This window comes from Chionomys nivalis, chromosome 10 (assembly GCF_950005125.1).
Source record: "Chionomys nivalis chromosome 10, mChiNiv1.1, whole genome shotgun sequence".
Taxonomy (NCBI): Eukaryota; Metazoa; Chordata; class Mammalia; order Rodentia; family Cricetidae; genus Chionomys; species Chionomys nivalis.
The window spans coordinates 30,775,503-30,919,681 of NC_080095.1; the positions used below are offsets into that span (position 1 = coordinate 30,775,503).

A 144,179-nucleotide genomic window follows, 5' to 3' on the forward strand; every position below is an offset into this window, starting at 1 on the left:
GAAAAAATAACAACATCTTTAATTTTGCAGGCAAATGAACGGAGCTAGAAAACATTATTTTGAGTAAAGTAACCCAGACACAAAAAGACAATTATCACATATACTCACTCATAGGAGGATTTTAAACATAAAGCAAAGAAAATCAGCCTACACACCACAACCCCAGAGAACTTAGACAACAATGAGGACACTAAGAGAGACATTTTATCTCTACATGAGATATAAAAAAAGACAAGATCTCCTGAGTAAGTTGGGAGCATGGGAACCTTGGGGGAGGCTTAAAGTGGGGAGGGGGGAGGCAGGGAGGGGAGCAGAGAAAAATGTAGAGCTTATTAAAAATTAAAAAAGATAAATAAAATATAAATTTTCACAGCTTGTCTTCTGATCCTTCAATATCTGTGTTTCCTTGAGGTTGTTACATATGTAAGTTTTCTTTGTTACTGGATATCATTTTCAGTGGGTTTTATCAAACATAAGTAAGTCATAGGTTAAATACGTTGTGGGTAGTAATATTAGAATAATTGCCACCTACATTATGAAGACATGCACAAGATGTGATACAAGCATTATGTATATTTAAATTGTTTCCACAGTCTAAGAACTGGCTCCAAAACTGTCTAGCCAGTAGAAAGGAAAGTCAAGATGCCCACACAGGCGACACAGCCATACTGAATAAAAACTTGCAGGGGAACTGCAGATTCCAGATACTTGTTTAAGCCAAGTAGAAAAAGGCATAAGTCGCATGGGCTAGCAGGTCTCTTTTAAAGGTGTGTTTGTCAGAATGTATAATTCTCTATGTTGTAGTCAAGAGGCTTAAATTCAGTTGTAGAAGCATATTTGTCTCACTCTGCCCACAAATACTGAGATTATAAGAGGTGTGTGTGTGTTTGTGTGTGTGTGCTCGCGCACGTGTGTGTTGGAGGTGGAGGAGACAAGTGTGAGTGGTTTGTTTCCCATTTTTCTTTCATAATTTCTGTGAATATAACTTACATCCTTGGATTTGCAAGCACTTTAGAGATGAAGCCACCCTCCAGGTGAACTATTTCTCCCTTTAAAATAGATGCTGTGTTTAATGGAGGCGAAAATGCGTATGCACAAAAGAAAACTCAGCAGCTGTCAACCATTTGCATTCCTGAAAAGTAAGCATCAGATGGTAGAAACAGAAGCACAGGATTCCTAGCAGGGCACCTTTTGTTGTCACTTGTTTTGCTTGCAAGAAAGAGAATACATTTGGACCTTAAATGTTTGATGGACTGTAATGTCCGTCTCATTTTTCTCATACAGATAAACCACTTTCAAGAAAAGCTGCTTATTTTAAAACCGTAAACCACTTCAGAAGGAGAATGCAATTCTCTTTTACTCCTGTCAAGGATCTGTCAGCTGAACATGAAGACCTGCTCATAAACAGCATGCCATCCGAGTAACTGAATTTGGAAGGAGTACTGCCACTAGAAGGAAAACAGGCCACTGTGAGTGGGAGTCTCTACCTTCTCAGCTTCCAGTCAGCAACTGAGACAATCCACACCATCCTGCAGGTATCATTAAAATAATTGCTCAAAAGTGGCTGCAGAGTACGGGCTGCTAGCTCCTAAGATCCCATTGAATTGAGTTGATGTTCTTTTATCTACCCACAACAGACACTTGCCCTACACACCAGTAGAGATAACGGCTACTTGCTTACAGATTTCATGTAAAGTGATAAACAATTTCTTTTTGCTTCATTCAAAGGAGTGAGTGTTAAGTAAATTTTGCTTGCTTTTGCTCACCTGTTTGTTTATAGCATTATGGGATTGCATTCTTGAAATTACAGTCATCAGAGAAAGGTGCAATACTCACCAACCAACACAGGTTTACTATATACAGCTTTGTTGCAAAATGTAGGCCTCTCATGCTATCATTCAGTTATCACAGTTATCATTGAAATTCGCAGAACAAGAACAACCAGGAGAGGTTATAAAATGAAGTGCAATTTTATTTCACTTTTTGCAATAAAGTAGGCAGTCCTTTGAATTCAGGCGTTCAACTTTATATAGCTGGCGGCTCTATCTCTGATTAGGTTAAGGACAGTTTTTGCAAAATCTTAATTGGCATGGCAGTTTGCACTGTCTGGGAAGCTGACTGAAGCAGAAATAAGCAGCCATGGTCATACTAGGCTGATCTTTTGAGACAGACACCAGTCAAAGGCATGGTAAAGAGACAGGACTGGTTGGAGGAAGAAGTAGTATCATGATGGCATTTAAATGGAAGTCTGAGATAAACCTGCCTCCCATCATGAAATACAGGGCACGTTGGAGTTATCCTATTTAGCGGAAAATACCCAGGTGCCCCTTCTCTACTTTCTTTCTGTAAGAGGATCTAACCTCTGTGAAATCTCTCTTCAGCTTGGAAGAGATCAATGGGAGCTGACAAAAGGAGGTTTTAAACCAATAACTCAGTAAAAAGTATAGGGAAACCATGCACACAGGCAAAGATAGCTTGCTTTCTTCGCTGCTCCTAAATTGAAGTCTTCCCTGGTGTCTGTCTATTCAAATGGGCTGTGTACAAATTTCTTCCATTTGCCTTCGTACATACAACCTTAGTTGTCTTTATCTCACCCGGTTTTAGTTAACTTTTGTTAAGTTTTTGTGGTTGGTGGTGTTTTTTAAATAGAATGATGAAGAACTTTTCTTCACAGGGACTTGTGAAGAATAGAAATTAATGGAAAAAGGATGGTCTCAGGTCAGCAGCAGGAAGCCAGGACAGACACACCGAAGGAATAGAGATGTAGGGCATGTGATCCTAGAGACTTATAATGCCGAGAAACAGTGAGGATCCTGGTTCATTGCTGGGGAGTGCCATTATCCTGGTTTTTCATCATTGAGGTAGCAGAGGATTCAGAAGTATTATAATTAAGAAATCTCCTGGCTCTGAAATTCTTCTTCTCATCCTTACAAATCATTGAGATTAGGGAACCTCATACTCCAGCCTTTCCCTACAGAATACCTGTGAATCGGGATCCCCAGCAAGTCCTTGGAAGTCACATTGAAGTCTGCTGTGCAGTAGCCAGGGCAACTTTGGCTCAAACTTAATGGAGGTCAGGAGTAGAACATGAACAACACTGGGAAGCAGGGTCACACGGCAGCATCTCAGATTGCAGTGAGAGGATGCACTCTTGGCGAGGGTCCCCAAATGGCTATTCAAAGTATGACAGCAACTGACCAGCAAGACTGTCAAGTGGGTGTTAGTGCAGAATGAAGTCATGAAGAATGAAGTTTGCTAGGGCCTGGATGTTTAGATGAGAGAAACGAGGTTCCATGACACATTAGAGTAGGCTAGAAAAGAAGTGAAAAGAGAAGACAGCATCAAGGGTACAACATCAGTCATTATTCAAAGACTCAAGCAATGCAACATTGGCTTATTTCTACCACCATCCCTTCCCCTTTCAAAGAGTTATTCATTGCCCCATTTGGCCACCCTTGTATATACATATGTTGGGAGGATTTGGCGGGTCTTCACAGGCAGAGAGCTTCTTCAGTCACCCAAAGTAAGCTAGAAAGACTTAGAGGTTGAGAAACAATCCTTCTGAAGAACTTGGTTCAATCCTTCTGAAGAACATTAAGCAACTAATCCACAGATGCATATGTGTGATCTTTTTTCCTACCAATGATGGTTACTTTGCAAGGATATCTGAATTCATAATTCTGAGAAATGTCTTCGAGTTCTGGATTCAGTTTCTTGATGTCTTCTCTGTAGTAGATTCTGGCCAGATGGTTCAAGATGACCAGTGCCTCAGTCGCCAAAATTGCCAAAGTATCCATACACCACACACATACACACACACATAAAAAAAAAAACCAAACACCTTTTTTTCTCCTCACAGAGGTTGTGCTATGACAATATAAAGCCAGATGGTGTTTCTCTGGGTCACCTTATGAAACTCATCAACTAAGAGGGAGGTTATGAAAGATCCAGACCTGATTTAGCTTCTCATCCAGTCACTGACTTCTGCCAGACTTCCTTCCATGACATATTCCTTCTCTTCATGTTCTGAGTCCATGTATTGCCTGAATAGGTAAGGAGTATGAGTTCCAGAAATGTCCCATGGCACAGGATTCCTGTGTCAGGGCATTTACCTGATGTCATAGATTTTGTCTCCTAGTCTCAGTGGTCCTGAGCAGTGAGTGCTGATTTTATCCTGGTGCCTTGTAAAATCTGGGTATGGATGGGCTGATGTGGCTCTCAAAATCTGTCCTTGCCCAAGACATTCTATTCATTCTCTGACATTTTCAAATCCAGAAACTAAATTACTAAATTAAGCTGGAAAAAAGACTAGACTATGTTTAAGTGTCTGACTGATGGTGATTGAACTCAACAGTGTAAAGATTATGACAGCTTGTTAAATCAAATGGAGGATTCCAGAGCAAAGAACAAGAATGGAAATTCAAGCTCTTTAACTGACATGATACAGGTATATATAATTAGATCTTCTGTGATTCCAGTATGAGATTAAAACGTGAAAAGTCTGGAGAAGCCTTTTTACAGGTGTACATATACATGTGCAAAAAGAATCAATCGTCATTTCAATATTATTTCAAGTCAAATGACAGGCCCATATTTAGGACTATAACACTGCTGCTCATATGGGAGGACAGGGGATGGTGGAATATCAATAATAGTAGTCAGTATTTAGTTTGGGAAGGTAAGTATTTATAAAAGCTTGTTGGTCTTTTTGGTAACTTCTTTGCCTAAATATAATTTTCCATTGTTTTTAATTAGACTGATTTATATGTATACCCAAATCACAAATGTTTTCTGGTTAATATGTGTTGATTCATCCTCAAGGTATATTGATTTTTTATTTATGTAGTGCCACAATTGACTTACCTGCATTCTTCTTTACTGCGTCTTATGAGAATGTGACCAATTTCATACAGCTACTTTATTTTTAAATAGACCGCTTCCTTATATTAATTTGATGTATAATTTTGGAGGAACACTGACATCTGGAAACAGTCTTTATAGTAATGAGTTCATTGATAACAATTATACTTAACAAAATAAATTGTTCCAAAAGTGCATTTCTTCAAAATGTGATTGTCTATCACTGTAAAAATATTAGGTGAGCTTAATAAGAATGTGGAATCTTTATACTCTTGTGATTTCACCTCTGATTTTCTGTTGTTAGGTAACAGTATTAATGTTTCTAAACTTCCAGGCAAAATTTTAGCCTTTATTAATACTTTTATTAAATCTCATTTATTAAATTCCTTTAAGAATATAATTTGATCCTACTTAAAGGAAGTATAATATTTAAGCACTTTGAAAAATGTTATTTTAATAATTTGGTTACTTTTATCAAATTTCCTTACAAAAGTAATGAAAGTTTTAAAATTTCATAACAAAGAGCTGGCTTATTAGAAAAATGAATAATAGCTTATAAAAGAATAGGTAATGATACTTAAAAATTTTTGTCATTAGACAATTATAAATTATTGGAAAGTCTACACACTAAATATCCTTATTAAAACAATGTTTAATTACTGCTCCAGGTGTGTGATGTGATCCAAAAATGTCTGTTTGTAGACAACTATTATAAAGTCTAAACTCTTTAAAATTAGCGTCTCATTGTTATGTGTTCAACAGTAGTTTTTATCAATATACTGAAGATGTTGGGAAAGAATTACCTAATTATTCTGAGAACTTGTTCTATGATTTTTATTAAAAAATGTATTGTTTCCAGATTTTGAGGATGGAGTGGGAGAATTGATGATAAAATCTGTTCTGTTTATTCTAAACTACATGCTTTTGATTGAATATTATCTTTTGTGTTAATCTCATAATTTTATGTCTCTAAATATGAAGCAATTTCAAGACTCAGACATCAAAGACTTTCAGAAATAGAAGACAAATTTGCCATTTCAAGGAACTCAAATGAGGTTTTTATTCAATGTACTTTATAAATAAGTCTCCTTAGTTATATAATTTTTAGTTGGAACTTCAAACAATGTTTTCGATTGCTTTTTCTCCCTATTGCAGCAGTTTTTTTGGCTACAATGCCTGGCATTGACCTTTCACATCACTGACTCTATTAAACTTTCTGAAGTATTAGTATCCTATCTCACATGTGTGGAAACCAAGTATTTAGGGTCCCGAAGAATCTCACATGGATTCAAAGTCACAGTTATTTGAGACTGTATCACTCCTATTGATTTAGAATGTGCATGTCACTCCACTAGTCTGCATATTTTAAAGTTAGCCTTTATTTTTATATACTTTTTATTTTATGTGTATGCACATTTACCGCTTGTGTGTGGGTGTCTATGGAGGCCGGAAGTGGGAAACCAATTCTCTGGGAAGCACAGTTCCAGATGGTTGTGAACCTCCTGATGTGCATACTGAGAAATGTATCTGGGTTCTCTTTAAGAGCAGTAAGTACTCAATTGCTTAGACACTGCTCTAGGATCACTGGCTAATGTGTAACATGTCAGACATTATAATAAAATCAATGGAACTGACTGCACGGATATTCTCTGTATATATCCTCTATGGAACGTTAGTGATTGCTGATGATCTTTACAATGAAAGGCATGAGCACAGGACTTCTGAGAGCACAACAAATTCTTCTGGTTTTTGAGAGCAGGCAGCGAACAAGACAAATAAGTGACCATACCCATGGTCCAGTAAATAGTTGGCTTATGTTGAATAAATTCTGAAAACCAATTCCACATATTTTATAGTGGCTGGCATGATTATGTATTTGGTATACTCAGTCATTGGGCTGTGTTGTTATTGTTGAGGAGGGCAATTTAATTCCCCAATCCAGTTGAGAAAAACAATGTATAAATGTACTCTTGATACACAGTACTACAAGTTGTGGCAGAGATCTGAATCTAGTTCTAGCGAGCCTTCACCCAGAAACTAAAGAGATCTGTCATGTTTGAATAGGTCAGCTTTCTGTGCAGTAGTCTGTGAGTCTTTAGATTGGTGCTTTCATTCTCATGGGAGTGAACTCCATCACAAAGCAATTCACTTCATCTTCTCCTTGCCTCAGAAAGACCAGGGAAATTGACATTCACCCTACTAGTGAGGGCCAGTAGGCAACAAAATACAAAGAACTGAGGGACAGCCGATCAACAGTTGTCCAAAGAGAGTAGAGATTGGTTCTATTGCATTATATAATGCTATTTCCCTGGACAGGTGGCAAATGATTTTATTGAATTAATTGTACAACAAAATTAAGGGTGGGAAGAAAAATACATATTCAGTGTAAGAATCAAATGTCTGGCTTTCTAAATTTCTTTTGAAGAAAGAAAGAGAAAATATTGGGGAATGGAGTGTTGCTGCAAACCGAATGTAAAATAAATTTACATTCATTGATATATATGTATATCAATATATATATGTATATCAATATATATGTTCATATATATGTATTTGCAAAAACAACATGACGAGGGATGTAGAAATGGCTCAGTGGTTATAAAGGATAAACATTAGATTCCTTTCCCCCACATGGCAGCTCACAACTGACCTACTATCTCAGGAAATCCAAGATTTCTGGTCAATGGGCACAAGGCATGTACATGGTGCACAGATATGCATCCAAGACAAAAGCAACATACAAATGAAAGTCTAAAATATTTTAAAAACTATATTAAAGCAGAAGGGATTGTATAACTGTAAATTTCTACCAGCATGGAAAACTGAGAATCTCAGTGATTGCAAAGAGTGACTGGCAAGTGGTAAAAATAGCACCTGCACAACCATAAAAATACTTTCTTTGGGTTGCTGCTTTGCTGGTCATTGCAATACAAGGGTAGATTTACATGTTATGGTGCCAGCGTGGTAGCATAAATTACCATCAGGTCAGAGTACAGCTTAATCGAAGGCCTTAGGTTTCATCCTAAGCATGGCAAATAAAAAAAAAAATAAAAACCCAACTTACAGATTTTAAGACATGCATTTTAAATCATGTCATATTTCTTATTTGTTTTTCTAGCACCTTCTGAGTGCCCCATTCAGGGATGCATGTCATCTACATATGCTGAACTGACTTTCCAAAATGACCACACTTATTCACATTCTGCATGATGGACGGAATGGGCTATATTTACAAAGCAGTGTGTTCTCACTGAACTCAACAGTTGTTCAGTGGTCCTCCTCACAAACAAAGAAAGAGCCTGCTATTTCTGTGTGCTGTTCCGAGTGCAGTCAGTTCTTTCAAAACAAGTGCAATAATAAAAGATAATAGAACAATGGAAAACTGTCTAGTTGTGATGCTGATAGTTGCACACAACTAAATTTTATTTGGAAAGCAGCTACTTTAAAGGAGATTAGATCTATGTAGAATTCTTTAAATTATTCTCACATTTATTTTTCAACATAGAAAAATGGCTATAGGTCATCTTGTATTGAAAAACAAATAAAAACCCCACAAAATATAGGGCTAAATGTCATTCATTTTGTGTTTCCTCAGAAGCAAATACTATGCCAGCTGCTTTGTATGTTGACACTTGTATGAAATATCATTATCGAAACCTAGTGCCATTGTCCTTGGCTTCTGGCTTTGTGGGAGCCTAGCCTGTTTGGATGCTCACCTTCCTGGACCTAGATAGAAGTGGGAGGACCTTGGTCTTCCTGCAGGGCAGGGAATTTGGACTGCTCTTCAGTATCGAGAGGGAGGGGGAATGGAGTGGGGGGAGGGGGAGAGGAGTGGGGATAGGGGGAGGGGAGTGGGGGCAATATGTGGGAGGAGGGGGAGAGAAATGCGAAACGGGGAGGAGGCGGAAATTTTAATTAAAAAAGAATAAAATAAAATAAAAAAAAACAAAAACAAAAACAAAAAAAAGAAATATCATTATCCACACTTACACAAATGGAAAGAAATAACTTCAAATGCAAGTTATTGGTTAGGTGAGTTGGCTAGCTAGTAGTATGGTCAACTTTCTCAAATTAATCAGACTGATTTCAAGTCTGACCTTTTAATTATCACTGACTGTATCTTTTCACAGGGAGAAATTACTTCTAGAAAGGATTATATATTCCCCATAGATGGAAATGAGACAATACAATGTAAATCTATTAGTGATATTTCTGTGTTTTTATCTGGGCTGTGACAATGAATAACAAACAATGGTCTGCTATGATTTTACTGTTAAAAATGAAAGTTCGAGGCCAGCCTGATCTACAAGAGCTAGTTCCAGGACAGGAACCAAAAGCTATGGAGAAACCCTGTCTGGAAAATCTAAAAAAAAAAAAAAAAAAAAATCTACCTACCTATGCTTTTCAAATGTGGAAAACTGATTTAAATACCCAAAACACAAAACATTCAGAATTAATGTGGACTGGTGCTTTGTGGACTTTTCATGTCTGTGTCATTGAATTGCAAGATAATTTTAAAAGTTATTTTTCATAGGCCTTTATTCCCCAAAACTACTTCAGAGTTTTAAATTTGCCTGTAACTTAAAAGGAAGTTCTTCAGTTTGTGTAACTTGTTCACTCAGATCACCCTTGGGGCATAACATGATTCTATAGAAAAATTTCAAATCAAATACATGGCCACAGTTTTTCCTATCAAATATGTATTATTGGGTAGTCAATTTCTTTTGAGGGAGGGTAGTCATTTTTCTTCTACATATAAAGCAAATTTTCAGCTATATGAGCAAGGCTACCCCGCATGTTTCAAGCCTCTATTTGTAGAAGGCATTACTGATTTAAGACTTCTGATACATATCAGGGATCTAGAATTTTACTCAGCAATGGACAGAATGAAGGCACTGATAGAACGTTTCCAGGAACATAAGAATGAAACAACTCTATGAAAATTTAAGGTGACTATAGCTAAACAGTTGACTCGGTGTGTAAAAGCATTTATAGCCATGCCTGGCAAACTGAGTTAGATCCCCAGGATCCAAATGTTGAAAAGAGAGATCGGATTTCAAGTAATTGTTTTCTAACCTCTACTTCACAAGTGATCTCAATAGATTTTCAAAGCAAGACCTTATCATATTCAGGCATTGTACACACAGTGTTTCTCTGCACTGAATAGGAAAGACTGAAGACAGCCAGAGGACAGAAAGGAGGAAAACAAATTTGAAGAGCTCCTGTAAATGCTGGAATAAGCAGCATCCATGAATGGTAAATTAAACATAAATGTGTGAATCCTTGAAGGATGTAGAAACATGAGGAATCTGGGCCATGTGTCAAGTACTTTCTTTCTGGGAGAGAGTCTGATGCATCATATAAATTCCCCTGGAATATTGTACTATTCAGCACCCAAACTTTCAGCAAATATTCAGTGGATGGTAATAAAAATGAAACAATAATGGCCGATAATGCCAATCCAAGGAGTTCAACAGAATCCAATGCTGTGTTATATATCATTAAGGAAACATTACCCCAATATAGAGAATTATAAATCACTGAAATAATAAGAACCATCTTTCCCTGGAAAATATCAGTATGCACATCTGTACACAGGAATTAGTATTGGTGTCCACTGAAAGTCAGCAATAACTCTGTCATCAAAACATTCTAAAGACTGAATAATATTTTATCCTGTACGTCAGCCTTCAGGCTAGTCAATTTACTGAAGAGTCTATGTAGTCCTGCGTGAAGATAAATTTTTCCTCCATCTACAACACTCGGGGTTATGGACCAAACACTGAGATTCTCTTGAAGTTCAGCTGTAAAATCTGAAAAGGTAGAGATGAAGGAAGGGAGGGTGAAGGGAGGGAGGGAGTTAAGGAAAAAGGGAAGGAGGGAGGGAGCAAGAGCACATTTATCTCCATGTGTTCTTTTCGCTTCTCAGGTACGTTTATTACATTTGGATGATTCATTTTCTGGTTCTTAATAGAACTTTCATAGGTTGCATATGTAATTTGCAAATACAACTTCAATTTCTTGCTGTGAATTTGAAACCCTAACTCCAACCAAGCCCCTACTTGTCAATATGCTATCACTTTGTGACAGTTTATGATACTTAATGAAAAAGGCATCATCTCACTTCCTCACTGGTAGATGTACCTATTTTATTACTGGGGGTATACTGTTACTATAGGGAAATGATGTAGAGTACATCAGAATGTCATTTAAAAAGTATTGGGAAGTGATCTTTGAGATTCTAAATAGCAAGTTCATTTTTGTCTGAAAGTAACAGAGGAGAATGTAGCATAGCCACATAAAAAGTAGATTAAGAGTAAATATTTGGGTACACAGATTTCCAGTAGACTAGAAAATATAGGTGATTTTTCTAAGATTTCATTGTCCTCCTCTAAAATCTCTGATGTCACTCTAGAGCCCAGACAGTGAAGATATTAATAAATTCTACTAAATGAATGGTTCTTGTTGGCTGAGAGCATGTTACAGTAACCTCTATAACTTGTGAAAAATAATCAAGTAACAATTAGTGTTGTATGTAAAGGCTTCTCAATGTGATATGAACTAACTCCAGCTTTCATAGTTCATTATCCAGTTGAAATCCTACAACTAGTAATGCTAGTTAACTGAAAAGTCATCACTTTCTTTCTGATTCATGAAGCCCATGCCAAATTCATCAGTGGTGAAATGGTCAAATGTTAGAGAAGGGGGTTGTGTAAAATCATTTGGGACTAATCTAGAATCAAATCTGAGCTATATGGGTAGATGCACTACTTGGAGTATCCATCAGAAAGTACAGATGAACAGTAAGTAATTCTTTAAAAAAAAGGGGGGGGGCAAGAATTCTCAAAGTTAACCATCAAAATCAATAGTGTATATTGTGAAAAAGAAAGACTTCTGTAATTGTGTACATATTATACGTATCTGTTTGTATCTCTCAAACAGAGAAGGCTGTGCTTTCTGCTGTGGTGTGTACATAGAACTATCTTCTGAAATTATTTCAGTGGGGAAAAAGGGAGGAACCACCACATTATCCTTTTACACAGAGAGATCACTGTCTTTAAAAATAGAGGTTGCTTTTACAGTAGCAGGGTATGACCACTTTACAGTCTGCTTCATTTCTGCCGTCTTTGTTGTCTATGAAGAATTCCTCATGTTTCTCATTTACATTACAGCAGAAGTACTGGTTACCTTCCGGTGAATTTACTCAGATAAACACAATGGGTTTTCTTTTAAAATAAGCCTTTACTGAATATATCAACAAGGTACTGTATAGTGTAGAGTGAAGTTGGTAGTTAACAAAGTGTGCAACATGGTAGGTCTCAGAGGATGCATGACACGGAATCTTCCAGCCCCTTGAAGTCCCTTGTCAGAGAAACACACTAAACACAAACCAGAATCAAATCAACATATGCTTCAAATAGTAACAGATCATCAAACTTAACATTCAGTAAATATTATCCTACGAGGGCATACAATGGTGATGCCTCATTTTGTTGGAGCTGGCTACAAATCTCACATCCCACAGACACCTTTACAAACAGCCCATGTATTATGTATGCATGGAATTTCATGTTTTATGTTAATTTTAAAATGCCTGTCACAATGGCCTTGGTTTGTGCTCTTCTGGTGGATGTGCAGCTATAAAATGAAATACTGTAACAAAACAACCTGGTTTGCTAAAACAGTATCATACTGTGTACAAAATGTATTCTCCACAATCAGTGAAAAGCATTGCAGTTGCCAACAATTGCTTCAATCCTGCTGAAGAAACTGGAGAAGGGTGTAGATACAGCTTCCTACCATTATTTATTTTAACTAAAAAAGAAGCTAAATTGACAAGATTAAGAATTGAGACTTGTTGTTTTTGTTTTTTTGTGTGTATTGTTTCCCTGTTGTTCACTCTTCCTTTTTGCTTTCCCATTTAGTTGGAGAAGCAAGTTTTGAGTTTATGTGTTATTCTCAAGTTCTAAAGCAACATCTAATATCCCCTTTTGATAGGTCAGAGATAAACCCTAGAAAAAGACATTGATGAAAATTAATCACCTCACTGTCAAAAGATGCAGGGATGCTGCAGCTGAAATTTGCTGATCCAGTGTAGCACCTGCCTCTGAAGAAAACAATGGTGCCTTGTATTTGAAATGGATGCTCTCCTCACACGAAGAGTTACGCTTTCTCCAGGGAAGAAGGAAGTTCTGGCTGTGTGGCATGACTAAGACCATTATGACCTCCACTATTTAAAAAACAGAGGTGTAATATCAGTTACACCGTTAATATACTTTTTTTCCAAAAAAGATCACATTATAGTTTTTTTTTTTTTCTATTTTACCTTTGAGAGAACATGTCTAATATTGTATCAGCAAACATCTGGGAAATTAGAAATTGCATTATTTCTCACAAGGGAGGATTATTCCTATTATAAATAGGTAACACCCTTCTCATGTCTGTCTGTGATTGTCACAAGTGCTGTACTGCCTAGCCAAGGAAGTGACTGTGTTTAAGTGAAACCCAGGGTCGCTCCAGGGTCATATGCATCTCTATAAGCAAGGAGGTACTGGTGATTACCTTCTGTTTAATCACTGATAACATCTGTGTGACCTTGATTTACTTTTTTCTTTTGCAATGTCCTCTAGTAGTTACAGTTATTGTACTGACAGGGGGTGAAACTATCTGAGATAACTCAACTTTGACTCTTAACTAATCACCTCAAAAAAAAAAAATAATAATGATGAGGCTAAGAGAGGACCAAACACAGAGGAGATATAACTGCAGGACGGTCTCCTGATTAAAGATGCCAGTCAAAATATCATCCAGTAAGGACTGGAGCTCATCTGCTTTTGTGAAAGTGTCATAAGCTAGTACAGATTACATGATGTGATTTTGATTCTGATGTAGGAGTCCCTAAAGCACACTACTACAGATGGTAGTCTGATTTTCATAGCAGATGTCTTTGCTATGCTACTCATAAGATCAAAATGAAGATTTTCTTTTTTTTTTTTTTTAAACACCTCTACCAGAGCAATTTTGCAAGCAACTTAACCATTGTACATGACTGGGTCTCTTCAGTACCACTTCAACTCTCTATAGTGTTGTGGATGCCATTCAACATTGTGGGAACCATGCCATCTTTCTCCTGGGACAAAGAAAAGACATTTCCATAGTCCTGAATCCCACTGGAAGTTAAACATACAGTACGAACCGACAATACTGATTATCTTGTTTATAACAAAATAAAAATCTTCAAAAATCAAAGTACCATTATATTTTTCAGCACAGTTTTACCTACAGTGAGATGCAAGAGGACAATGAAAGGAAAACACTCAGCTAATACACGGAGCCCCATATCACTGTCCTGATTTTAGATGATGTAACGCTCCACTGATCACCATTCCAGATGGTCTTATTCCTTCACTGTGCGAACCTACTTTTACAGGAACCAACAGCCCAAACCCTCTAGCTAATAGACGAAAGAGGAAACCCGAGTCACTTTAGAATTAATTAAATTAATTCATAACTATGTTCCGCTCTACTGACTGCACATTTTCAATGCTTGTGTCTATAACATTATCGCTGCAGTTATATTTTCTGCTTATTCTGAGGGATGAGGGAGATTAAAACATATAAGTCAGGGTATATTATTAAAGAAAATAAAGCTCTTGCTATAAAGAAAAGCTTGCATAGCATTTTATACCTAAAATTTTACAAGAAGACACATCACAGTTTTATTTTGCTTAGAGAGAAAGAGAAAGCAAGAAGAGGGTGACATTTACTTCATGAGTCCCTAAAGTGATGGATGGTTGTAAAGGAATACAGAATGAAATGCCTAAAGGTGGCTTTGAAAAGAATTCCCCAAGGGTAAATTTCTTTAAACAATGTATGTGGTCTATAGCCCTTCTACACCTAAGGGATGACAAGAATTAGGGTAAATTATTCATGTTTTCTGAAAATGGACTTGTTTCAAAAATATCTAGCATCAATAGTGGACATCCCTCACTTTTCTATACCCTCTGCCAGGATGAAAGAAATATTGCATTCTCTGACTTACTCGTTTTCACTGGTGGACTTTTAGCATAAAGTTAATTATCACCCTCAGATGAACAAATTAGAGGGACATCCACAACCGAAAAGGAACAAGTGGGAATTTTCAATGTGGAAAAGGATCAAAGCTAATTCCTAATGGAAACATAGTATTGCTTTTTAACAATACGCATTGTTTTGGCCAGTTTGGTGTCTCCACAGAATCATTGGCAATGGATATTAATATGGATTTTAATACATAGAAATACACAGGGATCATTTGTGCAACCAAGATTTGTGTCCACAATTTCTTTGAAATACTAAGCAGAGGTGGTGGAGGGGAAACGAAGGGGGAATATACAACTTAATTACAGAAAATATACGCAAGATGATTGGAAGACAAGAATTTGAGAGGGGATATAGGTATTAATTCAAGCTATTTCAACATGATACTAACAAAGTCAGCTGATACAGTGTAAGAGAATCACTGATATTTTTTCCTAAGTGGTATTAGTACTTTTAAAGTAAACACATTACTGTTAATATATTTCAAACACTGTTCTTTGTTGGTCTAAACACCATGTTGATATAGCCTCAGTGAATCTACCCAAATAATTTTCATTATCAAAAATAATTCCATTCAATATAATTCTTCCCATTATTTTTATTATCCTCTTCTAAAAAATTATTCTAGAATATAACTCTATTGGATATACTTCCACCTGACATCTTATTTGAATAGTGACAGTTTTGAGGGGAATTTTCTTGCTAGAACTGATCATATTGGTCCCTGAAGATGACTAGAATCAGACTCAGGTTTCCAACTCTGTTATCACATAAGGCCAGGGAAGCATGAAGAGTGATTTTGAAGTTCACAGTCAGAAAGCCAACCCTGGGGTTTTAAGGACATTTCAAACCTCTCAGTTTCTTTGATTTGGTCAAGTAGGCCTAACTTATCTTTTGGGAACTGGATTCCTCATGATGTTCTATTTCTTGTACTGGGTCAAATTGGAATAACTACCTCTATTATTATATTATGGATTTTTCAAACAGCGTTTCTTCCAGGCCAAGAGGTATAGAAAACAGAAATAACTAGGTCATTCTTTCTTTACTCAAACTATCCCTCTTACCCTGATGAGCCCATCTGAATCTATCCTTTCCTATGACTATCAGCTATAGAGAAGGAATTTATTCTGACAGCTTTAACAGCAAAGTGGTTAATATGTATCTTAAGTATGAATCACTCATTCTTCTGCCTTGGCATTGGGTCCTCATTGTACAACCCAGTACAGTACTTCAGCAACATTTTTTTTTAATTTTAAAAAGCAAAGAGTTACAAAACTGTTTGTAATTAACTTGAAATAGAAAAGATAGCACTTTTTTTAAATCCCATTATATAGTACACCGTATAAATTACAGAGTATTCAAATGCACAAACGCATCTGGGTAACATTTATCAAATGTAATCTGCGTGTCTTTATGTGCACACTCATGTGTGTTCTTGAGAGTTTGGTTGTCCACTTTTCTGACGTTGGACCTCTGGCTGTTATGTATGGCAATGCTCCAGATCCGGCACACTGCTGTTGCAGTATCGCATGTTGTTGGGGATGTGGCAGTCTGTGTAATTAATGCCCCCATTTGGGGTATAGATGGGCTGCAGTCTGAAATCTCCTTTAAGGAGCTGATCGTTATTTAAGGAGACAATCTGAAAACTGGTTTCTGTCATCTCCAGGATGGAGTTGTCCTTTTTGGTGCCTGCCTCACAATAGTCATCTTTCCGTCGGCCCCTGTTGTATTTCCACTTCTGGGAGGTGTAGCGTCCCTTTTTGTGCATGTGCCAGCAAAACACGCTGAGCAAAACCACGAGCACAAAAATCACTGCACCCCCGATTAAGCCCGCCAGCAGAAAAGGGGAGCCCATGCTGTGGGAAGTTGTCTGCTCGTGGCTAGAAGCAGTGTTACTGCCATTGTTCAAATACGAGGCATGGGTAGTGGCCTCGGAACAGATGGTATCCTCCACCGTGCGGTAGTTGAACGCATCCAATGGCACTAAACAAATCCGATAGGTGGATCTGGGCTCTAAGTTAACCAGATTCAGGTGTTGCTTCTCACCACTGACAATCCGTTCCTGAACAATTCCCCCTACAAGACTGTGGCCCATTTTCACCCATGTCAGTTTGTACGCCATCACAGTAAAGAGAGACAGCCAGCTGACTTGAATCGAAGTATCGTTAACAAAGTGGATGGAAAGCTGGATCCTTTCAGAAACAGGTGGGGTCACTCTTTCTCTACCATCCCAGTCAGGGATGGTGGGGAGTTTCGAGGGGGTAGGAGCTAGAGGCACAGAGCCTTTGCTGGGGCTTGGAACAGAGGGAGTAGGAGACTGAGTTGTGGGAGAGACTGTAGTTGGAGCTGGGGTGAAGACAGGCAGTCCAGGGGTAGTGGTGGGACAAGATAAAAGATTCATATTCAGCTCCCTGACAGCCATTCCCCGCACTTGCTCAGGACCTTGGCACATGAAACCACGCACGTTAAGAGAAGAAGGGATATATTTGAGCCATTCGGTGACCCATTTAATACTGCAGTCACAAAACCAAGGGTTATTCCGAGCAGTGAGTTGTTTCAGGTTGGAGAGATGATCGAAGACGCCTTGAGTTAACATTCGTAGCTGATTGTTGGATATATCTAGCCGTTCCAGCTTACGGAGGTTTGAGAAGGCTGACAATGGGATGTGGGTTATCTGGTTATCCTGCAGGTAGAGCCTGATCAGGTGCGTACCTGGGAGGTCAGGAGGTGGGTGAGAGAGCGAGTTACGGACTATGGAAAATTCCTTGAGCTTGGTGAGATGGCTGAAGGTGCCCTCAGCAATGCCCTTGTTGGTCAGGAGATTCCCATCCACAATCAGACGCTCCAAGCTTGTGAGGTTCTGAAAGGCCATGTCTGATATCACTGCGATTCGGTTTTCATCCACTCTCAGCTCTTGCAAGTCTACAGGAAGCCCAACAGGCACGCTGCTCAGGTGATTCTTCGATAAGAACAACAGTTTGAGGCTAATCGCCTCTCGGAAAGCTCCGTCCTCCACCCCCACTGTAGATATGGAGTTGTCATCTAGGTGTAGTTCTTCCAGCTTCAGGAGCTGAGCGAGCGCAGCACGCGAGATGGTCTGGATGTTGTTTTCCTGCAGGTGGAGGACTCTGACGTTCTTGGGAAGGTTCATGGGGAATTCATCCAGTTGGTTGCCATACAGGTAGACCGTGTGCACTGACTGCACATTGTGCAGCTCTGCAGGAAATCCAGCATTATTAATTTGGTTATTGTGGAGGTAGAGTACGGTTACGCCCTCCGGGATCCCAAGAGGCACTGAGGTCAAGCTTCGCTCATTACAGTAGACAAAGTTCCTGTCACAGCGGCATACACTAGGGCAGGCCAGGAGTTTTGACACTTGTGAGGAGAGCCCAAGGGAAATGATAAGCCAAAGTTTTAGAAAAAAAGCCCTATGGCTGGGCCACTTGGTAGTCTGCAGGCCCATTGCTGAAGAACAGAAATAAAATACAAATGGATGGAGGGGAAGAAACTAAAAACAAAGGCAACGGCAAATAATAGTAAAAAAAAAAAAATCAGGAAGCAAAATCAAAATGACTGAAGCAGATTCTGTCAGAGTCTAGAGCTTCTGTTCGAGGAAATGGCCTGAAGGCAGATGGTAAAACTATCCTCCTGATGTGTTTAGTCTCATCTGCCTATGTCGCCCTCCTGCGGCCGTCTTCCATGGGCAAAGCAACTCAACAGGAAGGATTTCCCACACAAGAGAAGAGTGATGCCAAGTGGTAAGCACTGTCAGCAGAAGTCCAGCCAGTCAGACAAATCTTGCTTCTTCTATAGGAAGTCAGGCCAGTGCAGAGCAGCCTAGGAATTTCTTGACTCAACAGAGTCTGCAACCTGTTGTAGAAAAGAAGACATGAGAGTCAGTTAAGTCTAACAGAGGAATAAGTAGTGCGACAACTCACTCCTGATACACAGTTCTGACCTGGGCTGTGTGCTGGGACTCAAGCTGATGTCATCTTAAATGATAATAGTTCAGTTCGAATGATGGTTAAATGAAATACATGACTGAAGTATGAAATCTTCAAAAGGAGATGGGACTTTTACAGTTTATTATTAAAAATCCTAGGTAAATATTATACCTCAACCAGTACCTTTTCTTAAACATCTGTTTGCATATCCTGATAGGCAAGTGCAGCTGAAACCCTGTTGGATTTCTGGTGTCTGTTAATGAAGATTAGTTGAAAGCTCTGTTATTTTAAGATGGAGATGGGGAAATGCTGAGATTTGACATGAAGTCCTATAGATCTATCAACTGTAAAAATGCAACATGGAAACTATGTCAATTGAAAAATGCATCCATCCTGCTTAAGAACTTCTCCCCAAATGTGCTGAACTTCTAAACATAGATGCCATGTAATATTTTCAATATAGTAAGAAAATTGCAAATCTCTAAGTTCCCATCACCTGCAAAATAAATTTTTAAATTCTAGTACAAAAATCTTGTTTATGCTTATGGGAGAACCCTAGAGAATGCACTATAAAGGGCAGGAGCAAAGGGTAATGCGAGAAGAAGGGAATCCTGAGACAAGTATTTACATACTGCCTCCTTTATGCTGTGAAAACACACACACACACACACACACACACCAAAAGTGGGATAATTATTTACCATTGTGCTAGTTAACAGTACATTATGATTAGAACCAGTATCATTAAAAATACCACACATATTTTTCCTCTGATACCATCATGCAACATAATTCAAGTATGAAGTCAAAGATTTCTCTTTTCCACCTCTCTCTCTCCTTTCCTTACTGTAGAATAGCTTAAACTCACTACCAAGGACATTGACCAAACAACAATGCATGGTTATTTACACTTAAGCCCTCCACTGAGGCCTCTTGGTATAACTGAAATAATCCGTTGTTATTGCCCTAAGTGTTGTCAACTTCAAATTGAGAATACATTTTGTTTCAACAGGATCCCCTTTCAGTGGGAGGGAACTTTCTTGCCTTTACAGGATGACTTTTAGCAAGGTTTGGAAAGACAGAAGCCACAATTAAAGGCAGTCAAGAAAATCCAAGGATAGCACTCATGCCGTCTTGCTCCGCAATGTGTTCCATCTGCTTTGAGACGGAGAGCGAAAGAAGTTAATTGAAAGGTGCCAGATTTGATTTCCTTACAAAATAAGCTAACATGACAGGACATGGCTGACTGCAAGCTCCTCAATTCTCACCAATAGGGAGACTGGAACAACTTGTACTCAAAGCAGATAGACTATGCTTGAAATTATTTCCTTAGCTATCTTTAGACTTACAGTTTGAAATTGAAAAAGGAGTACTGCAAATGTTATCTAAGTGTCAAACACAGTATACATTTATTCTGTAATTTGAAGGATAAAAAAGATCAATAAAGCTTTGAAATTATACATATATATATATATATATATATATATATATATATATATATCTTGGTGCCGTACTTAGCTTAACTTGCCAACGGTCCTAACGTTTTCTAATACCTTGCTACTCAAGTGTGGTGCATATCTCTGCAGCATGAGTCTGACGTAAGCTGTTGGTACAAACACGGTAACTCAGGATGCAGGGATGCAGATGGGCATGTGAGCAACAGCCGGAAGAAAAAAATGTAACAACCAGCCTTTCTTGTCTTGAATTCTTCATATAATAAGCTTTTAGAAACTAAGTTAATGCATAGCTTTTATCTGAAGTCATGTATTCCTCGATGTCCCTGCCCAGAAAAAAAATGCATATATATCATTTGCTAAAAGCAACAAATACAGAGGTTGAAAGCAATCTTCTAAAATGAATAACTGTCACAAATATTGAATATAACATTTATGGGTAATGGTTGATAAATAATGATATTTATAGTGCCGTTTGTTGTCTGGGTCACTTGAGATCAGTTGCATCTAGTGAGTCAATCTCTTATAAAAGTCCGTTAAAGGTATTTTGTAAAGTTTCCTATTCCTTCCACACACGATGCTTTCAATGATGTTCAATAAAGACAGAGCAAAGCCCTTTATTTGGAGCAGAGACACATAGCCACATAGTCAGGCAGCAGACAGACACAAAAGGACAGATAGATATAGATACAGGGACAGATTCACTAGACAGTTTTCAGGCATGCACAGATTTAGATTCATATAACAGATAGATAGATAGATAGATAGATAGATAGATAGATAGATAGATAGATAGACAGACAGACAAATAGATAGACAGACAGAGAGAGGACACAGACAAGGAGCACGAAGTAAAAAAAATTAAATCTGGTTAAATAACTCCAAAGGGAAGTACTTTCATTTCCTTCCTTAATGTAACACCTATGCATTATTAGCAACTCCAAGTTAGTAACTAATGTCCCTAATTCACACAGAAGAGACCATGTGATTTCTGGCCTAGAGGGGCTTAGAAGTTTAGTGAGGGGAAAGAATATGTAAGCAGGGAATTAGCAAACTATTTCAAGAGCTCTCAGAGTATAACACCCAGAGATCTGGCACTATGTAATGGTCTTTGAAACCTAACCCATGACATATCAGAAAAAAAAAATAAGAACAAACAAAAAACCGCTAGAGATTGGAGGGATTGGAAACAAAGAAGACTCAAAGCCCATCTGGAACTTTTGTTATGAAGACAGTCCGCCTACAATCTGAATCAAGACATACAACCCAGATCAACTTAGAAGACTAAAATTTTTACTGCAGAACACTTTCTGCAACCCTTTCTTGTCCTTTTAAAACGCAATAAACATTTAAAAAATCATTCTATAGTCCATTTACAATTGTTTAAAAGTTGGTAATAAAAAAAGCTTTATAAGATGAATTCAATATAAGGAGAACAAACTTTTTTTTTTCATTTTTTCTGTACTCATATGGATACTATGTGGAATATGGCCCTCGCCCAACCCAGATTACAAAGAACAGCTATATAGAGAACTTTCTGGATAAAAACGGAGAGTTGCACTGAGAGTGGAAAACACAGCACCAAAAGCCAGGATGTACAAATGCTGTGTGGAGACAGTGAGAACCTGGTCCATCCAATCTCCTAAAGATGGCAGTGACGAGAACAGTTATTCTAGGCTACTGGAAGCTAATTTAACCCTTTCCACAGGAGCTAAGACTCAAAGCACATAGATGATGTGAAAGTTTTCTGCACATTCTTATGCCTAAGAAGTGAGCCTTTTTAATTAATTCCAGAAGGCTGAATTCCAGGAGTGCTTAATAAACTCAGACTATAAAAATCACAGAACAGAAAATAACATTTGTCAATAAGCACTGCCAACGACATCACATAATGATACCAGGATAAACCTAATAAAATCTTCATGGTTCCAGAGCTAGCTACAGTATCTGAATTGTGGCAGAACAACACTGAGTATGATGGGATGCCCATAAGAAAGTAGGTCTGGGGATGCAGCTCAGTTGGGAGGGCTTACACACATGCACAAACACCTGGGTTCCGTACTCATCACCATGTAAACTAACATGCTGGTGTTCACCTATGATTCTAGTAACCAGATGAGAAATTCAAGGTCTTCCGTGGATACACAGTGAATTCAAAGTCAACCTAAAATACAAGAAACAATTGTGAGAGGGAGGAAGGAGGGAGGGAGGGAAAAGAAGAGGGAGGGAGGGAGGGAGGGAGGGAGAGAAGTAGGAGAGAGGGGGAGAGAGGTGGAGAGAGAGAGAGAGATTTGAATAAAGAAAAGTTTTCCAGGATTGTGCTCCACTCAGACCAATTTTGGAATGTAGCAATCTGAGTTTAAAATTGGACCCTTACAGGTGTGTTGTTCATACAGGCAGCTAGCCTGAAAATGACTTCCTTGCAATATAGAATCACCAAAGATATTAAAGATCTTGCACACAGCTCTTATTTCTAAGCACAAGTTATAAGTACTGTGATATAACAATGAACATGCTTTGTTAGATGACCAAGATGTGGGATTAGAGAGGGAGTTTAAAAGACCAGAATAGCCTCTCCCCCATCTTGAAGATGACTCAGAAGCAGAAAGGTACATGAAGGGATGCCCAGGAGCAGAGAAAGATGAAGAGAAAAAAGAAGATAGTCTAAGCAGTGGGACGGTTCCTGACTCCAATAAGTCTAGATCTAAAAAGATTAAAAGTAAAAATGAAACCTACTCTATTCGAGAATAGACTCTAGGGGTTTATGAAGGTGTTAAACTGTGTATCCAAGGAAGACCTTGAATTTTGGATCTGGTTACTAGAATCATATGTGTACACCAGCATGTCAGTTTACATGCTGATGGGTATGGAACCCAGGCCTTTGTGCATGTGTGCAAGCCCTCCCAACTGAGCTGCATCCCCAGGCCTACTTTATTATCGGCATTTCATCACACTAAACAAACAGACAAACAAAGAAACAAATCTGAATACATCTTCACTACTGCAACCTGTCTGGCTCATTTTACTGGGAGTTTGAGGGGTGATTGCTATGTGATTCCTGCAGTATAGGGGCTGCCAGACACTGACCACTTTTCCACATTAAACTCCCTAGACGATAATTTGAGCCAGCACTTGTGTGACCAGTCGTCTTGATAGATGCCCCTAAAACAATTCCTGATGACCACCGTCAGAGTTGTGGATTAGTAGCCATGCAAACTCAATTACAGAAGGAGGAAATGAAGAAATAACAACAAAAAAGTGCATGGTGCATCAACAATGATCCTCCTAGAGCTTTTACCTAGAAACATTTTAGTCCATTTCTTAAGGTGGCTAGGCATTCATACTGTAGTGATGTTTCCTGGGTAACTAACAGATAGTCTATCGAGTTATTCTCATTAAGAACTGCTTTCATGGCATTTGAACAATATGTCCTTCTCTCTTCCGCAACAGCCACATAGCGGTTGCTTTGCCATTCTGAAAGATCAGTGGGTTTGGGGTCAATTCAAATTGGCTTTGTTTTCGGGTCAGCCACTCACTAAATAAGTGCAGGGTGATAGTGTCTGGTTCCACTATGGATCATCTGTCTTTACAGAACATTGCAAAGATTAGATATCAAAAGGATAACTGGGGACCAGCAGCAATTAGGCACAAAGTACATTGGTTAAGAGCGATAGAGCATGGGGTGTGCTGAGCAAGGGGTGGGCTCTGAGGACATACAACCACAAACAGCATCTACTTATTCTCTGGGTTAACTTGAGCAACTGGATTCACCTCAAACTACCTAGATAATCCGGGTAAAGTTGAAGGAAAGAGTACCACCATCTCTTAAGATGAGCATACAGAAAACGATGTGCACTCTGCTGATCTTCCCTACTGTTAGTTTAGACAGCAATACTTCCTGCACCCAGGAACATCTGTTTCTGATTTGGTAGAGGTACTTTTCTCAAACCCAGACAACTTCACTTTCCTTCTTCTATTCACTGATCACAGATTTTCCCATTGGTGTTAGGCACATGCCTCTTCCCAGCCACCAGTACTGTAAATGTGTGGACACGTATAATGGCTGACCAGTGAATAGGAGACATGGTTGGAACCTGAGTCCAGACATGAGCTGCAGGACCTTGTTCCTCCATTCAGTCTCCCTGTAGGCAGAAGCATCTCAGCTTTTGATCTGGACTATTGCCACAGAATACACACGTGCATGTGGCAAGGATTTATAAATTCTTTATAAAACAAATGAATAAATCAAAGAAAGACCTTCAGATATTGATCTGTTTGAAGAGACAATCTGTAAACCTCTTTCAGGTCTTCAATCTGAGATTCCATAAAAAAAAAAATCACAAAGATAATATTTCAAAATGGCTTTAAAAATTTTAGCTACCCCAACCTATGCAGAATTACTGAGTGATAGAGGATGGATGAATAGTGTTGAACACTAAGAAACTAGGTGACCTGAGAGAGAGGTATAGAGCGTGCATCTGGAAAAGAATTGCAAATTCTGGTAGTACTGTACTTGCTTTACAAAATGACCCTAAATTCTATGGTCTTATTAACCCATACATAGGATCAGAGTGAAATATTATTGAAAAGTAGGTTCTGTAAGAAGCATGTCAGTACCTAATGCTTCAGTTCTATGAGGTGAACCAGGAGCTAGAATCGGGAAACTTTTTCTGGTGTACTATAAAACACGTCTTTCTGGTCACATAATATAAATACCTTCTAAATATTTACAGAAATTCATTGGGACTGTTCAAGTGACCTTTAATCACATAGCCTTTTATCATTCTACACAGTCAGTATCAATAAAAAAAAATAGGCCAGTATCCTCAAGAGCTAGAGAAAAAGTCAATGGGAAAAAATAAACTGAATCCAAAAATATAAACATGGCCTACTTCTTCACCAAAATATTTTACAACACATAGCATAGATATCAGAAGAGAAAATATTCTGTCCCCTTCACAAGGAGAATGCAGATTTCAGTGTGTTATACAATACTGATTATGCAAATGAAGTGAAATTACATACTGTGTTTTTCCAGGTGAGTTATCTGGTTTTGAGTTTAAAAAATGAAAAATTCATCACACAAGTTCATTTTGGAATCCTAGGCATGCTTCTGAATGGCAATGGTGTAAGCTTCTGCTCTGAATAAGTAGGTTTTACAATGCACATTCCCATCCCCCAAGAAATTGGTCATACTGAGGAGTCAAGGCTACATTCTGGAGAATCTTCCTGGATTTGTGAAATGAGAAGGGGAAAAATCCTTGACCCTGTCTGAATCTCTCAAGGACATGCTACTCCTCGAACATGATGGCATACAGGTTAGGATCAAGCCATTCTCATGCTTAAAATAAAACTGTAGAGAAGTATCATATCCAGGGTGGTTGTACAACACACAGAACAAATTATGAAAGGAAAATACATTTAAAAAAAGATAGTAGATTATAGAAGCCTCCATGTATAGGGATGAGGAAGAAAGTGGAACAGACAGATATTGGTGATTGTTTAAGAAATCACAGCCGGGCGGTGGTGGCGCACGCCTTTAATCCCAGCACTCGGGAGGCAGAGGCAGGCGGATCTCTGTGAGTTCGAGACCAGCCTGGTCTACAAGAGCTAGTTCCAGGACAGGCTCCAAAACCACAGAGAAACCCTGTCTTGAAAAACAACAACAACAACAACAAAAAAAAAAAAACAAAAAAAAAAGAAATCACATAGCTATGTAGACATAGAAGCAGGTCCTTGTCCAGGTTATACACAGTCAGAAAACTGCTCTTGTACTTTATCCAAAATGTAAAAAGATTATTCACTCTGCACTCATATATACTGTCAATTGACTTAAGCTATTTAATTCTAGGGAAGGGGGGAAGGAGGAGAGAGGAGAGGAGGGAAGTAAGAGATAAGAAACCCTATATCTCTTCCAACAGAAGTAAAAGAGAAGAGACCATATATCCTCCCACAAAATAAAGAAGGTATATCCTTATTTTTCTGTCTAAAACTCAGGCTGCATTTTGATTCAATACATGTCCTCAGGCCTATGTGAACAAAATTACTATCACAGAGGTAAAATTGGTGAAAGGTACCCAAATTACACACATACACACACACACACACACACACACAGGCATACACGCACACACTTAATTCTAGAAAAGATAGTTGAGATTCATTTTTCAATCTTTGTTTTAATCAGTTAGTTCTTGGGCAGAATACCAGCAGTCTACACTGCTAAATATAAGTAAAACAAAATGTCAAAGAGCAGTGGAAAGTGAGAGTAATAAAGTAGATTTGAAACAGAGACAGTTATGAGGATATCATTAAATGCATACACGAGACTGGACTATCCAGGCCTTCTTTAGCTTGGCTGAAACACAGGACCTGGTTCTGACGGGTATTAGAATAAGTCCACAATCGTTTAGTAAGTTAACTTGGGAACATGACTTCACCATTCTGCACCTCTTGTTGCTCATGTAAAGCACAGGAAATATCAATCTTTTCCAATCGCCTAAACATCAGAAATCAAATTTTCAGCCTGCTGGACCTGCTTAGCTTTAAACAGCAAAAGCAACTCAAGCCCCAGCACTAAGCCCCTCATGTGATATAATTGCTTCTGCTGATACATTCAATTTCACTTCCTTTCTTCCACCTCCGGGAGCTGTTTGATAGAGAGCTTTGGAAAAATGAGTTGAGATGTGGCCACCACAAATGGCATTTTACAGAATGGAACTCGACTGGGAAATTGATGAGAATGACATCCACAAGCAAATCTTTACTCAAAAATGATGACAGAGCACAAGTCAAGGAGAAAGAGACACATATCAGGAGAAGGACTTATGAACAGATGACCTAGTACTGTCATTTCCCAATGGACTTTCTTCACTTTCTTAAGCACTGTTCATATCAGCTCCCTGGCATTCACACTGACTCATTACTATCCAATCAAGGTAGACTACAATGCTCCCTTCAATACTCTTCTACTTCAGGTCCTCAAAATTAAAAAATGTGTTAATATAAAGCAATTAATTTGGACTAGAATGCTACTTTCTCTACAAGTGCACATTAATGGCGGGCAGTTTCAATTAAGAATCAAGGGGGGTATTTCAGATATTTGAGAGTGTGTGTTTACATGTGTGTCTATAGATGTGGGTGTCCTTTGATTACGGCTTGGGAAGAGTTTTGTGTGTATGGCACATACATGTGCAAGTTAGAGACAACCTTGGGTATCATCTCAGGTGCCTTCCACACTTTTGTTTGAGACAGGATGTCTCACTAAGCTGGAATTTTGCCAAGTAGGCTAGGATTGCTGGCCAGTGAATATGGAACATTATTCTGTCTCTACCTCCCATCTTGCTGTCACTGAGCTTATAGGCATATGGCACTATGCCCAGTTATTTATATAGATTCTAATGATCCAAACTCCATATTTGTGAAGCCAGTGCTTATACTTGCTGAATCAAGTTCGTAGGTCTAGGTCTTTGCTTAAAGCTGTTTCTTACTTACTCATGTTGATTGTTCAGTTTTTTTCCCTCTGTACCCTCTTGACCATTTTTTTTCCAAAAAAAAAAAAAATCAAAGTATAGAAGTAATTTTTAAACTAGTAACAATTCCAGAAGAAGTTCCAACTTCGCAGATCACCACCCCTAGGCAAGTGGTGCCCAGATTTTCAGAGCCTGGGATGCATGAAGTCACAGTGACATACATACCTTGATAAAGTCTATGCCCTACCAAGATAACATCCTAGGTACACAGATTCCATAACATCCTGTGCTAATCCTTTCTGGGCCTGGGTAACTCAAGTTATGTCCCTAGGATTGTTCATATATGCTGTAGAAGGAAGGAGGAGCCTTCTCAGCTGGCCTTGGAGTGCATGCAAAGCCATGTGGAAGAATAAAAGTCCAGTCCTACTTGCATTCCCAGCTTTCTAAGCAGAATTTGCTGGATTTTGAGAATGCTAAAGTTTAAATTGTTTGGCCTTCCAGGACATTCTAAGATACAGATCAGCCACAATACATAAACCACACACACATCAAAATAAAGTGGCTAATAAGATTCATAACTTTTTAAGAATTACACCTATGGCATACTTCTCTATGCATCATTCACGAGAGCTTTGCAAATGTCTCAGAAAAGCTTTCTGATGGCAATATCTCCTTACAAGATGCCATGGATCTTTACCTTCTTAAATGAAGAGAAATTGTACTCAGTTACTGAATAAATAGAAACATCATTGAGGAATTTATTTCTGAAACATATTGGAAGGGTGAGCAAAGCAAAAACTTTAGAAAGTGGCATATTAGTTAACTGTTAGAATTTCTAACTCCTAATGCATGCTAAAATTAAATAAAAGCCCATTATCCACTCATGCATGCAAATTCATTTGTTGAAGTCTTAATCTCCTATACTTTAGAAAGAGGCTATATTTAGAAATGGAGTTTAATATTTCTCTGTCTTATTAAAAACAGGAGACTAGGACATATAGTCATACTGAGGATAGATCATGTCAAGGAACACAGGAAAAAATGTGGTCTCATAAAATCAAAGAAATGATGCCTCATAAGAATCCGACTCTGTCTATAGTTTTACACAGAAATTTTAGTCACCAGAATGAGAGAAAATAAGCTCCCACTGTTCTAGGTACATAATTGTGTGGTGCTCTATCAAGGCAGGGTAGCTAATGCAGAGAGACACATTTACCTTCACAATAGAGCAACATATCCATAAACATGACATCTCAGATCGTACAACTCACCATCAGAGGGGATGCTTAAGAAGCAGCCAGCTTGAGTTAGGGATGTAGCTCAACGGCAGAGTTCTAATATGTAAAAGGCCATCCCATTCTTCAACCCTCTGCCCTGCCATAAACAGAAACAAACCACTTGATCTAACTCCCACAGTAAGTCTGATACATATGTTCAGCTAGAGGACAGCTTCTTCTATATACGATGCCCATTTTGAAACTAATTCTGGCTGCCAGGCATCCCCCAGAGTACTTCCTATTCTAGGAGCTGAAAACTGTCATTTCCAAGGTGCTGTGGTCTTAGCAGTTCTAAGAATCCACCCAGCTCCTTCTGTCCAGCACAATGAGTTATGACTTCATATCTTCAATGATGATCCATTAGCAAAAATGAAAACTGCTGCTAAGTGTTCATTAAGATAAGTGATATCACCTAACTCTAATTGCATTCTCAGACTATGGAAATCACTGATGTACTTGGATATTTTACTCACCCTCTGCACCAGTAGCTTCCAAAACTAAATGCCTATCTCAGGAGGGAAATATGCCAGAAACAGGGGAGTGGGACTTTCAAGCTGACATTTGATCAGCCCCCAATTCACATCATTCCCATGCTAACTTGGCTCTCTAATGCTTGATCTATAGAAAGAACAATACTGGAAACAGACCCTTACATCCTTAATGAGTCCAGTAAGCACCAGAGGATAAAAATTGGTTCTCATTAAAAGGAGAAAAATCACCTAGCCCAGGTTGTAGTGTTTGCATCCCTCCAACCACATGAAGTAAAGAGAGAAAAAAAAAAAAAAAAAAAAAAAGAATGTGAGCCACCTTTCTGGATAACAGTAAAAAATATGAGTGACAAGGTTGTAGACAACTAATCATGGAAGTAATTAACATTACAGAGAACCCAGCATCAAGGGAAGGGTAGTCTAACACATGACTATAAGACTATAAGATCTGTCAACTGATTTCAGCTTCCTGACTAGGCTGTGAAATAGCATTACTATGTTATCATTTCTGTGATGTAGAGATAGACTAGTGAAATACTGAAGTCACTTTTCTAAGGTTATATAACTGAGGAGCTCCTTGTTGGGACCCATGTTTTGGAAATTTCCCTGCCAATAATGCACTGTACTCTGTTTATATGTTGGTTTTGAATTATCAAAATTCATTATCCTGCTTCAGCCTCCTTTGTGCTAGGATTGCAAGTATCCGGACCATCTATGGTTAATCTCAACAACTGAGCACAAGAGACCAAGACTATGCAACATCATCAATACTTCTTTTATTGTTCAGTGTAATTATATAACTGAATAAAATTTTTGTAATGAAATAATATATGAATGCACAAAAGAGGTACTCATGAGTTATAATGTAGCTATTAGCTAGAAGTTAAATAAACACACAAAAACAAAAACAATACCAAAAGAAAACTTCCCACATTTTCTTGTACCAATCTACTGTTATTGATTTGAAGGGGGAGTGGCAAAACGGAGGGTTGGGAGAATGGGGAGAAATGTGATGAGCATACAATAGAATTTGCATGAAACTTAAAAACTAAATAATAGGAAGAAATGTAATAATAAACAACAGCAACATAAAAAAAATCATTGATGATACACGGTTAAAAGTACTGGTGAATTGAGGTTGAAGGGAGACAAAGTGGAAAGAATCTTAAAATCTTCATTTCAGTAGAAGAGAGAAAATGAGAAAGGAGAGATGACCCCCTGAGTGGAGAAAGCAAAGCTGCCTTAGTAACTCTGTGAAAAGATTGAAACCTGGGCTCCACCACCTGGTGAGTTCATGTCAAACTACGAACAGTTTACCTATAAGCTGACATTTAATGTTTGTTTCATTTTAATAAAGTAGCTACCAATTTTTGTCTAATATTGGGTAACTTAATTATAGTGGTAATGTCCAAATGCACATGATGCTACAATGAGCCTTAAATATCAGCTTACTGAGGCAAAACCCCAAGCATATAACAGAGAGAGAGAGAGAGAGAGAGAGAGAGAGAGAGAGAGAGAGAGAGAGAGAGAGAGAGAGAGAGAATTACCAAAAGAAATTAACCTCAATATGTCCATCTGTGAGTCACTGTAAGAAAAGTAAATCTGAGCACAACCTAAATTTCTGGTGCCTTTGGACCAAAGCAAGTGTTGGAAGGATACAAGTTTTAATTGAGTCAAATAGAAAGATGTGAGATGACATTAAGGGAGAAGAGGGCAATGCTGACTTCCAGGCCCATCTTCATTATTTACCAGATTCACTGCAGTCGTTCCCCAAAAGGGCTATGATTAGCTAGGGGCACTTACTGTGCAACCTGGGAGAACCCTGTACTCTGCACGGAAGAGTGCTGTCTTGGTAACAGGACTGAAGACCAAGTACCTCTGGAACGTACACCCCAGTTTCCCCTTTTGTTTCCTAACGTCTGCATCTCAGATCTTAGCACACACACACCCAGGAAGGGAGAGCCAGTCCCCACCCTCATTCTGTTGTAAGTCCTTTTTGAACATTGCTCCAAATTGCAGCTATTTAGAGAAATTCCATTTATCAGTACCTATTTATTGACTCTATAATTAGTCTAATTAAAATAATAATATTGTTGAAAAAAACCAGAAGCTTCCTTTTATAAGTTTCATGTGGGAATTTTCAAATTATCTCTCAATTTCTCCATTTGTATCAATTGGCAAAATAAATGCAGCCCACAGTAATAATTCATCCTTGGTATGACCTACCAAAAATTGTAATGTCAAAGACAAGGGATAGATAGTAATCATCTGTCCTTAAAGTGTGACCTAGCAAGAATGATAGCATCCAAGATGTGGGCTAGGTATAGTTAGAAGTCAAAAGACGTCAAATATAATATTTTTGAAATATTTTTAAAGTTCTTGGAAAATGTGGTCTCACTTGGTAAACAGAATTAGCACAACAGAGAAGATTCAAACATTTAAAAAACACAGGGAAATAAAAAAGTAATTCAAGCTCTGGAGAAAAGTCGGAACTTTGACTTTTTGAGTTCTGACTATTATAGGAATGTAGATGTGTCACTTGGCTTTCATTGCCGCTACTCAGGGCACCCTCACAGAAGTGAAACCATCTGTTTGTCATCTTTAAAATGTGTGACAGTCTTCCAGCACCTACATATAACAAACTACACAACATTCCACAATAACATTTTATAAACCTATTACACAAGTAAAATGGCTTCTTGAGATTATTTAGCTCATCAAAATACTATAAAAAGCAATAGAAATGAACATTGAAAGAAATATAACTTAATATAATCAAAATATCCCCAAATTACAACACGAGAAAAGATATTTTGTCACTTAGAAATCTGTACTATTTCTACAAAATTCATAGGTATCTTATCTGTTCTTTTCACGTCTCCATAAGAAAGCATCTATTGACAGTGAGCAATAATTTAGCAGCCTTCTGATGTGATTATCAGTTACCCGGCAAATCCTGGTGTTCTAGATAGCACACACACACACACACACACAGTCTACCCTGCCCTCTGTACAAAACAATTTGCCTTTTCCTTACATCACAAAGAGACCTCCTCTCCTCTCCTCTTCCATTGGCGCCAGAAGAATATCTGTATTAGTTCATAAGAGAGCTTGTAAGCGCACAGTGTACACTAATCAGCTTTTCCAGGAACTCAGAAAACAAAACACTTCAATGTCCCACGTGCATTATTTACTGGAGAGAAAACCAGGGATGAAGTAATGGCTGACTAGTGGCAGAACATCAAAATGAGAGGCATCAACAAAATTGTACCCCACTCACAAGAAAGAGAGGCTATTTGATTTGGAAGACCTGAAAAACTGGAGAGAAAGTTACATGAAAGATAATTTGTGTTTTCCTCTTTCTATATTCCAGTGAGCAGTAAGAAAACTATCTTCAGATATCCCCTCCCCCAAAACACAACCCAAGAACACCATGGATCCAGAGTTAGGGCAGATTGCTCTGCCATGTAACCTCCAACTGATTATTAGTCTCATTCTTCTCAGCAATAAAAGATCCCCACACAGAATCCCATGCCTGAAAAGAATCATCATTTATCTGGGACATTGTAGGCAACTTTTTTCCAGTAAGTTGCCATACCGTTGACATGACAAAAGCCACTAATGGGAGAGTGCACTTGCTAACGTATAATTGCTCTCTTTCCAGTTCAGTCATCGAAAACAATCAGAATGTTGGTCAAATTATACTTCTCTGCCCTGAGTGTAGGACATCATTCAATGACACTCACTTTGAAGACATCAAAGTCTTGGACAAACCCTGATGCAGACAAAAGGAACAGAGAATGTAATCAGTCCTGATTTCTCCGATTTGTTCTTTAAGCTACAGGGTGCTTCTATGAAATCAGAAGTGCCATCTTCCATTTCAAATGACAAAAAGAAAAATTAGGGTAGGAGGAGGAGCCAGTGATACAGAACCCCTTCCACAAAGAGAAATCTAATTGCAGCAGAAGGATTGTACCAAGGTGATATTAGCAGCACTGTGACTCTGAGAACCTGGACCAATATTTGAGGAAACACCTTGGTCAGACAAAAACACAGAAAATCATCAAATATACATATCTGAGAAAAATTCATGCATACTTGTCTTCATTTACCATGTGTATGTATAACCACAATGTATCTGAATAGAAAGAATATGACTATATACTATCAATAAATATTTAATGATACATTTTGTTCATATTTATATATGGTTCTAAAGGATTGATCTATAATGACTAAGAAGTATTGTTGCTTGAGACAAGGAACCTATCCCCCAGTCTCCAAGGATCAGTTGCTTAGTGTTAAGTGTCTTCTGTGGTATTAAAGGAAAACTTTCTCATTCATGAGTATTCTAGTCTGGTACAGGGCAGTACTCTCCATGTTCGTACCAACCTCAGATGTTTAACAATAATGATGATGATTAGTAAAGATCTAGTATTTGTATTCAACTCATCCATTAAACAATATCCTGATATACCTCATTGGATACATCAAAGTATCTTGAAAGCATCACAGATCTTCCTTTATAAATGACAAAACAGAACCTTGCCAAGGATTTGCTTAATCTGTTCTAGGCAACAAGCACCAGAGCTTGGAGTCAAGCCATAGTATTCTGTTCTTTCTTTTGGGTTGGCAGGATCTTCAAGGTTTATTCTCTGGTCCATTCATCTATGGTACCTTGCCATTAACCACAAGTGAACAATGGTGTGTATCCTATTAATGAGAGAATGCCAGGCTTCACAGCTGATGAGTGATAATGGGCATAATTTTATGCATACAAGTCTGACTATATTTCAGAACCCTTTTATGAAGTTCTGGCCTCATTTAAAATTGAATGTGACATAAAAGTGACTCTAATAACAGTGAAATATCTTTCTCCTGAGCTGAGCTATCGCAAGTTCATTTGATCCTGATGGTATGGAAAGCTCTTCACTGCCCATCACATGACAGATTCTGTTACAGGTTTCTTTCACAAAGTGCTTCCCCTGAATGTTACTTTCACTTTGTGCACTCTGTAACTCCTTCAGCACTGTCATATATCCCATATAAAACCAAACATATTGTGCTTAGTTCCTTTCTTTATGAACTTAACTGTGTCTCTCATTCATCATCCTTTCTCACCTCCCTGTCTATACGAGGATCCTGCTGCTATTTGTGCCTTTGTATTCAAAGCCCACCCACACCTTCAGAATATAAAATGTGAAGAAGATGAAACATTCCATCTTGACGAAAGGCTGAATTTGTCATCTAAATCACATCCACTAAGAATTTACACCAGACAAGACACTGCAACATGAAGAATAAGCTAAAGATGGGACCTCAGGCTAAGTCAATCTCAAGGATAAAGATGGTCAGTTTTTCACTGTTCCAAGTTTCTACCACTAGAAACTTACCAACTTCCCATTTAACCTTGCCTTTGCTTTCATGTAAATTGTAATGCCTTTATTTCTTATTTTCTAGTTTTATATATTTTAGCTCAGATCAACTGAATTAGCTATGGAAGTATGCAAAGTCTCATGGTCTAATTAAGTCTGTGTTTTCATGGACTCATATTCATCACCATCTCTCCTTTCCCGGTCCTCACCTACCTATAAGCTTCTTCTTTGTTTCAAATTTCTTGCATCTGTCTACTTCCCAACCACTGAATGCATCACCATCAAAGGAAAAGAAGACATACACACACACACACAAAGGAAAGAAGATACACACACCACACACACACACAAAGAAGACACATACACACATAAATATACACAAACACACAGAGAGAACTATGAGATCAACTTAATATCTACTCAGCCAGTCTAATAATGTTACAAGACCAAGGAAACATGTGTTCAAAGATAAAGGAAGTAGTGTTCTATTCCTAAACATTTTTAATAGGTGTGTGCTACTGAGAAGAAACTGAAGTTCACAATGCCATTTTTTTTTCTCTCTCAATATAAGGTAATAACAATACCCAACTCCTGGAATTATTTTGAGAACTAAGAATACCAATATGTTTTACTTTTGGTCACCACCCACTCCACTATTTTTACTAAGAACTGTGTGTGTGTGTGTGTGTGTGTGTGTGTGTGTAAGTGCATTTGTATAGAGCTCAGAGAACATTGGGTATTATATACATTTTTACATTCTTTTGAGACAAGTCTCATTGTATCTGGAACCTTAGATTTATGTTTTGGGGGAATAGGCTGGTGTTCAAGAAGCCTCCAGAGATCATTTTGTCTCTGCTTCATTCAGTACTAGGGTTATGCACACGGTCACGTCCAGCTTTTGAACAAAATGCTGGGACTTTTCAGCTCCATTCCTCATGATTGGTAAGAAAGTACTTATAGTCTCAAAGCCATTTCCACAGCCATAATAAAACTTTACTTGAAACATGTCTAAGGAATATACTCATGGATAGCAACAAAAAAGCCCGTTTCTGAATCTGAGCAAAAGGTTTAGCCTCTTAATTCAAAAAGGTCACCTGAATTCTAACTGCCACCTTAATATACAGAATAACTGTATTCCTTTTATTCCATCCCAAGGCATAGCTGCACCGAACAGATTGTACATGGTTAAGTCAATTATACAGCATGTATAATAGAAAGAGGAGACCCTGGGTTCTAGGCTTTAAAACTTTATCTTGATTCTGTCATTAACTAAACATCTTGGTTGTTTGGAGTTGACTATTTTGAAACTGCATCAGGAAGGAGTTTTCGTAATAAGTAAGGTCTCGTGCAATCTGAGATCCAGAGTTCATTGACGGATGGACGGCTCAGTACACCATCAAGTTCGACTGAGAAGAAGCCCTAGGACATAGAGAATGTCTCAGAGCATCTGAATGTCACCAGCAGAAGTCAGAGATTATGGTGAATTCACTGATCATGAAGCATTTATGAAGATGATAGAAAAGGCAATTCCTTGTACATCTTTTGAGTTTCTGGGATTCCTTATGAACTGTGCCCAAGACTTAACTTGAAAATCTGAAAGAGTTTAAGATTCCAGAATAATCTGTTTACTCAGCTAAGAAGCCTGCTTAATACCAGGATGATTGAACATAGTCAGTCCAATTGTAGATCCAAACACTGCTCTGCCATTAATGAGCTGTGAGCAAATATTTAACAAGTCATTTAATTTCTCTAATGCAACATTTCCTTGCAGCAAAGTCTTAGAAATTAAATGAACAAAGTTTTTTTCTTAGTAAATAGCTGAAATGGAGTAAGTGTTCAATAAAAGATAACCATTATTTTCATCATTATACATAGGTTATGTCTCTATGAAGTGACCACCTTAACACTTTTGAGCGTAGCACCTTAATTAAAATAATGCTAAATGTATGTAAGCCATCAGAGACAGGCTGACAATGGGGCAAACAACTCAGCTTAGTTTCCAAAAATACACAGATGTATTGTAACTATAAGTATAGAAATTTTGCTGGTATAAAAGCAATATGAACAGTATTTACCTTCTCTTCAGTTCCATTCAGCTATAACATCTTATATTGTACAATTTTAAGCCAAATATCACTAAATAAAACTCAGTATTTTTGTATTTATTTGCAAAAGTGAAAATCACTGAAAAGAGATGCATAACAGCTCTATGAGCAGACAGATTCTCTGGGTTGTTCTAAACCATTAAATATCATAAAGACAGCTGCATGCTGATATTTCTTGAATTAACCTTTCAAATGAGAAAAGAGAATTGTTTTTAAAATTAACTTAGAGACTTTTGCTATCTTACTGAGACTACCACCAACAGAATTTAGAAAACAAATAAAGAAATTAAACTTCTAATGACATTTATGCATAATCTCTCTCTTCATAATTCAATCAAACAACTCGAAATGACTGCATTTCAGAGAAATTCAGTTCTGGTGTGTGAGACCCAGCCATGCAAAGGTAAGGAAACTTGAGACTTAAGAAAGAGACAAATTGTTCTAGAATTCCAAAATTTATAGCACATTTCAAAACTAAACTTTATCTTCATAGAACTTGGCATTAAGGCAAGTAGAATTTAGCTGCCCCAAGCAAGCTGAAGGAACTCATAATGTATTACAATACATAATGGATTGTGGCTAGCTATATTGTTCCTGAGATTTCTCTCATACTATTAACATGGTCTAATGTCATGGAAAATAGTCAGGCCATCAGATGATGGTACATAATTCTTGGGTATCTGACTTAGTGACTTTGCTTGTCCTATAGGGCTTGTGATGTATACTAAGGTCATTTGTCAAGCAAGATAGTAGCTATGACCAAGATGTCTCTCGTTCCGACAAATTCCATTCTTACAATCTTATTTTAACATAACCACAAATTTCTCAAGATTGGTAGAAGAATGTATTGAATAATATTCATAATATCTTTATAATAAATGTTTTCATAATAATTTTTCCTTCTTACATTTTAATTTACATTTGCATAGTAATTTTATTTGATGAACTTTGATTTCAAGAACTCTGAGGTAGTCATGTTATTATAGTGGTGTTTTATGTCATATCTGATTTGACGTCAGCTTGGATAGCTAGTTCTGGTTTTCCTAATTATATTTTCATAACAGCAGAATGAGCCATATCTAAAAATAAGGAAGGAGAAAATCACTTCTGCCATTAAAACATCCTGACTTCACCTTGATTTTCGCTCTCAGGAAACTATCATTTTTAAATGTTTGCTTGCATTCTGAGAAACAGATCTTTAAAGCCATATGCTGTATCCCTACTCAACATTCCCATTCCCATTTAAAGTGTATTTAAAATCAAGTGAACGTTAACACATCACATAATAAGGTACAACTAGCATGTTTGAATCTGTGCAATTTCAAGGAAACACCCAAATTCTCCCAGGGATCATGATGACAGAACTAAAACAGGAAAAATGTCCCAAAACATAATCAATTCTCAGGAAAGATGATGGGTGGTTATACTAAAATTTCTTTTTTTTTCTTTATTTTATTCTTTTTAAATTAAAATTTCCGCCTCCTCCCCGTTTCCCATTTCCCTCCCCCTCCTCCCACACATCGCTCCCTTCCCCCACTCCCCTCCCCCTCCCCCCACTCCTCTTCCCCCCCCACTCCATTCCCCCTCCCTCTAGGTACTGAAGAGCAATCCAAATTCCCTGCCCTGCAGGAAGTCCAAGGTCCTCCCACTTCTATCTAGGTCCAGGAAGATGAGCATCCAAACAGGCTAGGCTCCCACAAAGCCAGTTCATGTATTAGGATCGAAACCTAGTGCCATTGTCCTTGGCTTCTCATCAGCCCTCATTCATGTTCAGAGAGTCCGGTTTCATTCCATGCTTATTCAGTCCCAGTCCAGCTGGCCTTGGTGGGCTCCCAATAGATCAGTTCCACTGTCACTGTGGGTGGGTGCACGCCTCGTGGTCCTGATTTCCTTGCTCATGTTCTCCCTCCTTCTGCTCCTCATTTGGACCTTAAGAGCTCAGTCCGTTGCTCCAAATTGGGTCTCTGTCTCTATCTCGATCCATCGCCAGATGAAGGTTCTAAGGTGATATTAATATTTTGTTCAATGTGCAAGCAGATAAAAGGACTTCAAGTTTAGAAATTTTAGTACAGTGCTATCTAGGGGCGGACTGTACTAAAATTTCTAAACTTGAAGTCCTTTTATCTGCTTGTACATTGAACAAAATATTAATAAATATTAATAAAGAATAGAAAATATTCTTTCCCCTAATATTTTCACGTTAAAAATTACTTCACAGGCTGAAGAACTCAGGTAGCAGAAATAGTACATGCTGTAACAAGCAAAAGTACCTGAGTTCTGATTTCCAGGACCCATGTAAAAAGCTGGGCACTACAGCAGTGCCCGTAATGCTAAGTACTGGGAAACAGAGACACGTAGACCCCAGAGTTCTCTCACGGGCCAGTCTGTCTTAATCCATCAGTTAGTTCAGTGGGAGACCTTATCTCAAAAACCAAAGTGGAGACTGGTTGAGGAAGACCCCTAGTATCAGTCAGGTCTAGACACATATAATCATACAAACCCACATATATAATGTGTACATGCACGCCTTTGACACACACAAACACACTACTTCAAAATCAGTTTATCTTATGCTACTATCTAATTCTGGCTTCATCGACAATTCTGAAGAGCAAAGATGACAAATCGTTGAAAAATATGCTTTAGCTTCAAAAATTAAAAAAAGAAACAAAAGAAAGGACAAACACACATAGAATGTGTGTGTTAAGCTGTTTTAAAGATTTATATGATTCATTTTAATTTTTGTGTATGTGTGTGTGTGAAGATAAGAGTAGTCAGTTTTTGTTCTGACTCCACCCAAACCTGCAAGCACAATTTCTACATCTGGCTCCAGATCTGCAAGAAGTGATAACCAGTGAAAACAAACAGAGACAGCAGTTCAGACGTGCCTGCTTCCTGCACCCTGAGTGAGAGGCAGCCTCCCTGCCTTGTACAGGGAGATGCTGTTTGTCTTAGGGGCAGCAACATTTTAAAAGACTCTTCCTGACCATGAAAAGATGTTAATTTCCTGAGACATGCAGTCACAGGTCTTTCCTAATATGTCTGAACATAAGTCTAATGCCAACTGCAGAATCCTCAGAGGTACTGACCTCCCCCTTCCCAGGGATTCATACAGACACCTTAAAGGCATACCAAAGAACAAAATCATCACATGCCAATCAACTGACGATCTCAAATTTTCATGAAACCAGGAAAACATGTAAATTCATAGGTAAAGTCAAGAAAACATAATTGACTAAAAATAGCTGAGATTTTCTACTGTAAGTGATTCTTTATATATTCCCTTATAGGAATAACTATAGATTTTACTTCTAGGCTCTTCTGTATTAGGACTTCAAAGAAAATTTTAATAATCCTATTGGTAGATGCTCTTTGAACACGGCCAGCATTTAGAACTTGGATAGAAGCAGAGTATTAATTCCTGAGCTCTTTTCATAGACTTCAAAAGGCTCTTTATTTTTTACCATTGAACGAAATCCATAATTTCTTAGAGTCATGTCCAAATACGTACACATAAATAAATAAATATTAAGACAATCCTTGAAATGTGTGCACATCAACGTCTGAGAACATTCCCAACATCAGGCATCTTGTTGAGCATTTTTATTATTATATTTTCTTAACAATCTTCAGAAATATCACTGGAAGTCCTGATTACTCATGCATTTATGGGATTTTTTGTTTGTTTGTTTTTTGTTTTGGTTTTTGTTTTTCGAGACAGGGTTTCTCTGTGGCTTTGGAGCCTGTCCTGGAACTAACTCTTGTAGACCAGGCTGGTCTCGAACTCACAGAGATCCGCCTGCCTCTGCCTCCCGAGTGCTGGGATTAAAGGCGTGCGCCACCATCTCCGGGCCATTTATGGGATTTTTAAGACAAAAGGAAATTAAAAGTCATTCAACATGATGGAATTTATTTGAAAAATCAGCACTTGGTCCTATGCATATGAGACTCCTAAACCCAGGTTCATAATAATAATTTATAATACTTATTTTATGTGAGCTAATTACTAGGAACATTCATAGAACTGCTAAGAAAACTTTAGCTCTTAGCAGGATTGTAGGAAAAAAATCAATGTGATGTCTGAGATTCAAAGGTTTTAAAACATAATTGTGTATGTGAATCAACTTCAAATGAGCAAGACAGAGACAATCCCAAAGGCTCTGCTTCTTGCAGAGTTTAGGAAGATATTTCCCATGTGTTTTCTACAAATAAACATAAGTTAAAGGAGTTTAAGATGTGTAGTAAAAGGGTGTGTGGGAATAATTTTACACAGTTTTGGTCAACTTAAACCACACCAGGGATGTTTAACATAAGGGACCTGGGTCAAAGATGTCTGTGGGTATCTGCCAGTTCATACACACCTACAGGCAAAGACACACATGCATATTCATTCTATACAATACACATGCCGTGTTTCTTAGCTCTCAAGATCATGACCCAAATTTTTTCTTGTCTCCCTTCACTAAGAGCAAACTTGGAAAGCAATCAGAACCCGAGCAAGATCCTTGCGCTCTGCTAGTCACCATATTTTATAATTTCCAACTTTCTGCTTCTTTTGACAAGCTTTTAACCCAGGAATTAACATGAACCATGTCTGTAAAATTTCTTCTGTGACTGCTTTGTGGACCCATCTTGACTCAGCTGCCTGGTTGTGTCTCACTTTTTTTTTCCTCAGACGTCTTCCAGAGTCATATACTTGTCCTACTTTAATAGCATTCGTTACTTGACCTGTTAAGGTGATAAAACATGCACGTGTGTGTGTGTGTGTATGTGTGTGTGTGTGTAAAACTTAAAGAAGGAATTGTTCACTCCCCGATAAAAGTACAATCTGTTGTGGCAGAGAAGTCGCAGCAGCAGGAGCTTGTCAAAGCTGGTCTAATTGCATGTGTTGTCAGGACCCAGAGAGATAAGTGTCCTATCTCTCTCAGTTCACTATCTTATTTTATTCAGTCCAGGACCTAGGCTCATTGATTGCTGCCACCAATATTCTAGGCATCAGTCAATCTAATCTAGAAAATCCCTCACAGGCACACCCAGATGTGTATCCTAGGTGATCCTCCAGACTGTCATATTGGAATTCAATACTAACCACCGCACCAGGCACGACATCCCAAAGACTGCCTACAGTCGTCATGAGTTACTTTTAGTCTATATTTGGATGAAAGAAAGCCCCAGAGCATTTCCAAGGAAGCTGATCTTGTTGTTGAATAAGATACAACTGGGCAAAGGTTTGGGCAGCCAACCAGACTCATATACCTTTGAGTACAACATGGTGTCAGAATCCTCCTCCCACACAGGCGATATCATGTCCTCAATCAGAGAAAGGCACATATTTTGGTCCTGTTAAGACAAGGCCAGTCTTCATTCTCACTGTAGGTGAATTGCATGTGTCTACCAACCCAATGCTTATTTGAATTTCTTGCAGAAAACTTGATTCTGAAACTGAAATCAGCTCCTGGTAAAACTATAATATGAGCGGACTTAAGAAACCTAGACAACAATGAGGACCCTAAGAGAGATATTCATAGATCTAATCTACATGGGAAGTAGAAAAAGACAAGATAGACTGAGTAAATTGGGAGCATGGGGAGCTTGGGAGAGGGTTGAAGGGGAGGAGAGAAGTAGGGAAGGGAGCAGAGAAAAATGTAGAACTCAATAAAAAAAAAGAATAAAGAAACTCACATATACATACATATATATAAAATTTAGCTTAGGCAAAAGCTAATTACTTACTATGAAAATCTCACTAGTTGATTTCTTTGAGATTGTTTAAATAATCCTATTTCAATCCTTATGTACTCCATGTATGTGTTCAGTAGTAATTTTAATATAATTTATTAATAAATACCTGAATATTCTTAGAAAAACAGAAAGTTGATGAGATCATAGTCTAAGGTGACTAGTAACTTACATATGTAACTTTTTGGGTATTAATAAAAATACTATTTATTGTTCTCATAGAACTCTCCCACAAACATTTTTTTGCCAAGAATATTTCAATTTTTTCCCTTTTTTATTTTAAACTTATTTTTAAATTTTATTTTAAATTCCATCCACAGTTCTCCCCTCCACGCTTTCTACTGCTCTGCCCCAAAGTCCCTCACATCTCAACCCCCACCCACTTCTCTCAATCGGTAAGGACTCCCAAGGGAAGTCAACAAAGTCTGACACATTAAGTTGGGGCAGAACTTTATAAGAAACAGGTGGTAACTATCTTTAGTATTCGGAGCCAGATGCAAAATTATTTCAAGAAAAGGGAGAAATACGTAGGCAATTAAGCATCATCTAAACATTGCTAAACAACCAAAAGAAATAGTTGAGAGTTAATAATGTTGTAGAATTGTTGACAGGCTACAAAATGTTATTCATTAGCTTTCAGAAATACAAAATACTAGACGATACTTGATGGTACTGACCCTTAGAAAGCACACACGACACAAGTAATATCCCACTAGCATGGCCTAATTTCTGCTGCACATTTTCCATCTTATAAAGGCACCCAACTTTTGGTTAAAAGAGGGACCTTATGAAAAATATGCCAAGACTTAGACTGTTTCGCCTAATGGTCAAAAGATGTGGATTGGAAAAGAGGGTGGCCATAAGATGAAAGAGGCGGCGATACGTGGCTAGCTCCATAGACTTTCCAAAGCAACACGGGTGCATATTAATTAGGAATACATGCAATGCAAACCAAAATTTTAAAAATTCGAGGGTGAAAAACAAACTGATTAATCATCTAAAGTCATTTGTGCAAAAGGAAACAAAAAACAAAACAAAATGATTAAATATTGTATAAGCAACACTATGTAGACGCCTTCTAAAATACCACTTACTGCTTTTCTTATACACTTAACCACAACATTCTCAAAGAAACATAATATAGCCCACTGTCAATCATCTATCTGAGAAAAGAAGAAAATATTACCTATATCCAGATCAGAAACGAAACAGCAGAGAGTAAGGAAAAGAATATTTTCTGTATTCCCATCCATTCACTGATCTGAAAATTATGAAGAAAATATTTAGGTAATTTGGGCATACATTATAATACTTACTCTGAAAACCCCAGTGTTCATGAAACTAACATGGTAGCTTACTTCTTACACGTAAATTCCCTAGAACAGCATATAATATCCCACATGAACCAAGGCAGAATTCACAGACATAATTTTTGATGGAGCAGGTATTTCCACATGCTGAGTATATTTATCCTAACAGAAAGTCCTATAATTTACTATATGACAGGAAGAAAGGCGGACCCCTTCATTTATGGGCTGCTTCACTATTTTCAGATAGATCGCTACTAGACTTGGAGGAAAAACCCATGGATGTGTTAAACAAACTGTGGGGTACTAAAAGGGGAGTGTTTGTCCTTCTCTGGACTCACTTTTATACCTTGCTGTTTTACTTATTCTTTCAATGTATACTGATATACTGATGCCTGTTGCCCCCCCTCCCCCCCAAATAGTCTGACAAAATGTTTCTATTGGATAATAAATTGGTGTGTTCTTCCCTGGTAAAGACTATTTCTCCCACTCTCAGTATTCCTTAGCTGCCTGTAGGGTTTGTTTTTTTTTGAGGGGGGGAGTGAGTATGCCTGTGTTTTCCCTCATCTACATCAGCATGACTATCTTTGTTGTCCTTGTTTGGCCTATGATTAGGAGTCATGTTGGTGAGACTTCACGGGTGTAACTTCTGATATTCTTAGAAGACACAATCTTAGAGCAAATCCCTGATCTTCTGGCTCATAAAAGACTGCCTTCCCCTCTTTTGCAATGGTCTCTCATCCTTGGAAACATACATATAATGTATCATTATGCAGACAGAGCAGGTTTTACTTACGTCTTTGTGAAAAATATGTATATTATAATATTTAATGGGTAAAAGAGGGCATGAATTTGAAAAAGAGCAAGGAGGATATATGGGAAAATTTAAAGGTCACAAATTAAATTGATAAGGATACAATTATAAATTTTAAAAATTAAAGAAATATTTAAAAACAATAAAAAATATCAATAATATTGTTGTCTTACAATGCTGATATTTTGGATATATTATGTTAAATAAAACTTATTACTCATTTCAAAACATATTTCATCTTGTCACATTTATTTTAATGACCAATTTCAAGTACTGCCAAATCTATTATTATGATATAAAGAAATTGTTCATTTGACAATTCTTAAATCACTTGGTAATTTACTTTGTGATTTTTCAATTAGTGTACTAAATTATTCATTTCTTGACTGTTATGAATGATTTAAACAATAAGATGTATGTGCCCTAAATTTATATAACAGTCTGTGTGAGGATAAGGTCCTTCTGTCCTACATGTCTGTTAAAAACAAGGTTTACCTGGCAAAATATTTATTAAACAATGAGAGTACAATACATTCACCAGTCAAAGCAATGTCTGAATTATAAATTAGGAGCCATACTCTTCTGTCACTCAATAAATCAAAGATAATTGAGGAGAAATATGTAGTTGCCTATAACCCTAGATGTATAATGATTTGTCTTATTCTCAGATAGCATATTGTATGAATTGGCCAAAGCAACTTGATAGTTATTTTGTAGGCTTTAAGTAATGGGTCTCTCCACCTCCCAAGTGGTCCCCTAAATTTCAAGTGCATAATAAGAAACTGTTCTGACAGGTGCCAAACAAGAGACAGCGAATGATGTGCTGTATGCTCAGCCTGTTTATCTTCAGAATCCAAATTCCTACACACTGCAGACTTTCAAATCAGGAGAAGACTTTACTTCAGCTCAGTGCACTTCCAACACACCTATAATGCACGGAGTCTTGTTAACTTCCGTGACCGTCAGCTGGTTCTAACACCAAGTCACCACCTTCTAGCAGTTTTCCTAATGGTTGTATTTTTATTGTTCAAGATTGGCTGGTTGATTTCAGTTTACTTATGAGAAATTTGAATGATGGACTTTCAAATATGCCATGGTGAATGTGGATTCAAGGAATGGAGATAATTCCAAATGGTCATTAGTAAAAAATGCATGGGAATGAGAGAAATAGCAGGATATGCTTGGGCTGGTGTGTCAGAGGAGCTGCTGGGCTATGCTTGGAATGGGAGGAGTATGTGTGTGAGCCTGACCCTTAGGTACTTACTGGTTGGGAGAGTGTAAATGCTGTAGTATAGAGACTAGGCATGAGAGTTGAGGATGGCACACACAGGCAAATTTCTAAGCAGTCAACAGGCTGGGACAGTCCAAATGTAAGACCCAGGCTAAGCCTAGAGATATGAAATGGTTTTGTTAGAATCACAACAGGCTAGAGTCATAAAGGCTCCGCAGATTGGCATGTCACAAGGATGCTAATCATGGAGAATGGGAATGGAATAAGAGTTGTATGGTCCACAGCCCTCACTAGACTGAACAGGCACAGAGGAAGTGTCACCTGGGTTAGGTCTAGGGGCCAGTCTTCAAGGATTCCAACTCCTAAGAAAGTGTCTACACTGAGAAAACAGAAACCAAATGGTAGCTTGCAAGTCTTTGAAACGTTCCTTTTTAAAAAAAGATGACTATTTCACACCAAGAGTTAAAGTCAAAACACTGGGTGTTTTCTTTCTCAAGCGCGATATTAACCGACTTGGAATTTCTTTCAAACAACCTTGCTGTTAGCTCTTTGCAACTTACCCAAAGACAAAGGTAAAAGAAATATATATATATATATATATATATATATATATATATATATATATTTAAAAAAGACCTCACTTCCTCTATATAAAAAAAAAGAAGGAAACACAAGCAATTCACTGACCTACTCAAGGCCGCTCAGCATTCAGAAGAAACAGTGATTAAACGTCTGACTCAGCGAGCTTATGACAGCCACAAATGCCAAGAGCACACTTGGTGTGAATAATCAAATGGCACTTCACGCATGCCTCTTCATATGATAGTACCTGTAGATGCATGACCTTCGGGTACCCAAATCTCTATCCTATTTTTAACTGAATATATTGACAAATACAAGAGGGGAAGTGAGTTTATCCATGTGCTGAATCTATCACCTTGAGGAACAAGATGATACTAGTGATTTGGTTTTTAGAGGATGAAATGTCATGTTTATAATTCAAAATTTAAAAAAAGCAAAAAGCGAGGGGGGAAAAGACACAAGCTAATACTATTCTTACCCACGAATTAAAGAGAGAAGCAATTTTACTCATGAATTAATAAAAAAAATAGTCTACAACATTACCCAGGTTCTGCCACATAACATAACTATCATAATAGCTCTCTGTTAAAACAATTTTACCTCTCAGCCTCCACTCTCTGAACCTGAGCCCAGGGGAGGAACTTTTGACAGTCACAGCCTGGGGTGTGATTAGCATTGGGAGGGCAGAGAAAACAGAGATGGCTAACTCTCCTACAATGCTCAACACAGCATGACATTTTGAAACAAAGATGTCAATGTTTGGGAGTGTCACCTTGAAAGAGTACTGAACCGAGGTCAGGAACTGGACTAGGTTACTTATTTTCTGGAACCTTTGTATTTCCATCTACATAATATTACTAATACAACAGCAGATTTGACCATGAAAGCTACATGTTGGTGAGTCAAGAAAAAAATCCAGTTCAAATACTTCATTCAATTACTCAAAGTCTCCTGAAAATTTAACATTAATGCTACCTGAAAACGTTAAAACACTTATTTTAAAAAGAAGAAACTCTAACTCCACAAAAAAATAAACACAAGTCTTAAATTTATAATAACACTGAGAAAAAAATGTCCAGTATTGAAAAAGCATATACTTGATATGTTTTAAAAGATCTTTGTCTAATTCAGTCACCACCAATAAGAAAGGATGCTAAAACAACCCTGGAATAGTCCCTCAATAATTTCTCATGCCACAATTCTGAGTATTTTGCTAAATGTAAATGGTAATTAAAAATTATGGCCAGAATTTAAGCTGGCAACATTCACACCAAAAAAGGATGCTAAAATTGTAATTATATTTGTATCATCTTTGAAACATGAGTTCCTCTGCCAAGGCTAAAATTTTTATTTAGTCTTCAGGAATCCGATATGGTTTGTTTGAACTGTCAACTGTGACCACATTTGAAGAGGCAGTTTTCATTTGTCTGTTGATCTTGTGGTGAGCTTTGAATAACAGGAATGTCTTCACTTGGGCATCAGGGGAGATGGGGTGGGGGGGGGTTCCTCCCTGGTCAAGTTATTTGTTGAAACAGTTGGCACTTGAAAAGCAAGTTCCTATTAAAATGACCTGAAAACCCAATATGTTTTTCCACTTTAAGAGGTGTAGAGAGATATAAACCACAAGATTATACAGTCAACTAACAAACAAAACAAGTCAAGAGGATCCGGACAGCAGAAGGAGCTCATCAGCAGAAATTCACTGCAACTATTAGCACGTTGGTGTTTGCTGTCAATGCCAATTAGAGGGTCCAAGATGATCTCTGCTATTAAATTTTCTTTCATTCCTCAGCCAGTACAAACTAGATGACAAAGCAGTTGCAGTGCAAAAAACGCACTTGTGCCCACTTCCTGAAATGCAGAAAGTCTGTGTGCCAGCCAGCATTCATGTGCATAAGCATCGCTTTTGGAAACAAGGCTAAACTGAGTTTCCTCCTACAATGGTAAGAGACAATCATAACACATTTGTTCACAATACTGTAAAGTTGCAAATGCCGTGCGAGAGGCTGGTTATAAAAAACAGCTCAGATTTTGCTGCAGGTAAAGGGGAGACTATTGATCTGGAAAGGAAAATCAATGAAAATAAATACATAAACATAGCAAGCATTTTCAAGCTCCCTGAGAATTTCCTTGTCCACCAAAACTCCTTAACAATCCTTTTGTGTGTGTCGAACATTTCGTCATGAATTTCTTTCTTATTACTTTGAGGTCACATTGGACAAAATGTTAAGTTTGTATCCAAATTGAATGTTTCTATTTTGACCATTACCAAGAAAATGTGCATTTTATACATAAAAGTTATTTACGTATTTCCATGTGTTGTATGTATTACATATGCTTATATATACTATATTTGAAGATTTATTGTATTTTTAAATTTATATTTATGGTTGTTTTCTTTTATGTGTATAGGTTTCAAATGTTTATGAGCAACTATCTTAGTGCTGGGAATCAGGCCAGAGTCCTCTGCAAGACCAAGAAGTGCTCTTAACCACTGAGCATTCTCTCCAGCTCCACTAAATATCATATTTTTAAAAAATTGCAAAATGAAAATTATTACACAAACATTGGTACATACAGAAAAGATTTAAACATCAATTTTTAACACTTCTCCTCATTTTAGAAATTCTACTGTATTATAGCAATCACATCTAACATGTTATCTACCCACTTATCAAACTTTTAACTGTTCAGTATGGCATTTTAACCACAGGGCAATGCTGTACTGTAGACTTCTATAGTTTGTTCTTTTTTCATCCCTGAAACTTTATGATTGCTGATGGAAGATGATAGTTTGCACTGACTGGCCAACTGAGATTAGAGGAAAGCTCAGGATCTACCAGTAAGGTACATGTCCAGTACCTCACACTAACCGTGTGACTTAGGGCAAACTTATTTAAGTTCATGATGACTTATTTCCATTATTTGACAAATAGAGATGAAATACTTATAACAGAGTTATTTTAAGAATTATCTGGCCTAGGGATATACATTAGTAGCAACGTACTTGGCTAGGATGTACAAGGTCTTAGCTTCTTAGTAAGATTTAATACTATATTGAATATATAATGCATACATAAATACATGTATAACATATATATGTTTATACATTATATAAAAGTTGATTACATAAATACATGTTAGTTGTAGAAAGTTAAATGGAATACATTCATTTACTCATTAAAAGCACGTAGAACTGATGCCAAGGAGGAAAATATATCAAAATATTTATTGCAATTGTCAGCAAAACTAAAGCACCTTTGCCCTTCTACAGCATCAGAAAAGGACACACAGCCACTCATCTCTGCTCTGACATCCTCTAGATCTAATAGCAAGTTTCTGGAAGAAATACAAGGGACCTTGTGGATTTATTTCTCTTTGACTTCGATTTAGGTAACAATGGGGGAAAAAAATCTACCCACGTTGCCTGAAGCCTAAACAATACACTAAGAAATACAATACCTAATAGATTACTCTATATCTACAATGGCATGTAGATATAAAAATAAACACATATATACACATCTAAGCGCGCACACAATGATTCCTTCTGCATGCTAAGTTTACAGTTGCTGCCTAGTTGACTCTTTAGCTTCTTTAGTATTCGGGAAAGACATCAATCATACAGTTCTGCTTAACATCTAAAATTAAGAAGGCTTCCATTTCTGAAATGTGGATGGATTTAGTGTTCCCATTACACTGAACGCTAAGCTTCCCTTTGAATGGGGAAGTCAGGGTAAGTCGAGTAGAATTTATATCCTGTCCTGAAAAATGACAGTCAGGAGTCACACAATCCTGAAAGAGATTAGGAGGGGAAATTGAATGTCTCAGCAAACAACTTCTCTTTCTCAACTCAGAGGTAGACAGTCAACTCAGTAAAAGCTGATCAGAGATGGTTTGCAAAGGGCAGGGCTCCCAGAGAGCTGATGACAGAAAAGGCAGCAGGCATCATCTCCCTTAATCGCAGCCCTTGTTGTAGGTATCACTAAGTACTTCATGAGGAAACCAATCAGAGCTCAAAGACACACAATAGGTCAGAAGAAGACTTTTAAATACCTCCATATTCCTTGGAAGTAAGTCAAACAGACATTCACTACGTCACAGAAACCTAGGCTGTCTCTTGTCTTTTTCTGGTCCATCTATATCTGTATTTATTCTTTTGCCATCCTCCCTGCTCATTCTCTCTACACTTTTTGGATGTTAACCCTTTTTCAATGAAAAGTAAGCAACTATACCAAACCCTCCCCTAGCTCCCACACAGAAGGCCTGCCTGAGGTAGAGCCAGTGATGCCTGAACCCATGGTGCAGCTGCAGACATGCACACCAACTCTGCATGGCTCAGAAAGCAGCTCTCAGCAGCACTTAGCACCTCGTGTGAGTGTGCATCTGCAACAGCAGCCAGCCACTGCACAGTGAGTGATTCTCTGCCAAAGCCAGGCAGGCCTGCGTGTGAACAGAGCAAAGGGCCTGGGAGGCAGAGAAGAACGTCCATTCTCTGGGGCTCTGGAGGGTGTATTGTCACATCCTGAAAGAAAAGAAGGGGAAAGCCAGCCAAAGGCTGTCCATGGATGACCCTCAGCTCCACTGTGGCTCCCAGCCTAGGCACTCACTATCTGATGCTTTACAGATACACAGAATGAAGATGTGGAATAAGAAAGCTTCTTGCAGCTTGCATCGGCCACTCCATTTTTCTCATTTATATCTTTCAGTGGTTTGGTCACGAAATATCTTTCCTAATTATTTAAACAAGGAAATAAGTATCATGTCCTGAATCAATATTCTACAACCTGGGAAGCGCACATCCCACTCAGAGCAGACATCTCAAGTCTTATGCAAACATTAATCAACTCACTAATTCATGTTATGAGGTAAGTAGCTCAGAAGCCCTAGTTCAGCAGTGCTTAGAAAGGTTAAGACAACAGAGCAATTTAATTGAAGGGCCTTCCAGAGCCTTCGAACTGACTACCAAAGGAACGCGGCTGTCCACATTCCCTGAAAAACAAATAAATCTGACTGCAATGCTAAAGACAGTTCATACCGTAGAGCTCAGTCGATAACAAGAAACCAATGCCAATCACGAGCTGTTCTTATGCCATTCAAATGCTCATGGTCAGATTCTGATTAGCTTAAGAAAGGTCCCTGTTCTCCTAACTGATCCCTAGAAGGCTCTTGCTCTCTGTTTCCTACATTACGGCAGACAACTTTCTGCACTCATTGACAATAAACCGAACCATATTTCCTTCTTTTAACAATGCCTTGAGGCAACCTTCCTAAATGGTGTCAGGGGGTGCGGTTCTGCCTTTACTATCTAGCAGTTCAGGAATAGGCTCCAAGTAACTCTCAGAGGTATCAGGGGCTGATTCTGGAAGTACTTGGGGCTTTAAGCACCTGCTGCCAAAATAGAACTAAACTCGCAAAATTCGTTGTACTAACCCACATTTGAATTCTGCTCAGGAAGGAGTGCCCATCCATTACTCAATGGATTAACTCCTTAATAACTACTACTCTGAAAAAATGTGATGTTCCTATCTCCCAGCACCAAGAACTGGGAGGGTTTAAGGATATGCAAAAAAATTAAAGACTATCATTGATATTTTTTTAATTTCCACATTTCTGAAAATGTTATGATACGCTTTACAAAAGTAAGACAGACACCATAAATGGATATATATATATATATATATATATATACATATATATATATATATATATATATATATATATATATATATATATATATTGTTGGCAGAAGTACTGGGAGAAACGTCTGATCCTTAAAGGTGGACGTTGCCTGTTACGTTCATTACACACAGAGATTATCTTCTATTCTCATTTCTCCACACAGCTCTTAGAATCCTTGCCGTCAACTCAATATTCCATTCCTCAAAAGGGAATTTTTTCTAGGTTCTTTCCAATTTTAAATCTTATTATTATTTTATTGTACATGTGTGTCTCTACTTAAGCTATCAAAATGAGGGGGTTTCCTACTGAATTGATAATAAAAAGCCCGGATTTACTGGACACTTCTTGAAGTTGAAAGGGTCTCTACATGAATATCTCATGCCATCCCCTGAATGGCCACTTGAGATCAGCCTGATTACCATTGCTTTTATACGCTCATAGTAGCGACTACATTAGTAAGATCTGAGGGAACTTAGCTGGATCTAAATGAATGTGCCTTGATTTAGCTCACGCAATAGTACTGAGGTTGGTTCTTCAATTGTTTCCAATGTACAAATTAGAAAGTGACATCACAGAACATAAATGACTCTGTGCCTCTGGAAATAAGTGCCAGGATTTTAACTCACAGTGCCTGGATCCTAGACTTCATAACCTCTGTGTAATGCTACCTCAAAGAAATGCTAGGTACAAATGAAACTTAGTGAGTAGAATTCAAAAGGATGTCTAAATTTATTGGTAAATAATTTCCCAGGCTTCTGTTTTGAACTTTCTGGCTATTTCCATTATTCTTAAATCATAATAAACCACAGCTACGTTTCACTCAGAGAAAAACACCCATGCAATGAATGCTAGAATATTTCTTGTAACAAAAATAATGCTCATATTGAACAGAATTATAACCAAATTCCACTTGTTTTACCTTACTAAAAGCCTGTAGTATCTAATAGCAGGACCTGCACATCTATTTAATCTGTATATCAGAAAGGCTATAGATTAGCAGTCATCATTAAAGAAAGATTTCTCAATACCAGAGGTACCTTACATGTCTCTAATAGCATGTTTATATTGCTTAACATTTGCATTTGCGTGTACATGTGTCTATGATAGCCAAGATTGCATCCTTTCAAAGGCCATAATCTTGGTAGAATATAAATGACACACAATTTTGTGTATGACACTTCCAAGATGTGAGCAAAATAAAATGAAGGAAGAAAGGAAGGAAAGAAGGAAGAAGGAAGGAAGGAAGAAGGAAGGAAGGAAGGAAGGAAGGAAGGAAGGAAGGAAGGAAGGAAGGAAACAATGTAAAAATAGGTTTCAAAATTTTTATCACATTTTTCTTTAAATGAAATATGGAAAATAAATATTGGCTTAGCATTCTCATAAGTTCTGTAAACATGCGCACTGTTTTCTTAAAACCGAGCAATAATAATTTCATCATGTAAAATTCATTGCTATAAATTAAAACATAAAAGTGTCTAAAAAGCAAACCTTTAGGAATTTTTGCAATGCCACGTCACCATTTTCCAGAGAGAGTTTATCCTCTCGTTTCTCTTTTCCCTCCAGCAGAAAATGAACACCTGCACCCTGGAATAAACCTTTAATGCTAAGGTTACTGTAACGATGAGCATGCATGCCTAGCAAGACCGGGGTTGTGAACTCTGAGGAAGGAAACAAGCTCCACCACCACCACCACAGGCTTCCAAGAAGCTGAGAAGCGGTAGAGTTTCCTGAACGGTTGCAACCAGAACTCCGTGGCACTACCCGGTTACTGTTTTCTTTCTTGACCACTAAAGCAGGCCTTTTCTGAGTGGAGCGGCTTTCTTCAATGAGCCCCCGAGACCACAGACATTCCATTCAACGCACGGTTTGTTCTCTTCTGGAATTCGGAATACTGGCTGCCCTTGCTGCTGCCTCCAGACCATCACTGAACAAATAAGAAACCAATTTGCATAAGTTTCATTTCCACTTTATTCTGCTTTTTTGTCTATGTCTAGATCAGGATGGTTAGAAACACCCCAATGTAGAGGTCACGATATTCAAGTGTATATGGAGTGAGTAACTAAAAGAAAAAGGTTCAAGAACTACTGGAAGATAATAGCAGAAGAGAAAGGAAGCCTATTGCAAGAAAGGAATAAAAAGACCCGAGTGACAGTGAAACGTGTCAAAATGGAAGAAACTAGAAAAACTCTATGCTGTCCTATCTCTGATTAGCCAGCATTTATAGAGTGTCTATGAGGTATCCCAGGTACTTCATTTCCATTTCTGCACTTAATATGCAAAAGGGTCTAGAATTATGAGGATATCCAAAATACTGTAAGAGAAGAAACAAGATACAAATGCAGTAATGATCAAATTTAGACCCATTTTCTTAACTCACAGTCTCGGTTTCTGATCAGTCATTTTTTTAAGAATCCTTTCCTGTGATAGGAATTGTGTTGTTATATGCAACTAAGCAAGCACTTGAGCCATTCACTCAGTTTTCCAGTGATCTGCTACCTTGAACATTAACTAGCATTGAACTATGACTTTAAATAAATCCTACTAAGGTTGTGTGTAATAAGTGGGGGAAAGCCATAGGAAAGGTACATTGATAGTAGCATATGCATACATGAATAGATATTCTCTGTATAAACATACTCATCAGGGGCAAAACCCACATTTCCCCTGAAAGTCTGTAAAAGTCCAGCAATACCAACAGCACCTCCCCAAAATCATTAATTCTGACCTACATTTGTTACTGCCAGAAAAGCAGTCACATTGTCCACTCAGACACACAACTGCTATTAGGCAGAACGTGCCCGCCATCTTGACATTCTATTGATTCTCGTCCAAAGCTTATGCAAAAAAAAAAGGGGGGGGCAGCTCAAAGTTCAAAAGGAATCTCGGCCACAAATACTTTGGAGGAAATACAAGCAACTAGAATCAGAAAGAGAGAGAGAGAAGATAATATGCAAATCTGAGTGACAGAAGTGAAGCAAGTCGAAACAGACTAGTGCATGTTCAAGGGCAAAGATGCAAAGATGCAGACATCCACTTCTGGCAAACACACATTCAGCAAACCCCAGCACTGTACATATGGGATGACCGCCATCGGTCGTCCCATCTGCAGTATTGTTTATATATTCACTAGAAAGCGTTCTCATTGATCCCAATGGCATTGCCTTAAACCCTTTCAAATCTGGCTATTTCAGCCACTGTGCATATCCAGTAGCACCTGCCTTGTCATAAACACAGCCCCGCTTACCATAAATGATTAAAGTCATTGAGCAGTTAGAATAAATGAGAAATTATATAAAGTGCCTCAGCATATCACAACATTTAGGCATCAAAACTACAATAGGAGCAATAGGGTTTTTGTTTGTTTGTTTGTTTTCCCGTTTTACAGATAAAGAAAACTGAGTTGGGAGGGGTATAATTGATCCATATAGTAAATTAATGAGGAAATAGCAAGGAGAGGGTAATAGGGCCTTTTATGCATTTTTGTGACACTTTCCTATCTCTTTCTCCCATTCTCAATAATCTATGTCAGTAACCTATGTCCAAGTTCCAAATTCCGGCACCAGTGACTTTGGATACAGATGCTCATCACATCCAACTGTTCACAATCAAACTCATTCCCAAGCGTTACTGAAATCCTGGTGTCTTTTTCATTTATTTTAGCAAAGAGAAGTTACACGTGTCACATCAAAAACAAACAACTGAAAAGGGGGAAGAGGAGGAAGCTGCAGTTCCATGGAGCAATATGGGCTTCTGCTGGCTCTCATTTTACTCTTCAGTGTTTCGCTTCCCCCAGCCCACTAAACAACTCCCACTGCCTTCCAAACCAGCTCCTGGGGAAAAAGAAAAAGAGCAGGGGGGTCTAGCAGGGTCAGTGGGAGGAGGCGCTGATCTGTAAGGGAGGTAGGGAGAAAGAGAGATTCATTGCAGATGCCAGTCACCTCAAATCGTGCGTTCAAAGAATCCTCCCAGTGCTGATTTCTATCAGGGATCTGGGTTGGCTCACAAAGTAAGAGTTTCCATCTGGGAGGGATGTGCTTCTGCTGTGCAGATATTTCCCAGGTTTCTAAGACCATTGCAGGTTTCCGTGGGCCAGTCTGAATTTGACGAAGAGGGAAAGGCATCCATAGGTCAACTGGACTTAATTTACCCCTACCATGACAAGGCAGCCTTACTGTGCTTCCCACAGAGCTGACTTGTCTCTATTTGTACATTTCTGTAATTTCAAGAAATCCTATTTTTTTCAAAGAGTAAAAAAATTGACACTAGATTGAGCTAGTACATAAAAAAAACTTGTGATATAACTAAACACTACTTACAAGAGGTTTCCTGTGTTTCCAAGCTCCAGCCTCTCTACATTGCTTGGGTTTTTGTTTCTTCTGCTGTATCAGGGATTGGAGTTTGCCTGGAAGTCACATCAATGCCTCCCTCCCTCCACTCTGCCACTGATTTACAAGCTGACTTCTTTGAGACAGCCATTTAGGCTTTTATTCTTATTTTATCATCATTGTTACTTCTGCGTCATTATTCAAAATCATTACAGACATAAAACGATGAGCCTTCTGATAATAATGTTTGCAATAAGCTTCCTCCATGCTTAGTTAATACAGCATGCCATTAATTTCTGCTCTGCCACCAAAGGGTTTCCTGTTCGACAGCTTTCTGCATGGTTACATGTAGAGTTGAGGGGGACAAAGAAAACAAGTCCATGGCCTCTTTGAAAATAATAGAATGAGTGACCTTTCATGTAGCGATGTCAAGAAAAAGGAATACAGATCCCAACACTAAAAACCACTGGCCCATTTGCTCTCAACTCACTTTTAGAGAAACTCTCCAAGGATGTTGATGCCATCTGCTGAATGAAGGCCCAAGTCTGTTCTTCACCTTCTCATACATGTTCTACTGAAAGTCAAGAAAGTAAAACACATTCTGGAGGGAAGGTATGCTCCTCAGAGACTAAGAAACACACTAAAAGACAGTACACTGCCTAGAAAGTAACCATGGATAGACTGTGGCTGCAGGGAATTAGTAAAAAAACCCATGCCTCTCCTTTTAATTGCAGCAGCAGTGAGCTTGTGAGTAGACTCCTATCTATAAATGCACTCCCTTCCAATGTCAACAGGAGGTTTGTTACAGCACTGCAGGGAGAAATGGATTCATACGTCATTCACAATGATTCATTTTGCTTCCTCGGCTGCATTTTTATACATATTGACAAAATATAAAAATACATTCTTAAAAAAAATCAATATTGTTTTGTAGTATCCTCCTGAAACATCGAAAGTAGCCCTGAGAATTAAAAGACTTGACAGCCTGTGAAGAAACACTTAAGTGGGGTGACCCGCCATGGAATTCCATGGGCCTCAGACAACCAGCTCACAAAGAAAAGTGCCGGTGCTTAAGCAATGCAGATCGCTCTTGATTTATTTTGAGATTTGAATTTCCATTTTATTTTTAACAAGAGCTTTACAGTTCGCTGACAAATGTCCTGCACTATATTTAGAGGAATAATAATGTTTAAGATCGGGAGCACACACTGACAGAGCTGGCTTCCCATTTTTCCTCCACAGACAGAGAAAGCAAAGGCACCCAGCAAAACATTCATGTCTGTGGTTCACACCTTCTAGCAGAACTGTCAGTTTGACTCTGACCCATGGCCTTGTAGGTGTGTCGGGGATGCTTTCAGAGTTCCTCTATGATGTCTTTCCCCCTATGGACCAAGAAATTTCCACCATTAAACAGGCAATTAGTTTTATCCAAGGAGAGCTGCAAAGCTGACAGTGAGTTTGAAAACAAAAATAAAAAGGACAAATAGCTTGTTAACCTAGCCCTAAACAACATAAACAGGGTGTACTGCCTTTGCATGTAAAGTTAGATTTTTTCAGCAAAAGGAAAAACACTGTTTTTGGCTTTCCTTGAAAGAAAGCTGGAGGCAAGCAATATGCTGATTATTCTTCAAAGAAGAAAGGGTGTTGAAAGCTTTTAATAACATGCAAAAATCTCAAGTTTGCCAGCCACAAACAGCAAAGAACGATAATGCTTTATCACATTATAAATGTAAGTCACTCTGTCTACTGTTTGGAGACTGCACATACTTTCAAACAAATGAGAATGCCTTTACTTCTATGCTCAAACGGGAGGAAACAGTCAGACACTTTGAGGTATTCAAAGATAACTGTCATGATAAAATTATATAATATTCATCCTAAAGAAGACATACCTAATAAAAAGAACACTGAATAAAAACAAAACTGAATAACAAAGATTGGTCACAAGTTTCTGGGGCTCCTTCTGTCAGTCAGATTTTCAAGTATAGCACAGATTGTCATTTTTTTCCTTGGGATGGGCACTGTGAGTTCCACAGTAGACCATTAATTGGAGAAAACACAGCACATAAATAAATAGGCCCATGGGTTCACGCACCAAGCATCCACTCCAAGTCTAGAATGTGCTCTTCCAAGTAGCAAGAAAGCATTAAGATTTCCTGAATCCTTAAGGGCTATAGCCCTGTCTGGTAATGTGCTATGCTCTGAACTGATACTATTTCCTTTAATGCTTCCCATGGCTCAGCTTAGTAAGAGAAGACACCATTTCTCTTGTATGAACACTAAACACTCAGAAGTGAAGGCTGTCTATGGCTTGTGCTCCACTAGTAAGATGGTGAATAAAAAGCTCTTCACCTTCCCTCCTAAGCGCTTTCAGTGTGTAGTTCCTACATTGACCCTGGGAACTGTGAAGAAAGTTCTTTATCTACTAATCCACTATACCCATGGGAAGAAGCACAGAAGGAAGAGTTTTCTACACAGACCATAAAACATGCTAGTGTGGGGCCTCAGAGATTCTACTTTTCAGTTTCTTTATATGGTTGATTACGTTGACAGATTCTCATATGTTGAACCATCCCTGCATCACTGGGATGAAGCCAACTTGATCGTGGTGGATGAAGGTTCTGATGTGTTCTTGGATTTGGTTTGCCAGTATTTTATTTAGTATTTTGCATTAATGTTCCTGAGTGAGATTGGTCTGTAATTTTCTTTCTTAGTAAAGTCTTTATGTGGTTTGGGTATCAGAATAACCCTAGCCTCATAAAAAGAGTTTGGCAATATTCCTTCTGTTTCCATTGTGTGGAACAATTTGAGGAGTATTGGTATTAGTTCTTCTTTGAAAATCTTGTAGAATTCTGAGCTGAAACCATCTGGAGATTCTAACTGTTCATCCCCCACTACTCCATGAAGCTCTGTTAATCATGGGTTGATATGCCACACCAAAAGCAGAAACATATTTTCTTTCCCTACTTCCAACCTAACTAATCATTCCTAAAACAGTAAATTCAGTTAATACTCGGAGATCCAAGTTCCTTGATTTTTTTCTTTTAAGAAAACTACTATTTTTTTTTATTTTTTCGAAACTACTTTTAAGGTGACTCTCTCTCTCTCTCTCTCTCTCTATATATATATATATATATATATATATATATATATATATGTAACTGCATTGGAGTTGAAAGAAACATTTCAATAAAAGTGAGCAAACTATCAATCTTTGAAAGAGGACATAGGGTTTGTTCCTACTTGTCTCTGCATATATACTACATCCTCAAGATTCCAAATGTAACAGATACATGCACTCAATGTTTTTCTGCAATATAACACAATTCTTGCTTTAGACATAATACTGGTGTGCAGGTTCATCTGCTTCTGAGTTTCTCCGTCTCAAATTGTAAATGACTGAGAACAAGCATTGGAGATAAACAAAGACGATGATAAGTTTGAGTCTGGCTAGAACAACTGTTTCCCTTGCCATCCTAACTAGCCATTGCAAGTTCTGTATTAGAATCTGATACAAGCACAAGGCAGGTATACTCATGGATGAGTACAGAAAACCACATGTGATAACTTATTGAAAGCCATAGAGAACGCATTTGCTTATCCAGGTCACAGGACTTTTCTGCTGGGTGAACCTGTAACATATGTGGGTGGTACCCAGCGTTCTGAGTGGAAATGAATCCTGGTATTGTTGCTATTGACCTAGTTTACTCTTGAAAGGTGGCCAATGTCTTTGTTTTGTGCATTGCCTAAAATCATCTGGATACTTTTTTTTTCTCAAAAGGAGACTGAAAAGGCATAGATCAATTACTGTAAAAAATATTCCATTTGAAATAATGACTTGAGAAGACAAAGCAGTCTATAGGGGCATTGTGAACTGCTCATCAACCTCTGACCAAAATAAAGTCCTGGAGTTTAGAACGGATTGCACCCAAATGAGAAAACCTGGGGCAAACTACCATGTGCAGTAAGGACGTAGTAAGAGCCATGGGGCTAGGCACCTGTGTACTCAGTAAAACAACCTTCAGCTTACTTGAGGAATAAAAGTATATGTTGAATTGCCACTGAGTGGTAAAATCAGAGGAAAAGGAATGAAATACAAATTGGATATCTCCAAATTTTTAATATAATGATTCTATAAAAGTTATCTTGACAAGGGTTCATTACAGGACCAATGTCTCTACAATGCCCTTGCCCCATCCTCTGAAATCTTTCTGCATTACCATTTGAGGAAAAAATAGAAATCTTCTTGACTCTATATCTCAGAAAGAGCAAACATAATAAACAAACTATAGTTCTCACACGAGACATGTGGGTGCAAAACATACTCACTATTTTTCAGAAATTCCAATGTAATCTAGCGTACTGAAATTTACTTATTAACATCAAAATTGTATTGACAGGAAAACCTGCCAGTCATGAGTCAAATACTGAAGGGTGTGTTCTAGGTTAGGGATAGAAGCCAGAGGTCCTTACCTAGGAGAGCACTTCCCAGTTTCCTGGGACATATTTTGAAAACACCCGCTGTTGGGATCAGGATTCTTGTGAATCAAGCACCATTATGTTTATATGATGTTTATAGTCCCTCTGCACATTCATCCCGAAATGTATGTTATAACCCAGACCAATAAAAAGGAAAAAAAATGAAGAAGAAAAATACACTAAGATTCTCCAGTGGCTCGGATTGCTTCACCAGGACTATAGAATTACTTTAGAAATCCCAAACCTTTCGACAGCATCACCCTGGGAATGATTAAAGAGAACGAGCCAATGCAAATGACAGTCTACTTCTTTAGCACCCAAATGAGGACACTACAAAGTCAGCCTCACCTAAAGTAGGAAGCCAGAAGCACCAGAATAGAAGCCGTGGGACCTGACGTTGGAGCTTCCACATGCTGTCCCTGCTGAACAAGCCCCTCTCGTGTCCTGTTTCTGCAACAGCTGGAAGAACTGGCACGCCCAGGAGAAGGAGTGGAGACATTTTTCTCTGCTTAGATAATGTGCTAACTCCTTCATCGCACAGTGACTGTCCAGTCATAATACGGCATAACAAAATCCACATTGGAATTAGGAATTATCTCAACAGATGTAAACTGTTTCTTCATTTTATCAGCAAAGGGGCATGCAGCACTAAAAGTGAGGACAGAAAAATATAACTGCAGTTCAATGAAAAGAAAACAAATTCTTTTCTGCTATGGATATGTATTGTATTTGTCCACATGTGGTAAGTGATGCGTTGTGGTGTAGCAGGGTAGAGAAGGGAATAGCCTTCTTTGTTTTTCTTCACAATATCATTTTGCGACTAACATCATTAACTTTTTACATTTATTTTATTTTTAAATTAAGTATAATTACATCATTCTCCCATCTCCTATCCTTTCTCCAATACTTCCCAGGCCCTGCCTCAAATTTATGGTCTCTTTGCCATTAATAATTTTTGTTACATATGTGTGCCCATATTGACGAGTAAATATATAAATACAACTCTCTGAATCCATTTACTGTTGCTCATATGTGTATGTTTTCCAGGCTGATCACCTAGTATTTGATAGGCATTTAAATTGCTCATCTCTGGGGAACATTGATTCTCTCCCTTTCAGAACTCATTAGTCGCCTGTAACTCTTCATCTAAGGGTGGCGTCCCATGAGATTTCTCTCATCTGTGTTGGCATGTCAGCTGGTGTCATCGAGCAGGTCTTGTTTAGGCAGCCATACTGTTGAGATTACATGGGTGTAGCTTCCCTGTCATATCTAGAAGACACAATTTCAGAGTCACCCTTTTGATATGGTCTCCAAGTCATGGGTAAAGGATTCCAATATAAATGAAATTTATCAACTGGATCTGAGCACCTCACTGCCCATTGCTTATCTCTGCATTTGTACCAGCTGTGGCTTCCTGCAACTATCTGCCTCTGCTACAAAAATAAGCTATTTTGAAGAGGAGTGAAAGCTACAATTAGCATCTTTGTGATTAACATACTAGGCTTTTAGCATAGCCCATTATATACATGGTCCTTTATAATAGATGGGAACTTCCCTGTGTAAGGGTATGGATGACAATTCTGTTGTGCTGGGAACCCCAAACTTTTACAGTGAAAGCTATGTAAAGGAAACTCCTTGCAAATCAAGGCAAAGAGTGCCCAAGGGCTGGAAAGCTAAAGCTGAAGTGTAGATGCCCATGAATTCAAAACTGCATACAAAAAAGCAATGAGTCACAGAAGTTTCCTCTTGAAAGTTATCCAGATCCATTCTACAATTCAAGTTCCCCCTTCCCTGGCTAATAAACAGAATATCCAAACCCAAACCCTCTAAGCATCTTGGCCATCTATGAAGAGTAAATAAATTGATATATGCTAAGTAGCCACTGCACAGAATAAACATGTGTCAGTAAATGACAAGAATGGGAAGCAACAGAGTACATTTCTGTGCATCCAAAGGATTTTCCAAATACTATACATTTACCAATCCTCAGGCACAAATTTACTTAGTGCCTAGCTATGAATGTAAGATTGTTCCTAGCTATTAACAGGACAAAGGAGCAACAGGATAGGATCAAAATCTATCACTTCTCTTGCCCATCACTGTCATATAACTAAGGAAATCAATGCATGCTTAATACAAACCCGTGCCATGATCTTGGCATAGGAGTATTCAGATAGTACACACATCTTAAGACTGTTTTGCTGAACCTCCATATCATGCATGAGAAAATAATGTATGATTGGCTTGAAAAGTTAATCGGAATGATTAAAATAACAACTACAAAACGACTGCATAAAAGAAAAAAAAAAGAATAGCCACTGAGCATTAGTCAAAATTAGTATAATTAGTTCAAACAAAAAGTTATGAGCTCAGAGGAGAAAGGAACTACCTTCACTGAGAGAAGTCTGGGAATTCTTCATGGAAGATTAGCCACTGAAGGCAGGCTTTGAAAAAGAAGTAGAGTTCAGATAAGCAGAGAAGAGGAAATCCTTTCCTTATGACACAAGTGAAGCCACAGAAATGAGAAAATACAGAGTCAAAGGATGACTGAGAGACATTGCAACCCATGATTGATGTTGTTCTTATCTTCAAAAGCAAATGCCAGTGCTGAGCCACTGATGTTTATGGGCTTTCAAGAGTTTGGTATCTCCCCAATATATTGCTATTATATAATAGTCTCCGTATTGTCCATTTTCAAACTAAATGAAAACGCCAATGAATTAGAATTATATCCTCTCAAAAATTTAAGCATTCACTCATGCTCTTGTTCTCTGGAATGCAAAGTACAAGAGTTTCTGGACACATGGCTTACATCACCACCATGGGAAACAGGAGCCACTGGATGCTTTGACAAGGCATATCATAAAACACTTGATAAAGAAGGAAGGTGCTGATGTTGCTCTCCAGGCATCACTTGCACAAGAAGTCAGACAAACACAACTTTCTACAGCTCTTCCCCCATCATCCTAAGCAATTCCATTTGCTAGAATTCCTGCCTCAGAACCACTGGGACAACATCATGGAAATAATACCAGATGAATATTGGTAATCCTACCTATTTTAAGAAACCAATTATTGATATAGCTTTGAGACATGTCAATCAGTGAAAGGAGAGATCTCAGAAATGAGATGAGAAATTTTTCCCTATTCCTTTACCAAGCTCTATCAACAGGACTGGATTACATTTATACATTGTCAACTTTTATAGGGAATGAGGGTGTCGTAACACACAGCATTCAGATATCTGATAATTCACCATTCCCCCTACCCTCTACAATTTTTGTTTTATAGATTTTGAGCATTTCTGAAGTGTGTATGTGTGTGTGTGTGTGTGTATAAAAATGTAGTCATTTTAATTTTGAAAAAATGCTAGAGGATTTATATTCTATAAACAAGATAGCTGACCCCAAGTTAACATCATGGTACTCTCAAAGTGACATGTGTACCTACAGAGACACATCAGTCTTCTGTGTAGAAGTAAAGCTTTGCTTTTTAAACCATTTCAACCCTGCTAAAAATACATGAAGCAAAGCATGACTCCAAATCTTTTTATTTATTTTTTAATATGTATTTATTTATTATGTATACAATATTCTATCTGTGTGTATGCCTGTAGACCAGAAGAGGGCACCAGACCCCATTACAGATGGTTGTGAGCCACCATGTGGTTGCTGGGAATTGAACTCAGGACCTTTGGAAGAGCAGGCAATGCTCTTAACCTCTGAGCCATCTCTCCAGCCCATGGCTCCAAATCTTTAGCATGTGGCCAGGACCAAAGATCCACTGTTATCAATTTACATTATTCCAACAAAGACTGAGAAACTTAAATGGGCATCATGTAAAAAGAGTTCTTGGCAATTGCTAATAGCAGCAACAAATTCTATGTCTGAACTCCTGCTGTAGCACAGATTTGAGAGAAAATTCTAATGAGTCTATTCTATAGAGTATTCCTGTTTTCAAGAAATAATGAAAATTGAAGGGAATATTTAAAATATGCTTCAAAGCCCTTAACACTGACAACATGGTGTTGCATGCCTATTATGGCATTTGGAAGGTAGAGAAAGGGGGATTAAGAGTTCGAGGCCTACCCTGAGTACATAGGAAGTTGGAATCTTGCCTCGGATACATGAGAGCTTGCCTCAAATAAGACATAACATAACAAACCAATAAGAATAAGAATAGAAAAGCATGTACTTCATTCTTTGCTTCCTCATTCAATTGTGTAAATTAAAGCATACCAATCCAAACTTTTAAATAAGCAATGAATCCCTAAATGTGAAGTCATTTAGCTGCTTACAATACCATGCTCACATTGAGACGAGAAAGCACAGCCAAGGATTCTAATGTCTAAAACAAACAAACGAAAAGCTGAATTACCACTCTTTCAGTTCCCGTATGCATTTTGAATTATTTACAATATCCTCACACAGACTCTAATCTGAAGTTGGGTTTTGAAACCTATAAAAACCAAGGTCTTTCATCTCTAGTGCTCAGTGGAAACTTGACACAGAAGTCAGAAAACATCTTTGAAAGGGCAGCGATATTACTCTTGTGTTGAAATGACGGCTCTGTACTCCTGCATGATGGCTGTCAATACCAGAAGCCAGAAAGAATGGTAGAAATGCCTATCTTACTTGCTGTGAAAGCTTGTCACTTTCAGCTCTTGATTTTCTCTAAGGTTGAAAGATGATATGCCCATTTGGAGGAAGACTGTTTAAAGAATGTGGAAGTAAACAAAATGAGCATAGCAACAACTTATAAATACCACTGAGACTCATTGTCACATTTAATTAACCTGATACTAAAGGTCAATCTTCCAAAAATATTTAAAAGAAAACAGCCTGGTCCACCACAGCTCTGGTGATGCTTTTCGGTGTTAATGCAAATACCCTCTAAAAGCACAGGGAAGAAGAATAAAGCCTTAATAACATTACCCCAGGATTGGAATTCTGTCGTTGTCTCATCACCCTTTACCAAGATACATATATTTTTTAGTATATGTAATAAAATCCTAACAAGCTATAGTTACAGAGAACCAGAGGGAAAAAAAAAAAAAAAAAAAAACCTCACCTGGAAGTCTCAAAATCATTCCTTACCATGACTGTCTACAGGACTCTCCAGTACACTTACAATATCCTGGCCCTGAATGGTCCCTTGTTGTAAACTTTTGCCTGCACAGCTGAAATGAATGCATCCAGTGAGGGTTCATGCAACACGAAATGACATCTTGTCCCTGCTGTCCTTGCCCTGCTCTGGCCCCACAGTCCCAGGATAGAAGATTTCATTTCTGATTCTGCCCTCCTCCTTATTTCTAATGCCATTTCCTGGTCAGCCTGCATTCCCCTTCACTCCTGGTCAGGCTGGAAAAAGAAAACCTGCATTGACAGTGGTAGCCTTGACAGTAGCTCTTCAGCTGCCAAGGATGTGGGGGAAATGGCAGAGCTGCACCGGGCAGACACATTTCCTTCTTTCTTTCTAGCAGAAACCCAAGAGTGGCACTCAAAGACAAAATGCTGGGCACCTGTGGCTGTTGCAGTGCCCTTATTTCCTTCCCATGGGTCCCTCACGGCTGTGCCAAATGCCTGCCTATGCAACACACCAGTTTAAATCCACTTTGTGGACCTTCCTGCTAGCAAAAGGCTGCAGTTGCTAGAAAACTGCAATTAAACTATCGTATCATGAAAGAAATTACTGATCAAACTTATACTGTTTCTAAAATGACAAATTCCATTGGCCTGAATATCATTTAAAAGAACATCATATCAAAATCAAGCAAAAATGTGGTTAATAAAAGTCCAGGATAAGGAGTAAAAAAAAATTGAGGCAGACATTATGCTGAACACTTTAAAAGAAACTTGGCTTTCAACATCTAAGGGTTACTGGTGTCAAGACATCATTCTCCGCTGGGAAGGGGAAATAGACAATCTCCTGACAAAATTCGGAGCATGGGGAGGAGGCAGCAAAGAAGGGAGCGTGGAAACGGAAGGAGGAGGGGAGAAGGGAAATGGAGCCGAAAACTTGAAGGGACAGGATAGTCGAGCTGGAGCAAGGACAGAGATGAGAACAAGGAAAGAGATATTTTGATTGAGGGAGCCACTATGGGGGTAGCAAGAAACCTGACACTAAAGAAATTCCCAGGATTCCACAAGGATGACCCCAGCTAAGACCCTAAGCGAAAGTGGAGAGGGTGCGCAAACTGGCCTTGCCCTGTAGTCAGATGGACGATTATCTTAAAAGTCACTGTAGAACCTTCATCCAGCAACTGACAGAGACAGAGGCAGAGACCTGCAGTGGAGCACTGGGCTGGGCTCCCAGAGTCCAGTTGAAGTGTGGGAGGACTGAGAATATGAGCAAAGAGGTCAAGAACATGATGGGGACACCCACTTAGACAGCTGACCTAAGCTAATGGGAGCTCATCAACTCCAGCCGGACAAGGAAGGAACCAGCATAGGCTTAAGCTAGACTCTCTTAATGTGGGTGACAGCTGCATGCCTGGGGCAGACTGAGGGGCCACTGGAAGGGGTACCAGGATTTGTCCCTGTTGCTTGTACTGACTTTTTGGAAACCTATTCTCTGAATGGATACCTTGCTCAGCCTAGATATATTAGGGAGAGCATTGGAGAAACATGCCTTTCCCTATCTGGAGAGTGGATGGGGGGGGTGAGATGGAGGAAGAAAATGGAGGGAATAGGAGGAGGGGAGGGAGTGGGAACTGGGATTGGTATGTAAAATGAAAAAGGATAGCTTGTTTTCTTAAAAAAAAAAAACATAAAATCAAAAACAAAAGTGAGAGAAAAAGACATCATTCCAGCTCCAAAGACTCCAACTCTTCAATCCCTCTTTTAAGTTGATAATATTTAAATAAAATTTATGCCCATCCATCTTCATATTTAAATCATCTCTTAGTGTCTTGTAATACTGAATACAACATAAGTGCTATATGAATAGTTATTGATTATATTTTGGGGAATGACAAGTAAACTTTCCAGGTTCAGCACATTGAGATCTACAATCAGCACTTCACTAACTGTGGAACTGGAACTCATACTGGTAAGTAACTAAGAGCTGGTGGTGTGGTTCAGCAGTGAAGTGAAAGTCTATCTTGTGTGTGTGTGTGTGCGCGCGCGCACATGCGCATGCATTACTATATATAATATTTAGTACTTACTCTCATTCCTAAATTTAAGCAGAGATTAGGTTAAAGGAGAGTAAGAGTAAATGTAAGGCATTCTCTTAATGATAGTGTACCAAACATATATTGATCAGCAATTCCTTTTTTGGCTTATAATACAGAGACAGAAGACATTGGGGAGGTAAGAGAGGGCAACCAAACTGAGGCTGGGTCCCACTATAACTGGATGGGAAAAGGGACAGGATATGAACTTCTATCCCTAAAAAACTTCATAGAAAAAATATTAAAATGGCAAAAAAAAACCTCTCTGTAGGTAAATTGAATGTCTTATGATTAGTCAAGAGCTAGTCGAGGCCACGTGCATGTAATATTTGACATTGTGATCCCCATAGATCTTGAGCAACATAAGGAAGATTCACTTAAAATGAAGACCAAGTTATCTAGCTATGACTGTTGTGTTGGTATTAATACTTAGCATATAAGTTCTAAGAAGTCCAAGTATTTCGTTATTTTATTACAGATTAGCACAATATGTCTCTAATAAACAAGTAAAAAAGAAATACTCTGCCTAAAACTCAAGTGTTCTGTGCTTTAAAGCCTCCACTCTGCACTGAGCTATTTCCGGCCTATACAGAGATCAACGGGGTTTTTATAAGAACAGCTTTAATTAGTCTTTATTTGTCCCGTTATGAAACAGAATAGCTGAAATATTCTCAAAAAACCCAAGTCAAGAACAGAGATGGTTAATTAGCCTATCAGCTATCAAACTCCATGCTAATGGCATCATATAGGCAGAGCAGAACATCTGTGTTGAGAGGAGAGCAAACCATGAGGTTTTACAGGTGAGTCAACCAAGATAAACCCTCCCCTACTGTATATACCCAACTCTAAAACATTTAAAGATACCTATGAATTCAGGCATAACTGCACATAAAGTTAGTGAGACCTTCACTCACTTGTCAAGGAGAAAAAGATGAGATGGTAGGCAAACTCCCAAGGAAGCAACTGGACAATATTAACCAAAACAATAAACAAACACCCATTGTACGCACAGAGAGCAGTCTTCCCACCCCCCCCACCCCCCCGTCTCATGTCTGCTTTAGATGCAGAAGGAAATGTAGGCTTTACACCCACTAGGATCATCTTGCACATCCAGGATGGAAAACACAGAGATCAAGACTATGTCTCGGGGTTCAGGGTGAACATGTCAAGTAGAGCACCGACATTTGGATGGTTCCAAATTTTAAATTTTAAAACTGTAATTCACCTGCTAGTTTATGTATATGTGCATACATATATGATATATATATATATATATATTCCAACTCTAGCCTCTTTCAAGAATTCAATAAGAATTCAAAACAAATATTAGCATATATATATATATATATATATATATATATATATATATATATATTAGGTTTTTCAAGACAGGGTTTCTCTGTAGCTTTGGTGCCTGGCCTGGAACTAGCTCTTGTAGACCAGGCTGGCCTCGAACTCACAGAGATCCGCTTGCCTACGCCTCCCAAGTGCTGGGATTAAAGGCGTGCGCCACCACCACCCAGCTCATAATATATATTTTAAAAAGTTTTAAAAGATATTTCCCTCCCTCAAATTTCAGTAATGTTGTAGGATGAGAAATTTTGTATACCTAAACTAAGCTTCGTCACCCTTTAATCCCAATACAAATATTATTAGTGTCTGAAATGTCATAGTATATTATCCTTCATCTGGCAGAAATGGACTGCTCTTTAATTGTGACTAATTCACAAATTACTACACCATGAAGTATTTATGCTTTCTTCATTTCTTGGAAGCTGGTACATGGACAGGATAAGTTCCTTTTTCATGCCAAGGATTTAATAGGAATGAACACTTACAATATTTTTCAGCCAGTGGATGACACTTCCTTTTCCTACAAAGTAGGCCAGGAATTATAACCGCTGTAAACAATACCATGCACAATTCTAGCAAATAACTAACAACGCCAAATACTGCATTTTCTAGAAGTCTTTCTCCAAAGTAGCAGAAATGAGCCGGGCGGTGGTGGCACATGCCTTTAATCCCAGCACTCGGGAGGCAGAGGCAGGCGGATCTCTGTGAGTTCGAGACCAGCCTGGTCTACAAGAGTTAGTTCCAGGACAGGCTCCAAAACCACAGAGAAACCCTGTCTCGAAAAAACAAAAAAACAAAAACAAACAAACAAAAAAAAAAACCAAAGTAGCAGAAATGTCCTTCTTGTTCAAGCACTTGTGCACCTGCCCACACACATGTGCACACAACACACACACACACACACACACACACACGGGGTAGAGGAGATAGACAGAAAGGCAAAGAAGTAGAGATAGGCACACATAGAATAAAAGCAAGATAGAGACATAGACACACATACACACACAGGACTATAAAACTGTTTAAAACCAGCTTGTCTAAGATTAGGTTTGAGAATTCTGTCAGTGTTTAATTATGTTCTGAAAAATCAGGATGGATACTTCACTTTTTAAAAAAAAGGTTTCATGCTTAGAGCAAAATCTCTGATTTTTCAAAAATGCAAAAAAAAAAGCTTTGTTATTTTTGCATTTTTTTCAATGAAAGCTTCCATTGCGTATTTCTCGAGTCAGACTCATCTACTATCTAGTCACTAGATTCTAGTGAATGCCACTCTCTCAGGCCAGGTACATGGAGCGCATCAGGTTCTTTGTGCCTTTCCCCATCTACTATATCTAGATGTCACTGTCTGTTTGGCTTGAGCATTTTTTAAGGCCCCAGTACCGAATAAATAGGCAAGTACCATTACAAGTAGCAACCTTAACCGAGGTCTAATTCCTGTGTCCCCTAGTCATCTCCAGTGTGTGTATCTTCAGATTACAACAGCAGAAAACTACTACGAACAGAATAAAATTTAAATTTCTCCAACTTGTTCATTTTTCTAAATGTTTTCATCTGTTATCATGATATATATTTAGCAGAAGATAAATGTTTCTTTCGTATTCTAAAAGTCTGCAGGAGGATCTTATAAAACTAAGTATGTGCGTTTATTCAGGTTCAATGGCACTCTCTCCTTAAATAGAGCATTTTCAGTATAGGATGCTAATAGAAACATCTTTTCTCCCTTAACATAAAGCTTGGTGGTAGTTTGTAATGAATCCCATCACAGATTCCGTGACCCTATGGATTCAACCTGTGTGAATACATTACTGTCACACCAAGCACATTTTCCTCCATGCCATGCAGCAGCTTTCAATCTGGGAATCCTTTTATGCTATTTCAAAAATGTCTTTCAAGCCAGACATCCCAAAATAGCACCATTTATTTTAAGACTTAACAACCTATATTTTAAAACCTGTAACCAGATTTCAAGAACTCCCACACACACACACACCCACATATGCCAATACATGTCTTTGTACTTGGTTCCTGATATTATGTGGAAGGTTAAGAGGTAAATTAGTAAATAAAGAAATAAATTACCAAGCATGCAATAGAGATGATAATATTCTTATTAGTAAGATTAAGAAAGTGTCAGGATTTCAGCTAGTACATAATACTCTGAACAATTACTGTAAGATACTTTTCTACCCACAGACAGACTATTTTCAAAACCTGCGGGTTCTGCTTGTCTCACAGGCACATTTTAGCTTAAAATGAATGTGCCAGTTTCCTTACGAGAAAAGTAATAGCACACTAGTGATGTTATGACAAAAGTTATTTTTATTATCCTATATATTCTGATGAGTTTATCATCAATCTATGCAAAAAGATACACATCGTTCACATCACACACACATACATATACACAACACTCCTGAATGCTCATCACTTGAGTCAGAGAGACTTTCATTATCCCCATTCACTCAATCAGGAAAAGAACAAGAAACAAGCCCCAAAACAAAGAGCAAAACAAACCAGTAGCCAGGAGTTTTTGTTTTGTTGTTTAGCCTTTTTTTTTTTTTTTTTTTTTTTTTTTGTAAATTAAGTCATTTCATTCCTGTTCCTGATACTCTTGAAAAGAAAAGCAGGGACGATGAAAGTGAAAGTGTAGCTTGAACTAGAATGCTGGGATTTCAAGGGCTTTGTGTCGGACTCTACTACGTATCACCTTAGACTCTGTACGTGAGACTGGTGCAATTCAAAGACCCACTACTTAATTCTTGCTGTCACAGACAGTAAGAGAAGACAGGATAAAATTATTAATCATGTGGTAATGACTTCTCTCCTCTGCAATAAGAAATCACCAGTATGCATTCAATAGCTCTTTTTATAATATCATAGAAGTTAGGCAACTCCATCAAATCACTAGGTAGAATTCTCTTTTAATGTTGAAGAAATAAAATTAGAAAAATCCTAAAACCAGTCTAAGTCCTACATTTATTTCCTTCTCAAGGAAACCAGGAATGTACTTAAGAACTGATCTATAGCTATACAAGCTATACGCTAACTGGAAGAGACAGAAGTGAAACAAAAAGAAATCAAATTGTTATTACTATTTGAAATTAAGAATCAAAACATCATGAGAGACTCAGAGTTTGAATCACTTTGAAGACTCATAATAATTATCAGACATGGGGTTCACATGTGAACAGGACTTTTTTTACTTCAAAGTCACTTCTACATAGTTTCACAAAAAAAAAAAAAATCCCTTAAGTTGGACACTGTTATTGGCCTGGTGGAGAGGATGAAACAGCTGGTCCCCAGAGGATACAAAGCTTCAGTTCAAGAACTACAGTATTCAATTACATAGTGTTTATTTCAGTAAGAATAGGAACGGTAGTATAAGGATAATAAGGTTACCGAGATGTAGAAGAGACCTAGAAAATGGCCTAATAGAATCTTGCTTTCAAGTGCTTTCTTTTAATGTTATTTGAGAGCATTATCTATATGTGAAAACCAGTCTTTCTTGATGACATCGAAATATCTTCAAATAGACCTCTCTAAAAACACGTTAAATGGTACTGGTTGGTCCAATGATGATACAGTGACTTAGTTTTTTAATCACATAAATAACACTCTCAGGTTTCTAGTGGTTATTTTTGTCTGTTTTTTTAAATTAAATTCCACCTTTCTATAACAAATATTTTTTTTTATACCAAAATGAGATAAACCAGTGCCTATTTTACTGTTTCTAAATTCCTATTTGACACAGGGTTTAAAGAGTGATAGTGCTTCTAAACTAGCAGGCAATTCAAAAATTTATTAATAGATGCTGGCCAAATCAATTCATGAGGAATGAAGAAAAGATTTTGGCTGTAATAATAATCTTATATTAGACAAGAAGGAGGGGGTAGCCAGTGAAATGTATTTTTGCCATATGACTAGCAAACAAAACATATGAGAAGGACAAAAGGACACTACTGTGAGCAGCCATTCTCAAATGCAAGTCACCCTACATACGACAAGGACCATTACCCTGACTCCCTAACCAAGGATCATATTCATGACTACACTTTTGAGGATCTTTCCATGTTAAGCCTTAATAAGAATCCATCATCATCTTCCCTTACCTCCAGAGCCAGGATTCAATAAGCTTTTGGTATCTGCTACAAAGCATAATTTATTCAATCAGTTGAATTGTTCTTATTCCAATATCCCTTCTTCTTGACTATGCAGCCGTGACAATTGAGTAATTGTTAGGATATTACCCAGGAAAATACCTGTGATAATTCATAGTACATTTCTTCCTTAATGACTAGCCTGAGAAAGAAGTATTGTCCATGCAATCTTAATTTCCTAAAATACAGTTCTTTAAGTAGTAGGTACATTGCAGCATGTATTCATGAATTTTAATAAAAGACATGAAGACACATTTTTCTACTAATTATTTAACATTATAGAAAGTCATAGAAATGTAGAGAATTGGACCAGGGCATGTCCTATGATGCTTCACAACCCCTCTCTCTTTCTATGTGACCAGAGAGCATCTCTTCATAGAGGGTTCTGTTACCATCTATTGATTTTCACTCGCAGTATAAAATTTCCTTTGCCTAATTTCATTGGGCTATTTCCCCTGGGTCGTTCAGACCAATTATGTTCTTTGCTGTTTACACTGTTGAGCCATCAATAGATTTTGTTCTTGAGACTAGTGGAGCAATCATGTGGTCGTATTGTTTCCTGCAAGTGAGCTATTACAACCTGATGAATGTCTCAAAGAGTAAGCATCAGACTCATTGAAAAAAAAATAGAAACAAATTATGGAACTTAAAAGAGTAAGCATCAGACTCATTGAAAAAAAATAGAAACAAATTATGGAACTTAAAAGAATGTGACAAAGACACAAGGGAATCTTTGGTAACAAACACCACATATCAGACAGTTTCTAGCGATCTATTTTCTATGATGATATACAGACAGTACCTCATCAGATTCTTGCAATTCATCTATGTGTCCATATCATTAAAATAAATTACAATTATAATGGAGACTCAACTTTTGGAAACTTTAACAACTTTAAGTAGACCCCAGACTCAAAATATAGTAGATAATACCCTAGACACTAACCAGGAGTGTGAGAAAATCTTTCTGAAGCCAATGGTAGTTTTGTGTCCATGAAATTTTTTTACCCAATTCATCAGTCATATAACAAAGTCTTTCAGAAGATATTATAGCTATAAAATGTAGTACAAGGCTCCTGATTTTGAAGGTTAAATACTTTGGAGAAGCTCCCTTATAACGTGGATTTTGGGTCAAAGTCACTACCATTAGAACAAGTCTCCACCTCAATGAGACTGACTTCTGTCATCAGAAAATATTAGGACACCTGTAACACTATATATGTAATCCAAGTGCCTCAAAGGTGCAAGGAGGAGGCTCTCTGGAAGTTTAGGAATAGCACAGCTGAGCAATAGCAATAAAAAGTCAATACAATAACACAAAATAATTCTATGTCCTAGACTCAGATGCCTGAAGGACGGACAATTTTATTTTTTTATTATTTTGCCTGTAAGAGTGTTTTGACTACATATATGTTTATGTACTACATGCATGTAATGCCTGTAGAGACCAGAAGCTGGTAACAGATCCCATGGAACTGGAGTTGCAGGCAGTTGTGAGCTACCTTGTAGGTGCTGGAAATTGAGCCCATGTCCTCTGCAAGAACAGTAAGTGTTCTTAATCACTAAGCCATGTATTCAGCATTGGGACTAATGATTTTAAAGGCTCCATTATCATACATCTAAAACTTAGGGCAATTTCTGATAGCATACAGAAAGTGATTATATTTTATGGCATTTCCAATTATCATTGTCTTGGGGCGCCATTCTGTAACTTTATTGGTTGTCAATGGTATCATGAGCTGTTTCAATAGAGGGAGAGTTTCCACACGGGAAGGAGCCATGCATCAGGGTGCCTTGTCATCCACCTGCCAAGGTTTAGCGAGTGTTCTAGTGTATTTCCTCGGCTCATTCCGTACAATTTATAATCTAACAGATGGCATCATTAAAGAGTGTCCCTGATAGTCGGTCTCATTGAAAATGAGGTCAAAGAAATGAGTGAAATATAGTTGACTGAATAATACATATTCTTTTTCCTTATACTATGTTGACAATGGCTGACAAATTTCTAGGGGATGTAATCTACCCAAGCATGCACAGTAATGTTTTATAACAACATAAGCTTGTAAGATACCTTGATAAATAGCACCTTTCTCACCCCAGGCTGTGTTTTCCTTCCCTCAGTTACACGTACCGTTCCCATTACCATCAAAAAGCCAGAGAGAATTACCTAGTGCTCAGGAGACGGCTTCAGCCACTGTGGAGATGTTCAAAAAGCTATATTCAGATCATGAGGTAGTGGAACACAAACACATCATACTGAATATATTACCATTTTCTGAGGCAAAAAAAAATATGTGCTGTGTAAAAGAAATGTAATAGAGAAAAATTTTAGCATCCTAAGGCTTGACAGTGAGCCATTCACACAGTAATACAACCAATATTGGTGTGATTTGGAGCTTGTGTTTTCTGTTTGGAGAATTATGAGAATAGGAAAAGGCTATGATTATAATTAAGAGAGCAATTATCATATGTGGGTAGTTGCTCTTCTGTCTGAAGTTTTACTCCGTCAAAAAGATCTCATGTTAGGAGAAAATAAGAGAAACAGATATTTGTATAATCTTCTAAATTTTCCTATAACTAGCCCAAGAGATCACGGATGCATGACTAGCCTTATGGGCACATACAGACTCCTCTTGTTTGTTCCCTGTGGAAATCTTCTTCTTATTATTTTTTTTTTTAGCAGTTACAAATTCTTAGTCCACTAGAATGGGTCCACATGTGTTGGGTGTGTGAGGAATCTGTCTTCACTTGAGTGATACCATGTCTAATTCTGTTTGATCTGGTTCTGAATACAATCATTCCAGTTAACTGAGTGACTACATCCTCTTATCTACAGAATGAGGCAAAGTGAAGCAGTTTTCTTACATTATGCATGCCCATGTAGAGAAGAATGAGAATTTTAATAAAGAGTCAGAGGTGGTTCTGGCAAAGTATGTCTGGTGGGAAATTTTTGAGGTGTGGAAATGAGGAAATGGTAAATAAGAGATTTACTTAAATTCCTGGTGATTTGGCAGAACTGACAGAGATTCAGCACTTTGGATTTCATAGGATGTCTGAAATAGTCCAAATGGCAATTCTAGGAAAGTCACTAGCAAGATGTTGATAACGTCCAGAGGACCAAGGTCAGAACTGACTGCCTTCTGCAATCTATAGTTCAACCTGAGGGTCATGGCAAGGAAGATGAACCCCCAAACTTCATGACAAGAAATAATCCCTATGAAATTGCAAAAGTAACACTGTCTTCATTCTTCCTTGTCCCGCTCTGGAAGATAATTGGGCCATTAATAGGATTAATTGGTAGTGAGATTGAAAAAAAAAGAAAAAGGAGAAGAAAAGTAGAATGTATAAAACTTTTATAAGCAGTACATGCTGTACACACATATGCACACACGCTACACATTTAAAAAATATGGACACGGGTGTGTGTAAATGGTTTTTACACACTACACACCAAACTTAGCCTTCAGTCATGTCACCATGGCATAAAGCCAGTTCCCCGACTCAGTTTCCTCAAGACATGAACGCAACAGACCAAAATAACAACGGATTTACTTGAAAATGAAAGACTATTTGCTCATGAGTAAATTTAATCCCAACATGATTGCCTCTTTCAAGAATCATCTCAGAGGCCACTCTTTCCCAGAAACTGCCAAGGTTCCCGAGGGGGGAAAAAAACTCACTTTGCTCTGCTCCCACCTATGTGTTTATATCCTCAATCATCAAATAATGATCTGTACTTCTATCATTGTTCACTGCAGAAGTTAGCAAGCTGAGGAAAGAAACTGTGTCCTCTAGACACAGAGTTCCTCACACTAAGCCCACATGTAATCTGCGTGTGTTCACATGTACATATGCATGCCTCCATGTGCATTTCTAGCTCTGTAAACACATTTTAAGCTCAAAGTCTGCTGATTAAGATGCTAAAGCCCCAGGAAGCCACTAGCCATCCTGCACAAATTATCCTATCTAGAAAATGTTATGCAAATAATGAGCTCTTTTATTATGGGATACATTATTTCACAAAGGATTCCTGCAACCTGTGCAGGGAATGGCAGTGCCACAGCAATCACTGCAAAGCCACATTGTGTCAGGTACGCATGACACAAAAGCATCCCCCGAAACACAGTGTTCATCTAGAGAGGAACCATGTAGCAGGAACTCCCAGATGAATGAACACCTCCACGCTGAGATGGTGCTCTGCAGACAGGCCATCACACTCTCTCTGTGAGCGGATTTGAAACCTTAAGCATTAGGCAGCAGGAAGTGCTGTAATTAGAGCTTCCCAGAGACTGAAGGAGCACTGTGAGAAACTTCTCCTTTGAAACCACATTTCAATTTTTCTCATGTCTCTGAAAGAAAAAAGAAGCTCTGACACTCCATCTTTTATCTCTGTTTCATTTAATAATGCATATCGACATTTATCCAGGAATATTGGTTCCTGATATACTTCTTTCAAATCAACTGAGCACGAGCCCATTCCCAAAATCCTGAATCTTCTCCCTGCCACCCGTCTATTTTATCTTTTTCATTTCTTCATATTTACTTATTTTTCCAAACGAAGTTTAGAAACAAGGTTAAATCTTGCAAGGTAGAGTGAAAAAAAATTCTCTGAAAAACTTCAGTATGATTTGTGGGTGCAATAAACGCTTTAACTCTCATTCTGCTTACAAAATAAAAATGTTCACTAAACCTAGAGAAAGCAGGGGCACAAATACATTTGTACACACACACACACACACACATGAACACATATACTCCAAGGGCAACATGGAACACCTGGAGGCTTCATTATCATAATAATCTGTCTCTAGATATTGTGAAAGAGATGCTTCCTGTGGAAACCCATTCTGTGCTTTATTTTCCTGAAAATGCTCCTAGGCAGACCAGTTCAAAGGTCACTAATCCTTTCCTTTTAGTATGAACAAGAAGAAAGAAAGAAAGAAAGAAAGAAAGAAAGAAAGAAAGAAAGAAAGAAAGAAAAGAGAGAGAGAGAGAGAAAAAGAAAGAAAGAAAGAAAGAAAGAAAGAAAGAAAGAAAGAAAGAAAGAAAGAAAGAAAGAAAGAAAGAAAGCAATAAAATCAGTCCCGAGAAGAATCATGTTGGGTTTTGGTATCATATATTATCTAGGCCTATGCATGACATCATCATTAACATTACTCATAGTCATAATATAAAGTTAGGGAAAAGGACCTTGAGGAAGATTTGGTCATCATTTTAATGCTCAGATAGGTACTGCAGAGGTATCACGAAATGCATAAAGCATCACCCTTGGTTTTGCACTATTTTAAAACTAGCATTTCAGCTATCTCATTAAAAATGCTTTAAGAAAGAACACTGGAAATCAGTGATTTTTTTAAGCTTCCATATCAGCAGGAAAATGTTTTTTTTTTAATTTTTTTATTTTTTTATTTATTTTTTTTCTTTTTTCTTTTTTTTATTAATTAATTTATTTAATTATTAAAGATTTCTGCCTCTTCCCCGCCACCACCTCCCATTCCCTCCCCCTCCCCCAATCAAGTCTTCCTTCCTCCTCAGCCCAAAGAGCAAGCAGGTTTCTCTGCCCTGTGGGAGGTCCAAGGACCACCCACCTCCATCCAGGTCTATTAAGGTGAGCATCCAAACTACCTGGGCTCCCACAAAGCCATTACGTGCAGTAGGATCAAGAACCCATTGCCATTGTTCTTCAGTTCTCAGTAGTCCTCATTGTCCATTATGTTCAGCGAGACCGGTTTTGTCCCATGCTTTTTCAGTCCCCGGCCAGCTGGCCTTGGTGAGTTCCCAAAAGAACATCCCCATTGCCTCAGTGTGTGGGTGCACCCCTCGCAGTCCTGAGTTCCTTGCTCGTGCTCACTCTCCTTCTGTTCCTCCTTTGGATCGTGAGCCTTCAGTCCAGTGCTCCAATGTTGGTCTCTGTCTCTCTCTTCTTTCATCGCCTGATGAAGGTTAATATTCAGGGGGATGCTTATATGTTTTTCTTTGGGTTCACCTTCTTATTTAGCTTCTCTAGAATCATGAATTATAGTCTCAATGTCCTTTATTTATGGTTAGAAACCAAATATGAGTGAGTACATCCCATGTTCCTCTTTTTGGGTCTGGCTTACCTCACTCAGGATAGTGTTTTCAATTTCAGTCCATTTGTATGCAAAATTCAAGAAGTCATTGTTTTTTACTGCTGAGTAGTACTCTAATATGTATATATTCCATACTTTCTTCATCCATTCTTCCATTGAAGGACATCTAGGTTGTTTCCAGGTTCTGGCTATTACAAACAATGCTGCTATGAACATAGTTGAGCATATACTTTTGTTGTATGTTTGGGCATCTCTTGGGTATATTCCCAATAGTGGTATTGCTGGGTCGAGAGGTAGGTTGAACCCGACTTTCCTGAGAAACCGCCACACTGCTTTCCAAAGTGGTTGCACAAGTTTGCATTCCCACCAGCAATAGATGAGAGTGCCCCTTTCTCCACAACCTCTCCAGCAGAGGCTATCATTGGTGTTTTGATTTTAGCCATTCTGACCGGTGTAAGATGGTATCTTAATGTTGTCTTGATTTGCATTTCCCTGATTGCTAAGGAAGTTGAGCACGATCTTAAGTGTCTTTTGGCCATTTGATGTTTTATACTGGTGTTTGTAACAGCATTTATTAGGCAAACTACGAGTGGTATAGAAATTATGCCAAGAAAGCATCATTCATAACTACGAGTAAAAGCTAATACTTACCAAGCAGAAATCATGTTCTGAAGTCATCTGAATTCTAACTGATGTAATCTTCTACACTATCACCTAAGACAGGCATCCCGTTAACACCCACATGTTCTAATAGGAACTTTAAGAGATTCAGAGACAAGAGGCTTGTCCAAAGTGACACCGTGCTTGCAGGAGATGCATACTGAAACTAGGGAGTCTGATTCCCCAGCCTGCTTGACATTTTCTTCAGCTTAAGCAATCTTCCAGAGGATATTTAATATTGAGGATGAATGTGCCTTTCTCCCAAGAATATGCTCCAACCCTAAGCTACATTCCATTTCAAATGAACATATTTTACACATACAATTTTATTGATGTTTCCCTTTTAATCAACAGCATCATTTGAACATAAAATTCAGGGGAATAAAACAAGGATATTTTGGGGAGTAAGTGGGAACTTTGAAAGGAAAGTTTTTGTTGTTTTGGGTTTTTTTTGTTTTGTTTTGTTTTGTTTTGTTTGTTTTTTAAGTGTTCGTTGCGAATATCGTTGTGTAACAGACAATCCTATCCAAGCTGCTTCCCAAAGACTCAGGTGGCATTCTTTCTGCATCGTGGTTACTATAGACAGAATCCACAGATTGTCTCTAGGACATGATGCCTTTTCATTTTAAATGTCCAGACAGCAGGAATTACTTCTGATGCTTTGATTTTCATTTTAAAAGAGTGATCTAAATATTCTATTTAGTTCTATGCAAATAGGTAACTCCATGGCCAAAGTAATGCATGCTTCCATTAAACAGATGCTCTTAGATGATGGCACAGTTTCAATCCACACCAGGGCACTCTTCAGCATATAACAGATACCGCAAACAAATGGTAGGTTCTGTGCGTTGGAGAAATGGCTTAGGGTGTAATGGCATTCCACACCAAACCTGAAAACTTCAGTTTGATCTCACAATTCCCCATAATGGAGAGAGAAAAATCAATTTCTCTAAGCTCTCTTCTGATGTCTACATGTGCACCATGCCACATGCTAAGCACGTGTACACACACACACACACACAGTACAGTAAACAAATATTTTTAAATTACCAAAGAATTTAAGATTTGCAAGATAAGATGATCTGCCAGTTTGATGGGATCCCCTAATTCTACTCACGGTGAACCAACATCTTACGGCTAGAAATCAGAAAACTAGATAACCTTCTGTGTGTGCATATTCATGGTCATGAATGCCACAGCATACATAGGTTGAGGTCAGAGAACAACTCCAAACACTCGTCCTCACCTTCCACTTTATTCTACTTAGTGTGGTTTGCTGTTCACCACTGTGTATGCCAAATTAGCTTGACTGTGAGCTTCCAGATATTTCCCTGGAGGAAAAAGCAGTATGCGCTACTGAGTCTGACTTCTTACATGGATTCGGGGGATCCAGACTGCAGTCATGCTTGTATGGCCAGTGTTTTCCCACAGAATTGTCTCCTCGTATCATATGTACTATTGTTGTTATTGCTTTTTTCTTTTGTGTTATTTTTATTTCTTCTTCTCATTTTTAAAAGTGTTATCAAGATTTTTAGTTGTCTGTCTTCATTTTTCCCATTCCCTCACATAATCAATGTTGTCATTTCAGTGGCAAAACACTGGACTACAAGGCCCAAGGTTCAATTCTGAACAAGAGCAAATGAAATATAGTTCATTCTCTTTCTAAGTAAGGTATTCCTTGCTCCCTCTCTATCAGAAGAACTTTTACACATAGAGCAAAATACAATTTCGAATTACCTATTAAAGGTCTAAGGAACAAAGCTGCACTTCCAAAGTGATGTCTGTTCCCAGTAGATAGACACTATTAGAGGATACATTGTTTTTTTTTTTCTGTTTCTTTTGTTTTGATTTTCATCTGCATCACAGCATTTTGCAGAGTGTGACCTATATTCAAGGGGTGAGGGTATGAGGTCCAAGCACAAAGTAAAGGCTAATCCTAACCCTATAGGACAACAAACTACCACTTTCAGCCACAGAGACAAGAAACCATATAGTCAGAGGGTGGCATTCATGCTGTAATGGTGCTCCACCAGGCTAAATTCATTAAAATTCAAAGCAAAAGCTCTTCTTTTTGACCTTACATTCAGAAAGGAATTACTAGAGGGATAAACATTGTTTGGACTAGGTTAAAAGCTACACTAATATTCATAATGTTAATTGTTCAGGTCAATGAATTGAACTATACAAATGATTCATATGGAAATCACATAGCTTAAAGAAGAAGCAGCCTCTTTTTTATTTGATAAGTTGGATTCATAGTCATGTTTTCATGCCAGCACTCAAATTGAACATATATATATATACATATATATGTATATATATATGCTATCTTTTTACCCTACAGATCATTTGCATATATATTATGGCTTTCAGATTAGTGCTTTTATGGGATTTCCGAGTTTGTGATGAATGATTCCCTGTTTCTTGTGCCGTCTCTTGGACTCTCTTCCTTTTGTTTGTTTTGTCCAAATGTGATGTTAGTTTTTGTTCTATCATATTTTTATTCTCATCCCGTAGAAGTTTGTTTTCTAATGAAAGGCAGAAAGTGGGTGGATCTGGCTGAGAGGTTAGGTGGGAAGGAACTTGGAAGAATAGAGGGAAATGGAATCATAGTCATCAGAATGTATATGTGAGAAAAAAATCTTTTTTCAATAAAATGACAAAAATAAAAATTAAAAGGTAAAATGAGTGCACAACCACCTAAGACCTGAAAGTCATCTGTCATCCACTGGTACTTTTCAAAAACAAATGAAAATCATGGGCATTCTGGGCCACTATTCATAGATATACTACTATGCTGCAAATGGAGCATATACTGGTAATTGTTAAAAAGGCCATCACAGCTGTGACAATGGCTTGATTAATGTTCATCTTTAATAGTTTTTTTTTTTTTTTTTTTTTTTTTGACGAGATGGCAGACAGTGTGGTGAATCACTCAGGAAGACCACTGAAGTAGCTTTAGAACTTTCTGGCATTTGGAACTTCAATAAATACTTGATGATGACTGTCTCTGGCAAGAAAAGATTTTTTTTTTTTTGCTTAAACATATATGGTGTCCTGCAGAGTGTCATAAAGCCTTCTACTAAGTAAAGCTCTTAAAAGAGAATAAAATAAGAAGTTTTTCCCTTTCTTCTCTCCATGAATGAAAAGGGAGGTTTTGTTTTGTGTTTCTGATAAGATTTTCTTTCCAATTTAAACCCTCAAAAGCACACCTGACAAGTATCTACCCAACCCTGTAAGTCAACGAACATAGACCAAATAATTTCACTTGGAAGTATTCTGAGATAACTTCATGTTTAACAGAAAAAATTAAGATGGCTTAAGTTTCATCTTAAAATTTTTCATCCCCTATAGTTCTGCATGTACTAGTCTTAGAAGTAAGTACACAAGCTAAAACAGGAATTCCCCATGTGGCTTGTACTAAGAGCAAAATCCTAAGCTTCCCTAGGTCTTGTAACTGAGCAAGGCTTGTGAGTGGAAATACAGTGCCCAATCACATTCTGCTTTTAAAAGGTAAATACAGATGAGAAAAAAGGTGTGAAAAAAAAAAAGAATCTATTGTGTTTCTTTGGGCAGAATTGCATTTTTAATACGCCTTGAAAATTCCCACTTAATTCTATTTATTTCACAACCCTCACAAAGTCTCTATCATTCTCAAACATTAAAGTGGAGAATAAAAATAAAAACAATTTACAATGACTTGTTGGAGTAAAGTTTCAATTTTTTCTCCTTACTCTTATCCCTAAAATCTTTCCCTTCTCCTTTATATCCCCCCAATCCCTGCCTTCCACAAATATTTGCTGAATTTCCAATTACTGTCAGGATCTGACGATAAAATCATGGATTTCACATCTATAGTCCCCTGTTGTTTCAAGAACTGATGGCCTTCAATGTTACCAGTGATATCACAGCATCAGTTCCAAGAGACAGAGAGAACTCATGGGCCACAAGGGGAAGACAGTTAAAAAAAAAAAAAAAAGCAAGCTTCCATTTCAGTCTTTCCAAATATGTAGTCAACTTCCCTACCTATAAGCAATGATTAGGTACAACCTATATACCCTGTCAGAGATCTCCTAATCATAAACAAATATAAGAGTTTATACTCTCTTTAAAATTAAGTATAAAGAATGAGATCACTCTAATTTACATCATAGTGTCCCCTAATCTAGTAACATCTCCTGGCAATCATTCGTATCCACATACATTAGAGACATCTCATTTCTTCAGCAGTGTACAAAATTCAATCATAAGAAAGTATTTTAATTTCTCTAAACACTGCATCACTAAAAGCCATTTCATTTTGCTTTCTGATACTGTTCTTTTGTCATTGATTGAGATAGGGTCCCCTGTAGCATTGTCTGGTCTAAGTAAGTGAGGAGGACCTTGAACTCTTGACCTTTTGGTCTGTACCTTCCAAATTAAAGGGATAATAAGTAGGTACCACCACATCTGACCCTTTGTTTTAATTCTTTATTGTTCTGTTGTATTTTTGAGACAGGTTTTCTGTAAGTAGTTTGATTGTCCACTAGTAAATACCCTGTATTCATTCATCACCATTTCTTGTCTTCACTCACGTTTCTTGGCCCATCAAATTTCGTAGCTGCAATATTCATTGAATCCTTTGGCTTTCCTGAATATTGCAAAGGATAGTCAGGAGCACATTGCATAGCACACTGATACTCACACTCTCTTACCTGAAACAAAAAGATAAGAACCAATATGCAAAAAAGTAGCTGCTCTCGACAGTTCTATCTGATCCACCTTATCTGCTTTGAATGAATATCTTTAATAAAAAAAATTCCCATCACTGAAACTCAGTGAAGGATTCACATGCCAAACACTGCATGAAAAAAGATCATGGCTCCTAAAGTCTTCAGAACTCTATCCTAGTAATTAGGCTGTAAATTTTCAGAGATTTAACACAATGGCAGACAATCAGATGGATGAGTGTGACGTGTCATTAGGACAGCAGTTTAGGTGTCTTAGGATTTCGGAAATAGCTAAGTTTCTTCCAAAATACATAGGTGTCCCTCACAGCCTGCCATAATCCCACAGATCTACACAATGTACCTGTCTTCACCTGGGAGCCTCATGCTTCACAAAAGCACCAACACTATCATTTTCAAGTCCTCAGTGCCTAGAAAGACTCACTTGCCCTTTGTGGAGGCCCATGAGACATGTTAGGATTAGTCATGATGGCCAGACCTTGGGGTGCTTCATTGAGCATGGTTTAGGCTCCTGGGTAAATAACACAAGAATATATCAGTACCAAAGCTTTCTGAAACTATCAGAGATACTTGTCTAAATATATTTTTTGGAAAAGCTTGGTGGTGTTTATTCACTTCTCACCTGTACCAGGTTCTCTGGCAAAGGTTTCCTACTCAATTGCCATTTAATCCTCAGGCAACTCATTAAGACGTTTGTAATCAATGCTTCCCACACTGCCCACATATGAAAAATGAGGGTCACACATAGGTTAAGCATCCTGTCAACGACAAAACTGTGAAACAATGAAGGCAATTATAAATCCAGGATGACTAAGTGAGAGACCAAGTCTTCATCTGCCAATGTTGGCAACCTAGACTGAAAATCAGAGATTAATTCTAACATATAAACTGAATCCCGAGATTAAGTCATTTCAGGTAACACAGAGAATTTTTTAGAAGCAGCATAAAAATTAGAAGGCAGTATTACCTATAATAAATATTATTGGTCTGTTGAGAATCCCACATAACTTGTAGGGCTCCATTCACAGTATCAGTTGTTTACAAAATACCTATTGAAACAGATATAAATAGAGAGATAGATAGACAGACAGACAGACAGACAGACAGACAGACAGATAATCACCTACAGCATTCCCCAACAGGAGATCCACATGCAGGAGAAAGTAAAATGTTATAAGACCAATGGACACTTCAGTCAATGAAACACAAATTACAGGGGAAAAAAAAAAAGATTAGTCTCTCCTCCTAGTTTCTCATTGCATGGTTATATGGATATACTTTCTTTTTGGTAATAATTGTGTTGAATCTTCAGTTATCCCTTTGGATCCCTTGTAATCTTAAACAAAATAAACCTTTATAGACTTTGAGGACCAAAATCTCACACAAATACATTCAGTCTCTGCATGCGGGCCTTTTTCAGTAAATTTATGAAACAATTTTTTAGGATATAGTATTCAACGGTGAAGCATACATAATACCAACAACAATATGCTATATCCCTATAAAGAGCGCCATGCTCTGCCTATTTCACTTCATTTTTCTATGAACTGCAATAAAATATTCTTACATTATAGGAATTGCTGAGATAAAACCAATAATATTCTTATGTTTTCAAGTCTATTTAATTCTAAATTGACGTGGCACCTCTAATTCCATCCACATAGAGTCATACTTGCATTTGTCATGGGAACACAGCCACTTCCTTTTCAGTCCTTTTCTACTGAACAAGACACACAGGGGTGACCTGGAATCTCTATTGCTATCACAAGGGCTTCCAAGAGATAATCAGATGAAAACAGGTGTTTCACCTTTTTGAAATTTTTCAACAAATTAACAGTTAATGCCTCTTGGAGAAGTACAAGGTCCACTCTTCAAAAATGAAGGATTTTTTTTTTTTTTGTATCCCTAACATATCTGGACCTTTCTTGAGTATTCTATTCCTCCCACCACTCATTTTCAAATCTCTATACTCAATCTTATTTCTCATATTACTTCAACTATCATAAAGTGCTCCCATTCATCACCTTCCTTCCAGTACAGTGCAGTGTTCTTAATTTCAAAGAGAAAAAAAGAAATGGAATTTGAAGATTAGATTCCCTTCATCTTTCCATTAGGAGTTCTGATATAAAATTGTAGTTAGGGCTCTATCCAATCGACCAGTCAAAAGAATCTAAAGACATCACTATAGTTAATTATTTAGAATTCTCTCCTGGGCACAAGGAAGAGTTATTTGAATAACAATTTATTTCAGGAGTTTATATGCTATATTCAGAGAAATTTCATTAATGATTTAGCAATTTCAAAGCACAGAGCTGGATAGGAAAATAATGGTCCACTTGTTTGCACACTTGTCATAAGATGACTGAATTGATACTAAATTATTTAAATGACACCTCATGTTCTCCAAATCTCTGATATAGGGAATGCTTGATGTTTTTCAGGATACCACTTCCAGATCTCCAAAGTGTGTTATGGGAGATCAATCCTCCCACTCAAGAAATATCCAGCATTCTTTTCCCTTGGGTCACAAACATGTTCTATAAATCACTGTATTTATGTCTAACATTGAGTTTGCAGATTATGGGTAAACCTTTAAGTTCTGGTAAAAAAGAAAAAAGAAAAGAAAAGAACATTGGGCTAGAGTGACAGCTCAGTGGCTAAGAGCACTTGCTGATATTACAAAAGACACTGGTTATGGTCCAGCATCTACACAAGAACTCGTTCTTATGCATAACTTCACTTCCAGGAAATCCCAGTACCCCTTTTGGCCTCTATGGGAAATGCACACATGTGATGTCCATACATACATACATGCAGGTAATCCTGCATACATACATGCAGGTAAACCCACACGTACATTAAAAAGCAATAAATCATTTTCAAGAAGAAAGGAATACAGACCACACATTTTTTCGAACCAGTGAAAAAGACAAAAACCTAACATAATTTTGCATTACTAAGGAATTTGGAAACAAAAATTTCGTATAGTTTCAGATGATATTAATATCATGCAGAAAAGCAAAAGCATTCATAGGCAAACTATAATCACAATAATCTTACATACTGGGCAAAATGAAACATATCCCATGTCATAATGTGAAAGAGAATTTATTCAAATGATTTACCTATTTATTATTTATTGCTTATTTCTGCCTTTCTCTTTGCAACCACTCTCTCTCTCTCGTTTGTTCTTCTGTCTGTCTCCTAACAGTCACTCCCTCCCTGGGGTTCTCTAAAATACATGTTCACCTCAGACTCTTACAGGAGAACTGCACCTAGTGAAAATATTTACAGCATTGTCCCCATGAGTCAGGAATCCAGCCCTGGCTCATTTATAGTGACAAGATGAAATTTAGTAGAAAAACTCCCTTTTCTTTTATTATCAGCAGCCTTCCTCTACAGTCAGTTACTTTGAAGAACGCTTTGTTTGGGTAATACCTTTCTATCAAACCCCATTATCCACTGTCTGTGAAATGATGAAACTGCTGGAAAGATTTCTCTTTCTTTTATCTTTCTTTCCCTTTTCTTTCTCTTTCTTTCCTTTCTTCTTTCTTTTATTTTTTTTCATTTTGTTCTCAGAAAGAAAATTGATTTTACGAGCAAAAAGGATCCTCATTGAGAGAGAGCAGTAACTATTTCCAGCGTATCTTACCTTCCTCTGGACCTCAGAAATAAATATTGTTATAGAAAAGTGCATGGTGACCAGACAGAAGGTTCCTTGGGGGCACCAGTAACCACCTTGCAGAATGTTCTTATCTATGCAGGAGAAAACAGTGACTTAAAGGCCAAATATCCTGTGTCAAGTTGGTTGGTAGACGAGAAAGGCCTTTGTTGCTGGTAGTCATGATATATGCCAGTACCATATAAGCTGTCAATCAAAATGGTCCTATGAGTATTATATATTCTCTAATTAAAAAGTGAGAAAACAGATATAAAGGGAAAGAAGCATGCTAATAGGCTGAGACTGAACCAGGGTTCAGATCTATACTATGTAAATCCAAGCACTCTGGCCTTCCTCCTTCTCCACCCTAAGACGTGTTCCCTGCATACTATGGAGATAATCAAAATAGGATTAAAAAAACACACGATTATTGTATTTTGCAAAATACCATTTTGAATTCCGGCAAGGATTCTGGCAAGCTGGAGTCTATGGTTTTGCAATATCACAAGTATTTCTTTCACAATAAACTACCACACCACTAATTTTGGCTATCAAGCTCCAGTTTTAAGAATCCAATTCAACATAATCAAGTTCTAATGTCTCTGATTACTCCCATTTGCCTTTGCCTGGAGGCCTGGAAAGAGTACAGGTTCGACAGATATAAACAGAGGACTCATGATGCTGTTGGAATGCTCTGCCTTCCTGTTTTCACAGCAAGAGGCCACACTGCTTTGAAAAGTACTCCACGGAGAGAACAAAGGAAGCTTCTCCTATTAGATCATTAAAAACCTTTGTACATCAGCGTTGTTTGTACAAGCTCCGTAAATACTAATATGTTCAGCAATGAAAACCTCATTGGAGCAAGTATCGCTAAAGATGGGTTCAGCCTGTAGCAACACTTAAGTTTCAGAGGTAGAGAGATAGACACCTGAGTGTTCAGCTCCTCATTTTTGCAAGTAACATTTGCTCTGAGTGAGTTCACAGTCAGAGAGTAGAAGCAGAGCATTTGGGAGTACTTTATACCCACACTGAGACTCGCAGAAAAATAAGTAAAAGCCTATCCTTAATTTAGTTCAGAAAAGGAGAAGAATAAGTGTTCTTGAAAGACCAGAGAAGACTTTGGGAATAAAAAAATTAGTTTCAGACCCTGGAAATCAGCCTGAACTCCACAATGTGAAGTGTAATTATCAGGAAGAGTAGAAGTCACGTAACTGCCCTTGAGGACTGTGAAGAATTCATGAATAAAGGGACTAAGTGGAATTCACTACCCTGGTCACAATTTTAAGTCTCTGCTAAGGGCACTAAGGAAAGAATTCCTTCATAATGCAAGAAAATAAAGATGGGAGGAGTAGAGACAAATGAGGAAGAACTGTAACAGTTATTCATTGTCAGTCAACCACTGTAGTGAACACTTGTACTTCCAGCACTTGGGAAGCTAACACATAGGCTCAAGCGTTTGAGGCATACCTGAGCTGCAGACTGAAACTGGACTCAAAAAACAACAAGAGCAGATGACGCAAAGCCGTGGTCCAATATAGGAAGCATCAATTGTTCATAAGATATCTGTGAATCTATGAGAGGTGGGGCATGCCTTTAATCCCAGCACCTAGGAGGCAGAGACAGGCATTTCACTGTGTGTTCGAGGCCAGCTTGGCCTACAAGAACTAGTTCCATGTCAGGCTCCAAAACTACAGAGAAACCTGCCGCGATAAACAAAAAACAAAAAACAAAAAACAAAAAACAAAAAAAAAAAAAAAAAAGAAAGAAAAAAGAAAAAATATCTGTGAATCGAGCATGAGTGGAACTATCCCAATAATGATTAGCTAACCTAAAACATCCTGACATTGAAATCTGAAAAGTTCAGATAAATTCAGCAATAAGCGGAAGAGAGTCCCCATGCCCTAGGCCAAACTATGGACACTTGTGGTGCAGAGAAGAAAGCTGGCCAGCCATTCTCAGAAGAATTGATGGTAGTTAGTGATGGGTCGTGTTGAAACGGACTTGATCCTTTCTAATTATAAAACCAAGGTAACCAAAGTTTATATCCCTTTCAGTGCAGCGTCCGAGATAAGGAACACTAAAACATTTACAGAGTTCTAAAATGAGCTGTCGTTTCCAAGGAGTCACAGAGTTGTGTGGCTGTAAGGATGCTCTCCCAACTTTTCCCACACCTGGGTATCGAATTCTGTCAGACAAGCCCATAAGTGAGCTCATCTAGACTGACCCAGGTCAGAAATAATCTGCAGTGGCCTCATGACTCACTGTAGCTAATGGGGTAGGGTGACAAATGTGTGCAGGAATAACAGAAGCTGCAGCCTACTGCCGTAAGGGAAGGGAAAGGAATGATAAACAGAACCCTTGGTTTCAACAGTCTTAAAAGTGCTTACGTGCAAATATAATGAACACGTAACTGTGGGATCTCAATTCTAACTCTGGAATTTAAAAAAAATTACAAATTTTACTTATGCAGAAATAAACTCCACTGGCAGAAAGACAAGAAGAGGAGAGGATGGCCAAAAGAATTTAACAGACAGGAGATTTGAAAGTTTAGACTTTGCTTATTCTCAAGTCATCAACAGAGAAAAAGTCTTTCCCAGCCCATCTCTGGGTCATTTTTTCACTCAATAAAAGTCTACCACCCGAGCAATTACATAGATTGAGAAAAGGAGCAGACCTGACCTATTTATAACACAGTCAATTCTCCATTATTCCAGGCTCTCTCAAGCTATACACTTTATGTTGTTATCTGCCCTCTGGTCACTTCATTGCCCATTATCACCTCCACAGGGAAAAGAGGTGAATCTCAAATCAATTCATTTAACTATTTATTAGCAATGCTGGTAAGCAGGCAAGGGAAAAGGAAATGAGAGACTCCTCTACGTTTAAACCTAGCCCTCCACCTCAAGTTTTTATCTGCAGACTCGCACTCCTGTCAAAAATGTTGCTAAACGTTGTTAAGCTTTAATTACAAATAAATGACACTTCCACTATTCCCATTTCACTGAATTATATTAAATGATTCAAGAATCATTTTCTTCACTGAAAACAATGGCAAGGATTCTATCACAATGTCTTAGGTGATTCCACTGTATAAACAAAAATATTAATAATTATAAGGTAAGGTAAGGAAACTACAGAACCCTACCATTTTTTTCTATGTGCAAAGTAGAGCCTTTACAGTATCAATCAGAATAAGGTACTTCACACATGGTTTGTAAAGAATTTAATGTGGTATCATGTATGAATTGAATAAGCAGCCTTCTAAAAGAATAACTCTATGATGGATAGCATTATCACTAACCTTTAATGGTGGTGTTGTGATTATTGATCCTCTGGATGAGACTGTGGCCTCTCTAACACCCTTTGCAACTCAACAAAAGGGAGACATTACTGCTTCATAGAATCCCAAAGATTAGAACTAAAGATGTGAGATGCCATTAGTCTGCGGTGTGAAAGGCCTTGACCTTGTGGAAAACAATCTTAGGGTGTGAAAGAAAGGACAATATATATGCAATGCTAAGGGAACCTTAAAAGGTAAATATCAAAATATATGCCTCATTTTTCCATACTTTTCTGCCTCTGCTTTGTTTGTTTTTCTGAAAAACAGGTGCAACCATAGACACAGCACTTACAAGCAAGCTGTCTCTAACCACCTATTCATCACCCACCGTGAAATCAGAAGAGTACAGTTAGAATTGTCTTTTGGCCAACAACAACAACAAAAAGATCTATGATTTACCCACTGTCGTTGTCTTGTCGTTGTCTCCTGTTGTATGGAGAAAGAGCGATAAAGAAGTTGTGATTTCTAGTCTTCTTTTGCCCTCTCTGGAAAACCCTTACCTCTCAGAGAATGCTGTCAAAAAAGACTATGCCTAAGATAGAATACATAAAATAAAATCAAAAAAACAAAAATTATAAAAGGAGAGCAAATGTACAAACCCTCACATGTGCTTTGCTTTATTCTCTTTAATGCTGCCAAGACAGGTCCATAAAGGTAATTTCAGTGAACTATTAACTTTATCCCATGTGAAAATACACATCTAATATGAGCACCCATTCAACAGTTTCATTTGGCATCAGGAAAGACATATCATGAGACAAAATTATCTCTTTAAACAGATACGTGTTATGTGGCATCTGAATTACCTCACGTGTGGGTTGGAAAGCCTGATGCTGATCAGGGTTTGGTTACCCAGCAGGCGTTTGCTTGTAAAACCTGCTTAGAACAAGTCCAAAAGGCGGGGGCTATATTTCTTTCCATTAGGCCACCCGTGTAGGGGAGTGAAATGTGCTTCTGACAAACAGCCCTTCTCTGCTACCATATGAAGAGCTTGTCATTCGTGATCAGCTCAGGAGGTTACAAATGAACTCGTTTAATTACATGGATGCAGAATTTGCTGCACCAGGCATTTTCATTATCACTAGGAAGGAAGAATGACTGAGTCAAAGATCTGGACACAGACATGAGTGAAAACACATTAAAATAGAAGATGAACCAGCAGGCGAGGAAGTTTTAAATGAAACTTGGAAAAAACAAGCTTACATCCCAGTGACTTTTACAGGAAAAGTTGACTAAAAGAAGAACAATTGGTTATTATTCGGCATGAAAGATAAACCCCATGGGAAAGGTGGATTTTCTTAACTTACTTAAGTACACGGGATGGGTGTTTGAGAACAAATGAGAGCTTGGTTTTAGATCTGAATAATCAGGGATCTTGCAAGACAGACCAACATATTTGGACAGGCTTTGTCTAGGACAGAGAACCCAGGAAACTCGTGAGGTGATGAAGAATACAATGCAACTATATCTTTTGGCTCCTTTGATATTTTAGTAAATTAATTCTGAGAATAATAAAAACAGGATGAGAATTCCAGGGAGCTGGGAGAGCAGGTACTGATAGAAAGAAAAAAAAAACACAGGACACTGTTGCTTCCAAGAGTGAAGTCAACCTGGATATCTGAAAAATAAAAGAATATGGAACAGTATTCTTAAGTGGGAAATGCACACACACACACACACACACACACACACACATACAGAGAGAGCGAAATTCCTGTGGTTCTCAATTAGACTATCATATATCTACAGAATACTGAGGTTAGAAAGAATGAAATTTCACAGTTACAATTAAGGAGTTCTTAAGAGCCCATAATCCCAGGTTCTACTAAAACACAATATTCAATGCATTTTTATCCAGTGTCTTCACTTAATTCAGCTGTGGGTTAATCTATTTCCACTGTGTGAGCAAGGACAACATCCTGCATGCACTTTTATCCCAAATGCCCTGAACACAACCTAGCATGGAGCATAGCACATGGATAAGATTCAGTCTTTGTCCAGTCCTTATTTATAAGCTCCTGACTTCAGCGGAAGTCTGCCTGGCATTCCTTGGAGCCTGAGATTATTAGACTGAAGTTTTAAATTCCATTGCTGTCAGCACTACTGGACTTGTTCCTTACCTATTTGGGTAAAAAGAAAAATATTTTTCAAAAGTAATCACTTTCCAAAGAATTTTAATCTCCCTTACATGTTCTAAAGTAGCAAAACAGGCTCTTATTGTTTGTTTTATGTTGGGTTGAACTGTAGCTTAGAAGCTACTTAAAAATACATCAACAGCTTACAAAGACTACTCTGCTGCTTGCTGCCCACTGCACCAATTTGATTAATTACATTTGTGCTACATTATATATTATATGATCTTAAAATGAAAAGTTACTGTTTCCCTGCTTGATGGCTTGGACCTACCTAACGTTCCGTTAAAGATCACTTTTATAAATCAATACATTTATTCATTCATAATGTTAAAAATAAGTAAGATATATATATATATATATTATATACACCGTAGTATATGAATTTATACTAATTTCTGCACTTTGGTCTGTTACTATATATATACATAACAATATATAATATTTTCTGCATATATATGTGACTATAGTGATAATTAAAATTAATTTTGAACAGTGTATCTGAGGACTATATTTGTTGAGAAGCCTGTTATGGAAGCCGTGCAAAGCCCTACTTTTAAATTAATTGAAACTGCTTTTGAGAGAAATGGTTTCACCCTGAAATGATAGCCCAACAGCACCATCCCACATTCAATGGCCATCATTACATAAGGGTTCTAGTTTGTTTTCTGATGACCAAAAGCAACTTAGGGGGAAAAAAGGGGGTTCATTTCAGTTGCTTGTACTTCCAGATCACATTCCAACACTGAGGGAAGTCAAGGAAGGAGCTAACGCACTCAGGGAAATTCTCACACAGCTTAATTTGCTTGGCTAATGATGGTACAGTCTACAGAGGGATAGCCCCTCACACATAAATTATCAATCAAGACAGTCTCTCACAGAGATGGCCACAGACTCGTCTGAATGAAGTGATTCTTTGCTTGATGTTCCCTCTTCGCAGCTAACTCTAGGTTGCACTGAGCTAACAATAAAAATGAATGGTGACAATTATGATATAATCATTGCACATGGACAGAAAAAATATTAAGAAATTACAACAATTATTATAGTGTTAATTTTCTACAGTAAAGTGGAGTATTCCATGCCCCTGTCAAGGGTCATGGGTAAAGTGAATTGGTCAAGGCAAATATTTAAAATTCATTTTGATAAAAGTCGCTGTACCTTGGCAAAGACATCATCACCACAGCTTACTGTGCTCTGTGTCCCAGTCTAGAACCTGGGTTTCTTTCAACCATTGGCAAAGGGTGTAAGGATATACTTCCAGGTGTGAGAGCACATTACACAAAACTGTTAATCAAAAATTGGTGCTTTCAATGAACTCATTGGTGTAACTGTCTGATTTCCCAACTTGAGAGAAATTCTTCATTCTGTTTCTCTCTCTTTCCCAGCCCCATCTGAAACCATCTTCTTATGCCATTCTGTACTAGCTGAACTTTTGTTACCATATAAAATTTTATTTCCTTTCTTGTTTCACTGCATGCATCTCCCTCCTTCTTTCCCAGTCCTCCTTCAGCTGGAAATAGACAGCAGAACCTTTTAAATACTAAGTAGTTTCTCCTAAAGATACATGGCCAGCCTTCCCATTTTCTACTTAACCAAAGACTAAGAAACATTTTAAAAATTGACACATTTCACCAAATTAACACGCAGAAGAGCCAACATTAGGTCCTAAGGTTATCCCTGTCTGAAAGCAGACTTCCTTTCATTGCATATTCCTGGCTCACTTACTCAGGCTGACAGCAATGTCTTCAGGATGCATAAACCACTGATGCAACCAGGCTTTGCACCACCCTCTCCTGCCACCAGCTTGGACTCTCAGCATAGGACTCATTCACTACTTAAATCTTGACTCTCTAGTCATACCGGTTGTTTATGCCTGCCTTGTGGGCCTGGCCCATGGCAAGTGCTAAAGATCGTCTTCGGAATGAATAAATAAGATTTCTTCACAATCTGTAGTATACCTTCTGCTTCTAAAGAATCATAGTCTCCTTCACAAGAGACAGATATGCTCATTCGTGGCAGTTGGTATTTTTCTTCACAAACTGTTTCCTTCAACCTACATGGAAAAGAAAAATCTCCAATTAAAGATCTACAGGCACCTAAGGAAAGCTGAGTGGGACAAAGAGTCTTCTCCAGAGATGATCACACCAGTTGGCTGTCTGATATAAATATTCAGTCCTGAGAACATATTTGAGAGTATGCAGATTGTTCATTGTTCATACTGAGCAGGTTATGTTTGAGAATATATGGATATATACATAAACAATACATATATGCATGCAGCAGTAATATAAGAAAGGCCTGATTTTGAAAGAGTGCAAGGTGGGGTATATTTGAGGGTTCAGAGTGCAGAAAGGGAAGGGAAGAAGTGTAATTAAAAAAAGAAAGAAAGAAAACATGGGAAAAAGATAAAACTTTTAGTGACTATCTCAAGAAAACAATAGCTAAATTAACAACAGATTAGTACTTCCTCTCCAGTCTCCAAGATTTAAGATTATATTTATACATAGCAAGGTTATACACTAACATACTAACTCCCTACACTGATAAATATAAGGTCTTTTCATTTGATTATTTAAACTTTAAGCAGTAGAAAACTGTTTTTCTTTCTTAAAATTTTATTATTAAAGTATTTAACAAGTCCATAACCAAAAATACTTTGATCCATTTTGTCGAACTAGCTATGATCATGATCTTTATGAGGTACTATAAAATACAAAAATTAAGGAAGAATTAGTAGCACTTGAAAGCAAAGACAGGCAGATCTCTGTGAGTTCAAGGCCAACTTGGTCTACAGAGTGAGTTCTCAGACAGCCTCGTGATGGAGGAAGGTCATTGGTTAATTAAAAAAGAAACTGCTTGGCCCTCATAGGTTAGAACATAGGTGGATGGAGTAAACAGAACAGAATGCTGGGAGGAAGAGGAAGTGTGCTCAGATGCAGAGCAGCTCCTCTCAGAGACAGACGCAATGCAGCTCATCGCCAGGGCAGATGCGATGAAGCTCCGACCCAGGATGGACGTAGGCTAGAATCTTCCCGGTAAGGGCACCTTGCGGGTGCTATACACATTATTAGGAATGGGCTAGTCCAGGTGCGAGAGTTACCCGAGAAGAGGCTAGATATAATGGGCCAAGCAGTGTTTAAAAGAATACAGTTTGTGTGTTGTTATTTCGGGGCATAAGCTAGCCAGGCAACCAGGAGCTGGGGTGGCAGGAACACAGCCCGCAGCTCCCACAACAGCCACGGTTAAACAGTGAGAACCCCCTTCTTCAGTAATCTCAAAAACATATAAAAAGTTTAAACAAAGAAATAAATAAAACAAAAAGTAAGACAAAGTTTTAGAACTTGGAAAGCTAACAAATTAGAAATCAGAAAGAATTTAGAATCATTGGTTAAAATATTTGTTCTGACCAAGAATCACCATCTCAAGATAGTTTTGTATATTTCATAAATGTATTATGCTTGTAAAACTTTGGATCATGGGTCATCAAACACTCAGAATTAACCTTCACCAAGGCCTGCATGTGAACCAATTAGCAAAGAGCAATAAAGGTGGAAACAACCGTTTAACATAGGACAACTGCACAGACATAAGCCGTAAAAAAACTGGGTCCCTAAAAGTCAGTGACACTAACACCATAAAGTTTTGTAATATTTGTTTCCTTCAGAGCAAATCAGTTCACTACAGTGAAGGAATTGTTTTTCAACCAAAGAACTAAAATGACAGTCTTTTTTAACAAGATAAATGTTTTGTTAACAATGTGTCATAATTTTTTTTGTTACTGCTGTTGTTTTCACATGAAGTAACTCTTACAGATACAGTTTAAACTTGGTCAGAAACAGAAGCCATTTAAGTTCAAGGGAATGTGCAGCTTCTTCCAATAAAGATTTGTAATGGAATTCATCCATGATCAATTTAGCCTCAGTCAGTTCTTCAGTAGCTCAAGGGAAGGAAAGGCTAGTCCTTGAACTCATCTCACCTCACCCTTTCTAAGGCTTGAAAAGAACTTCATCAAAACAATGAAGCTCAACAAAGGAATCACCAAACTAATTGAAGAAGAAAAAAAGAGATACATGGGGAAAAAAATTCATAAGTTAGGTGAAACCACACACAGAAGAGCCAAGGTTCATTAAAGGGCAGGGGAACCTCTTGGTTAACCTGTTAATTAGACAGAACCTAGCCTATCCCAACATAAGACAGACATGCAGTGATAAATGTTATCGACTTGAATAATGCCTCTTTATGAGAATATAACACTGTATTGTTATCAAGGCATTCCACACACATTAATCTTATTTGACCTCTCAACAACTCTGTTGAACTCTGCAAAGAGGAAATTAAGTCTCCAGGAGATTAGGGAAATCCTACAAGGTCAAATATAGGAAGGAATATACTGACAAAAGAATACACGCTGTATTTTTCTTTCCTCAAAAAATAAATAAATAAATAAATAAATAAATAAATAAATAAATAAATGTCATTTCTCATGCCCTGTCGTGGTTGAAAAGCCAAATGCCTACACCACAAAAATATTCAGCAGAGAAAAACTCGTAATCTTGTACAATAGTAGAAAAAGGGTAGCAAAATGCAAATGTTTATATTGCAAATATATCAAAGACTGTCATGAAGATTTTGTATTTAAAAAAAACAAATTCTGATCAATTTTGGTGGTTCTATAAAGAATGAAATTTTTGATCTATATTTGGAGATTTCTGCATTTGCTTACTTAAGATTTAAAATGAATTAAATGAATCTGTACAGAGCCCAGTATCCCTTAGCTTCAGAATGTCACTTACATAGAAGTTGGACCACGAGGGAAAAAGAAAAACACTGAAATTTCAAATACAGGCATAGAGGGCAATGTTCATCCAAGCATTCTTCCCTCTCTCCCCTTTGTCTTACACGTCATTGAGTACTAGAACTCATTCACAATTCCTTTACCCAAGCATCTGCGTCCACGTTGGGGAGCAAAGTAAGATAGGAATCTCTCACAAAGGTTGTCTTGACACTAGAGTCTCATGAAAGTGATACCCACAACCTGCTGGGGATAAGAGTGACACCAACATGTGAACCTATTTCAGGACTAATATGTATCCAGTGTTTTCCACTTGGCCATGTGACCTGTGTGGACTCTGGCGAGCAGTGTATTCGTGAGTCTAGACAGGAGTCACTGCTCTTTCACTCCCCAAAAAGGTGCTCTCAGTGACCACTGGCATCTACGAACTTCAAGACCTCCTATTTTTCAGTAGGCTTAACTACAAAACCTTGCAGGTTCTTCAACAGTTCACATGGGGAGTTCTTTTATCTTTATGAAAGCCTGGATTAAAAGAACTGAAATATAACAATAAGATTGAAATGAGCAATAGGACCTATAAACTTATATAAACTTAGGTCAACAGAGGACCACTTTCAAATTTCTTGCACATTCTTCTAAAATCAACATGAGAAGAAAATGAGAAGCATCAAGGAAATGTTTGCAGCTCCAAAGTCTTATTTTGTGAATACTTCCAAAAATGGTTGAAGTCTTTAACCACTAAGCTGCTGGGGGAAAAAATGTATGTCCTTATTTAATATCAGCAGAGTAACTGACCAGCATTTGAGAATTGTGAATGAGGCCTTCTGACTTCCTCAATTATACCAGAGGATTTTCTGTGACCTTCCCTTATTGCAGTTTGGTAACAATGACACCGCTTTGTTGAAGGGACTCGGGACACACAAGGCAATGCACACTTCTGCAGAAACACATCCCACATTAAATTAAGTTAGAGGTGGTATTTGAAAAATAAATAACGGAGTTCCAATTCACTGCAAATGGTACAGGAGGCCAGTAAGTAGGAAGCCTTCAAGAGAAGGACTTCTTTTACAAAGATGTTTTACAGGACGTTTTCTGCGTCATTAACTCTCCTGGAATCCAGAACATACCATGATGAATTTCCCTAAAAAGTAGCTACTGTTTAATTTTGAAGGACTTCAAAGAGGCACAGTAGAAAGAAACAAAGAAAACCAAAAAGACCAGTAGATGTGAAATTCGCCAAAGGGTAGGGGGGGAAAAAAGAAAGAAAAAAAGAAAAGGGAAAGAAACATGAAGGTTCTAACAGATTTTGACCATGTACTCAAAATACCACTGATTATTTTGCTAATACAGTGTTTTACTGTTTCATGAGACTGAAATAAGCCTCTGTATTCATCAGAACACAGGGTATTCCTATTACAATATTAGTGTCATAGCCCTTAAAAAAGAAACATACTTAAACCCTTGAAAATAATGTCTAAAAATAGCTATTGAGGTGTGTATGTACTTTATTATAAACTTGAAGATTAGTTTTTATTAAAGAAGGTCACAGCATACTGATAATACTGCTCCTACCCTCAACATGTAGTTGTAGAGGAAAAATACGATTTCACAAAAGCAAATAAAAGAGGGCAGGAACAATAAGAAAGGAAGCCCATGCAGATACTATAATGGTTGTTTAACTTCAATAATAACAATAATTGGCCTTTAAAAATGTCTCTTGTATAAAACCTGTCCAAGGGAAAAGAAAGAAAAAATCCTAAAAGCTGCAAATCCCAAACACCACTACATGAAGAACATGTGGAAAATGTCAAATAACGATATCCACCAAAGTTAAGAAGTGCAGCAAACTTTGACTTCAATTAACATTTTGAATAATCAACTAAAATTTGGACTTCTATTCAAAAAGCCCCAGAAGATACAGCTGGATTAGGAGTCAGGCTTTTAGAGTCTCTTTAAAAGACCATTTGTTTATAGATACCCTTTTTGTACTCCACCTAGTCCTCATCTGTACCTAAGTTCACAGCAGAAGCCAAGCTGAATTTAAAGACGCATGCATACTGCAAGTAAGAAGTCCAGTTACCACATATATGTTTTGGGCCTGTCTCAAGTTTCCCTTGTTATGTAAGCACTTAGGGGCAATAAAATTTCACAGACATTCAGCAGCATTGTGAGCCTCAACATAACAGTCGCCTTGAGTGTGCAATTCTTTCAGACAGTATACATTACTGGGATGTAATTTATGTTGATCATATTGTCGATGCTTTATGGAAAAAACATTTAGTAGTACTGTTCCCTAATAACATTTTATTACTGTTATTAAATATCATTATCTGCACTGAACTCTGTATTAGAATAATCAAATCAGAAAAAAATATGAAATATTCAGAAAGATCTATGGAGTTGGTAGGTCCCCCGACACACATCATCTGTCTGCAGATGCTGATGAGAAGAAAGAAAAACAATGAGTATTCACTTCTCACAGATAGAGGTCACTAATGGACTGAATTTGAATCAGTGTGGCAGAAACCACAAAGTTATTAAAGCAATCCAGTGTGTACGGGGGAGAAGGGGAACTTGAATTAAAATTAAATATACCAAAAGATGATTATCCAGAAAAGCATGAACCAAACAGAATCAATGTTCATCACCTTCACCTTACTGGAATATTCTAAACAGACAGCAAAATCTCTGAGCGCCCTCGCGCTTTCTATTTATTTATTTCTTTTGAACCTACAGTCCTGCTGATCACAGGAGGAGCCATTCTTCCTTGCAAAAGTATAAAGCTGAAGAGTCAAACCAGATTAGATGCTCCAGCTGAGCATCTACAGAATACTCTGGTTGTGGACGTACTTTAAACCACAGCTTCAAACAGGGAAACTTAATCGCTGCTTTAGGAAAATTGGTCTAAATCCTAAGTCAAGCTATCCAGCAGGCCAGAATAAACGTAAAGTGCATCAGAGAAGGTTCAAATGAGATCCAGCCGTTCAAACTCAGATATGATCACATTATCTCAAACCTTGCATACAGGAAAAGAACATGACTGCTCTAGGAACTCCAGAGTAGGCCAGCATGGCACAATTTATTTCCTTTAAAGCATTCCCTAGAATGTAAAACTATAGTGAAACTACCTAAGTAGGTACCAAAAACAAACAAACAAACAAAAAGGAATGGAAAGGAAGAACAGAAAAGGTCTAGCATTCCTTCTGTGCTAAGTCTATAATAGGTCTACAATAGCATTGTTGGTCCAACTCTTTTTACAATTGTGTGTTTCAACTATCCAACACATGGAATAATTTGGAATCACATTTCCCAACTTTCTCCAGTCAAAGATATTTGCAACTTGACATGACAACGTGGTGCTGTACCATCAGCAGTCGTTAGTAAAGACCCGTAAGGGTTTTACCCTAGCCTGTTTTGATTTCCTCAGGCTTTTGGAAAAAAAAAATAATGAGGAGACAAGGAAAGAAAAGTTGTACACATTCAGGGGCAATAAAACAGGTAAATCAGGCAAACGGGCAACATTCCTTGGTGCACATATTCCCCAAAGATTGATTCTCCTTTAATATGGTGGTCAGCCAAGCCACATGTATCTGGCAAATATCCTTGATGATTTAAAAGACATAATCCAGTTCCAGCATTTCAGATTCTGACCTGAAAATGCATATCCATACGGCAACAATCAAATAAAGCACTGGATAAATGCCAACCTGGCATCCTATTTATCTCCCAATTTTGGGGGTGATGCTTCTTGGCTTATTTAATAAGGTCATACCAGGTAGGACTAGAGAGGATCCCACTCTGATACGGAAGCCATCCTTCATATATTAGCTTTGGACTGGGGGAAGTTAGGCATAATAAATTTAGCAATAATCCTGTAAGCAAGCGGGCATGCTCTGAAGCTCACTGGAGCCCTGTGTGATTTAAGTAGCCTCCCAGCTGAATAGGGAGCAAAGGCTCCCATTTACAAGAGGCAATGCACAGCAGACACAGCATGCAAAGAAATCTGATAGGCACCTTGCACCCCTGGAGAAGCATTTGCCTGCATTTACAGGGATTTTCGCCTTGCATTTACTTGATTAGTTTACTGTTAGCTTAACGGGAGAGTCCCTCTATTAGAACTAATCACAAGCTCTCAGAGAGATGATTTTCATTCAGAGAATGTCCTAGGAGGTTCCAGCAGAATTAATAGTGATCATCATAATAAAAACGATACCAGGGCCCCCAAGAGCTGCTTCAAAACTCTATAGTGTCTTAAGGGGTGGTGCTGCTGAATCTTTTCTGCCCTGGGAGCAAGTAGAAGCGTTTTATTAGCTGAAGTGCTGCGAGCTGCTGTTCAGAACTGTGTCTTCCCTCTGGTACCCTAGCCTCCTCGCCCACATGAAGCCATTCTCAGTTCACCCACATCACTGAGCATCAGACCAAAGAAGGGGGGGGGGGGCTCTCTGCAACATCACTAAGCCCAGGCAGTGGAACATACCACGCACATCCATATCCATCCCTCCTCTCTTTCCCCTACTATACACACACTGATCAAATTTAGACCTCCAAAGGCTAACGTATTAGCCAATTTTTATATCGTCCTTCAATGAAAATGTGACTTTTTATAGTTCATATCTTATGACAGCAGAAGATGAATGAAATTAGGGAAGACTCCGAGGATGTCAAAGGGTGGGGGGGGGAGATGTTTTTCCCACTTTGCTTTCAATATTCATATCCCTCTCTAAATATAAGATTCAGAGAAGGCTGCGAGAAGCAGGCAAGCAAAAGTAAGCTTCCTTTCTTTTTATATGAAACAGGACTGAGAGAATGAGAGAATGGGGTGAATGAAATCCATCAGTCATTTCTGTGGATTCAGGCACACTTAAAAGTCCTTGAATACACTTTCTAAATTTCCAAACTATACAGAATCAGACACCAGCTGGGGCCCAGGGTTGTCCACTGAGAGTCGGGGGTCGATTTACACAGCTGCCTATCTGGCAGGAAGAAACACCAAGACACCTCCCACCCCCGCTGCCAGAGGCTCCCATTCCCACCCCCAGCTAACATGACTGTCGAACGCCAGCGCTGGAAACCCATTTCTGGGACCTTGAACTTGGCCCCCAGTCTTACTTTGAGTCAAACCGAAAGGATCCAAAACCCGGGGGGAGGGGACACGGTTAAGGGTGCGCTTTTACCTGCTAAGGTTTTCCAGGTCTCTCTCCAGCCCCGGGGGTAATCCCGCTCAGCGCAACGCCCTCCCCCAGATCCAAACTTTTGCTGGGTCCTCCAGGTGGCGGCGGTGGCTGCTGCAATCCAGCTACGTCTCTGGCTGTGTCGGAGCTCCGGGAAGCTGAGGCCAGAGCCTCAGAGCCGTGCGCGCCTCCCGGCAGCTTGCCGGTGCCCAAGCGCCCTGCTCGCCTTGCCTGTAGTCGCCTACGTCCCCTACGGAGCCGCGGCATCGTCTTCCCCAGTCCTCCGCCACCTCCGCCTCCAGGGGTCCAGCATGCCACTTTATCTAGGCTCCGGCTGCCACAGCTCCGGGTCTCCTCTCCTCTCTTCTTCCGTCTCCCCCCTCTCCGCCTCGTACCCCGAATAAAGTAGGGCGGTCTAGGAGGGCGGTGGAGAGCGTCCCGGTCGAGTTCGGGACTTCTCCCGAGGACCACGGGAGTCGGCGGGAGAACTGGGCGGGCGTTCGGTCGCAGCGAATGTGCGGACCACGCGCAGCAAGGCGTGCAGTTCGGGCTGCGCGGGGGCGGGCGCGGAGCTGACTCCAAGTGCAGCGTTTGCGGGACGCGAGTCTGGAGGCTGCTCCAGCCACACTGCTGCCTTGATCGGACCGGGTCCGGTAATGTAGATGCCGAGGTCCCCACCCCCACCCCTCCTGACACCCCCGGGAGATGTTTACTGTAATGAATTCGCGGGGTCGGCTTTGCAGCTTGCACGCCCCTCCTCTCCCTCGGTCCCTCGTGCTCTGGCGCGCTCCCCTCTTCGAGCCCTCTTTCTTGGCCTCCCTCTTCTCCTCCCTCCCAAGCCGAGTCCCTCCCACTTCTCTGGTTTAAAGAATGCTTGGGAGGAGCCGCAGCAACCCTAAGCTTTCCAAGAGGCAAAGTCAGATGGGTCTTTTAACCCTGTCCTCCCTGGAGAGAATTACGTGCACCCGGCTAACCCAGGAATGCCAACTTGACCTAGCACCGCGCCTCTCCCTTTCTCTCTCTGTAAGCCTCAAGCATCCTTCCTACCCTCAGTTTCTCAAAACGATGAAGAAACCACCCGGTAGTTCGCCCGATGTACGTCCACGCAAGAGGAGCTATTACTTAGACTCAGAAATGATCGAAATGTAACATTAGAGGGTAAAAATACAGCAAGTCTCTCAACCAAAATGGCGTTATTTTACTGGCAGGGAACATTGGGGATGTGTCGCACCCCCAGCCCATCAAAGGTCTACTCAACAAGCTTTCTTCCATAAAGTTTAATTGGAGGAATTTGAGTTTGGCATCATATTTAAACAAACACATCCATTTTCCTCTGTCACCCTGGCTACTCCTGGAAAGAGTGATGATCAGTAGATGAGCTGTCTCTAGAAATTACAATGGGCAACCCGACAAGGTCCGCTTCAAAGACTGAAAACAGGCTACGTGGTTAAAATGTCCAATTGGCACACCTTTCCCACTTGGGATTCTCTTTGCAAAGGTTAAAAAGTAATCTAAGAAAGCTGAGACATATCTCTTTCATTTTATTTTATTTTTTCCGTCTCTTTTTGGCAAAGGGATGGTAGCCTGATTTGCTCTTCCATTCATTGTTGCACATAAGTCTCCAGCCAGTTGGGATCGTGTTTTAACTAGTCTATAGACCCGGAGAAAACTAACAGAAAAAGGAGAACAAGCACGCACCAAGCATTCGGCTGCAGTGAGGCGCGTTGTGGGTAGGGCCCCAGGAAAGGCAATTTGCAAGTTGAAAGCTCGCCCTGGACCAACTCCCTCGGGATCTTCTCAGCGTTCTGGGCTGACGACTTTGGCAAGGGCGTTGCCTGTAACTCGCTGGAGATGATTTCCGGACGAACCCCAGGCGCGACCGCACTCCTTGTCCTCAGTTCAAAGTCTGAGTCACTTGGCACCACTTCCCCAATTGTTTTTATTTCCTTGCATCGCTGTTGTGTCTGCTACCTTCATGGATTTGAGCGCTTAAATCCTGGTGAGACGATTTGGAGATACGCCCGATTTGTCTCCCAGGCCACACAAGGATCCACCCAAACGCACCGCGACACATGCATTCACACACATTGACACACAGCGCTGAGGTACAAAAGAGCTTGTCACTCTTGTCCTTTACAGATACCAAGGCGACTAGAAAACACATATGCGTAGCCTGTCTTTTTTTTCAAAGTTGAAGTGTAACTGACAAATATCCAGGAGAGAATGGGGCACGAATGGAGACTCTAATCTGAGGAGAACAAATAGTGAGAGTCATCTTGGAAGCTTCAGAAGAGAAGCGCCAAGACGACAGCGGCGATTGCAGTAGCCTTCAACAGCAACGGCCCCTGCCCAAGCCCCCCAGCAGGCAAGATGATTTATCCAAACAGCAAGTTTAGAACCAGTCCTTTCAAGACAGACAGGCTCTTTTCTAAATGTCCCCTTCCCTGATTAGTGCAGAGACCTTAGCTAGCTTGGACCCTTCATCGTGGAGGGTTTGCAAAACAGAAGTTTTTCGTGGCGGCGCTGAAAGCTCCAGGAAGAGCCCTGGACTGGTAGCTTAGCAGAGGAATCTTTTCAGGAGGTCCCTAGTCTGGTGGGGGCTCCAGGGCAGCTTGATGCGTCCTTGCCCTTACTACCCTGGGCGTCTGTTAGGCCTTGAGTTCAGCGCCGGGGGGGGGGGGGGGGGGGGGGCGGGGGGTAGAAGGACCCAGATCTGCGTCGTCCCAGGCACGCGGCGCAGGGAAAGTGATTATAGAGTTCCGGGGGACTTCTCCATCCCCCGCCGGTGAGTCAGGAAAGCGCAATTACACCAACCCTGGAACTGCCAGACCCCAGTGCAAGAGCAGAGCAGGAAGGGTCCTTGGTTTGGAAAAATCGCACTCGATCGGAAAGAAAACAAACTAGCATCCTCAGTTTAGTAGCTAATTAATCCCGGATTTGGGGCACAGGGCGGGTAGAGGCTTCAGATACAAATAACACTTCTGGGATTCAACACGGACGGTAGGGGAGGTTGCTACTTACCGGACTTAAGAGAATCATTCTAGTGGAAATGGGAGGCTGGAGTTCGAAAAGCATGGGGGATTTGGAAAACTCCATTTAGGATCGATGTTTCTGGCAGGCAGCAAGGGAGCGTTTTTTTACCCCACAACTCAGTCACAAAACTCCGTAGAGGATGTGGATTCGACTTGAGAGCATCCCCAAGTCGGGATAGAAAGAGAGAGAGGGGAAAAAGCCTATATTCTTTGGGAATGTAAAGAGACAATACAGAGAACTCCCACCCGATGACCATCCACCACTTGTTCAAAAAAGTGAAAGAAATCAGTTTTCCCAGATAGCGTGGTGCCCACCTAAGAAAAGCTAGGGCAACCACTAGAAACTTCACCTGGCTTTGCAACCCCTTTACCTGGTGGCCTTGTCTCCTTAGCTCATCCAAATTCGACTGGGTCGGGGAGGTGGAAAGGGAAGAAGCTGGCACAGCGGCAGCAGAGGGACTCCCCGGGCATGGTATTGTTTTAGGGGTCGCCGCCGAGGTCCCTCCTGCCCATCGTTGAGAACTTCCACCCTGGTCCTGAGGCTCCGTGGACGCCGTGACGGTTTCAGACGTGCTGTCTCCAGCTGCTGGAAACTCGAGAGGGAGGACCAGAAAGGAGCGCACCTGGAAGCAGAGCGAGCTCTGCGTGTTTGAGAGGCCCTACACTTGGTGTTATCTCCCAGCGCACATTCCTAGGTTGTGACAATGGATGACGCCAAACTCACAAGTGATGGCTACCGCTTTCAACTGTACAGCTAACTGCACGGTACCCTGCGAGGCAGAACGCTTCGTTTCCCCTCCCCCTCCTATCCCTCCTGCCGAGGAGGGAACTAGCTTAACCCTGTATTCACCCTACACTCCGGATGGAAGCTAGATTGCACTGAGAAACCGCAGGCGGTGGCTCTCCGGGCAAAAGCTTTGTTCACGTGCAGTTCCAGTGGGCGTGTGGCTGTCTAGGGGCACTCGCGTGGCAAGATGCCAGTGGCGCTCTTTCCGAGCCAGACTCAGGAATTGGGAAGGAGCCTAGCGTTTCATCCGGACCAGACCCAGCCCTCACAATCTATTTTTTACCTCCAGTTACCGGATTTATTGAAGTTGCCAGAAAAGTTGGTTTTTATTCCTTTACTTCTGCCGCCCCCACCCCCCGCCCCTGGTATCATTTCCTTTCCCAGCTGCGCTTTGAAGACGTGGAAATCTCTGATCTAGTTCTAACTCTTAACAGAATTCCAAGTGCAGTGCGAGAGGAATGGAGGAGGGTACACACCCACTCCAGGCAAATTTAAAAGAAACCACAAGGACAGCCGCCTCCCACCCATCCATCTGAGGCCAGTGTAAACTCAATGACATCATTTAAGTAAGAAAGATTAAGACACCTGAAGACCCAATGGAGAAGAAAAATAGAACGAGATTAATATATGATTGGGGAAATGGCCAGAAAGGGAAAGGCTGGAGTGTAACTACTGGGGATGGGGGGGTGGCAAGAATAAAAATTCAAAACATAAAATAGGCAAGAAAAGGGGGGGGGGGACTTGAAACAGCAGGTCAGTTTTAAGGACGATTTGACCCCTGGAACAGGTTAAACAGATAATAAACCCCTGCTTGGATTTAGTAAACAGCTTTGCAGATGCACTGCATTCAGAACTTCCAGGAAGTTAACTGAAATAGCAGAGAACCATCTCGCTGACCCTGAAAAGAAACTTAGTCCCGAGAAAATCGTTCTGAGGAGCCTCTACTGCAGCCTTCCCACTAAAACGAGCCAAGACTGATCTGAGCGCAAACCCAGATCAGCGCAAGGACAGCATCGCTTTTTCAGGCTCTGTTCTGCACTAAAGAAGCAGGAAGCTGTTAGAGAGAGCTCTGAGCGTTACAAGTAGATCTTGCTGAAGCCGGATTGTTTCTAAAAGGAAGGCAAAGCATGCTTTTCCACAGAATAGATGCCAACGTCCCCCCCGCTTCCCCCGCCCGGCAACACATCCAAGCCAATGTGAACAGCAGTCACTCCAAATGCCTGTCTGAGCCCTGCAGTCCTGAGAGGCCAAGCAAGCAGCTTCCAGACCTCCGCGCGAAGAATTCCGTTGTAAATCCTTCTGATTTGCCAAGGTGGCAGTAGAACACAGGGATAGCTCCTCAGGCTCTTCAGTCCATCCGCGAAGAAGACCACACTTTCAGGACAAATGAGCTTCCAACTGCCTTTAAATAGCCATTCTCCTATGGAAATGTGTCTATGTGTCCGCGGAAGAGCTCTTAGCCTGCATCCTTCTTCTGAGGAAGACGCTTTATTGAGTTTCACCCTTAAGTACATATTTAGGTTAACTGGCAAGATGGAAGCCTAAACAGGTTTTACTTTCAGATTTATGCTGTTGGAAAGAGATGAACAGTGTAAAGGAAGAGAAAATGGTTATCAATATTGAAAATTTCATCAAGTATTGGTGATTCTTAATTAAAATAAAACAGCGAGATGAGCATGCTCTTCTTTTTAAAAAGCCACTGGTACAGTTACTACAGTTATGATTTTTAAAATATAAATAAAAATAACGGTGCAACAAATGTATGAAGAGAAGCAATGTAGTAAGTTTCTTGTCCACAAGACTTAAACATGAACTTTAGAAGTGTATGAAGGTGGGACCAGACAGAGCAAAAGAAATGGATATGGTCCAAGGGCTCCCAAATACAATGGTTTTATAAATTCACAATCTATGATAGTTACACTAGTTTACTTCTATTGAGAACCAATCATTAATAAATCAGAGTGTTAACGGTTGTCTGAAGTGGGAAGAAGAGAAATGAAAAGAAACAGAAAACTACCTCAGTAGTAATCTTGAAGGCATTATTAACCCTTAATGGAGTTTTTATGGCAACTAAACTTTTTTGACATCACAAGTTATTCACCTCCCTCCTAATATCTCAGAGTATTCTCCATTAACAAGTAGCATGTGCACATGCATACGGGAGCAATGGAGGGTGACCTTTCTAATTCTAGGTAACAGTGAAGATAACACAATACCTGGACCACAGACCACAGTTTACACTTCAAGTGTTGAAATTTTCAATGTTGTGTAAATTCAAGTCTACACTGAGCCAGTGTTACTTGATTTAGAAAACGGACATGTAATATTACTGCACCACCGGAAAACCAGCATAGGCAAGGTGTATTAGACATGAATTTGCTTATTATTGTTGATGGGGCTACCCTTATATCACATAGTCCTAACATTGACTGCAATTACTCTTCTCCTTGTTTTTTTCAAGATAGTCTTTCTCAGTCGAATTTACAGCTCACCAACTTGGCTAGACTGGCTAGCCTGCAAGCCTTGGGGATACTCCTGTCTCCTCGCCAGCGCTAGGATTGCAGGCACACATGCTCCTGGCTTGTTATACAGTACATTAGGATGCAAACTCACATTTCTATGATTGCATGAAAAGCACATTAGCAAGAAGCCACCTTTCTAGTACCTGATCCTGGGAGTTTTTAAAGTGAGGATTAGGGATTTTGTGGAATTTATCAGTTTGGGTTTTTAATAATTTTCATGCTCTGGCTTTCATTGTAGGCCTTGTGAATAATCATTAATCAATCTCATGGGGTCAGGTATCACTTATTACATCAAAATTCTGACATTCTTCACCAGTTTTTCTGTCATGAGAAGTAAAATACCAGTTTTACTTCTGGCATTCTCTTCTTGGGAAATAAATTACTAAATCTAGCCCTCACTAATAAATTAAAGATAGTAAAAACAGCAAAAAAAACGTATCCAGCATGATGGACAAGAACCCCAAATACAAATTCTCATAGGGTTTTGCACAAAGAAGACCACCTATGAGATACCTATAAAAATCTTATATATTTTTTCCTTTATTTTTAACACTTTGGGGCATTTTATTTTTTATTTTTGAGAACTAAATACATGAGTACTACTATCTACATCATCCCCACCCAGCCCTTTTCCTTGAGTTAAGTACATGGGCCCCTCAATCAGTAGACTCATTAAACATTATTACATACTACACACACACATACACACACACAAACACAAACATGGGGGGGGGGAGAAACCATTTAACACTGCTTGCAACTCCATGTGTCCAGGATTACCTAGATGGGAATGCAGATCCTGGGAAGATCACCTTGGGAAAAAAGATTCTACCTCTCTCACCAGTCATTGAGAAACAAATTGTAACTCTTCTAGGTGTGGGTTGATGCCGTATTTCTGCTGGCCACAATACCATGTCAACTCACAATGCCATTAAATCACATTATGAAATTTCAGGTGTACATTTTCCATGTTACGTTTGGGATAGCATCAGGCATCCTGGGATTCTGGATCTTACACCTTTTCAGACCCCTTTTCCATAAAGTCCTTTGAGCTTTTCAAGTGTACAGTTGTCATTACCAATGTTACAGTTGGAATTAACAACCAACAGACCATATTCTCTGTATTTTGACAAGTTGTAGATCTTTATAAGAATCTTCATCTGCGGCAAAAGAAGCTTCTTGGATGAAGGGTTACAGTTACATTCATCTGTGGATTTAAAGACGACTCTTTATAATAGGGTTAGGATTTATATTAGTTTAGAAAAGTGACAGTACTAGGCTCTCTTTCATGGTCTATGTCATCTCCAGGCATAGATAGTTAGCTAGGTTTATAGTACTAGGCATTAATTGCTTACTGTTGAGCATGCCTTTAGCCCAATTGCACCATTGGGTGATGTGGGGTTGCCCTCTCTATGTTATGAATATGTTTTATTACCATTGGTTTATTAAGAAGCTATTTTGGCCTGTGGCAGGGCAGAATATAGGTAGGCCAGAAAAGTAAACTGAATGCAGGGAGAATAAAGGTGGAGTCAGGGGAATGTCATGTAGCTGACAAAGGAGAAAGACACCAGAACCTTACTGGTAAGCAATACACAGATTAATAGAAATGGGTTAATTTAAGACGTAAGAGCTATCTAGAAAGGAAGTCAGGACCGCGAGGGATCGTCCACCCATGAGAGGGCAGGACTGATCTAATGGGAGATCACCAAGGCCAGTTGGACTGGAGCTGATGGAGCATGCGATCAAATGGGACTCTGAATGTGGCTGATTGTAGAGACTGACGGAGAAGCCAAGGACAATGGTGCTGGGTTTTGATTCTACTACATGGACGGGCCTGGTGGGAACCTAATCTGTTTGGATGCTCACCTTCCTGGACCTGGGGGAAACAGGGAGGACCTTGAACTTTCTGTAGGGTAGGGAACCCTGACTGCTCCTTGGACTGGAGAGGGAGGGGGAGGGGAGGGAAGTGGGAGGAGGGAAGGAGGTGGAAATTTTCAATAAAAAAATAAATTAAAAAAAAGAAAAAAAGAGCTAGCTAGAAATATTCCTGAGCTATCAGCGAAGGAGTGGTGTAATTAATATAGTTTCTATATTAATATATTATGTGATTATTTGGATCTGGGCAGCTGAAAAACAAAAGTGCAGTCTCTGTCTACAAATGGTGATTAATGTGGGGCTCAAGACCACAACCCTGAGATTAAGAGTTTCATGCTGTACTGAATGAACTAACCAGGCCTTCTCAGCCATCCCAGAGCTGGTTGCAGTGGTGCATTCTAGTAGGATTTGCTGAAGGAGGCTGAGGCAGGAGGATCATGAGTTTGAAGCCAGTTTGTGTTATACAGCGGATTTCAAGACAGGCTCCAAAGTTACAGAGAAACCCAATAAGACATATTAATAGCATACAGAGAAGAATCTCATATCAATTGGGAATATCTTGCAAGTACAGGCATTGTTGTGGTTGATGTGGATTATATTTGGATAGGACTATCTATTCATCCTCTCCCTTGGCAGTGGGCATTGCATAGCCCCTTCTGATACTAAGAGAGCCTCCAGTATTTATCTGGAAGAGTGTTCTACCGCCCCTTTGAGTACTCACGTTGAAGCGATTTTCAACTAATCTGTGCCCAAAATAAAGTGTTTGTTCAATCTTGTTTATGCTTTTCTGGGTATTCTGCATTTTCCTCTGTATATCTACATCACATCCCTCATTTTTTCAAAATTTCAAATTCTTTATGCAGAGATGATAGTCTTTATGCCTACTGTTCTCTATCTTTTCCTCTCACATTTTCCCACTTCTATGCTGCTTCCATAAAATGAATTTATCTACATGTCTGTCTGTCAACTAGATCTTAGCATCTCGAAGAGTTACATTGGTTACACTTTTTTATTTCTGTCATACCCAGACCATCACACTTCCCCTGACAGATGCTCAAATATGGTTTGCCTACACAAATAAGCCTTCTTTGACATGCATAGATATGCATCCCTTCTTCTAAGGTGGGTATCATTATAAGGAAATCCATGCCTAGAACACAGTGATTAGCTAGCCTTTCTTCTCTTTCAGGAGCAGAAAATACTACTAATTTATGAAATTATTGTGTGAGTGGGGTTGTTGTCCTGCCCTCTTCAGCTCCAGGATTCATTCTTTTCTGATTAATGTCACACTATAAAGTGTAGAGTATACCCACAAATATCTATAGAAAATATATGACATATAGCAGACCTTTGATGAATAGATTTTGTGTCTACCCTATCAAATTCTCAGTCTAGTGGAGACCCAGAGACACATAATTATATGCTCATTATAGAAATAAAAGAACTTTAGTATGTGCAAAGTGCTTTAGTGATTTTCAAGACATTTCTCTAGAGAGAAGGCCTCATTGAAATGATGATGAAGTTCTCTTGACAGTGTACTGATTTTATAGGGGCCTCTGTGGCATTATTTTATATCTATCCTTTTGCATGTTGCAACCCTGACTACTGGAGTCTCTGGTCCCATGAAAAGCCCTGTTGACCAAAATTGGAAAGCCAACCTATAAGTAATTGCTTGAACATCCATTTTCCTAGCTCTGATTTTTTTTTTCATTTCTGTGTAGGCTACAAGATGATTATGCGTGAACAAAAACAGAAGGTACACACTGACAGGAAACAAAAGCACATTAAACCATGGAGATTTCCTCTTACATAAACCTGCCATTTGTTCTGCAGTTGCTCTGTTCCAAAGGAAGGCTAGCAAAAATTTGATGTATATTCCTCAACTGCTCTAGTGGGAAAGAGACACACCTCTTTTAAAAGGGGGTATAAAAAGAAATGCAAATCTACCAAGGGACTTATTTAATCCTAGATGTTACCGTTATAGTAGACGTAACCAAACTTCTTATGTCTAACCGTAATTCTTATGAGCAGAAGCAAAGACTTACAATCTAAGAAAGCACATTTAATTGAATGTGTCTATCTAAGATTCTGAATTAAAACTGATATATATTTTCTCAGTTTCTGTGTATTGACATACTAGAAAAATAAACTTAATTTCTTAGGAAGGCAGAGACAGCATTCAAGGCTGATTTTTAGTAGGAAAACTAACACATCTTCACTCTGACTTGTTCGATTACAGATATTCCAAACTTAGACTTAGAAGATCTTATTTCAAGTCTCCATCAATTTATCAGGTAATCTTTAAATGGCTTTCAGCCCCAAGCTACTTCCTATCAAGTAAGAAAAGTTAAAGCAAGTCTGCCATCCAGAATGCATGTGTAAAAATCAGCTCCAGTAAGGCAACTCAAACCTCAACATAGAAAGAAGTAGTAATTATATATTCTTCAAAGCATAACTCAACATCTGACATATTTCAGTCCAGATAATCCAAAGTTTCTTCACTGGATTTTACTTGTGTGTTGTTTCTCTCTTTGCTGGTCACTTATTTCCACACAACCTCTCTAAAACTTCCCATGCATACATCCATGGCATTCTTGCCAAGCTACTTTCCACAATGCCTTCAGGTATTAAGCTCACTCATGAAATAAAAAGCCTGACCTCAGAGACATTAATCTGTCACCATGTTATTTTAAAACTTCATATTATTTGCTGAAGAAATGTTATTTCATGATTCCTCCTCTTACTAGTAGAAGCAATTGTAAAGGTTTTAAAGCAGGTCCTCCACTTGTCATCTTTTTCAGGTTCTTATATTATTTTAGTGACTGAGTTTCCAAGATGTAGTTTTCTCCTTTACTTAACCAAGTTGGAACTACATGGGTTCCATGTTTCCTCCTTTTTCTACTTTAAACACATTCTGAAAATTAAAATTATCACCAGAACTTGGTACTAAAAAGCTTAAATAGTTTCTCATATATAGTGCTTCTCAATCTTCATAACTTTATTTTGAAATTTCCCATTATGCCTTAAAGATCCACTCTGGGGCCGGGCGGTGGGGCACACGCCTTTAATCCCAGCTCTCGGGAGACAGAGGCAGGTGGATCTCTATGACTTTGAGGCTCAGCCTCGTCTAAAAGAGCTAGTTCCAGGACAGGCTCCAAAAAAGCTACAGAGAAACCCTGTCTCGAAAAACAAAAAAACTAAGAGAGAGAGAGAGAGAGAGAGAGAGAGAGAGAGAGCTATTCTGGGTTTCTAGCTTGTTTTTTCAGGTTGACAAAAATATTTTACTATGAAATAGTTGTGTAACTTGATATTTTTGCTGAAACAAAATATCAGAAAAATGCACACATTATTTGGGCTCATAATCTGAAAGGACAGTCTTCATGGCAGAGAAGGCATGGAGACAGGAACAGGAGGCAGTTGGCCACAACAACCCAAAGTCAGGAAAAAGAGAAAGAAGAACACTCACCTCATTCTCTATTTCTACTTCAGCCTGGAACCCCAGCCCACGGGTTTATTAGAGTCACGTTCTGGGTAGGTCTTCCACCCTCAGTTAAACCTTCTGGAAACACATTCTGAGCCCTAGAAGTCTATTTCCATGGTGATTCTAAATCTTGCCAAGTTGACAAGGAGCAATCATCACACCTCCATACCTTGTCAACCTGACACCCAAACACATCAATTTTATAATAAAGTATTCCACCTCTGGTTCCTGATGCTTCATTCTCATATTATAATGTAAAGTATATTTAGATTGTCTCTGAATGTCCCTTATCCATTGTTATTCCCTACATTGCTCAATATGCTCGAAGTCTTTTGAGACTCAAGACTATAAGGCACTAAAAACTAAGTTGTATTCATCATATATGTAATGGAATAAACATACCTCAAATAACAAAGAAATACTAAACCAAAGACAGAAATAGAGCAAATGCCAAAATTTGCATCTTCATATTCAGCATATAGAACGTTGGATTACATCTCTGAGCAGCCCTGGTACTCCAACTCCAATGAATGCAGCACACACATACTCTTTCTTGTGAAGACTCCAATCCATGCTTGAAATTTTATGTGGTGAATATGTCACAGTTAGAGCATATCTATCATACTGAGATATTCATTGTCTCTAGTTTCATGCTTTGCCCCTCAAGACTTCCTTAGAGGGAATCCAATACTGCAACACATTGGCTGACCTCAGTGGCTTTCTGAAAACCTTGTAGCAAGCCTTCATAATCTACTTATTTCTGCATTTCTTATGCCTACGAAACCAGAATTATGTGGGCAACACTGTCAAGATGTGCTGTCAGCTCAGTATGTAACCTGCATTCCTCTGAATTCAGTCTTGTTCACAGACTCAGGACATGGCCATGGTCCCTCTCTCGAACTTAGATTTCTCCTCGTACTTCCTTTCTCTGTCTGGAAGTCTCACCTACCTCCTGCCTATCTATTGGCTTTCCAGTTTTTTATTAAACCAATCATAGCAATACAACTTCACATAGTGTACAGATATCACACAAACAATCATCAAAGAAGTTTCTTCCTGCAGACATAGGAACAAATGCAGCAGATAGGAACACAGCTAGACATTACATAGGGAGTGAGAGAGCTTGGAATACTTAGTCCTAAAGGGGTTATCTCTAGCAGGTCCCTCCCCTTAGGGCTCAAGAACTTCATGAAAAAGGAGGCAGAAAGACTGTAAGAACCAGCACAGATTAGGCCATCAAGGAAACAGGACACTCAACATGGTCAAAGCATATATTCATTCACAGAAACAGAGGCAGCATACAATATAGGTGAAGCAAAAGGTGTCACAAGCTCTCTAATCCTCTCTGAATTAAAAGCTGGATTACTGCAAAGACACCCAAATTTTGGTGTGACTTTTTTAAATTATAGGAGTAAATCTATGAGAGGTAAGGGTTTCCTCAACATCACCAAAGAAAATGTAAAGCCAAACCAGACTGAAATATCAAGCATTACCCAGTGCTCTTGTACTTCTTGGAGCGCTGTGAAAGTTAGGCTGCAGGGAGGAAGTTTTCTGGTCAGGCCAAGATTCATTTCTTACTTTCCTGAAACCAAAGTGTGTGGTGTCTTCAACAGTAAAGTCTTAACATTTAGTTACAGTAGGCACCTCAGAGCAATGCCAATGACCTTTGTTGTTCGGGAGAGCTCTAGTGCTTTCCTGAACAATAACTCATAAGAAGGTATTTTATGATAGACACGGAGATTTTTCCTTTAACTTCCCTTGTTTTATGGGAGTAGCAATGTCCACCTAATCAAGTCATCTCTATTTAAACTTCTCTTAAACAACAGAAATTAGCTTATGAACTATTAGGTTTCCATAAGGCCTATCACATAGTATTAGTTTTGATTAACCCACTCCTATCTCCTCCTCTCACTCCCTCCATCTCAGATTAAAAATTTAAACTCCAGCATTCCCCCGTTATTCATATTACATGAGTTCTACTATAATATGGATGATTATATCTTTAAGTAGGTTGCAAGATAGTTTTCCAAATGACATTTTCATATCCCTTCAAACATATTAAACATTTGTTTAATCTTCCCTTAATCTCCCCCATTTCTTCCATATTCCCAACACATTCCCTCCTTAAGCGTTTCTACCACTGATAGTCTCAGTCTCATCTCTATTTTTCCTGTGACCTCTATTTTACTGCCTCTTCCCCATTAATACACTCCACCCCAGTGTTTCCTTTAGCTTTCTAGACTATTCATTCTAGAACACAGACTTGCCAAACAAGATAGACTCACTGATGTATCATGGTATGACACTTGTTGAGATAACCAACCATTTTTTTGTAAGATTTGAGACCTGATCTACAAGAGAGAATCCATAACTGAAACTACAAACCTCTTCAAAACCCACGGCTGGGCACATCATAGAACTTATCAGGGAACTTCCTGCTATTACTTTGCCAAATGGTCAGACTTTCCTATTACCTTCTAATATTTATGCTCATACACATAGAGCCAGACTTTTCTCAACTCTTCAGAGCAGCTTCCTTTTACAGTAGGCAGCTGTCAGTGCCAAGACTTAGAACTGTTCTAAGGGCTCAGAAAAAATGACTGTTGAGTGCTCACACCTAACTGGGTCATCTTTATTAATTCTCACCCAGTGCCTTCCTCCACCAAACATGAGTCATGAAAGAGCATAAAAGAAGGAGCAGGAGAGAATAAGAAACTAAGAATGGGAAGAATTGTTGTTAAATGCTCTCTTCTGTACATCAAGTGACTGCTACACTCATAAACTATACAGCCGTGGCTATCTTCACATAATCTGCATAAAACCCAAACAATAGAACTTACTAAATGGATGGGCGAGAGCTCAGGAGGTCTTTCTTTAGATGAGAAGCTAATGACAGGTAATGACTGCCTTCGAGAGAGTCATTTTTCCTTGGGGTGTGTTCCATTGGATGGCCCCATGCCCATAAACATATGGACAGCACTAATTGGACTCATTGGAACACCAAGCCATATTAATTCAACCAAAAAAAATAAGAGGGCATGAAATTGGATGGATAAAGGTTTGAGGGTGCAGTTTGTTAAGCTGTAGGCTAGAGTGAGGGTTGATAAGATCAAAAAACATGGTACACATGTATGATATCCTCAAGGAATAAATGAAGGTGGTATGAAAAGTATATGTAGGGTCACAATATTATTGTAATGATGTTCTGAAAAGATTCAAGGTGACAGATACATCACTTGTTAAGCTTGCTAGAAAATCATTGAGCTGTACACTCAATAACAGTGAGTTGTATGATACAAAACATGCTTAAATGTAATTATTTTCTAAACCACTAACAAAAAAAATGAAAGTATCTATGATGATTTAATCTTGGAAGACTGTTATATTGTCTTTCACTACCAATGTATGAGATTGAATCTTAAGAGTAGTAAATGAAGTTTTGGGTGTATACTACAAATAGCAAACTAATGAGAAAAGGAATACAGCCTGTGATTCTCAAGTTCTGGGGTTTTTGGGGGGGGTGGTTTTGGTTTTTTTGATACAGGATTTCTCTGTAGCTTTGGAGCCTGTCCTGGAACTAGCTCTTGTAGTCCAGGCTGGTCTCGAACTCACAGAGATCCACCTGCCTCTGCCTCCCAAGTACTGTTATTAAAGGCATGTGCCACTGCTGCCCGGCTAATTCTCAAGTTCTTTCGAGCAGCAGGTGAACAGAAATTTTATTAAGTCCTTCCATGTGATTTTCTAATATCAGAAGAAACAAAGCACAGTTCAAAGTGACTTATCCTTCCCACTGTATTTTCTTTAAAAGCTACAATATTTTTTAAAAGGCATATGAACCCACATGCAAAGGAAATTTCCTGTTTGTGTTGCCAGCAACACCCAGATACAATGGCAAGATTTCTTCTGCTAGGACAACTGTAGGGATGTCTGTTTACCAGGCTTAAAATGCAATGGATGGTGGTTTCTTATGAAAATTCTATCTTTGATCATTAAATTATGAATTACTTGCACACGAAGAAGTTTAATTCTTTTATATATTCAAGCACTGAGCATCATTTTTGCCCCTGTCCAGTTACAGAAAACATAACTCTCAATTTCTGGGAATGTCAAAATTTTCTTTTTCTCTTCTGGCAAAATAAGAAACAAAAGACAGATGGTTTAAGAAGAAAATCAGACATAGTATCTGTTGCCAAGGGGGAAAAATAAGGACAACATCTTGTCCATCAAGGAACTCAGATCAAGGGCCTTTCTTTACTCAAATGGTGACAGCTACAGAGCTATGAGCAGCCATAAAATAAATAACCAAAGCCACCAAAGGTACTGCTTCTTCATGTTTTTTACTAAAAAAAGTTAGATCTGTTATTTTACTGGGAAAATGACCTGACAAACTTAACTACAAAAAAAGGGAAGAAAATCCAACAAGGGCATGTCATGTCTTTTACATTTGGGTAGCTGTCATCATGCTTTGGGGGGCACTGTTGAAGAAAATCTGCAGGAATAATAATCCCCATCTACCTTCAATGGTACAAAATGATTCACAACACAGATCAGGTTCATCACACCAGGAGTATCAAGACACAAGACTCAGGGCCAATCAGTGAGGTCAGCTCCTGCTTGCTTTTCTCTGTCCATTTTTCTCCAACCAAATATGCAGTAAAATCAAATTGGCATGCCCTTTAATGGCTTTTTACAGCTAAGAAGACTTTGATTTTCAAGCCTGAAAAAACTTACTAGGATGAAAGATGCCAGGACTAGATCTACTGGGTCTGTGAGTCACCTATCAGTTGTTCTGCAGGAAGCAGCCTCACTGAGAGAAGGGCAGCACATTTTAAAAGGTGTGAGCCTTTGCTGGACAGAGAAAACACAATTAGGAACATTTAGAGAATGCCTATTTTTATTTAAACAGTAAAATGTTTTCTTACAAATATAAATCATATTGCTTTTATGTTTCATATTACTTTGGGTAAGAAGGTAGAAACTCAGTTTGAAGATGTTAGGAAAACTTACTAATTAGCCAGGTTCTTTGGCCAGTGCCTTATAGGATGTACTTAGGTGAAAGAATATGTCAGCAAATTTTAATAATATATATGCATGTATGTTTATGCATATTATGAATCAGAAAGGGAATAAACAAGAGTGGAAATGGGAGGAAAAAGATAAGACAAACCAGGGGTGAGTGGGAACAAAAAAAAAAGAGTATAGAGGTATGACTACCATGAGAAAACCTATGATTTTGCTAATAACTAAAAGCAAAAAATGAAATTGAGCTAAACTGAATTCTAGCATCAGACAAGTTCCAATCTGTTATAATTCAGGAAAGTCACTTAATGACCTGTGTCTCTGATACCTCAGCCATCATGAGAGGACGGTGATTTCTGGCTATCTCCTTTTACACCACTCTGCATGTGTAGATGTTTGAGGGTAAAGTCTCTTACAACGCAAAGGTGTCTACCTCATTTAGAGAATGAGACTGCTTCCTTTTTAACCCTGTTAGCTTACTGGAGGATGGAAGCCAGGCTTACCCCTCTGGAATTGACTAAGTTCTGGTTTACATTTCTGTCATTATTGGGGTGATAAAGGTTGATCTGTAGTCATGACAAGTGCAGTCTTATGCCGGGGTTAGAGCTGGAAGAGCCTCATTAATCATGCTCCATTGTGTTAGAGGTTCTGTAAACAAGGCAGAAGCATGAAGTACAACCCAACTCTTAGTAACATCTTTCCAGCCTAACCCCAGGAAGCCTCTGAGATTTCCTTAAATGACTGGATTTCATTTCAGTCATTAGTTAACCCAGCCTGGTGGGTGACTCTGAATCCCACCAGGCAGAAGTAAGGGGATATGCATTCAAACAGTTCAAACAAGGTTTGTCCTGCCACATAACCATTGAGAACCGTAGGAGGCCTTTCCTTTCTCAGGATCAGTCAAGTTGTTTATCGGAATCACAGAATATCCCACATTTATTTGCTTTTAGATACTTAATAATCTAAAGCTATAGTTAGGAAAAGAGCGCTGGCAGCCCTTCCTGCGAATATTCTGGGGGAGAGTAAAGGAAAGCATTATTTCTACCTGACTGCTGAAGTCATTGGTAAAAGCTGCTTCTGGAGGAGCCGGCTTAGTTACACAACCAAGAGTTCAGGTCGCCCTTGTTGGTCAAAGGACATTTGAAATTCAGTACGACTCTTCATTCAGTACTTCAGAACCCTTTCTTTTGCCAATGTTTTGTTTTTTTCTTATACTTGCTAATACTTTTCTTCTTAGAAATGTCTGAAAACATATCTAGTTGCAATGAGCGACTTTTCAAAAAACTGTAGCAAAAAGTATCTCAATAAAATTAATGCTAACAAGAATACTGAAATAATTCTTTGAACAGAATTTGGGTAAAACATGTAAGTATTTGTTACAGTATTAATAATGTAATGATGACTGGAGTTTCAATATCAACATTGCTTTTGAAGTTTCGACCATTAGGTAATATTGAATAAGATATATATAATACTGATGTTCTGGTAGTATTTCATCTCACTGAGCATCTTACTTAGCTGTTGTCCAGGTGACCTCTTAGCTACAGTAGTTTAAAGATTGGTCTAATAAAAAAAATGCTTCAGTCATGTATCTTTTATACTAATTAATACTTTTCATTTATTACAAATCAGGGCCTAGGTAAGCAGTCATGAAAGTAATACTAATAAAATAAAAATATATATCTAAACAATAACAATGGGTAATTCACAATCATTATCATAAATATGACACAAATAAGGAAATGCTAATATATGCATCTATATACTAAGTATATTAATAATCAGCATAAAAGATACAGCTATGGACTTGTTCCCTAAGTCCTACATGTGATGAACCAACACATACGTATTGTCACTACACCGTTATCTCTTACAGCTTTATGACATTTCTTTCTAAAACTTAACAAATGTCCAATAAACTTTTGTATCCTTTCAACCTCTCTGGGGTGTTTTCTGATTCACTTCAGCTTTTTTCCAATTGTATTGTTTCAGAAAAATCTTCATATAAAAATGGATTTTTCACTTTTCTTTAAAATAATAAAGCCCCCCCCTCTTTCTGTGTGTGTGTGTATTGTGTAGATATGTGTGGCCTTAGTGTGTGTATATATACCAAATGAGTGCAGTACACCAATAGAAGCCAGAAGAGGAAGTCATTGTGAGTCACCAGATGTGAGTACTGAGCCAAACTTAGAACATCTGTAAGAGTAGCAAGTGCTCTCAATGGCTGAACTACCTCTGTAGCCCCGTCCTTTCCTTTTTGAGCATGTGAACAGTATATAGATTCTATTGCATATTATTATTTGCATCAATATTTATTTCTTAAATCTTCTTATATACCTGGAAGTGTATTTGTTGCTCATGAATGGGGAAGTAATTTGGACAATGCGTGAAGCAATAGAAAAACTCCAGAAAGTGTTAGAAATTTAATGTTTTATGGCATAACAGTGGGAAGCCCCTTACACATTCTATCAGAATTAGCATCCTTTTCTAATATGATGTGGGATACTATGGAAACATATTCAAAGTTGTTCATGCCTAGAATCTCTATTGTGTAGGAAGAAAAAAAATAGCACAGAGGTAACAACAAGCCATATAAATTGAGGCTAGGTAGGGAGTCCCTGGGTATTACAAAAAAGATAACAATAAGTTCCATTTTGTGCTGTTGCTACACATTCTACCATAGCCAGTATGAAAGTAAGCAAGCACGATTATAGTCCAATAAAACTTTATTGTCAAAAAGCAGTTATCAGAATTTGACTCTCAGGTCAAAGATTGCAAGAATTAGCAAACTACTTATGATATAAAATTGCAAGGGAAAGGATGGGTAAAAGGAAGGAAGAGGGAGATTTGTACAGATTCTGACCTAATCAGCATGCAATGATAAATACCAATGAGTAATCTCAAAGTTCACATAATAATATACAGAGTGTTTTGAAAAATATGATATATTAATAATATATAATTATCAATTGAAGGATACCTTGAAATAATACTGCCAAAACCTGGAGTAGAATTGTAGAATTGTAGCATCAAAGCCCGAAGCATCCATTCTTCACTTGTGTAGATTATGAGGCAACTCTACAACCTGCTAAACAAATAAACACTTTTAATGCTGTAATGAGGAAGATGGTACTTGTTTGAACATACTGAATCCCAGAAATAAAAAAAAGGTGTTAGGTACAGGGAAACTATTACGTTACGTGTAATATTTTGAAATGCTCTGCTCAACAAAGAGTCACACATAAGCTGTAGAGAAAGGGAAATATGGAAGCATTTAAAGAAAGGATGTGACTCACCGGAAGAGAGCCAATGTGAAAGCTGAGAGAAATGGAGGGAGGAGGCCACGCAGAAATCCAACTTGATAGGAAATAGCGGCTTGGAGAGCAGATGGTGTACTATCTCATCTGAAGAGATAAGATGAGGGAAGGAGCAGCATGTATCCTAAAAACGTTACGTGCTTTCTAGTCCACTTCTTTTTTTAAGGAATGCCTCTGCCGGTAATCTGTCTTTATTCAAGACTTCAAATCCATCATTTTTTTTTTTTTAAGATAACATCGCTGCTATCACCTCAGGGACAGAGTTTTCTCAGGCTATTTTTTTCTCTCCCCCCCCCCCCCTTTCCCTCACTCTCCCTCTTCATTTTTGGCTCCCTTCATTCATTCTTTACAGATGAATGAAGAGACAGGGTGGTATTGTTGCAATTAATGTTAAAAAGTGTCGCAACTCTTAATTACTGTTTCTTCAAGAAATTGGCAGATGCTCTTCTCCACTGTGAGTAACTGAGATCTCTGTACATCTCCTTTCTGGCAAGCTTCTTTCTTCGGCCATCACAGACAATCAGTGAGAGATGTTGCTTTATAATTCTCAGAGAATATAACTTCGAACTTCGAGCTTTCATTGTTTTTAGCAGCTAAAGTCCAAATACCCTCTCATACCCAAGTTTGCTCTGACTGCAGCAATCTTTGTTCTCTGAACACTTGGCATCATTACCTTTAAAGTCTGAAACTTTTGGCATGTAAACCACCAGCAAACAATGAAGCATTTCCTTTTCATGTACACCGAGCTGTGTCAGTGTGTGTTAGATCTCACTCCACAAACTGTTTTCAAATGCCCTCCATCTAAAGCAATGGCACAGATACAAATGTCAAAAGCCGGTGACAGCAGAGCAGATTCCATCCGCAGCTCTCAGTTCCAACGTGACGAGCCCTGAGTACGTCCAGATGTATGTGGGCAAGGTTTCATGGAGCTTGCCAAAATGAATGTGCAGGAACACAGAGGATGATTATGTATTCAGAGACTATGCATCTGTGTACATGTGTGTATGTATATGTATTTCTATTATCTATACTTTCAAAGGAAAAAGGTAGAATAGAAACACTAAATTCAGTTATTTTCATTTCCAACCATAGATCCCAGATCATGTTATTGTTATTATTACTATTTTACATGAACTTCAAAAGCTCCTTCTAGCTTTACTGTCTATCAAATGATAGCAAACACACAGACATAGCAACTATTTATTAAGTATTTTAAAGACACAGTTAATTTTCTTAAAAATATGAGTACAGTTAAAAAATTTAAAAAAAGTGTCAGCATTTGATCAAGTTTATTGTTAAAGCATGGAGTTACTTGTTAATGTTTAATCCTAAATGCGCTTTGTATGTGGACTATTACAGAAAAACTGTATAGACTGGCGACATTGCCCATTAGTTAAGAACACTTATTAACAACTTGCTTTTACATTCCAAAGCCCATGTCACAGGGGTCCACCATCTCACACATGTGTGTAAACTCAGCTCTCAGCAGGTCAAAGACTGGAGGATCTCTGGAGTTTGCTGCCTGCTGACTACCCACAAAACACAAGCTTCGGGTTCAGGAGAGATCCTTCCTCAGAGTAAAGTGTGGAGAATGATAGAAGATAAGATTTGATGCTGTCCCCTAGCTTCCACACACATGTGCATATCTACCATACACATACATACTCATATAACACACATTTGTAATGTAAGAAATGTCGTCAGTCAAACATAAATGCATACAATACTGAGCGTTCATTTACAATATTTCAAACATTCATATTTATGATATATTATTGTCTTAATGTGTCTTAGCTTTAACTTAATTCACTTAGTTGCTACACAAAGTGGATAATTTTCCAGATCTCTTGTTAGCTTCATTAAAACCACTGAAAGGCAATATTTACAAATAGTTGTAAAACATCATTGTTTTGTCTGAAACAGATCCAGAGTAAATAAGATTGTATTTTAAAATTTTATAACTGCAGAACATCAGATGCATTTCAGACAATATAAAACACAAAATCGGGCATTGCTTTACAAAGTCTTACCGTGTCCAATAATTACTCGAGTCATCTGGAGAACAGCCAGACATGCACTTTTTTAGGATATGCTTATTTAGTCCGTATTCTTCCAGGGTGATGTTTTCATACAGACCAAATCATCTTATCCATATCAGTTTTACAGATTACATCAACCAATGGATAGCCATGTGTTTCTTTACGAGTCCTCTTAGAAAGGACATGGTGTCAACACACATGTCATTCCAGGTAATGAAAGGAGAATAAAGATTCAAGAACAACTTTGTGTACATTGTGATTTTTATGCCAGCCTACCCTTTTACATACACACACATGCACACACACACACACACATATACAAAAACAAAACAATATAAACAAACAAAATACAATGTGAGGAAGAATAAGAGAATGTAATGGGACAAATATCAAAATAAATTACATATGTTTTAAAATTTATTCTTATATGTAAAAGAATAAATTTAAGATATTAAAAAGAAAAAAACTAAAGAAAAAACAACAAACTGAAATCAAAAGCAAAACCAAGTCAAAAACCTGTCAGAACATATATTTTGTTTATGCTTTATCCAACCTTCAATTTTATTTTGCTAAAGTTCTATAGGAGCTATCCCCAAAAAGAATGCCATTTTCCAACCTCCTTTCTTTCCAAGTTTCTCAGAAGCAATAACTGTTGCTATTGCACTTGGCCAACTTGGGAAATAGTGACTTTTACAGATATTGAGAAATTTCTATACAAATCCTGAACAACCAGGCCAGTTCGTAAGAGCAGAAATTTGACTAGGAAGCACGTTTAGCCATGCTTCTTTAGCATTTCTTCTTTTGAAACAAGAAGGTAGAATATTAAGTTGCTTAATTGGCTATCATTACCTACATATATTTGATAAGGTCATCAATTATTTTGAACTATAAATAGCCAGTTTTCTTTTGTTCTAGAGCATGTTTAGAAAAGGACTTCCAAATTTTATTAGTAACCTGAAGTGTGGCAGAATGACAAGTAATTCTTGCAGAACTTTCTAATGGGTACTGGAAATTTAAAGAATATTGTTACTTTGTTTAGCTAACCACGGAAGATGTGAAGAATTCTTTACCAAGTAATTTAATAAATTATAGAAGCCTGACTCAAAAAGGTCAATAGCCAATAAGAGAAAATATGACTTATTTTTATCATATATATATATAGTATGTTTTTTCACTTCCACTGACTTCAGCCTGCCTTCAAGCATTCAATGACTGCTTAAAGGGGTAAACCACATTTTAAACAACACATTTTTAATTTTTGATTTATTTTTACTTTATGGATATGGTTATTTGCTTTATATCTCTGTGTTCCACATGCACTCCCTGTGTATACAGAGGTTAATAATGGACTTTGAATGCCCTTGCAGGAGATACAGATAGTTAGAATCATCATGTGGGTACCAGGAATTGAACCAAGCTTTGCTGAAAGAGCAACCAGTGATCTTAACCACTACGCCATCACTCGAGCCAAACATTAATCTTTTATATCAACTCATTTATATGAATCAAAACCTACCAACTTGATAGCCTACTGATAAAACTCATTTTGGCTGGAAATTCCCCAAATATTTACTGACTACTAATAAAGAATAAATGAGAACCAAATGTAGATAACAAAAGAGAAATGCATTTTATCCGACAAAGTAGAAATGTTGGTATTCCTCAAATCTAGATTCTTTTTTTGCATCCTTGAGTTTTATCTTTTTCAATTAGCTAATTAACTCCAGACCCTATCATAAGAAGTGATGTCAGTGGGAAGGGAGATATAACAGAAATAGTAATATGGGTTTGGTTTCTGGGTTAGTTGCTTTTTAGAGTTTTTTTTTCTTCTATTTGCTGTGCATGCTTACTTATCAATAGGTTATAATATCTCCTTTGAAGAAAGAAAATTTGAAGCCACTAAATAAGTTCTCTTGATCTATGTCCTCCTAGCATGGGTGGGACAAATACATGACATGGACACTACTTAATGTTTTCCTTGCTTCCATGAAAGCTATTCCTAGATTCAAGTAATTACTTGCTGTTCCTCAATATATTACCATAATCTGTAAGAACAAATGCTTTTATACAAGTTCAATCCCAAGGAATATTGGGACACAAGTTTTATTATCCTACTTCTGGTATTTTATTAGAGGTTTTTATTATTTTTTTTCTATTTCCTCTTGGAAGTATGTGTACAACATCCTTAGATGGGCACAGAAACATCTCTGTCCTTGTTGCATTCATTAGTCACAGGCCTATGCTCAGCATATCAGGTGCAAGTCTAAGTAGAATGGGTATGGTCGATGGGAGAGAGGGACAGAGTGGGCAAGCAATTAATTTTAATAAAAGATCTTAGATTAATCTACTGTCATCATTTTTTCAAATATATTCTTTATTCCTGTTGAATAAGTTTTGAAATTTTTCCTTAGGTGAATATATTTGGAAAATGCTACTTCTTGCAGCCCGTAGAAGAAATCAGATTGTAAAAGTCAGAGGTGATGGATGACTTCACTTGTGTCCTCTGGATACAACAGGACTGTATACATATAAAGTGACAGAGACTGTGGCAACACATGCAGACCCTTCCCCGATTCAAGCCAGAAAGGCTTCCAGTACTGAAAAGGAGAAACGGACAAGGGTTCCCATGCCTAACCAGGAAGCTATCTGCAGTAGGTACTTACATGCAAAGGAAAAATAGTCTTCCCCAATGGAGCCTCAAAATTTAGGGTTGGTCTCATGTTCAAGAGTAGATGGCCAACACACACACACAAAACCCACCACCACCAACAACAACAAAAACAAAGCAAAAAAAAAAAAACCCAAAAAACAAAAAAAAATCCTCAATGCTAAGATTCTAGACACTTTCTGTCCCATAAAGCTTTATGTGGATACTTTCTTGTTTCATTGGCCTTTTGTTTGTATATTTTGTTTTCTCTGTTTGTGTGTGTGTGTGTGTGTGCTTGTGTTTTTTATTTCTGTTTGCTTTTTGTGTAGTGTTTGGTTATTTATTCATTTATTTTTTTTATTTTTCCATTCAATTATTTACACTTCCTTTCCTCCTCCCAATCCCCTCCCGCTCCCCCACACCCCCTCCTCCCTCTCCCACCCTGCTTGAGAGAGGGCAGGGAACCCTGTCCTGTGGGAAGTCCAAGGCCCTCCTCCCTACAACCAGGCCTAGGGAGCTGAGCATCCATATAGACTAGGGTCCCCAAAAGCCAGAACATGCCATAAAAACAAGTCCCAGTGCCTTTGTCAATGGCTTCTCCGTCAGCCCCTATAGTCAGCCACAATCAGAGAGTCCGGTTTGATCTTTCAGACCCGTTCCAGCTGGATTTGGCGAGCTACGACTAGAAGAGGTACACTGCCTCAGTTAGTGGACTAACCCATTGCTGTCCTGACTTCTTTGCTCATCTTTCACCCTCCTTCTGCCTTTCAACTGGACCTTAGGAGCTCAGTGCGTTGCTCTGATGAGGGTCTCTGTCTCTATCTCCATCTGTCGCCGGATGATGATTCTGTGGTGATATTTGAGATAATCATCAGCGTGATAGGGGACAAGGACTGTTCATGTACCCTCTCCTTTGCTGTCCAAGGACCTAGCTTGGGATCTCCTCTACAGCCAAGTCTCTTGCCGACCCTAAAATGGATCCCTTAATGTAGGTATCATCTTCCCTGCTCCTATACCTGCCCTTCCTCCATCTCCACCCTCCCACTCCTCCTCTCCCTCTCTCCCCTTTCCCCCAACCTCACCCCTACCCCCACCCCCATGCTCACAACTTTTGCCCTGCAATCTTGTTTGCTTCCAATTTCTAGGAGGATCTATAAATGTTTTTCTTTGGGTCACCTTGTTATTTGGCTTCTCTGGGCTACTGGGGTTATATGTAGGAAGTGGTCTCCTGTGCCCATGTGTTGTAGAGTACTTTCCACTTTCTCTTCTATCAGGTTCAGTGTGTTCGGACTGATATTGAGGTCTTTAATCCATTTGGACTTGAGTTTTGTGCATGGTGATAGATATGGATCTATTTTCATTCTTCTACAGGTTGACATCCAGTTATGCCAGCACCATTTGTTGAAGATATTTTCTTTCTTCCATTGTATACTTTTAGCTCCTTTATCGAAAATCAGGTGTTCATAGGTTTGTGGGTTAATATCCGGGTCTTCTATTTGATTCCATTGGTCGATGTCTCTGTTTTTATGCCTATACCAAGCTGTTTTCATTACTGTAGCTCTGTAATAGAGTTTGAAGTTAGGGATGATAATGCCTCCAGAAGTTCTTTTATTGTATAGGATTGTTTTGGCTATCCTGTTTTCTTGTTTGTTTGTTTTTTCATATAAAGTTGATTTTTGTTCTCTCAAGGTCTGTGAAGAATTTTATTGGGATTTTGATGGGGATTCCAATGTTTGGTTTTTAATAATGAGAGAAATACAGAACATAGAATGGTTATGTATGGAAGCTGAGAGAGTCTGAGGTGAGATGGGGAAGGGAAAATTGTGATCAGTTTTGAGATAAGGTAAAAAAATTTAACAATAATAAAAAAGAAGCAAACTTACCCAACTATTGCAGGCTTTATCCAAATATATTTTATTATGAAGATGCTCCAGTTACTTTCCTAAATTTTTTCCACTTTTGCTTAACTTTATGTTTAAATGCTTATTTATTGATTGATTATTAAATTTTTGGTTTAAGATGAAGATTCTCTGTGTAGCAACTCTGGCTTTCCTGGAACTCTCTTTATAGATCATACTGGCTTTGTACTCACTAAGTTCTGCCTGCCTCTGCCTTCTAAGTGCTGGGATTAAAGGTATGCATTACCAAGCCCATCTTAATTGATTATTTTTAAATGTATGTGTATATTTATATGCCTGTGGAGTTTATGTGCAAGAGACTGAGGAGGCCCGAACAGAGCAATGTATTCCTGGGAAGTAGAGTTATAGGTGGTCATGGATGGCCACACTGATACTGGGAACCAAATCTAGATCCTCTACCATTACAGCAAGTGTTCCTATTCACTGATCCATCTCTTGAGCTCCCTATTCACATGTGTGTCTTAATATTTTGAATTGCTAGCTCTACTTATATGAACCAAAAAAATCATCTAAGTGAACTCAAAGATGATTATATTTTCAAAAACATGTCTATTAGTGCCTCCAAATCCTTAAAGGCACAAATTCCTTCAGATACATTCCCATTATCCTTTGACTAGAACTCTCTACTTGAACACTACTTTTTCATAACTGAATAGCTTTATTTTTGGAGGTTTGTCAGCCTCATTTTCACTGAAATTTGAGATGAGATGACTACAATAGAGAAACTGCCCCAGAACGTTGTAGACTCATCTATTCAGAAAAAAGAGAAGCTTATATTTTTTCTTTAAAAGTGATGTCTGTGGATGATGTCTCAATAAAATCATAATTACATTTCTTTTATCTTCATAGAGCTTTCTGACAACTCTAAGTATTTGAATTGAATTTGTCTATTTCTTACCTATCTAAGGATCTCTTAGAGACTAGAAGTACATCTAGTTTCTACTCACAAGATATCGTTTATACTTCTACCAGTTGTGAAAATAATTCTGAAAAGTCTCTAGATAGTCCTAAGGACTTGTTGGCTTTGAACCTTTTTTTTTTTTTTTTTTTTTTGTGGTGATGGAGGAGGTTTTTCTTCTTGGTCTATATATTATGGCTACTAAATATTCTCTGAATTGCACATCTGTGAATTGTTCTTATTTACCCTCTTAAATGTTTGATTGCAGTTGACAAGATAAGAGAGAGAGGGAAAGAGAAAAAATGACATACTTTAAATTACTTTAATCTGGCAAATGTTGTGAGCTCCATTTTCTGCTTTCAGATGTACCAAAGCCAAGCTTGAGAAAATCCAGGACAAATCCTCCCCATCCAAACACTGGGCAGAGCTTCCAAGGCTTTTACTATTGGATTATGCATTCAAAAGTCATCTTCTGCTTTTGGCTCTCTCAGATGCTCAGGGTTTGCTGAACTGAACACACAATTGAGCCATTAAGACTTGCTAACTGCAGTGGTTTGTCTTTTTGCTTTGTTTCTCTTTCATTAATGATACTTAGCAATTTGTCTCCAGAGATGTTTTCTTTTCATATATTCAGAAAGAAGAGAAACTCATATTTTTCTTTAAAAATGATGTTTTGTGGATGAAGTCTCAACAAAATTATAATTACATTTCTTTATCCTCATCAAACTTTCTGACAATTTTAAGTATTTGAATTAAATTTATTTATTTCTTGCCTATCTAAGGATTTCTTACAGACTAGGGGCACATTTGGCACTCTTTAATTTTTCTGGATACATAACAGGGTAGTTTATAATTAAATACCTGATGTAAGTATACATGTGTGCATGCAAGTGTGCATTCAAGTATTAAATTTGCATACATGGGATGGTAATGTCCATATTTTCCCACTTCTCATTTCTCCCAATTCATTGCATCCTCTAGGTCTGTGCATTTGTTTCTGCACATGCAATATTTCAGAGTATAAAATGAAACACTATTTTATATCTTTGTCTTTAAAAATTACTAAAATATTTAATTTTCTATTAGTCTTCATATATACCCAAGAACTTTTTCTATAACAATGATCACTATGGTTTATTCACAGTATCTATCTCCCACTTTAGAGCAACAGGATGAATTTAAAAGAAAAAAAATGGGATTTTCACCCAAACCTTATCTGAACATCTAGTGTTTTAAATTTCATGTCCCAAACACTGGGAAATACCTTTCTCCCTCCAGCTCCTTGATTTTATAAAAAGCAGTTAATTTTGGAGGAATTTCTGATGTAGGGTCTGAGTACATGTTAGCCACTAATTAAAATTACAATAAGAATGTTCTTAATTATCATTATTTAGTAAAACATATCTTGAACTCAATCTAGGGTCCATTTAATCAACAACTTTTGAAATCCTGCTCAAATTTGCTACTTGAAAAGAAAGTACAGCCGGACGATGGTGGCGCACGCCTTTAATCCCAGCACTCGGGAGGCAGAGGCAGGCGGATCTCTGTGAGTTCGAGACCAGCCTGGTCTACAGAGCTAGTTCCAGGACAGGCTCCAAAACCACAGAGAAACCCTGTCTTGAAAAACAAAAAAAAATAAAAAGAAAGTACATAGTCAACATACAAAGAAAAAGTGTCAGTAATATCTTTTCTGCTTGTTTGACTCTTCAAGGTCAGACTGTGAGCTTTTAAATCAAGTTGAGAGACAATCAGTGGCAGACACTTTTTATCTTATTTTTAGAAATATTGTGTGTGTGTGTCTCTGTGTGTGTGTTAACCTAAGCACAAAATAGTGAAAAATAAATTGGCATAGATTTGGTATCCTCCACAACTTAATTTTTGCTTCTTTTTACAATTATTATGTTTTATATTAATTCCGTGTAATAAGACAATCAAATACTCAGTCATGCCTGGGTTTACTTTCACTGAAAGAAGACTTGCCTAAATTCCTTCCCCCGTAGCTCCACATTTGTCACCTTTAAACATCATAGTATCAGATGTCGATTTCCTACCTTAATATTGAAATGAATTCTTCATCTAGAGATTTTCATAAACCCCCTTTATATAGTTTAATTGTATTTCTTCCCCAAGTGCCCAGATTTTTGAAAGTGAGCACATACAGCTTCTATTAGTGTTCTTGGTAGAAACAGTTGCACAGGACAACCAGAATTATCAAGCAACCTATCAAGAGAAACCAGTTCCTTTAAGTGCCCATTTCATAGTTAGTGAATGAAGCTATCTTCACATAGATGCCAGTGCTATGTACTTAGTAGATACCTTTTAGAGGGTTCTGGTGTAATGTCACATTTGAGGCAACTGCCTTTAAAGTGATTCTGAGATTCTAAGTGTTTCCCCAAGTGATTATGCTATGCAGTTTAGTCTAGCAATATCTTCAAAATCTGTGCCCCAAAAAAGTTTCTGCTGTACAAGCATGGTTAAGCCACCACTGCCTTTTGCCAAGGTCATGGCTTCTTAGTCTTTTCTTCTTTCTCTTCTTGTTATAGTTTGGTCTATATCAGTACAGAAAGGTGTTTAAAGTAAGTGCAGTCCTAACCCTCCTTTGCTCAAATCCTTTTGGTCATTGCAATGCCCCACTCAGTCCTTGTGATGCAAACCATGAGTGATTCCCTTTTCTCATGGCTTTGCAAACCACTGCTCCCTTGTTTTTCTTCCACATGGCACACAAGCTTCTACCTCTGGCTGCCAAGGTTCCAAGTTTTTTTTTTTTTTTTTTTTTTGAGACAGGGTTTCTCCTTACCTTTTGGTTCCTATCCTGGAACTAGCTCTTGTAGTCCAGGCTGGCCTCAATCTCACAGAAATCCTCCTGCCTCTGCCTCCCTAGTGCTGGGATTAAAGGTGTGCGCCACCACCACCCGGCCCAAGTTTTACTTCTAATTATCTGTATAACTTTATCTGTCCAGATTACCATTTACTGTTTCTAAGTCTTTGTTTAAAACTCATAGCCAGGCTTTTTCTAAACAACCCTACTTAAAGTGAAATTCTCCTGCACCTGGGGACTTTCTTTCTATGTTTCCCAGATTTCTTTTGTCTATATCAAATTTTCATTGCCTATGATTCCATACCTTTTCTTTAGTTTATGTATTCTCTCTTCTTTCAGCTGTGAGCCATAAAAACTAGACACTTTAGTAAAAAAAAAATGTATTTTAATTCAATTTCTTCACTGCCATATCTCAACCATAAGGAATGGGAAGATATGATACCCAATAAATATTTATTGTATTGAATGGATAAAGTATCTCATTGTAACTATCCTACAAAGCACTGTTATCTCCACTAACAGATAAGGAAACCAAGACTTATAAAACAGAAATAAATAGCCTCCTGAAAGTCCCGGAGCCCATAAAAACTGAGCAGAGTTTTTCTCAGAGCCAAAGAAGCTGTCCTTGTCACATTTTCACAATGTTTTCAGGATTCTCTTCATTCAGTTTCTAGAGTGCTAAATAAGAAAGTGGTTTCTGTTCAACCTAGTATCTCATCAAAATGAGAGAACAATGCAGACTACAGCCACATTAAATAAACAGCTGCCCCTGTCATTTTCCAGCCCCTTTCTGAGATGACCATGAGTTCCCAAAGCCGCATTTAGGGGTCTTCTTGTTAGAACACAAGGCAAGACATCACCACTTAAATTCAGCTACACATTTTTTCTCTTTATGATTATCAGGTGCAGGGAATTGATAAAAAGTGTTCACTATTTCTGAAAAATTAGTATTGTGAGCTACCTTAAAATAAACTCAGTTTTTCTCTTCATCAGAACTGCATTGTCGTTATTTCTGTGCTCCGGTCATTTATCACCACACACATGTATGTATTCGAGCATACATGTTTTCAGGTGAAGAAGAGAGAAAGTGGTACTGCTATGATGTATATGTATATATGTCTGCATGTGTGCATGCAAGTGTGTATGCAAGTGTTACATTTGCATAAGTGGGATGGTAATATCCATATTTTCCCACTTCTCATTTCCCCCAATGCATTGCCTCCTCTAGGTCTGTGCATTTGTTTCTGGACATGCAGAATTTCATAGCATATTTTCTTAAGAACTAACCTACTTCTAGGTCTCACTTCATGCTATATTTTCCATTATTGCCATGATTAAAGAAAACTTCAGATTTTATGTGATTTGTTGAAGTTCAGAAAACAGTTTGGTGTCATAGCATGGTAAATTTAGATCTGCTCTTCGGAAAGAACTCTCCTTATAATGTTCTATGAAAGCAAGCACATGGATGGGAAAAATCTTGAGAAGGTGTTATTATATGATATTTTAAAGAGTCTATTAAGATCAACGACATAAATTCCATAATATTCACAAGAAATCAGACATGGTGTTCCCACTGTAGCCTTTATACATTTTATAAAAGAAATGATGTTTATAGACCCAACTTTGGATAAAACACCATAAAGTTAAAATTGTCCTTTTCTTACAAATAAAGTTTATGTGACAGAGGTCATCTTATGAAAGCCCTTGGAATACATCATCGTGCATCACACTGTGAAGAAGCACTAATGGAACACTCTAAAACAAAGAAAAGACTTCACTTGTAATTTTTGCAGCTGGGGAAACTTAAGACCTGATAAATGTTAGTAAAGGATTCTATGATGTAGTCTATTTACCTTCAACATAACCATGCCATTAAATACCAGGCAGTGTTGGAGCTAGTTACTGAAGGAAAACTACCTAGCACCATCATCAACTAACTATAAAATAAGACCTCTCTTTTTCAAATTTAAAGATTATAAATGTCTTTGGATTTTCTATGAGTATCAAAATTGTCGATAGAATTCACTTCTCTTTTACTTTTATCATGCCCCACATTTAGTCATAAATGAGTTCCTGAATTGAGAGATTAGCAGAAGGGATTTTGGGATTTTACCTTTTATGTAAACATCACAATGTGTCCAATTCTCACTCTTTCTCCCTCAAGTTTATTTCTTGTGTATTATACCTGATGTTTACTGAAGACAAGGTCCTGCAGGCAGGAAGTGAGTCTTAACAATATTGGATCCACCAGAAGGCTCCACACTGATTAAGCTCCCAGGATGAGTATACAATCAAAACACAGTGGCTTATGCCACAGAGAAATGAAATGATTTTTGCCCAGTGAGAAATAACTAATATTTTAATTGAAAATACTTAATTTATCCTGAAATCCAGAAAACACACAGGTCTTGCTTCTCAGTGGGAGTTAGGGAGCTTGTAAGAAAGTGATAGCTTACACTGTTTCCCAGGAATGCCTGCTAACAATTGTCACTAGGTTGAACACTTGAAAAGCATGAGCAGAAAGTCCCCAGCTGCCCCCCCTTTTGAACAACTCACACTCCATCTCTAATCTACCTTCATGTATGTACTATATCAACCCCCCTTTTGTTCTCCTAAAACACTGATGGGGACAAAGGAAGTTTTTGAAAATGTGAATGGCTTTCTTTGAACAGAGCAGCACAAATTCAAACACAAAAGCCGTTGCCCTTAACTTCCCCCAGGGCCTGATTCTAGGACCTCTATTCTTGGGTAATAACTCTAATTTGGTTAATAACTGGAATAGGAAGAAAAGAAAAGGAAAACAATTCATATAAACACTACCTACTGCCCTAAGACCTATCTTTGGATAGATTTAAAATCTGAAAGCCAAGGACAGCTTTTTCATTCCATTCTTTTCCATACTTCCTTTTAAAACTCTCAACAGGAAATTTAAAACATGTGTACACAAAAAACCTATGCCATATTGACATTTACATAAAACTTGTCCCTGTTGGTTTGATATTTATTTAAATTTTAATACACAGTAACAATACATGTTCCAAAACTCCCAAGGGGCATATCATGCTGTTTCTAAGAAAAATGGCATAAATATTATTGATCATATTCATTTTTCTTTCCATTTTAATTTTTAAACTTTTAGGTATTTTAATGACCATACTTTTAAATCATTCATTTCAAATATCAATCTGATGAAATAAAAATTTGAAAAAATGAACATAGTCCATTCGTAAAAGTCTTTGTTACAAAGAGAGAAAATAGACCCTTTGTCTTCCTTGACTCCAGTATTTAGTAGTTTGCATCTAATTAAATTGGTTATCAGGGATGGAATCATGGAGTAAAGCATCTCCCCTTTTCTCCTGATTGTGGATTCCTGTTTGATGGTAAAATTGTTGGCTGTATCCCTCCATCCTGACAGATTTTGTGTGATTAATGTCTTTGGCATCATTTTCTCTGTCACCTTCACACAATAGATGCCACAGAATCGGCTTCACCAAGCAAAATGTACCCCATCCCCTTACAAAGGGTTGTTTTCTCTCTTCCCTAACTGTGGTGGAGATTTAACATAATGCATCTGAAAATTCAGGACAAAGTGACAGATCACAAGGTCACTGGGGTTGATGTTTTAAGTTTAATTTAAAATATGGTTTGTACTTCCGAGCTTCCCTGTTTTTCTTAAACACAGACAGAACCATTTACAATTAATAGATTTGACATACTTAATAAACTGTCATTCAGCAAAATACTGTTGTCTGTGGTTGACCTAAGCACTTAAGTTATTGAACTGGGATTCTGTGTAGTTTTATTTGTGGCCGTCCTCAAACAAACACACCCGACTTCTCAAACATTTGCTCAAATGCACGAGTATGATGCATGTCTTACATAGTAGATGCAAACATAACCCCATAGTACACTTAGCCTGTGGATTTGTTTACAATAGCCGTAAGGAAAAGAGAACTTTCAAGTTACCTTAAAAGCAGTGATTTATAGACACAGACACATGGAGGAAGCAAGGCTTCTCCAGAGACGTCCTATACTCCCAGACGTTGTGCTCTTCTGTGTTCCGGTTGCATTCCCCCATAAGCCGATTTCCTGTATTTTCATACGTCAGTTCATGCAACTTTCTCTTATCTTAACTGTCCACATGTCCGTGCCTGGCTCTTTGTCTGCTCAAACTCTTTAAAGTTGTTTAGTCTCTTAGCGTCTCATAATCTAGGTCTTTTGAATGAAGATAGGTGTGTTTACAATGACTGTGGATGCAGGTTAGTTTACGAGACTGTGATTTCACTGTTCAGGATTATAGCCCATTCTTTGTCTAATCAGTTAGACCTAGGAACAGCATCATCACATAGATTAACACAAACTCTTTCTATTGTATGACTTTATCTTCAGAGGCATGGTCAAACATCTCTTTACCCTGAGTCAGACACTGATGACAAATCCAAGAAACAATTCTAGCCATGCGGTTTACTGAGGGGTGAGACTGACAGCCACTGATAAGGCTCTAGATGAGGAGTTCCCTACAGGAGTACGGATGGTTCAGAGCATCTGCGTCACTCTTAAGTCTACCTCAGCATTGACAAAGACACATGAGGGCTTTGTCCCTAGGACTCCCTATACCACCCGTGGACAGCTCTGCCAGGAAAAGTTACTTACCACAAATGTTTATGCCCACAACCATGGGAAGGGATGTTGCAAATTCCGTAACTTTTATAAGCTTCCTGAAACTTGGACATTTTGTTTACTTCCTGGTCCTTATGAGTTTCCATCCTCTGAAGACGGGGGCAGTTTCCTTGGGAGCAAATAGATACATGGTTGCATGACGTGTTCTAAGTCAAGTCTAGTACAAGTTGTACAAGTAGAAAATATATTTTCAGAAGAAGAGGGATCTTATATCTTAGTCACAACAATACTGAACACCTCACAAGAGCAGAATTTCTCCATAGGTCTTAAGGCTGGGAAGTCCAAGATTAAGTGCCAATGTTTGATGAGAATGTCCTTGCCACAACATTCCGTGTTGGACGGGAAAGGAGAGGGAAAGAGAGAGCAAGATATTCTGAATTTATTTTGTAATCAATCAGCATTAATTCAATCAGAGGAGAAAAATCTTCACAACCAGAAACACCTTCCTCAGTGCTATGCCTTCCATGATTATCTCCACCGTCAATCACTTTGTACTATAGAAACTTGAAATTTCTTGAACTATCTACCTTGTTGTGGGACTTTCTAAGCTAAGGGGGAAAGAGGCAAAAAGGAAAGAGACTTGTATTACATACTTACTGCTCTGGCATTTGCCTTTGTTTTCTCTAACAGTAAAGTTCTTTAGAACCATGATATGTGAAGGACACCAAATTTGGAGTCAAAGAACATAGATGCACATTATTAACCTTGTAATTCTGATAACCTTACAAATTTCTAGCCTTTGAGATTTGCAACTAGGCCGTAGAGAAAATGCTATATATTATTGCAACTACTATCTGAAATATCATTGTCTGGCACATGTTATAACATTTTCTTCAGTGAAATCAAAGGCTGTGTGTGAGTCTCAGTACTTTAGAACCTTGTGTCAATAGTTTGGTCTGGACTTTTCTGTGAAATACTGGTCATCTTAGTAATAGAAACAAGAAATCCCGAGGATTCTAAAACCTCAATGTTACTTTAGAAATAGGGGCATAATAGGGTCAGCCAATAAAGAAATACAGACGTGGAAAGGAAAGTACTGAAATTTATGGTTAATCTCCAGAGATATAGTAGACCAGAGTGTTTGACTAATTCTGCCACTGTTGCTTCCAAACTGAGATGGGTTTGCCCTTGGCTTTCTGGTCTTATAAAACAACAGCTGCAGGGTTAGAAGAAATTGAGTGGAATCAATTTTACTCTTGCCTTTATGGACAAAGGAGAAAATGGCAGTGGGAGGGGATCTGGAAAAATGATCCATGACAAAGGGAACTCCAATACTGTGATTTATTTAGCTGTTGAATATAGAAAACAATAACCATAGAAAAAAAGCAGAACATGAATGAACATTCTTTAGGACAATGAAAGTATACTTTACTTTTATTATATCACTGTTTTCAGCTAGACTCAATGCATCAGGTTTCTTATAAACTTAAGGAACTCTAATGTATACTTTATTCTCCTTTACAGAATAAATGCCTTCAGACGAATAACAAGGAAAGCTAATTAACAACTTATCAGTCCTATTTTGGCCAGAAGCCACCTCTATGGAGTTCACTACCCCGTGAATGAACCTTAGCTCTAGGAGTATTAATTAAGCTACTCTTTCAATAGTCATACATTTTTAAAAGGTGAGGTTATTAAAATGTCCCAGCTGAAAATAGCTGATGTCTCTTTTCTTAAATTGTGTGTGTGGGGGGCATTGTATTGAAAATTTTATAGGATGTTCTAAGGAAAAACAAGAGCCTGAGAAATTTTAAATGACTTTCAAAATTATGAATCATCTAGATAAGTCTGGCTAGTATACAAATTTATAATGAATTTCAGTGTGTCTACATATTTTCATTGTAGAATAATAGAAATGAGCAATGAGTAAGAACAAAGAGAAAGGGGAGGTTGAGGAAGAATATTACAAAGCAAGAAGATATTATGTACTATATTCTACAAAATAATCAAATCTACCCAATAGGGAGAGTGTGTCGTGATAATGGAAAAGGGGGGCTACAAAGCCACACATGGAATTGAGTTTTTCTTGTGAATTTTAAAATTTGACAGTTTACTTTTTCAGAAATTGGGTACAGCTGCCTTGAAAGATGGAACTTTCTTTTTTTTTTATTTCAGAGTGCAAGCCTGATTCATTTTATTCAAAGTAGAAGACAGTGGGTCTCCATAGTGTAGTTAACAGCCTTTCCATGCATCTGGGACAGTGTAAAAGCCACCACTGGCCTTATGTCACAAATAAGCCTGGCAATCTTCCACACAAACTTCATACACTGCATTTTGAATAGCATATCATTTTCACATGTAGTGATATCATGGAATATGCAAATATATTATTTTTTTATTCTAGTCCTTTGATAGTGCAGAAAGGCATTCTGACTTACACAGTTGTATATAAAAGGCCATACTCGGGTTTTATCCATAATTTGCCCATCTGAGTATCTCAAACATTTTATCTTCTTGTAACTCAAATCCTGGCCTAAGTTCACAACAGAGCTTTAAGAAATGAACCTTTTCTATTTCTTCTTTACACCCAAAATTACATGCAAACTCAGCGCATGGATTTGCTTTGCGTTTTGAAAGCAGTGAAACTCATTTATTGACTGATGTTTCTGCAGAAGAAACTGACAACTTCCTTTATTTAAGCATGTCAGTCTGCCCATAGGATCATTCTTAACCACAATCTTGCTTAACTGAAGATCTGGCCACCTTACTTTTCCAAATTCCTTCCTCTAGTAACATAATCATAATTCTGAAGAACCATAGATTTCAAGGTCATAGCCTGAATTTGATTCTGGTTTTCTGTACCCGTTCACATCAATCGTTCTTAGTTTCCCTGTGGGTAGTGATGGATGTGACATAAATAACATTTTTTGGTTTGGTTATTGTGAGAATTGTGATGAATGGTGCGAAATGCTAAGCATGGGGAATTCTTTAAATACTTGTTATATATCCATTATTAAAATTTTATGTACATTTTGTTTTATTTTTAATCTGTAGATAGACCTATATAAATGACAACAGGTTTTCAAAAAAGTGTTTTATTATTTTTTTGTTTTGTTTGTTGGTTGTGTGTGCTCATGTTTATGCACGCATATAGTAGCCTTACGTTGAAGTTCAGTGTTTTCCATTACTCCTCTACATCAATATCATCATCATGTATTATTACTGTTACTATTTTTATTATAACAAAATCTGTCACTGAGGCTCCCTTACTGTCTAGATTGACTATCTATAGTGCTCTGGGGATCCGTCTGTCTTTCCTCTTTGAGAGTTTAGGTTACAGTTATATGTGCTTGCTTTTGAACATACAAAGTAGAATATAAAGGGATGTACTGAGGACAAGCTGGTCATTCAAAATAGGTCCTTATGCTTTCTCAACAAGCAGCTTAACACCTGCACCCTATCGTTGGCACTTGCACACAGAATTTTGATTCATAGCTACAAGGTCTTTCATCAAGCTACCTAAAAATTACTAGAAATCGTTACTGTGTGCAAAGAGGAAAGCTGTGTTTTCTGCAGTGGAGTCTTTCCTGACTAGTGAGAGCATCAAACTGTCAGAATTCCTGGACAGTTTTCATTGTGCTGTCAAGCCCCTTAATTTTCCAATCTCTGTTACCTCTCATTTCCCACAATTGCAGCTTTTTTTATATCCCCTTGTAAGTTGGTCCTTTTTTTTTTTAATTCTGTGATCAATTTATACTAGAACCTGACTGACTCTGAAGAAATTCCCAAGCAACTTATTGGTTAATGGCCTCAAGCATCCCTAATGATAGTCTTTAACCACTTTTTATTTCTGAGGACTTTGTTCAGCTATGTCACTTCTGATGTCTACCTCACTGCTGCTCCTTATTTATTTCTAGTCACTTCTCTAAGTGACCCTTAGATTTAAGGTCTTGATTATTCCTTGAAATTTCTTGTCCTGAACATTTCTACCTTATTTGTAAATTATATAATTTCAATCAGATTCTGACTTAACTAATGGAATTATTTTTCCTTCTACTAATTATTTTTCACTTCTCCTCCTTTGCTTTCACAAATTTCTCCATGGCTCTGCTTCGACTCTTGGCTATCTTATTCCACTGACTGCTGTTCTTGGTGATGCCTTATCCTACTGGATGTTTGTGTATGTGTATGTGTGCACACACAACACAGTATTCACTGTGTAGTATAGTCTGACACTGAGATTAATACAGGTATGGCATGTCAAGGTATCGAAAGGGAAAGGATTAAATGATAAGGTAGAACAAGAGAGTTTGAGATAATTCAACAGAACTAAGGATGTAAGAAAAAAGCATCAGAAAACTTTATAAGATAATTAAATATATTTTAAAGAGTTTAAAAGAGAGAACTTGAGAACTCTAATTGTTTAGATAATGCCAATTCCAGATGCCATGGATGATCAAATAAAAATCCTAGTGCCAAGTGTATGATAGTTCACTAATGAACTGTTTATCAAGAAAATCCTGGAGGAATTCCAAACAATATATGCTTTTGATGTTGCTCTAGGGTTCCCACTAGAACAAAATGGTAAGAACTTATGGCTACAGGCATCACACACATTGGTTATAGTACAAAAAGAAATCAAGCTAGAACTGACCTGGAATCTCCTTCTTTGCCTCAACATAGTTATAGAGGGGAATATGCAGGCTACTGGGGGGAGAAATCATAATTTATTTCATAAAACTATAATACC

The 144,179-nt window shown here is 38.3% G+C and overlaps 1 protein-coding gene across 4 annotated transcripts; it reads right to left on the minus strand.

The window, feature by feature from the left end:
• Window positions 1–12,106: 12,106 nt before the first annotated feature.
• Window positions 12,107–108,324, minus strand: Flrt2 (fibronectin leucine rich transmembrane protein 2). 4 transcript variants are annotated; one of them, XM_057782478.1, is made up of 2 exons: window positions 107,859–108,317; window positions 12,107–18,810 (listed from the first exon to the last, which is right to left on the minus strand). In XM_057782478.1, the coding sequence occupies exon 2, from the start codon at window positions 18,401–18,403 to the stop codon at window positions 16,421–16,423; it is 1,983 nt and encodes a 660-aa protein (XP_057638461.1). In that variant the 5' UTR covers window positions 18,404–18,810; window positions 107,859–108,317; the 3' UTR covers window positions 12,107–16,420. The 4 variants fall into 4 exon arrangements, 3 of the variants coding, with proteins under 3 accessions (XP_057638461.1, XP_057638460.1, XP_057638462.1); XM_057782477.1 differs by lacking the exon at window positions 107,859–108,317 and adding an exon at window positions 104,459–105,203; XM_057782479.1 differs by lacking the exon at window positions 107,859–108,317 and adding an exon at window positions 43,981–44,011.
• Window positions 108,325–144,179: the final 35,855 nt, after the last annotated feature.

What these genes read in the sequence shown, in the direction of transcription:
- Flrt2 (XM_057782478.1), bottom strand. Translation starts at nt 18,403, where the DNA reads ATGGGCCTGCAGACTACCAAGTGGCCCAGCCATAGGGCTTTTTTTCTA.